At 43.5% G+C, this 114995-nt stretch overlaps 2 protein-coding genes across 3 annotated transcripts in view; one reads left to right on the forward strand and one right to left on the reverse strand.

Annotated features, from left to right (window-relative positions):
* The window catches only part of KIAA1191 (KIAA1191 ortholog), a 14275-nt gene extending 5823 nt beyond the window's left edge, over positions 1 to 8452 (forward strand). The window contains exons 6-9 of the mRNA XM_044280811.1: positions 2879 to 3003; positions 4650 to 4753; positions 7423 to 7541; positions 7629 to 8452. Of these exons, the coding sequence (XP_044136746.1) occupies positions 2879 to 3003; positions 4650 to 4753; positions 7423 to 7541; positions 7629 to 7840 (560 nt within the window). The 3' untranslated portion in view covers positions 7841 to 8452. The remainder of the gene's footprint in view (positions 1 to 2878; positions 3004 to 4649; positions 4754 to 7422; positions 7542 to 7628) is intronic.
* Positions 8453 to 10094: 1642 nt separating this feature from the next.
* On the reverse strand, positions 10095 to 73740 carry SIMC1 (SUMO interacting motifs containing 1). 2 transcript variants are annotated; one of them, XM_044280812.1, is made up of 11 exons: positions 73511 to 73740; positions 58264 to 58875; positions 39171 to 39394; positions 35987 to 36056; positions 30322 to 30455; positions 29226 to 29309; positions 29019 to 29147; positions 27530 to 27686; positions 22726 to 22804; positions 13899 to 15893; positions 11412 to 11542 (listed from the first exon to the last, which is right to left on the reverse strand). In XM_044280812.1, exons 1-10 carry the CDS (start codon positions 73628 to 73630, stop codon positions 15649 to 15651), a joined length of 1854 nt encoding a protein of 617 aa, XP_044136747.1. In that variant the 5' UTR covers positions 73631 to 73740; the 3' UTR covers positions 11412 to 11542; positions 13899 to 15648. The 2 variants fall into 2 exon arrangements, with proteins under 2 accessions (XP_044136748.1, XP_044136747.1); XM_044280813.1 differs by lacking the exon at positions 13899 to 15893 and having other exon boundaries at positions 10095 to 11542.
* Between the last annotated feature and the right edge of the window lie 41255 nt (positions 73741 to 114995).

Raw genomic sequence — 114995 nt, forward strand, 5'->3', positions numbered from 1 at the left:
TGGTAGCATTCAGTAGGTTAAAGGGATTCTGCCACCAAGTTTTGGGCTATAGAGATGCAGACATGCACGGCTAGATCGCCGCTAGCATGTCCGCAATATACTGAGCCTATAGGGCTGTGTGCTTTTTATTTTCTTTAACGTCCGCCTATGTCCTCCGAATCTCCTCCTTTCATCAACGATAGATTACCGGCACTGCGCATTGCGAGATTACGGCATAGTGTTCCTTTCCTGTGCTTGCGTAAGCCTTGGGGAAAGAACTGCGCATCGCGAGATTACGGCAATCTATCGTTGATGAAAGGCGATTCGGAGGACATAGGCGGTGCTGGGCTCCTTCACATGCGGGCATGGCTGGGCACCAGGAAGGTTTGTATCTCCCCTTGGACACCTACAAGACTAATTTACATATCTCTCAAATCCCTTTTTAAAGAAAATAAAACCACACAGCCCTATAGGACAGGTATATTGCGGACATGCTAGCGGCAATCTAGCTGTGCATGTCCGCATCTCTATAGCCCAAAACTTGGTGACAGAATTACTTTAAGGTACCCAACATTAACGTGGATCTGTCAGGTCTTCTATGCTACTTGATATGAGGGTAGTATGGGATGGGGGAGTTCTGAGTTTAGTGTAACTGTCACTGACTGTGTTATGTAAGCAGAAGACAGAGGAGTGTTGCTAAGTTTCAAAATGGGCCACTTTAGAGCAAATTTTCTAATAGAAATGTACGATTTCAGTAATTAAAGTATATTACAAAAATGATCATTATCACTGCCCCTATACATTATGAAAATTTTAAAAAAAAGGATGTATAGTTTTGATTCAGTATTGTACCAGAAGTGTCTCTTTAAATGCTGCCAAGGGTCATGCAGGACTCACAAGCTTTCTGACAGCATTTATACAGCTTTATACATAAATACTCACTTGGGTTTTCATGATATGCTTATGTCTACAGGCACATAACATAAGTGCATGTACATCTTATTTTAAGAGATGTGCGTCTCAGGCTCTCCTTACTTTTGGCCACAATTTTTAAATGTATAGCTTACAATGTAGCTTTGATGGAATATGCTCAAGGGAAAGTGCTGAGTGGCTACTTTTAGACAATACGCTGCATATGAAAATCTCCTGTGACCTACAGTATAGTAGTAAATCTGAAAGCACTGCTAAAGAGTGCACACTCTGCCCTGTGCCCAGAGTTAGCAGGTAGGCTGGCATTTTCTAGAATGAATTTCCTGCATGGTTGGAAGGCAGCAAGTTGTTCTATTGCCATCTGTTCCCTGTTTACCCTTGTAAGGCAGATTCAGCGAGCCGTGCTTTATTTTTATCGGAAGTGTACTGGGCAGGTAGTTTAGACAGAATGGTGGGTAGACTGGACCTGCAGCGATTACCTATACATGACTGTCTATTTAGTACTCATTATTTTCCACTATCGTGTGCTTTTTATTTCCACTGTCTTCCTACCATTTGCAGCAATTGGACATTTCAAGGATCAAGAACGTCTTTCCTTAGTTTGTATAATATCATCTGAATCGGCACAAAAATAATTAGTAATCAATTTACTGAATCGACAAAACTTTGCATTCTTTGTGGCAGTTCCCCATTTCCTCACAGCTCATTCGTTGTGGAACACTTTTCCTAGCAGTGCCATATCATCCTAAGGTATAATGAATACATGCTCACTGTGCCAGTGTGGAGGGCAAGCCTTATTGACAAGGGCAATGGTGGCACCCACTTGTCAATAACGGAATGCAGAGCTCTAAGAAAAGAGGTCAGAATGATTACAATACAAGTGTTTGTCAAGAGAGCTCAGTTCACACTGAATGCATACGATGGGAGAATTTCCAGCTAGAAGCCTCTAGCTATAAGGAGGAAGAGGGTGGGGGGTTCACACTTTAGTGAGTGTGCTTCAAGGCCAATTGCTGCAGTTTTTGTACATGTAAAACATTATTTTAACAGTTTTCATGGGGTTAATAAGCAATAAAAAAAGAACTCCCAAAGCTCAATGTTTAAAAGGCACCACTGCAAAAAGCAGTTTAATATTTCCCATAGACTCCAAGTTAACATGCAGCTGGTGTTTTTGACCCTTATGGCCCAGATTTACTAATGTCTGCTGTAGAGGGAGGCACGTCTAGGGTTTCTCCACTTTTTCCTGACAAAGGGAAAAGATGCGCCATTTTGAACTAAAGTTGCTCCACAATTCTGGTGTAACAACTTAACTTAAAGTAAACTTACCAATAGTTGGTATAGTCTGTGAAAAGTGCCCATCGCTGCATCAGACATGGGGCTCATGCACGCAAACATTGTCTCCTCACTACTTGCAGCTACTCAGTAAAGCCTTCAGCCCAGAGTCTGTGCTCCTGAAGGGGTTGATCTTTCCTGAAGTATCCAGTGGGAGGGAGACACAAGGCAGACGGCTGGTGTGGCCAGCACAGTGACTTCTCCTGTACAGACACATATCTGATCTCTTAGGCTTGTGCACGAAATATCAGAGCAGGGAGAAGCTTATATCACAGGTCATGTGACCCTCAGTGAAATCTGAGAAAGGAGCAACTACAGATGCAGTAAGTGCATGGTAAAGCTGTTACATTTGAATAATTAGAAACCTACAACGAACAAAAAGAACTCGGATAACCCCTTTAAGGCTATGGGATAGAGGATTAAACTGATACAAGACTATACAAGATAAAGTATTGATAAACCGCTTGTTTCATGTCAATAGAAGCTGTGACTGTCACAGGCATCGTTAGTTTGTGTGCGTGACCCCCTATAAGTATTATCTGTCCAGTATGCCTGTGCATAGTGTTGCAATGACAGAGGAGTCGGTCTCTGGCTTTGGCACCCGCTTGAAAGCTGTGTGTGCAAATGTTTCCCATTTCAGAGCATACACAGGAGAGCATTCAGCGATTCGAGCAGCAAGCCGGTCTCAGGGATGCTGGCTATACTCCACACAAGGGCCTTACTGCTGAAGAGACCAAATACCGTCGTGTGGCAGAGGCCCTACATGTAAGACTTCTGTTCTGCTCTCCTGTCTCTGTTGATAACCTGTGGCCTGTGCTTCTGCTTTGCTGTTTCCTTTCCATCTTCTTAGTTATGCGTATTGTGCTGTGCTAGCATGTGTGTGCTCATAAATATGACTTGATCATTCAGGATTTTTGTAAAACATGCTATACATATTAAACCTTTTGACTTTATGGGACTTTCCCCTCCCTCCCTCCCCCCCCCCCTTCCCCAAATAAGCCCTGTACAAACTGTGGAAGTGGTGCCATGTACACTAGTATAGTGACTAGAAAGTCCAGATGTAAGCTGAAGTTCTTTTTTTTGGACTTGTGAGATCTAGACAGAATGCATGTGTCATGCATGATGCCACGTAAGTGTCTTCTATTGTTCCCCTAGGGTGGCTGGTAATATGCTCTATATATCCGAGATTGGCATGAGTAACAGTTCTGTTATTAATATTATTCTAGTATTAGGGCCAATTCAGAATTTTTTTATTTATTTTTTAGCATGGTTTTTGTATGTTTTCCATGCACAAAAAAACTCTGAACAGCCTCCCATTTACCTCAATTAGGCAGCACTTCTATTTTTTATTTTTTTTTCCACATGGGGGAAAAAAAAAATAAGAATCGTGCTCTATCTTGGCCCTGGAATCTACACCGATTCTCCCATTGAAATGAATGGGAAGCTGAAGAAAAATGTACTCTGCCTTTTTTCTTTTCTTTACGTGGATCTGCGCCAAAATCAGTAAGCTGAAACTGCAGTTTTGTACTGAAGTAAACACCCAAAACGGATTGAAAAAAAAATAAAGCACTTAGTTTTGTAGGCAGATTTCAAAATCTCTTGTGTGAAAATAACCTAGCATATGCGTGGAAGCCAAAACGTACGGACACTTGTCAGAGGCCTAAATTGCTTAAAAGATGAAGATGCCACTTTGTATTGGGTCCTGAATATGAAGCCTGTGTATAGACAGCCCGTTTTCTTATCTGCTGGGCTTTGCTTGAATATCCTCTTATTCGGGTGCTTGCTTCATAACATTGCAGCTGGGAAGTGTAGTTATGTAAGAGCCGGGCAAGGACTGCTTGTACTCAGAGTACATTACGTAATAGTCTGCTTCTGCCAGCTTCTAGTAGTAAACTAGGTTATACATTGACAGATAGAATTTCTCTATACTCTGATTTGGACAGTGCCCAGACCTCCCTGACGGGGGCACACTACCCATTACAAATAGACCTGCAGGTTCTTAGCCAACAGACTGAGATTTCAGCAATCGTTTACTTATGGCAGGACGTATTTTGGGTGTAGATCAATGAATTTAATCCCCATGTTTGCTGTGGAAAGATTTTGGTGAGATGCACAGTATTTTGCGCCACCTTGCTTTTCAGTGACTCGATGGCTTGCTGTTTGAGTACGGGTAATGTACATCAGTATTAGGCCTGTTAGTTGCACGGTTGATAGCTAGGCTGATCATGGCCAACACATAAATGCTGCTTTCCTGCTATAAGTAGAGCCAGGTCTCAGGCTGCCTTCCTGCCAACTGTAGAGGGAAGACGTGGGCTCAGTCTTATTGTTTTCAGGCACTTTGTCCGTTTTTCACAAAATTGGTGCTTTTAGTCACGCACAATATATAACTGCTTTTTCTTTTCTCTTAACAGAAGCTAAAGATGCAAACTGGAGAATCCAGTGAAGAGAAACAAAGTTCATCTGCTCAGTCCACTCCATGCAGCACTCCAAGTTCCTCCCCTAAGCAGATGCGAAGGTAATGCGCGGGCTTTTCTACCATGGTACACAAGACTGAAGCTGGCCATAAACATTCTCCTTTTGTTGGCTGAACCTGCCAAAAAAAAGCAAGTTCAGCTGACACACTAATGTATGTGGGGATTGTCTGACTCTTCCCCGACAGATGTTAGAGGGGACAAGAATCGGGAGAAATGCATAGGGCAAAATATTCTTTTGTTGTTTGGGGAGATAAGCTGCAGCCATAGCATACGCAGACATGTCCGACCAAGCCAGGGAGGGAGAGAGAGCTCGCTTTAATCATTTTTCCATCATATTCTACTCTGCGCTTTTCCATGGTTATGACTAGGGATGAGTAAATTGACTTCGGATGAAACAGCTGACGTTGATTCGCATAAAACTTCGTTCCAATACTGTACGAAGCAGGAGCTCTCGGGGCTCCAGACAAAAAAAAATCTCAAGGAGCCATTGGCTCCTAATCTGAAAAATTTAGGAGCCAAATGTAAAATACATATAATTATAAAAAAATAAAATAAAAGACTTGTCTGGCTACAGTGCGGGGAAAGCGGACTGGGGTGACGTTACGCAGTCCGGCATGCTGCCCAGGTGTGGCATGGCACAGTAGGGCCCATCCCTTGTGGCTCTTCAGCGTACAGGGCCCCAGTGAACACTGAACAGAAGCGTCCACTCTGGGGTTCACCTGAACCCCTACTTCTTTGGTGTAAGAGCGGCTCAGTCAGCCCCAACTCCGGCCCCAGATGGCTGAGCAAGGCCTACAGCTGAGCCCATAACCGGTAGTTATCCAGGCAGTTAAAGGGAAGGGCAGACTTCATGGGCCCCCTTGTAGGGAGGCTTTCTAGTAGGGGGGGCTGTAGCCGGTAAGTGGGCCCATAGTTTGGAAAGGGGTACATGATCAGAGTCCTGCAAGGAGGAGGCTGCCCCTTTATATCAGCCTAACGTTACTTTAACGACCGCTGCAGCCTTAACACCTTCACTGCCAGCCACACCTGAGCCTCCCCAGTGTGGTAGCATCTCCGCATCGTAGGCTGTACAAATGGCGGAGTGCTCCCTCATACCGCTGCATGTGCGCCAACTGATGGAACTGGTCACAATCGCACTTATCAGGCTCACACCAGAAAAGGTTCCCCCCACTTCAGCATAAAATAGGAGATGTGCAGAGAAAGTTAGGTAGGTAGGCGGGGATACTGGGCAGCAGCAGCCATTAGCAAGTGGTGAGGTGATCATCAGTCATCTCACCACTTGCTAATGTTATGTAAAGGGTTAATAGGAGCCCCGCCGCTGGTCAAGACACTAAAAAGCCAGTGAACCAAATCTCTTTCAAAAGTCAGTGCTTAGGATGGGAGGTTATCTCCTACTAAGTACAATTATTGAAAGAGATATGGTTCACTGGCTTTTTAGTGTCTTGACTAGCGGCTCCTATTAACTCTTTTATTCCCTTATTAAGAATATTTGTGAGCCCAGGCAGGGAGCTCACACGGAGCACCAGCAGCTCTCTTCCCCCCCCCCCCCCCCCCAGTGTTATCAGGGTTGTAAAGACGATAAGGATTAGCCTTTAGCAGCGCAGGGGTGACAGTCTGTTTGTGGCTTGTTAAGCTTCTCAAGCTAACCTCTGTTCTACGGAGCAGTCGGCATGGAGCGGCTCCCTGTCTTCATGACTCTGAAGATCAAGCTGCTGCTGTGTTCAGCGCGGGAGAATTGGGGGGGGGGGCGGCGGCTGAGGAGCAGCCAATGGCAGAACAGGCCGGGGGATACTATGACCAATCAGCAGCCTCCTCTCTAATAACAGCTCTATACTGTGCGGAGCTCTGTTATTGGATTGCCGCCTGCCTGCTGGATGAAATCCCGTTCTTCTTAAAGTGGCGGAGCAGCGGAGGGTCTTGTCGCCATTTTGCAATGGCGAGCATTTTGGTCGCCATCTGGAGCCCTGGCTCTATACAGTACTGTCTCCAATGAGGTACCACTTGGAAACAAACCCAAGTTCGGGAAAAAGTTTAGTTGTTTTTTACAGTACAAATTATGACGTTATCACCTGATAACTTGGGCTCAGAGCTAATACTGTACAGAGCTCCTGCTCCGTACAGTATTGGAACAAAGTTTTATGTGAATCAACTTCAGATGTTTCATCTGAAGTCGAATCGCCCATCCCTAGTTACGACCACCATGCAATTCAGAAGCAGTGGTTGTGCTCCCACACTATAAGAAAAAGCACCAGCCTATGTGCACTCCAACAGTCCCGGCCACCAGAGAGACAGCGCTTTTTTTTTTCTGTTTTTCTTTTTTCCTTTAAACCCTTTTACTGTGAAGACTGCATGCAATTTGTGTAATGGGGTAGTCATCTGTTCTGCATTGACCCTTCCATTGCAAAGAAGCAAAGTGGTGGCTAAACGTATCAAATATGGGTGTTGCAAGTTTAGGCGGATATATCTTTAAGAATAGGAGGGGGAGGATGCAGTAAGATAAAATAAATCATCCCAGGGAAGCAGTGCTACTTAACCCATGTAAACTGTTCACATGTTTTATATGATGACCGTTCCCAATGCTTTAAAAAAAAAAAAAAATCCAAATGATAAAGTGCAGCTACAGAGAGAGGCATACAAATATAAGCTTGTTTACTGGCTATTAGTTACTGTTTATTTAGAAACTGGTTATATATTTTCCTGTTCGGCGCAGATCCTGGTTCAGTCAAGGTTCCACTACATCTCTCCCTGCTGGCGAAATCCAAGGCTCTGATGCAGATAAATGGAGCATGTTTGGTCCTCGTACTGTGCAGAAATCCATCACAGACCCAGGTAACATTTGGCCAGTAAGGCAAAATCCTTTCCCAACTGTGATATGATAGTGGCATCAGTACCCATTATTTTATGCCTTCTTTACAGGTGGTTTTACTGTCCAGTCGTACAAAGGTGCTCAAAAACCAACCCCCATGGAACTGATGCGCGCTCAGGCGAACAGAATAGCAGATGAACCCATGACAGTCAAACCACCCAAGATGGAAATTCCACCATTGTCAGCAGAAAATAAAAAGATTAACCGGGGCCACAACCTGAAGCCACGAGATATGAACATACTCACACCCACTGGCTTTTAAGATGCACACGCACTCATTTCAACCAGTATTTGGAGGAGAATTAAATTTACTTGTAGGCTTCTCATTTCATGCATGATACAGATCCCTTATGAGGAAGGAGATCAATAGTAAACCATGGACTCCATTCTCAAATTGTATGAGACAACTAATCCGTTTTAACTTCCCTCAGAGAAAGGTAGGTCTGTCCGGAAACTTACCACTATGCATTCCCTCACTAAGCTGTTGTTGGATCCCACCTTTGTCTTCTACAAAGAGGTTATATTTGTTTCCCTGTGCCCTATTTTGGAGACCTGATCGGCTGCACTAAAAGAAGCAGGCGATGGTAGCGCAGACCTGGAGCTTCTCGGCTTTATCTATAATGTATAGGCCATAATACTGAAATGAAATCCTTGCTGTTAGGCCTGTAACAAATGACATGACGTTAGCTCCACAGTTTCTTTTCTGCTTTCTATAATGTTGGCACATGCAAACTAATATATAATTATTTTTTTTTGAATTCCATTTTGAGGAGATTGCACACGCAAAGTCTGTTGGATTTAATTTATTTGTATGCGTGGCTTGTGTAATCTGTGCCCAGTTTTATGGTGTAAAATAAACTTGAACTAAGGCTTCTGTTGGACTGCTGGTTTTTCATTTTGACCTTCAGGTCTGTCCTCTAAAGTAGGTTGTCTACATTGCAGTGTAATTACGACTGCTCCTCCCGTTCACTTGAAGGAGCCTGAAGCGGCTGTAATTAAACTGCTCCACCCCTACAAAGGAGATGACATACACTCAATTTAGAAGTGGAAGCAACAGTTGTACGAATGCAGCTATCCCTTCAAGCTGCTAATAGGCAAGGGTCCCAGATACAGATGAGCTATGCTGAGGATGAGTCATCAATATTCAACTTTCAGAAAACCCCTGTAACAGGTCATACTATATAATAAGGTTAACAGTTTGTAAGGCTGAAAAAAGACATCTGTCCATCCAGTTCGGCATGAAAATGCATGACTTTTTTTTCCGTGCAAGTGCAAAACATTGTAATGAGTTTTGCACACGCGTGAGAAAAATCGGCATGGGCTTGGGATCGGTGTGCTGTAGATTGTATTATAACCATGTTATAAGGGAAAATAATAGCATTCTGAATGCATAGTACAATAGTGCATGGTGATGGATCATGTGATGACTGGAGTGACGTCAGCACAGGTCCTTTTCCTGCAATCAGCAAAGACAGAAGAGATGCCGGGCTGCGTGAGCAAGTGCATTAAGGGGAGTTCAAATTATTATTATTTTTAACCCCTCCAGTACTATGCATTCAGAATGCTATTATTTTCCCTTATAACCATGTTTTAAGGGAAAATAATAAAATTATCGGGTCCCCATCCCAACCATGCATGAAAAATCGCACCGCATCCGGACTTGATTGCAATTTTCACACAGCCCCATTCACTTCTATGGGGCATGGAAATCACACAATATAGAGCATGCTGCGATTTACACACAACGCAGAAGTGATGCGTGAAAACCAACGCTCATGTGCACGGCCCCATAGAAATAAATGGGTCCTGATTCAGTGCGTTCACCTCGCGCATTGCACCCGCGTGGAATACTCACCCGTGTGAAAGGGGCCTTAAACCTCCTCATCTGCCACTTCTCTGCTCAAGCCTCCAATCTATCCAGCAGTATAATGTCCTCTTCTGTGTCAATTACTTTACACAGTTTAGTGTCATCTGCAAAAACTTATATTTTACCATGCAAGCCTTCTACAAGATCATTAATAAATCAGTTGATTCGCTGCGGTTAAGTCTAGAACTTACCTCCTTATAGAAACGGATTAAATTCGTTTGACAAGACAGATCCCTTATGAAGCCATGCTGATATGTTATTTGCTTACTTTCATTAAGGTACTCCAAGATGGCATCTCTTAGAAAACCTTTAAATAGTTTACCCAAGACAGATGTTAAACTTGCCAGCCTATAGTTTCCAGGCTCTGTTTTTGTACTTTTAAATATTGGCACCACATTTGCCAGTATAGAGTCCTTAAATATCAGAAATAAGGGTCTGGCTATGACATTACTTAAATCTATTAGGATATGGGGGTGTATGCCATCTGGTCCTGACAATTTGTCCATCTTAATCTTTTCCGAGACACCACTGTTCTTCTTCTTCCTGGGTCAGACAGGGAATCTGACAGCTTTCCTTGGTGAATACAGTGGAGAAAAATATAGATCTGCTTTGTCCTCATCACTATGAAGGGCTGATATCTACAGATTTATACGGTATTGGTTTAATTTTATTGCAATTATATCCCAGCAGGCACAAGTGGATCACAAATGAGTATATTACCTGTAGGAGCAGGTGTATCAATGAGTCTGTTGGATACAATGGTGGTTTGATGCCTGTCCACATTTATGTAGATACACTATATGACAGTGTCACTTGCTACCGTGGCTGTATAAAAAGGTTTGTCCTGAACAGTTATTAGTAAGAGTGTGCTATATATGCACTTTGCAACAAGAATAAATACCCTCCTACATTGTCCACTGCAGCGTTCCATGGCATATCAATACTGCAGTTTCATTCAAAGATTCCACCCTCCTTACCCTGCCATTTACATTGCACAGAATGGGAGGAATATTTGGACTTAAATGCTGATAAAATACTAACATTTGAAGAGGGTCAGTTATCTTTCTAACTTACACACCCTTCTCAAAGAAGTCTCTGCTTTAGTGTTTTCTATAGCATTTTCTGCTGCTTTTATGCTTTTTTTTATTACCCCACCAGCTGCTTTAAATCTATGGGAATTTCAAAATAGAAATGCAGTGCTTATTTGTGGCTCTTAAAAAAAAAAAAGTGTCAAGTGCTTTTTATATACATATGTGCAGTAAGTATCACAAGGAGGTGTATTTTGTTGGGGGTTAAAAACCTGGCCTGCATTGGGGGGGGGGAGGAAGAAGAAAGATATCAAGCCTGGCAGATCCATTTATCTTCCTGCACTGGTATGAGATATGCCCGATTTGTGCATCTCATGCCTTGCACCAGAAACAGATTTGTTGCAGAAAAGTCTGCAGCTTGCCCATTTATCTGAAGGTGGTTTGCAGAAATCTATGTGCTTAAACCCCATTCACCTGAATGGAAGAGTTTGTCATAAATTCTGCTATGTGTGACTATAGTCCACCAGCCAGATGCAGACCGGATATTGCCCTCCTCACTGCAGTTCTACATTTAGTAAAAAAGAAAAGTACATTGGTACTCAATTCATGTGATTTTCTGTCATACAAAACTTGCTCTTGGCACACAACAATCCTTACAAATAGTTCATGTAAAAAGTTAATTATATACAAAGCAAATCCTAGTTACATGTACACATGCTGAGCTAAAGCGCTGAATCCTGCAGCCACTTTAGATTTTTAAAAAAACAACAACCTTTGTTAAAAAAAACAACATTAAAAAGAGGAACAGTACCTCTGTTTTGTAAGTGACAACTAATGTCCAGTATTTTTGACTAGTTCTACCTTCTAACAGCTGTAAGTAGCAGAGACCGCAAGAGAAACAGTCTATTCAGAAGATCTGTGACCGATCCGGCTCCTGACATCCGCTGCTGGAGAAGGGCGAGTGAAAGGTCCACCTCCGATTCAGTGATATCCTCAGACAGATGTAATACACTTGGTGTTCGCTTTAGAATTTCATCAGGACGGTCTATAACAGGGGTTCGTAAGTGACCTGCAAGAAAATGGCTTTCCTAGTTTACAGTTGCACTGAAAGGAGTGCCAAAACTGGTGCAGTTACCCATCAATTAACCTGCTTGTTTGTAATGGGCAATTGCTAGTTTGTTCCTTTTACACCAGGGTTTTATAAGGTTGCCCTCACACATGGAATTTTGCACAGCATAGACATCCCCCATGTTAGTGTCAATACCTGTATTCTGTTCTGCTGACTTAATTCTGCAGCAGAACAGAAAGCAACAAGTTTTGTTGCAGATGTCATGTTGCCGATTACATCTCTACTGAAATGAATGGAAACAATCTGGACAGAAATCCTCATCATTCACAACTTCCTCCACCATTTTACAGGTCTTGTCACTATGGTGTTCCCTTGGCAGCAAAACTGACCTGTGGCCGTTCATGCTCTTGCTCAGTAAGATTACAATAATTACCACATGTGTATAATTTTTTTTTGTCTAGGGTAAAAGTTCAAACTTGTAAAAAAATATTTTTTTTTTCAATCTCTATATTCTGTCCCCCATAACTTTTTTTTTATAGTTATATCTACTGAGCTGTGTGGAGGCCAATCTGTAGTTTTGATACCATTTTGGAGTTTGTGTGACTTTAATCACATTTTAATTTAAACCCATATTGACGTATTAAATTCAATTACCAGCATCCTCATTGGCCGCAGAGGATGGCAGTAAGAAGTATGGAGGCATGCACTTTCAAATTTTTTGAGCTTTTAGATGCAGTGATCACACGTTAACACAGTATCTAAAAGGCTTTAATGACTGATCGGCTTTATTGCCGGTCTTGGTAATTAGCCACGGATCTCTACTGTTTCAAACAGTGGAGACCCGTCAGCCATGGCACCCGCTGCACGCACGATTGGGCATTACTCGCTGGTAGCAAAAGGGTTAAGAAAATCACAATTTGTTAAGTGGTTATCAGCGCACCCAGCATAGAGTCTGTTCAGTCCCTGGTGCAGAGTAGCATAGTACCCACCTACAAAACAGCCTAGGGCAGCTCTATAAACCACTTATCTGCTGGTGATGTCACCAGGCTTAGTGCCATCTTGCATAGTGATGTGAAGCCTGGTACTTCACCAGCAGTAAAATGAGCCTTGCGCTGCGCAATGCAGCACAAGGCAAGGGGGTGCATTGGAGCAAGGAAATGCTAGACTCATGTAGTGAAAAAATTAAAAGCAGCTTATATCCAGGTTCACCCCTGAACAACCCCTTTAAGGCCACCTCTGTGTATAACAATCAGTGACTGATCGCTGTCTATCCATAGACACAGAGTGCCATCAGTGATAACACTTCCCCATCTAAAGTCAGAAAGAGCAGAGATTAAAATGTATAAAATTACAAGTTTTACTGAATTCCCCCCCCCCCCCCCCTTTCCGCCAAACATTCCATTCGCATGAACGAAACGTCTTTAGTCAGTCTCTACTAAACATTTTAATTTTAAAAATGGATACTTCTAATACATATAAAATACCAGTTACAGTGCCTTCACACTTAGCAGATGTTGAGTTCTTAAAGATGGCGCACATGGCTTCCGGGTGCTTGCTGTTTTACACAGCAAACACCCTGTTGTCAGTGATTAGAGAAAACTCAGACTTATAATTCATTAGATGCTGTGGTCAATTGCAACCACAGAATCCAAGCAGTCAATGACCACACAACATGATCATGGGAGCTGTCCGGTGCTATGGTAGCCTAGAGCTTGACGGGAATGCATTGATTCTCCCATAGACTGCAACTGTGTAGTCCATGGTAGATGAAACGTTAAAGTCACCTACGATTGTGTAAAAGTTGCGACCAGATCTGGCAGTATTGCCGTTCCCATGCCTGCTAAAGAGTTACTAATTAACTTAATGTTGTGTACCCCAAAATAGTTACATTAGTGCTATTAAGAACTCTAACTTGTTCCACAAACAAAAAAAAACCCTACAAGAAGGGCACTGTGATGGACAAAATGTTTGCCCCTAGTTATGCCAATATCTTTATGGGGTCATTCGAGGAAGCCCACGGAGTCTGTACGCCTGTGTATGGGCCTTGATTAGTACTATTCAAATGTGCATATAGAATACACTTTATTATATGGTAACGAATATGAAACCATGGACTGTCGGGTACATTAAAGGGGTATTCCTATCCTAGCGATATGCCCCCATTGTCTGATGGGAATACCCCTTTAAGCCCAACACTTAGGGCATCTTACCCTCTCAAAATGTCTAGAGGCAAAATGGATTTTCTTAACCTCCTTTCTGTTAAAGAGCTTCTGTCACCCCCCCCAAGAAAGAGTCTTTTTTTTAGGCCAATTAAAAAAATACTTAATTGCGATTTTTCAATATATAGTGCTCTTACATGAGCCCAAGCATCTTCATGAGAGTCCTGATGGAAACTCAACGAGGAACAGATAGGAGCCTTGCCAGGTCCAGAATCAGAGTTCTTCTTTCTGGAGTCAACTGGAGGGACATCCCAACGGAGTCTACTATGACGCCTAGATAGGTTACTGAAGTTGACGGGCTCACGTTCGACTTCTGCCAGTTGATGATCCACCCTAGGCGGAGCAGAAAAGAGATAGCTACATGAAGATGGTGGGTAAGAACTGGAACAGAGGAGGCTTTTAGGAGCCAATCGTCCAGGTAAGGAATTATGGTCAGACCTTGAAGCCTCAAAGCTGCTACCACCGAAACCACCACCTTGGTGAAGGTGATAGGAGCAGAGGAAATCCCGAAGGGTAAGGCAACAAATTGAAGGTGCCCGAGAACCCCCGAGACCTGGACCACGATCCCGAGATACCTCTGGGAAGCAGGATGGATGGGGATGTGAAGATACGCATCCTTGAGGTCCAGGGTAGCCATCATGTCTCCGGGGTTGAGAACGTGGATTACTGACCTGATATAGTTTCCTTTGCTTTCCTTATAAATTGATTGAAAAATCGATAATCATCTGGGAGGTCTCCGGATTTCTTGGGAACTATAAAAACCGGAGAATAGATCCCCAAGCCCCACTCTCCTGCCAGAACCTCCTTCAAAGCACCCTTAAGGATATAGGCCTACAGAATCGCCTGGCAGGCAGTAGGCGATGGTTGACGACAAATCTGTTCGGGGGAGGCAACTTGGTTTATTGAGTAACCCTCGGAAATGACCTTTAGGACCCAAGGGTCCGGAATCTCCTGAGCCCAGACATCCTTGCCCGCCGGGCATAAGGGGACAAGGAATAGGAAAATCTTCCGGAAGGATGGCAGGAGTAGTGGGGGTTAACCAAGAGCCTGTGAGAGGCCCATAGACAGGAGGGTTTAGCCTCCTTAGCTCCTCTGCGAGGGCGCTTCGAAATTTTTTGCTGCGCCCCCCAGTCTCTACACAATCTATTTTGTGCTTGTTGGCCGGATCTACCGCCACGCTCTTGTCTGCTCCGTCCCCGAAAGGGCTGTTGGGGAAGACTTTTCCCCCTTCTTATCGGAGTGAGCCTCCATGATCTTGTCCAATTGTGAGCTGAACAAGCACAAATTATACTTTAATGTGTTATCCGCAACCCATGGTTTAAGCCATAAGGGCCTGTGGGCTGCAGAGACCAGGGCCACAGACTTGGCTGCCAATTTTAGCTATAACTGTGCCGTGCCGCACAGAAAGTCCATTGCCAGGTTGACAGTCTTAAATGCAGCCAGGATTTCATCCCGGGACACCCTCTGGTCCACATCCATCTGGATCTGATTTAGGCAGGAACGGAGGAAGGATGAAACTTCCATAGCCGCGATAGCAGTCGAAGCAGAGGCTACAGCAGCAGAGTAACCTCTTCTTAACGTGCACTCTGCCCTCCAATCAAGGGGGTCTTGCAGACTAGACCCATCGTCTGCTGGCACCAGAGTGTGTCTAGACAGTTTGGCAATAGCCATGTCCACCTTGGGAATGGAACCCCATGATTCCACCAAGAAGTTCGCCATGGGAAACATGGTCCTGAATTTCTTAGTCAGGACTGGACCTTTCTCAGGCTTTCCATTCCATCCGCATAACAGAAAGAAGGGTCTCATCCACCTTGAAGACACATTGTGCCCAACCGGCAGGATCGGAGGACTCCCCGGTGTCATCATGGTCCCCTGACCTGATGGACTTTAGCAATTTCTGAGTTTTCTCTGGTGGAAAAAAGCAAATCCTTTGATTGATTCATCCACATATCCCTTGACCCACTGGTACATTTCTTGCATGGTGGGTTCCGTGGCAGACTGGGATCTACTGCAAGCCTTGCACCTCGAAAAGGGACAATTGTCATCCAGCAGTGTACTGCAGTCAAAGCAGGTCAGATGCTTCCTCTTTGAGACAGATTTATGGGTCTCTGGGTCCTTAGGTGAAGCCATCACTGCAAAGAAAAGAATTAATTATTCTGACAATTTGACAACCATCAGGAGAAGGGCGTAAGCAGAGGCCCACCGAAGTAGCACAGCAGAAAAAACGCAATGAGAATAGTAAAAGTACCAGGTACTAATGGGCTCTGGGAGCTAGCTTACAAAGCATGTGCTGCAGAGGACGATTGAGAGACAAAAAGGAGGTTTAAATAGGCGGAACTCCCGCCCCCAGGAGAATCTAATCTAGATCCTAACTCCCAGACAAAATAAGCCTATTACAATTCGAAAAGTAGGCTAAAATACTCCCCCTCCCACAGTCAAAAAATCCCCTTCCGGTGATGGCAACGCCCACTGAAATGCCCTTGCGGACCCCAGGTCTAACTTGGCCATTAGTGCTCCCACAACGCTGTCTTTGCTTGGTAACACCCAAATTACCCGAGTGTATTCCTTTATCAGCATCAGCTTTTCCGTGTCGATGTCTTACATATCATGAGGAAAAGAGGACAATCAGTGCCACACAATATCACCAGCGAAGTCCAGTTTAGCAGGGCAAAGACAAGTGAGCTTTATACAAGTCGGGTGAGTGGCGTGGATTACATCGGTTTTGTTGGACTGACTTTTACATTCCAACACCCCACAGTGGCGTTTGTTCTCAACATGCAACTAACTCTGCAGAATGTTCATTTGGCAGCCAGAGCTAACAGGGTGCTGGAGTGCCCCTGCTCTGATGCCTTTACTCAATGCTTGCAGTGGAGGGTAGATTGTTTTCCTCCTCGGCCCTGCAGAATATTATTCTGTTTACCGACGCAGACATTTTAGTCGTATGTTGTGCTATTAACAACGACATTTTTTTTTTTCAAAAAACACATACATACCCAGGAAAATGTAAAACAAAATGCAATAAAAATAAAGCCCCATGGACAACTCCCCCCTCAAAAAAAAAAAAAAAAAAAAAAGCAAATTAACCACTTAAAGGGCAGCTGTCTATGAAAAAAAAACAACACACATAACAATACTTATTATGCAATAAACTCTCCCTTTAACCCCTTCAGGACCCTGCCATTTTTCACCTTAACCCTTTGGATACTGGAGGTTTTTTAGTTCATTTTTCTTCCCCATTTTCCGTGAGCCATAACTTTAATTTTTCCGGTCACTTAGCTGTATGAGGGCTTCTTTTTTGCGGGACAAGTTGTACTTTCTAATGCTACCATTAATTATGGCATAAAATTGTGGGAAACTATAAAAAAAAAAAAAAAACACACGCAGTCCCGCCATCGTTTTATGGGTTTTGTTCCCACAGCATTTTGCTTACGGCAAAACTGACCCATGCCCTTCATTCTCTGGGTCAGTTCGATTACAACGATACCCCATATGTATAGGTTCTTTATGTGTAAAGTGTTAAAATAAAATTTAAACTTTGAGAAATTTAATTTTTAATTTTTATATCATAATATTCTGACCCCCAAAACTTTTTTATACTTATGTCTACTGAGCTGTTATGGGGCTCATTTTTTGCAGAACAATCTGTACTTTTAAATTGATACCATTTTGGAGTATGCGTGACTTTTTGATCCGTTACGCCATCTGCCATATTGGAAATTTTTTCCCCATTTTAATAGTATGAGCATTTTCGGTTGCGGTGATATCCATGATGTTTATATTTGTTGTTTTTTTTTATTATACAGAAAGGAGATTTAAACTTATTTTTTATATATTGAACTTTTTTTGTTCATTAGGTGCCTATATGAGCTTATTACACTTTTAAAAAAATTTACATTTTGGTTTATCAGGAATTAGCCTATTTTGCTCTTTTCTTATCCTGGCCTGCCATCTGGTGGCCAAAATGAGAATTGCAGCTTGAATACTGTTCACACTTGCGGCAATGTGATCCGGCCGCCGATCTGCCGCTGACTGAAAGCATTTGCGAGACTGATCCGGATCAGTCTCACAAATGCATTGCAAGGACGGATCCGTCTGCTTGTCATGCGGACCGACGGATCTGTCTTGTACATTTTTACTGATCTGCGCATGCGCGAACGACGGATCCAGTATTCTGAATGCAGGATCCGGCGTTCAGGCATGTCTTCAGTTTTTTTCGCCGAGAGAAAAACGTAGAATGCTTCGGTTTTCTCTTTTGCCTGATCAGTCAAAACGACTGAACTGAAGACATCCTGATGCTAACTGAACGGATTACTCTCCATTCAGAATGCATAGGGATAAAACTGATCAGTTCTTTTCCGGTATAGAGCCCCTGTCACGGAACTCTATGCCAGAAAAGAAAAACGCAAGTGTGAAAGTACCCTAAAGCTACCAGTATTCAGCGCAATTACCTATGCCCGGATTGGACACACGGCGCATAGGTAGGAAGCACGAGCTTCCAGGTTTTTGCGCATTTAGGTGTCATGATCTCACTTGATCACGGCATCTAAAGCATTTAATTACTGTGAACGGCATTATTGCCGGTCACTGTAATTAGCTGCAGGTCTCAGCTATATGAAACAGCAGAGATCTGCCGGCCATGACGGCTGCTGCACGTGTGAGTGGTAGTCATGTTTACACATCGCACCAGGGTTAAGGACCAGGCCATTTTTTGCAAATCTGACATGTGTCACTATGTGGTGATAACTTTAACGCTTTTACTTATCCAAGCCATTCTGAGGTTGTTTTCTCACCACATATTGTACTTAATGACAGTGGTAAATTTAAGTCAAAATATTCAATTTTTTTATTTTTTTTAATGAATAAAAATGAACCAAATATTTGGAAAAATGCACAAAATTTCAATTTCTCGACTTTTAAAACAGATTGTGATACCTCCTAAAATATAGTTATTACTTTACATTTCCCATATGTCTACTTCATGTCTGGATCACTTTTTAAATGACATTTTATTTTTTTGAGATGTTAGAAGTTGATCTTAAAAATTGGGTTTTGGAAATTCTTAAAAATTTTAAAGGACCAGTTCAGGTCTGAAGTCACTTTGTGGGGCTTACATAATAGAAGCCACACATAAATTGCCCCATTTTAGAAACTACACCCCAAGGTATTCAAAGCTGATTTGACAAACTTTTAGTCCTTTAGGTGTTCCACAAGAATTAAAGGGAAATGGAGATGAAATGTCAGAATTTTACTTTTTTGGCCGATTTTCCATTTTAATCCACTTTTTCCAGTAACCTAGCAAGGGTTAACAGCAAAACAAAACTCACCATTTTTTACCCCGATTCTGTAGTTTACAGAAACACCCCATACGTGCTCGTAAACTGCTGTACTGGTACACAGCAGGGTGCAGAAGGAAAGGAACGCCATATGGTTTTTGGAAGGCAGATTTCACAGGGACAATTTTAAGTTGCCATGTCACATTTAAAGACTTACTTACACCCCTAGGAGTAGAAACTCCCCCAAAATGACCCCATTTTGGAAACCATGGGATAAGGTGGCAGTTTTGTTGGTACTATTTTAGAGTACATATAATTTTTTGGTTGCTCTATATTACACTTTGTTTTTCACAATGTTCATCTAACAGGTTAGATCACATACTATTTTTTTTTTAGTTGTTACGGATGCAACAATACCAAATATGAAAATTTTTTTATTTTATTTTTTAGGGTGACTGTCTTATGTAGGGCTCATTTTTTTTCAATAGGAGGCGACTGGTACTATTTTGGGGGGCATACGCCTTTTTGATCGCTTGGTGCTGCACTTTGTGATGCAAGGTGACAAAGATTCTTAGCACAGTTTTTATTTTATTTTTTCTATGGCGTTCAGGTGAGGAGGTAGATCATGTGATTTTTGTAGAGCCGGCCATTATGGGAACGGCAATACCCAATATGTCTGGTTTTCTTTTTTTCAATTTTTTTTACAATTGTGTGTTTTATTTGGGGAAATTTTATTTTATTCTTTTTACTTTAAAAACTGTACTTTAAACTGTATTGTAATGCATTGGCTGTCAGCTTTTATGGCGACAGCCTGCCTGTGAGACCCAGCCTAAGGGCTGGATCTCACAGGCGTTCATAGAGGCAAGCTCCGATGCCTATGGAAGGCATCGGGCTTGCCTTCTCTGCCATCGGGTCCCTGCCATTGCAGCAAGGGGATCTGATAGGGAAGCAAAGGGCACCCGTACCCTCGGCAATCCCTCTGTATGCCGCAGCCAGCTTTGACAGTGACATACAAGGGGTTAACACTGGAATACGACCCGTGCTGTGAGGTCCACATGTGGCAAGGGTCCTTAAAGGGGTTACAGCTTTTGTATATTTAACCGGATGAATACCCTGGTACCAGGACAAAACGCTTTTGGGGTAATTTGCTGAAGAAAAGTGCTTCGCACGCTAGTCTTCGTAAAAGCCCTGCTTGGGAGGAAGATTCAACCAATTTATTAGGAGTCGCATGCCTCTTAATAAACATAGAATGTGTTGGCAGATAAGAACCATTTGGCCCATCTAGTCTGCCCAATATACTGAATACTATAAATAGCCCCTGGCCCTATCTTATATAAAGAATGGCCTTATGCCTATCCCATGCATGCTTAAACTCCTCCACTGTATTTGCAGCTACCACTTCTGCAGGAAGGCCATTCCATGCATCCACTACTCTCTCAGTAAAGTAATACTTCCTGATATTAGTTTTAAATTAGAGGGGCAAAGGTTTAAAACTATGTCCTCTTGTAGCAGTTTTTCTTTTAAATATTCTCTCCTCTTACCTTGTTGATTCCCTTTATGTATTTAAAAGTTTCTATCATATCCCCTCTGTCTCATCTTTCTTCCAAGCTATACATGTTAAAGGGGTTCTGCACTTTCATTTAACTGATGATCTATCCTCTGGATAGATCAGCTTCTGATCGGCGGAGGTTCGACACCCGGGACCCCCGCCGATCAGCTGTTTGAGAAGGCAGCAGCGCTCCAGCAGCACCGCGGCCTTCTCACTGTTTACCGCCGGGCCGCCCGTCCACTGACGTCACGACTAGTATTAACTAGCGTGGACGGGTCTAAGCTCCATTCAAGTAAAGAGTTTAGCCCCGCCCACGCTAGTTGATACTAGTCGTGACGTCAGTAGGCGGGCGGCCCGGCGGTGAACAGTGAGAAGGCCGCGGCACTGCTGGAGCGCTGCTGCCTTCTCAAACAGCTGATCGGCGGGGATCCTGGGTGTCGGACCTCCGCTGATCAGAAGCTGATGATCTATCCAGAGAATAGAGCAATTAAAAGTGCAAAACCCCTTAAGGGCCTTTAATCTTTCCTGGTAAGTTTTATCTTGCAATCCATGTACTAGTTTAGTAGCTCTTCTCTGAACTCTCTCCAAAGTATCAATATCCTTCTGGAGATATGTTCTCCAGTACTGCGCACAATACTCCAAATGAGGTCTCACTAGTGCTCTGTAGAGCGGCATGAGCACCTCCCTCTTTCTACTGCTTATACCTCTCCCTATACACCCAAGCATTCTGCTAGCATTTCCTGCTGCTCTATGACATTGTCTGCCTACCTTTAAGTCTTCTGAAATAATGATCCCTAAATCCCTTTCCTCAGATACTGAGGTTAGGACTGTATCACTGATTGTATATTATGCTCTTGGGTTTTTACGCCCCAGCTGCATTATCTTGCACTTATCAACATTACATTTTAGTTGCCAGATTTTTGACCTTTCCTCTAGTTTTCCTAAATTTTTCCTTTTCCATTTGGTGTATCCCTCCAGGAACATCAACCCTGTTACAAATATTTGTCATCGGCAAAAAGACACACCTTAGCATTGAGGCCTTCTGCAATTTCACTGATAAAGATATTAAACAATATGGGTCCCAGAACAGGTCCCTGAGGTACCCCACTGGTAATAAGACCATGGTCTGAATATACTCCATTGACTACAACCCTCTGGCTGTCCCTCAGCCACTGCCTAATCCATTCAACAATAATAAACTTGCATCTCTTCTGTCCGTGGGCAAGAAAAGAGTGTACAGCTAGGAGCTGGAGTAGATCAGTGATAATTTATCAGTTTGTAAATGTGGGGAGGCTTTGGTGGCCCTTCTGGTAAGCTTTACCCACTTTTTTTTTTTTTTTTAAGTGGCGAGCAGCTTAAGACATGAAAAGTTGCAACAGATTTGTCCAAAATACTTTTTCCATCTTATGCCAAAACTCAAAAAAAAAAATTCCCCTTTTTTGTGCTTTTCAATAAAGGCATTTTGAAAATTTCACTCCAGTACTTGTCACATTCCTGTGTGAGCATTTCTGTTTTTGTGGGGGTTTTGTATTGTGATTTTGTCAACCAGTAGTATCCTACATGCAACCATTTCAAATTAGAAAGTGCTGGTCTCCCCCAATTCAGGTAATTTATTTGCTCTGTGCAGTGGCTGCATCTTCCTATCAGGATAAGCTAAGCTGAACTGGTGTGCAGGTGAATGAACAGAATACAGCACCCATTTTAAATTCTAGATTAGACACTTGACTGCCACATGTTCCTTGGTGGATTATAAGTGATTTTTAGATGTTCTGATCAACAAAGATTTGTTGTAAGAGCGTATTTGGTTATGTAGTGGAGGCATGCTCAACCTGCGGCTCTCCAGCTGTTGTAAAACTACAATTCCCAGCATGCCTGAACAGCAGGGCATGGTGAGAGTTGTAGTTTTACAACAGCTGGAGAGCCGCAGGTCGAGCATCCCTGATGTAGTGCATTTAATACTGTGGAGAAGACTGGCACAGAATCTTTTACCAGCAGGGTATGGCTTTTTATTATAAACTGCCCAGGACAGAAGCCTGGAGGAAATACTGCTAACAAAGGGTAATTCTGTTTAATTACTCCTGGATACTTTACGACAGATACAGACAGGTTAGATTAGGAAGAGGTCACAGTAGAGGCATGTACCTGTTATAATGGTTTGGAAACTCAGGCAGAGCACAATTAATTGATGCAGCATTTCATCCCATCTTTGCCACTCTGGACCCTGTAAAATTAAGTTGATGTAAAGACATTAAAATAAATTCTGTGTGCAAGATAGAGTTTTAATTTTGGCAAATTTAATATATATATTTTGAGTTTTCTATATATATATATATATATATATATATATATATATATATATATATATATATATATATATATATATATATATATATATATAGGGTCGACATCTTATTCTCATGCTTTCTTTATAGAATTATGGGGTTCACGCAGCGGCACAAGAGAGGGGACAGCAGTGTGAAGCTCCATCTCATAGGATACAGGAGATTCTGCACAAAGATAGTATATAAACATTAGGCACGCATCTAAGGAGTTTTAACTACAGCTAATCACTGTATGAACTGCCTGTTACTGTTCTCCTGGTTTCTTCGATGGGGCACAAATGAGCTCTCAATCAGCTTTCAATGCATGGGGTCAGAGATACAGGGTGCAAACCTGTAGCTCACAGGAAGTCAGCCAACACAAGAGGGACTGACATTCTGTCTATATAGAAGAGCATGCTCTGGCCTGGTAGTCAGACTGACAGACTACTGTTCTGTATGTATGCAACTAAGTTTCGGCGAACAAATTACACTGCTAGATATATGTAGAGTTAGCACTGTGCGCAAAAAAAAAAAAAAAAAAAAAAAAAAAAAAAAAAAAAAAAAAAAGTCTTACCGGTAATTCCGTTTCCTTTAATCCACCATGAGAGCCACAATGAGAGATGAACCTTGACCTCTGTAGGGGCAGGAACACAGTTTAAATCTACCCCCACCCCTCAGTGTTTAAAAAATTACCAAGGTAGGTGAACTGTAATATGAGTTCTTAGGATATTTCTTTATACCCTTCATATAAAACTAGGGCATTAAGAAATATCCTAACAACTCCTATTACAGTTCACCTACCGTGGTAATTTGATAAACACTGAGGGGGTGAGGGGTAGATTTAAACTGTGTTTGTTCCGGCCCCTACAGAGATCAAGGGCCATCTCTCATTGTGGATTCAAGGAAATGAAATTACCGGTAAGACCAATTACGGTTTTTCCCATTTCATCCACCATGACGGCCACAATGAGAACTAACATATTAGGGTGGGATACTGCCTGCAGAACTCTGACCAAACTAATTCTGCAGAATCGGACAGACAAAGGCGGTAGTGTCCGACAAAGGAATTAAGGCTGGACCAAGTTGCGGCTTTGCAAATTTGATCTAGTGAAACGCCTCCTTTCTCAGCCTAAGAGGAAGCAGTGGCTCTACTAGAGTGTGCATTAATACTCTGGGCATGCTTTTTGAAGGGAATAGCAGAATAAGTTAGTGGATCTGATCCACCGATTTAGAAAGCTTCTTTCCTTTATTTTTTCCTGAAAACTGGCTCAATAGGTTATCATCCTTCCTAAATTCTTTGCAGGCTTCTAAGTACTGCAAGACAGTAAGTCCTGGATCTACCCTATATGTCTTGCGGAAGTGATGGCTATTAAATAGGCTGTCTTGAAAGAAAGGTGTTTAATTGAAATTTCGGATAAGGGAACAAAGGGTGGTATTGTTAGTCCCTCTAGTACTAGGTTTTGGTCCTACGAGGAACTCTAGACCTTAACGCTGGTCTTAACCTAACACGGCAGCCCTTATGAATCTCCTTATCCACCTATGTTCCCCCAAACAAGTGTGCTTAAAAGCGGTTATCTGTACCCTATAAGGGTACTAGATCTTAAACCTAGCTCTAATCCACTAAGAAATCTAAGATCTTGTTTATTGGAGAAGTAGTATCTGGATGTTACTCTCCCAGCCAACTACAAAATCTCCTCCAGACTTAAATATATGGCCAATGTTACTCATTTCCTGCTGGCTTTCAGGGTAAGAATTACTTTTTCTGATAGACACTTCTTACTGAGTGTCTCGACTTCAGGATCCAAAACAGCTAATCAGAATATTTAAGGGTCTGGATGTTGTATGGGACCCTGAGTCAGCATGTCTTTGCCCAAAGTGGGGTCACTAAGATTACAGTTGCCTCCTTTATCTTCTGTATGACCCGAGGAATTAGAGGAATCGGAGGGAACGCATAGACTAGAGAGTCCAATCCCAACTTATTGATAGGGCATCTACTGCCCATGGTCTGTCTCTTGGATTTAATGAACAAAATAGATCCACCTGAGCATTTTTTCTTGACATGAATAGATCAATTTCTGGCCGACCCCACCTGGATGTTACCTTTTGGAAGATATCCCGGTTTAGGGACCATTCTACCCAGTCTATCCTTCTCTGGCTTAGTCTGCCTCTATATTGTCAGAGAGATTCTGTATGAGCGCCCCGTTTTTTAAATCTCGCGGCGTCTTGAGTCATCCAGCAGTGCCCTTGGGATAGAGAAGCCTCGGCGCTCTCAATGCGCCACACAATCCTCTGCCAATGCTGAACACGTCATGCGCCGCATGGTCCCCGCATAACCAAGCGCTTAATGCGCCGCACCATCCCCCCAGCTGTCTTCATAGAATCCGGAAGACACCCCACTTTGCGTGCACGTCCCTGCTGCGGCTGACTGGTTCCATGCTGAGGAAGGAAGACTGCCGGCTATGGGAAGGACCACAGGCCCCAGCTTGAGCCGGGACAAGGGTCCTTGTTGCCCCCACTGTGGGAGATTCCGGTAACTTTCCTTATTCTTCACCTCCCCTCAGGGAGTACTCTCTCCATGTGTTAACCCCCGTAGGTGCAGGAAAACACTTATTTAGAGAGAATTTATATAAAGGCGCACAACTCCGGTCTGATGCCTTTAGAATTGTCTGGCTGTCTGGCTGTCTGGAATGTCTTATGCCCACTGTGAGAAGAGGTATATTTGTGCCAATAGTTAGCACCTTTAAATGATGGAATTGAGCTCTACAGAACACGAAGTGTCAGCATATTGTGCAGTACAGTGTGAAAACGTCACTTTTCTGAGTTGTGGATAATGGGATGGAAAAAAGTTTAACCCCTTAAGGACTCGGCCCTATTTCACCTTACGGACTTGGTCATTTTTTTTGCAAATCTGACCAGTGTCACTAAGTGCTGATAACTTTAAAACACTGACTTATCCAGGCCATTCTAAGATTGTTTTTTCGTCACATATTGTACTTCATGACACTGGTAAAATGAAGTAAAAATAAAATATACAAAATTTACCAAAAAAGTGTGTAAAAAAAATTGCAAATTTCCAAGTTTCAATTTCTCTACTTCCAGTAATACCTCCAAAAAAAGTTATTACTTTACATACCCCATATGTCTACTTCAAGTTTGGATCATTTTGGAAATGATTTTATTTTTTGGGGATGTTACAAGGCTTTTAGAAGCAAATCTTGAAATTTCAGTTGAAAACCCAATTTTTAGGGACCAGTTCAGGTCTGAAGTCACTTTGCGATGCTTACATAATAGAAACCACCCAAAAATTACCCCATTCTATAAAACTACCCCCCCTCAAGGTATTCAAAACTGATTTTACTAACTTTGTTAACCCTTTAGGTGTTCCACAAGAATTAATGGAAAATAGAGATACAATTTCAAAATTTCCTTTTTTGGCAGATTTTCCATTTTAATAAAAAAATAATAATTCGTTACAAAGCAAGGGTTAACAGCCAAACCAAACTCAATATTTATGGCCCTTATTTTGTAGTTTACAGAAACACCCCATATGTGGTCTTAAACAGCTGTACGGGCACACTGCAAGGCGCAGAAGGAAAGGAATGCCATACGGTTTTTGGAACGCAGATTTTGCTGGACTTTTTTTTTTACACCATGTCCCATTTGAAGCCCACCTGATGCACCCCTAGAGTAGAAACTCCCCAAAAAGTGGCCCCATTTTAGAAACTACGGGATAGGGTGGCAGTATTGTTAGTACTAGTTTAGGGTACATATGGATTTTTGGTTGCTCTATATTACACTTTTTGCGAGGCAAGATAACAAGAAATAGCTGTTTTGGCACTGTTTATTTTTTTTGTTAGCTACAACATTCATCTGACAGGTTAGATCATGATAATTTTATATACCAGGTTGTCACGGATGCGGCGATACCCAATATGTATACTTTTTTTTATTTATGCAAGTTTTACACACAGGATTTTTTTGAAGCCCAAAAAAAATAAAAAATAAATCATGTTTTAGTGTTTCTAAAATTTTTTCAGTTTTTGGGCAATTACCTTGGGTAGGGTGATTTTTGCAGGATGAGATGACTGTTTAATTAGCACTATTTTAGGGTGCGTGTGACTTTTTGATCGCTTGCCATTACACTTTTTGTGATGTAAGGCGACAAAAAATGGTTTAGTACAGTTTTTATTTAATTTTTTTACAGTGTTCATCTGAGGGGTTCGGTCATGTGATATGTTTATAGAGCCGGTCGATACGGACGCGGCGATACCTAATATGTATACCCCCCCCCCCCCCCATTTACCTTTTTTTTTTAAACTTTATTTGGGGAAAATTACGTTTGTTTATTTTTACTTGAAACTAAATTTTGGGAGGGGGGGGGGGGGGGGGACTTTTTTTTCACTTTATTTTTGTCCACTTTTGGGACTTGAACTTTTGGGGGTCTAATCCTTTACAATGCATTCCAATACTTCTGTTCCTATTAACCCCCGCCACAATCTAAACTTAAGGACTCAGCAAACATGGCGTACCGGTACGTCCTAAGTCCTTAAGGGGTTAATCTAGTTTAATTTATAGTGTAGGACTACAATACATTTAGTTACCAGAGTCAAACAGTTGCCGCTTACCTGATTCTTCAGTTGCGGTGTAGAATTGCTGATGAAGTGAATTATTTTACCAAAACAGAGCGGGAGCTCTGACAGCGATTTACAACTGTGGTTGAATATTACCTCCAGTATCTTTGCGCGAAGTAAAATATTTTCTGTACTGCTAAAGAACATCTCTCTGAAGAAAAAAAATAAAAATTCAAGAAATTTCAAGCAGCCATAATGTTACAGTTCTTGGCACAACAATGAACATGCCCCTGTTAATGGTTTTTACTAAGCTGGATAAAAAAATAAATTTATAAAATGGCGCATGTATGGAAATCTTGCACCAAGTGCCTTGGCCGCTAGCACACATTCTACCTCAATGGACATCCTGCTAGACGCAACCAAATACATCGTTTTTTTCTGTATCTTGTGATCTTTTAATGATCTTGGCAACATATGTAAAACTAGTATTCTCAGAGGAGGGGATTGAACAAATGGTCATAAGAATGACCCTTCAAACATCCCCAGATAATTGTGAAATAGTGGGGGGGGGGGGGGGGGGGGGGAAACTTAAAAGGGACTCTGTCACCAGTTTCTAACCCCCCCTTTTAAAACTATTGTTCTCTCCATGGTGCCCTTGTCATTACAAAGCTGTTATAAGATAAATCCGCCCTGTAGTTTTGATAAAAATCGCTTTTATCTAACCTGTCAATCTTCTGGATAAGGTGCCCAGGGCGTTTCTGAAGGTCTGAATCTGCCGCTCTCCGCCGCCGCCGTTGGTGCCCAGCTCCTCCCAGCGCCACCTCGATGTAATGAAATCCGCCTCCGGCTCTCCTCAGTGCCCCCTCCTCCTTTTCAAAGATCCCGCGCGTGCGCACAGGCCTGTGCCTGATGCGCCCGTGCGGACTTTTAGATTCTGCCTCGTTGAGCGAAGTGCGCATGCGCACGCGCGCGAATGCTCAATGAGGCAGAATCTAAAAGTCCGCACGGGCGCATCAGGCACAGGCCTGTGCGCACGCGCGGGATCTTTGAAAAGGAGGAGGGGGCACTGAGGAGAGCCGGAGGCGGATTTCATTACATCGAGGTGGCGCTGAAAGGATCATGGGAGGAGCTGGGCACCAACGGCGGCGGCGGAGAGCGGCAGATTCAGACCTTCAGAAACGCCCTGGGCACCTTATCCAGAAGATTGACAGGTTAGATAAAAGCGATTTTTATCAAAACTACAGGGTGGATTTATCTTATAACAGCTTTGTAATGACAAGGGCACCATGGAGAGAACAATAGTTTTAAAAGGGGGGGGTTAGAAACTGGTGACAGAGTCCCTTTAAGCTCCAAATCAACTTCCTATCATTGATCTGCTGGTCATAGCAACTCATCTTCCCATGTAGAAAGACTTGTGTACAGTACATGGCTGTTGTGTGTAAACCTATATTCTGGCATCCTCACTGTAAAACTAGAACAATCTACATGCAGTTTAGGTTTCCCATGCTTCTAGATGGTGACAAATGAATTAAAACCTAAATACCTTTGCGGTCTTGTTTTCAGGATGCTCATGTAGGAAAATATGTAATCTGCTATCCTGTTAGAGTTCATTGTAGGAGAGTGATCCACTTCAACTGCTATGGAGAGCATACGCTGTAAAAGAAAAATTACCCTGGGCCACAGGAACCATAAATCAATATTTTTTCCCCATAATCAGAAATTTGAATATGCAAAAAAATAAAATAATTACTTTTGTAGGTTACACTGAGAGATGGAATCCTGACCAGTTTCAGGCATCTGTTTCACAGCATCTATTAGCCAGTCAATGACTTGTCTGCAACATATAAGACATTGTTTAGTGAAAAAAAAAAAAAATCCTACAATGATCCCCCACTGCTGAAGCTTTGTGTGGAGACTTGCCATCTACAGGCAAGAGCAGAAGAAATCCTTTATTTTTTGCAGGACAAGTTAGTTTTTAATGCATCATTTTGGGTACATATAATCATTTGTTACCACCAGCTGTCTAGCTTAACCCCCTTCGCTACCAGCGCAAACAGCACCTGCTCGCGCATTTTTTTTTTTTATTCAGAACAAATTTTGTAGGCTCAAATAAGAACTTCAAAAGGAAAAAAAAAAAAAAAAAAAAGCCAAATTTGCATTTATCGCTTCTCTTACCACAAAAATTTTTCTAAAATGTGATCAAAAAGTCAAAATGGTATCAATAAAAAAACTACACATTGTGCAAAAAAAAATTAGCCCCCCACACAGCTCAGAAGATATAACAAAAAAAGTTGTGATGGGTGGGCGGCAGAATATGGGGATTGGAGGAGAAAGAAAAAAAAAAAAAGTTTCATTTTACACTATTTAGACATAAAAACCTATACATATGTGGTATTGTTGTAATCGTACTGACACAGAATGAAGGGCACAAGTCAGTTTTTGCAGGGCACTGCACTGATTGGGCATGCACAGCTCCTGCCCAATCATGACGTACTAGTACAGGGATGGCCAACCTGCGGCTCTCCAGCTGTTGCAAAACTACAACTACCAGCATGCCCAGACAGCCTACAGCAGGGCATGCTGGGAATTGTAGTTTTGCAACAGCTGGAGAGCCGCAGGTTGGCCAGCCCTGTACTAGTATGTCCATTTGCGTGAAGTGACTTCCCACTGACGTACTGGTCTCAGTGCTAGAGCTGCACCTCACATGATTCCACTAAAATGTAGGATCGTTTGGATTTTTGTTGATTACCCATTTTGAGCTGGGCACTAATATATTAGATATCCATCTTACATCTTTTACATGCCCAGTCACATGAGATGGTTAATGAGTCAGGAAGGACACCTACTTGACATTACAGAAACTCTTGTCACAAGACAGCATTGATTTACACAGAGATTTATGTAAAGTTCGCCGCTGTAAGCAGAGGTGGAAGTCATCATCTAAGGTCTGTACCACATATTGGAGGAATAGGAGACCTGTCTGGAATTAGGAGAAATATGTTAACCCTTTTTCCGCCAAAGCCTTCAGTCAGGATACAGGTAAACACACATTCAGCTTTACATACATCTAGCCATTAAGAAAGTGTTTTTCAGTACCGGAGGACCAGGAAGCAGTGAAGGCTCTGTACTCACTGCTTCCTGGTCTTTGGCTGTCCAGTGGCTGCGCACAGCATGAGAGTGCTCCGAGTCCTCACGCCAACAGAGTAGGAGTAAGAAAAGTGCTGGAGCAGGAGAGGTTTTTTTTATTTGATAAAACTGAAGCAATATGGGGCTGTTTTGAGAGGCAATGGGGGCTGATATGAGACTGCTTGGGGCTCTTATCTGAGGTCTTAAGATTGGGGGTCTAATTGGGGCTCTTAGCCGAGGTCTAATTAAAAAGAAAAAATTCATATTGTCCTCCTCTAATAACTAGGTGCATCTTATGGGCCGATGCATCTTATAGGGAAAAAAAAATACGGTATATCCTTCCTCACCCCACACACTGATTACACATCATTCAGTGTTAAATCAGGACTCTTCCTGCCTTTAGTTCTGAGATACATGTATAGCACCTTTCTAAACGTATCCTTAAAGGGGTTGTTAGTTATTTTTTTTCTTTGTTACCAACTAGGCAAATGTAAGGGCTTTACCATGCACTAGCTGCATCTGCTTAGTATTGCTCTGCATCTGCATATTGCTCTGGCTGAATCTAGACTGCGTTTTTTTGTGCCAGGGTAAACGGTCCCCAGAGATATAATGTTCAGAATTTCGGAGATGGGCAGACGATTCTGGTTGGAATGATGCTGCACTCCGAAGTCCATTTTGCCATGGTCTTTCGGAGGGATTGAAAGATGCATTTGCCTTTGAGAGACCTGCCTCCTTGGAGTCTGCCATATCTCAGGCTGTTTGTATTGACAGGCGTCTTAGAGAGGAGAGATCACTCCTTCCTGTTATATTCAGTCCAAGGACAGTGGGGCTGTCTCATTCAGTGCGCAGGGGTCTCAGGTCTCTCTCAATCCCCTCTGAGGAGGAGCCTATGCAGCTGGGTTTGCTTGCCTCTAATAATAGAGTATTCAGCTCTCCGAGGAGGGTTTGTTTCTGTTGTGGAGGTATAAATAATTTGGCAAATGTTTGCCCCTCTAGGAGATTCAGGGAGTTTGAGGTTAATAAAGAAACAAAAAAAAAAAAAAAAATCCTCTAAAAACATTCCATCTGTTACTATTGGCAAGGTTGATGCTGAAATTTAAAGGTTTTCCATTTGCTTGTAGTTCCAGTTTTGTCCTATCTGCCAGGGTGGCGCTAGAGAGCAAGAACATTGTGAGATTTTTTTGTAAATAGTGGAGCAGCTGTCCATCTCATTGATAGTCAATTTGCTATAACAGTTTCCAGGTATGCACTTTGGGAAAGGATATACCTGTTCTCAAAAATAGTTAAAGGGCATAGTTCACAATATCAGTTTGACTGTGGGTGATGCTGATGTTGAGGGTGTGTCATGTTTCGTCCTAAGCGGATTACCTACTCCTCTAGTGTTGGGGCTACCCTGGCTCACTAAACATAACCCCACCATTAATTGGCAAGCAAGGCTAATAAATGGTTGGAGTGACTTTTGCGCAGAGAATTGCCTCTCGGCGTCTCTTTTAGAGGTTTCCACCAAGACTGTACCATCTTTTCTCTCTGAATTTTCGGATGCGTTTTCCGAGAGTGGTGTCCAGGAGCTGCCCCCTCATCGGGAGTACGACTGCCCTATTAATCTCATCCCAGGCGCCAAGCTGCCTAAATCTCATTTATACAAATCTCTCCCAACCTGAAAGGGTCGCTATGTGTACGTATATCTGAGAGCCTGAGAAAGGGACACATCCGACCCTCGAAGTCACCCGTTGCCGCAGTTTTGTTTTTTTAAAAGAAAAAGATGGTTTTTCAAGATCATGTCTGGATTTCAGGGAGCTGAACAGTATCACAATTCGTGACCCTTATCCACTTCCTGATCCCGGACCTGTTTAACCAGATTGTTGGAGCTAAAGTTTTTTCTAAGTTGGATTTAAGAGGGGCATACAACCTGGTCAGGGTAGGGGGACGAATGGAAGACGGCCCTCAATACCAGAGGGTCATTTCGAGAATTTGGTTATGCCTTTTGGTTTGATGAATGCTCCAGCCGTATTCCAACATTTTGTGAACAGCATTTATCATCATTTAATGGGGAAATTTGTACTAGTGTATCTAGATGACATTTTGATTTTTTTTCTCCCGATTTCAAAACTCATAGGGACCACCTACGTCAGGTCTTGCTTATTCTGCAGGAGAATAAATTGTACGCTAAACTAGAAAAAAAAAGTGCGTTTGTGGTTCCAGAAATTCAATTTCTGGGTTTTCTTCTCTCAGCTTCTGGTTTTCGCATGGACCCTGAGAAGGTCCGCGCTGTGCTTGAGTGGGAGCTTCCTGAGAATCAGAAGGCGCTGATGCGCTTTTTGGGTTTTGCAAATTATTACAGAATAATAATTTTGAATTATTCCTCTGTTAAGCCACTCACTGATATGACTAAAAAGGGGTAGTTTTTCCCTCCTGGTCGGTAGATGTGCTTAAGGCCTTTTCTAGTATCAAAGAGTTTTGCTTCCGCTCCCATCTTGGTACAACCTGATGTCTCTCTACCTTTCATTGTTGAGGTGGACGCTTCTGAGGTGGGTATGGGTGCGGTCTTGTCTCAGGGTCCCTCCACTGCCAAATGGCGACCGTGCACCTTTTTCTCAAAGAAACTCTCCTCCGCAGAGAGAAATTACGATGTGGGAGATGGGGAATTGTTGGCCATCAAATTAGCTTTTGAGGAAAGGCGCCATTGGCTAGAGGAAGCCAGACACCCCATTACTGTGTTTACCGACCATAAGAATCTGGCCTACTTGGAGTCAGCCAAGCGTCTGAACCAGAGACAGGCCAGATGGTCTTTGTTCTTTTCCAGTTTTAATTCTGTTGTCACGTTCCGCCCTGGGGTTAAAAATGTGAAGGCTGATGCCCTGTCACGTTGTTTTCCGGGAGGGGGGGGGGATGACTTTGAAGACCCGGGTCCCATTTTGGCTGAAGGGGTGGTAGTCTCTGCTCTTTACCCTGATTTGGAGGCAGAGGCTCCTGATCTTTGTGCCTCTCGCTTTACGACAAGGTTTTTAAAGGAGCATCACGATACTGTCCTTGCTGGGCACCTGGGGAGCAGAGCTGGATCTCATTGCTCAGAGATTCTGGTGGCCGGATTCCTAAGACGGTTGAGGGTTTTGTGGCATCCTGCGAGACCTGCGCTCGTGCCAAGGTCCCTCATTCACAGCCATCGGGTCCTCTCCTCCCGTTACCCATTCCTTCCCGTCCTTGGACTTCATTACTGACCTGCCTCGTTCCTCGGGGAAGACTGATTTTGGTAGTAGTAGACAGTTTTAGCAAAATGGCGCATATCATTCCTTTTCCTGGGTTACCCAATGCTAAAACGCTGGCGCAGGCATTTGTTGATCACATTGTCAAACTGCATGGCATTCCTTCAGACATAGTCTGATAGGGGCATGCAGTTTGTTTCCAGATTCTGGAAGGCCTTCTGTTCTCGCTTGGGGGTTCGGGTGTCGTTCTCCTTTGCTTTTCACCCGCAGTCGAATGGTCAGACAGAGCGCGTCAATCAGAATCTGGAGACATATCTGCGCTGTTTTGTGACTGAGAATCAGGAGGATTGTTTTTTGTCCCTTGGAGTTTGCTTTAAATAACCGGTCGCCGGTCCTCTGATAAATCACCATTTTTTGGTGCATATGGGTTTCATCCGCAGTTTGGGACATTCTCTGGAGAGGGGTCTTCTGGTTTACCTGATGAGATTTTCCTCTTCTGTCATTTGGCAAAAGATTCAGGGTAATCTGAAGAGGATGAGTGAGAGATAAGCGTGTGGCGGATAAGAGACGTGTGCCTGGTCCGGACCTGAATGTGGGTGATCTGGTGTGGTTGTCTACTAATGCCAAATTGAAGGTTCCCTCCTGGAATTTGGGTCCTAAGTTGATTGGACCTTACAAGATCTTGTCCGTCATCAATCCCATTGCCTTTCATCTTGATCTTCCTCAGACTTGGAAGATCCATAATGTTTTTCACAAGTCCCTATTAAAACCTTATGTTCAACGCACTGTACCCTCCTCCTCCGATTGTGGTTGATGGTAATCTTGAATTTCAGGTCTCTAGGATTGTGGATTTTCACATTATCCACGGTTCTCTCCAGTACCTTGTTCAATGGGAGGGTTATATAGTCCTGAGGAGAGGATGTGGGTCACAGTGGCGGACAATTAGGCCACTCGTCTCATCAGGGCTTTCCATAGGTCCCATCCTGAGAAGGTGGGCTCAGAGTGTCCGGAGTCCACTCATAGAAGGAGGGGTATTGTCACCACCAGATCTCTGACAGATGTTCAGTACCTCTTGCTTGAGGTTCTTTTGTCATCTCGTTTCCCTCTCTCAGCTGTCATCTAGTTGCACTGATTACATCCCTTTATATCCCCTCCCATACTGCATCACTTTGCGGTTTATACAACTTCCTGGATTGTGCTCACTGCTAGATGCTGCAACTGCCGGTTCCTCAAGTAAGTCTGTTCCTTTGTGTTTTCCTGTTGGCTTGATTCTAGGTGACCCTGACTTCCTCCGTATTAAGTGCAGGGAGCTGGTGGTCGTGTCCCCTCACTATTGTAGGGTTTTCAGGTGTCACAGTCTAAGTACGAGAGCATGCAATTTTCTATCATTAAAGCGAACCTTTCACCAGGATTTCACATAAACTATTACCAGTATCATATAGATATCCTCATTGTGTTTCAATGCATTCTTGTGCTGCTTTCCTGGGATGGATATTCCTGAAAAAAAAAAAACGAGTTATAAAGTCCTCGTCTCCAGCTCCTGAAGTCAAGGGGGTAGCCCTTCCCTCACTCTGGGCTGTACCTCCCCTGCCCTAACCCCACCTCTAAGTAGTGTAACTGACACCCGGCTCAGTCGCCGGGACCGCGCTTGTACAGGCGGCGCATGCGCCGCTGGACTCAAACGTGATCCTGTAACTGAATCGCGCGTGAGGAAGAGAAGACAGGCAGGCATCAGGGACGGCGCATGCACGATTCAGTTACAGGATCGCGCTCGAGTCCGACGGCGCATGCGCCGCCTGTACAAGCCGGGTGTCAGTTACACTACTTAGAGGCGGGGTTAGGGCAGGGGAGGTACAGCCCGGAGTGAGGGAAGGGCTACCCCCTTGACTTCAGGAGCTGGAGTCGAGGACTTTATGACTCGTTTTTTTCATGAATGAATATCCATCCCAGGAAAGCGGCACAAGAATGCATTGAAACACAATGAGGATATCCATAAGGTACTGGTAATAGTTTATTATGTGAAATCCTGGTAAAAGGTTCGCTTTTATAGGGCTCACCCATTTGTTCCTTAGTTTGGGATCAAGTCAGTTGGATCTTTGTGACTTCTAGTTTTCTGCAACACCATCCGTGACACATCCACTTTAAAAATGCTTGTATTTTTTATTTTTTTTTTTTACCATACCTGTTCTGACATCACTTCTGACAGCAGATTCCAATCCCAAGCCACAGACTCAGAAGTAGCTGGATGTAGTCTAAAGGGACAAGGAGGTCACCTGGTTAAAATAGAGGTACCAGTTTGTTAACCCTTCTACAGCCTGCTGTGCTGACGGATTCTCTGCAACTCTTCTCGGCTCCACACGGGAGCGCGCACTGGCTCTCCCTCCTCTACCCACCCCTTTTTAGGATGGCAGAGTAGTGCAGACTGTCAGCTGTAACATGCAGCTGACAGTCTGCAGACATAACCCCTTCCATGCCATAGTCCTTAGGGACCTCAATATGGAAGGGGCTAACCATCAGGCTTCTGCTCTGCTGTGGCAGCGACCCGATGGTTAATGGGTTAATGTGGGGAACATGCCATCAACCCCCATCCCCCTGTTCAGTATGGCCGTCTGAGACTCCCCAAATCCCCCTGCAACAACTTAATCTATAAAATCATTTCACTGTCTATATGGTGAACACCATATAAAAATTAAAAAAAATAAGTAGTACCAAGCGATCAAAAGTTGTGCAGCCACGGACAATAGGCATTTCTATCATAGTGCAGTCTGCAAAATGCGGAACGTGCATGGCTGGTGTCAGTTTTTGGCGGATCCGCAATTTATGGAATGCAAAAAAGTTGGACGTGTGAATGGACCATTATGGTCCGTGGTAGCAGAATCCATAACAGAATTCTTACATAACCTGAGCCTAACTGGCTTAGCTGCCCATAGGAACCAATAAGATTCCACCATTCATTTTTCACAGCTTCATTGAGAAATGAAAGGAGGAATCTGCTATGGGCAACTAAGGCTACTTTTAAATTAGCGTATTGGACTTCGGTTTGAGAGATCCGTTCAGGGCTCTCAAAAGCGGTCCAAAATGTATCAGTTTTGCCCTAATGCATTCTGAATGGGAAAAGGATGCACTCAGAATTCATCAGTTTGCCTCCGTTCAGTCACTATTCCACACTGTAGGCAAACACCAAAACGCTGCCTGCAGCATTTTGCTGTCCACCTGACGAAGCGGAGCCAATAGACAATAGAAAACGGCATGGCTATAGAACACATAATTGTCACCACCAGTTCTGTGAGAAGGTCTGGCAGACGTCCTTCTCTACCTCTTGCATGATGTTTGTTTTGGTTTCACTTTGTCATCTCCTTTCCTTCTCCCAGGTTTCACCTATTTAGGGCAATTGTCTCCCTTTATATTCCCTCCCATACTGCCTCACTTTGCGGTTTATACTACTTCTTCGATAATGTGTTCAGTGCTGGAGGCTGCTGCTGTTTACTCAGATAAGTCTTTTCATGTAGTGTTTCCTTGCTGGCTTGATTCTAGGTGACCCTGACTCCATCCGTATTTAGTGCAGGGAGCCGGTGGTCATGTCCCCTCACCATTATAGGGTTTTCAGGTGTCACACAGTCTTCGGTACGTAGGCATGCAATAGTCTACCATTGAGACCCTTGCATGGGCATAGCAGTCAGGGAGATCTTAGGGCTCACCTATATGCTCCTTAGTTTGGGATCAAGCCAGTCGGACGTTTATTTATAAATTCCAGCTATCTGCAACATCATCCGTGACAACACAACCGGATCCGTTCATGACGGATGCATGCAGTTGTATTATTGTAACTGAAGCGTTTTTTGCAGATCCATGACGGATCCGCAAAAAACGCTAATGTGAAAGTAGCCCAAGCCAGTTCTACTTTACACCAGTTACTTATGTGTATGTAGCATTGTGTGTCGTCACACTGTACTAATCTGTGTGGGATGAGTGACAGTTCACTGTGCGGACTACAAAGAATACTGTATTCAGAAGAGAGTGCATGTAGTGAGAGCGTCAGTAATAAGATCTATATCAGGCTTATAATGCCATGGTTTTGACTGTATATCGCTGCACTAACATTATCAGCAGAAATATCTATTGTGTCTACAAATAATGGACTTTCTACAGCATGGAAAGTGAGAAATAGATCTGCTGATTACAAGTTGTAGCATACTGTAAGACTCACCATGTTATGGATTGGATTTAAATATAACAAGTTCCAGCAGCCTATATGTAAGTGGCTGCTAGATGTGCTATGTAACATGTGGGGGCGGGGCAGCAGAACTTGTGCATGCGAGATCAACAGGAGTGACCACAAAGCCTCACAGGAGATGACTGCACTCAGCAAAACTCAGAAGAGCATTTCTGAGAGCATGTGAAGCAAAGCCTATACCAGTAAACTAAACAGTAATTTTATTATGTGCTGCATTACAGTAAGATATGGGGTTATTGATTTTTAGTGCACAAAAAGGTGTCCATAGCCTTTAAGGGTCACAAAATAATATTAATACTTGACTTCTCAAACCAAATGTCTAGTTGTGGCCCATTGTAAAATCATATGAAACACAAATCTCAGGCCTTTCTACAGGGATCAATAACCAAACTGACAATTCCAGGTCATTTCTGTCCTGGTGATGTGCCCTTTTTCTATAGGGCATGTATAAAAGATAGCAGAAAACCCTTACTGTGGATGATATGCAGGGGAAATGTCTACTATCAGACCAATGTTACCAATTATTAGTAGGACTAGTACCATCCTCCCCCCCCCCCCCCCTCCTCAAACCAGAAAAGGATGTGACATTTTCCCTATTCATTTTTGTGCAACCTTCCCACTAGGGTTGTTTTTAGATAAAAGCTATGAAGTGTACTGGGAGAGCTAGAAGCTGCGGTCAGTCTAGTGGTGGCTTTTGTCTTAACATATTGTGCTCCTCAAAGTCATACAAGACCTTTGGGGGGCTTTTAACATGCTTAGGGGTCACGTGAGAGGTTTTGTCATGGATTGACAGCCGTCGGTCACTGACAGGACCACACGAAACTACTAAACATAAGAAGTTTGAATGACTACAAGTTTTAGGTTTCTCATAAAACTGTATATTGATCATCTCTGCTCTATAACATGCCGCCTGCAGATTGCACTGCATTTCCATGGTCACAGGTTCTCTTTAAATGCAATGCAGTTTCCTCCACTCATGATTATGGTATCAAACCACATCTAAAGTGTCTAAAGTCGCATCAGGAAGTGGTTTTGAAAGTGTCAAGCACAGTGACAAGTCAATGTGGGACATGGCCCAAGAACCACATCTAGCAGTATGGGGTTACCTTTACACAGATGTTTTCTCACCCACCTTTGAACTTTCATTAGGATCATGTAAGCTTCTTGTCGGATTGGTTGCTCCTCTGCTCCCAGCAGAACAGAGGTGATGATGTAGCTGATAATTTCTTTAGGTGGGTACTGACTTGCAGACACAAACTCAGACAGGAAATACAGTGTGCCCGGATGGAAGTGCTCATCTTTTGTGTTGTTTATCATATTCATACGGCTTAAAGGAATTGGTAGTGGTGGAGAATTCTGCAAGAGAGACATGACGGAGAGTAAACTTGGCACACAGCAATGGTAGTGGTGACAGTAGTGAATAGCCAACATTTTCCTGCTTTATGCGAATAAAGCCTATTTAAAGGGAACCTGTCACCAGGATTTTGTGCATAGAGCTGGGGACATGGGCTGCTAGATGGCCACTAGCACATCCGCAATACCCAGTCCCCATAGCTCTCTGTGCCTTTGTGTTAAACCGTTTTGATCGATATGCAAATGAACCTGATATGTGTCCTGTTTCCGGAGATGAGTCCAGCGGAAAGGAGCCCAGCACCTCCCCCGCGTCCTCCGAATCTCCTCCTTGCTGGCTGACGTCACAGAGCTGGAGCGCCGAAATCTCGCGATGCGCGGGCTAGCGCATGCATAGTTCATTCCCTGTGCTGATGCCAGCACAGGGAATAAACATGATGCCGACACTGAGCATGCGCTAACTCGCGCATCGAGAGACTTCGGCGCTGGACTCATCTCCTGAAACAGGACACATATCAGGTTCATTTGCATATTGTTAAAAACGTTTTTTTAAACATGATAAAAGCAGAGAGCTATGGGGACTGGGTATTGCAGATGTGCTAGTGGCCATCTAGCAACCCATGTCCCCAGCTCTATGCACAAAATCCTGGTGACAGGTTCCCTTTAAATGCTCTGAATAGTAATCATCCAAATGCAGGAAATAAACCACATTAAGAAATATTCCCATTTCAGCAATCACACCTCAGTCCCTGGTGCACACTTCTGAAAATCTCCAAATACTTGCATTTTTTTTTAAACTTAGTTCTCTGTATATTCAGCATTGCCCCACTGTGGTGGTTTCCTTTGGGTAAAGCCACCACTGGGCTCCTGCTTCTGTAGTCATCTGTGCATATTCCTATTAGGCTGGCTAGGTTCTCAGCGTGGGGAGCGGTTTGAGAATGGCCAGGTGGGTCACTGGTGCACATATACCATATCTGGTATTGTATATGTTCAGTGTACATTAATCTGTGTTTGTGGGGGGGGGGGGTTTGGAGATGGTAAATTTAAAGGGCTGTTCCCAAAACCTTTTATATACACATAGAAAGAGGACCTGGCACGAGAGGCACCAATGCAATAAATCAGAAGTGACCTACAATGCATTTGGAAAGTCTTGACTCACTTTTTCACATTTTGTTATGTTAGTGCTAAAGAACTGAACTATTCTCCCTCCCCTCCTGGAATGAGTGAAAAATGTAGCAAATTTTTATTTATTTTTTTAAATTGAAAGTTTCGCATAGACAAGTATTCAGACCCTTTGTTATGACACTTGAAATTTAGCTCTGGGGGCCTACCATTTCCTTGATCATCTTTGAGATGTTTCTACACTTTGATTGGACTCCACCTATATTAACACTTTCATGGCTGGGCTAGTTTCAGTTTTTACTCCCAGCCCTCCCTAAGCCATAACTTTATTATTCTGTTCACATAGCCTTATGAGAGCTTGCTTTTTGCCCCTTCTAATGGAACTATTGACAGGTGCATACATAGTGGTGGAAAGCAGGGGTGGGGGAAATTCCAGAACAGTTCTTTTGGGTTTTGTTATGGCATTCCCTATATCATAAAACTGACCAGTTACTTTCATTCTCCAGGTCAGTACGAATCTGGCACTACCACATATGTATATTTATTTTTTAGTATAATATATTATAAAAAATGAATCGGCCCGTTTGACTTTCCCATTTCGCCGTTTTCAGTATGGGATAAAAAAAATTATACTTTAATAGTATGAACATTTTTGCACGCTGAAATAACCATGGGTATTTTTAGTTTTATTTTTCTCATTTTGGGGAAAGGCCGATTTAAACAAAAATATAAATTACATTTTTTAAAACAACTTTTTTAATCTTATTTTTAAAGTTCCCATGGGGAACTATAACAAGTAGTGATTGGAGTCTAAGAAAATAAATCCAATGTATTAGCATTGAAGTCTATAAAAGGATTTTATTGCATTTCTATAGAGCCCTGCTACAGGCAGGGGCTCCATAGAAATTACTAAGTAGCGGCCTCCTGTCATACAGGAGCTGCTGCTAACAGCGCGCGTCCAGGTTTTCAGCATTCAGATGCCCGTGGTCAGGTTTGACCACGGCATCTAAAGTGTTAAATATCCACAACCGGCAGTATTGCCAGTCATGGACATAAGCCTTGGGTGCCTTTTTGAAACAGCAGGCACCCCACGGCTATGGCGCCCACTCAGGATCGGCGCCATCTTTAAAGTCCTGACCACCGACTTATATCAAGGAATATGGTTGTCAGGAAGGGGTTAAATTGTTGACTGGACACGATTTCGAAAGACTGGCTGGCTGAAGCTCTGGATCATGGGAATTGTAGTCCGGCCGCAATCAAGCTCCTGGTGGTGGGAGGAACTGAACAGCGTAGCCGGACTACGACTCCCACCACCCCCCGAAGAGGTCGTTCAATCAAGGCCGATTTGAGACAGATCCTGACACCAGATGATACCCCACATCCCATGGGCACTAATTGGGCTGCGTTGGTGGGCACTGATGGGCCACTTGACTGGACTTGCCTTCCCCCCAGGCCTAAGGCTCCCAGCCCTCCCCTGGCCGCACTTGACTGGCTCTCCCATTGCATTGATGGACACTGATCAGACTGCATTGATGGGCAGTGCAGTCTATGTCTGTGCAGGCAAAGTTATTGCTGGTATATTGTTTTTGTAGCGGTGTGTGTGGGTAATATAATATAATATAATATAAATAGCAAACCAAAAGATAGTAGCAGCACACCACTATATGCACTAAGACTAAGTGAACAGGTGAATGTGTGAACAGGGTCAAAAATACATGACGCCATATAGTTACTGCAAAGCAGTGGAGAAGCTCTTAGCGCATATTATTGATCAAAAATATGTCAGGCCCACCTATCAATAATATGCACTAAGAGCTTCTCCACTGCTTTGCAGTAACTATATGGCGTCATGTATTTTTGACCCTGTTCACACATTCACCTGTTCACTTAGTCTTAGTGCATATAGTGGTGTGCTGCTACTATCTTTGGTTATATATATATATATATATATATATATATATATATATATATATATATATATATATATATATATATATATATATATTTTACTAATAGCAATTTGGAATCCCTAGGAAACAATGTCAAGTGAAAAAAAAAAAAGATAGGATTGTGTGGAGGCACAGATCTGGAGAAAGGTACAAAACTAAATTTTGGCTGTACTGAAAGTTCCAAAGAGCACAGTGGCCTTCATAATTCTTATATGGAAGTAATCAGGGTAGAAAGGCTTTGGTCACCTCTTACCAAACACCTAATGGTCACTCTTCTGGCTAATCACCAGAAATCCTGTGTGCAGATGGGAAACTTCCAGAAGGCCAACCATCACTGTAGAAAGAAGTCTCTCCTCAGTAAAAAAAAAAAAAAGGGTCTCAATGAGAGGGGGGGGGGGGGGGGGGGACACCACACACAAAAACACTGAGGAACAATATTTCTCCCCACCCCCCCTCCCCCTCGGGACTAACTGGCCATAGACCCTACCGGGAAATTTCCCAGTGGGCCAATGCCCAGAGGACATCCCAAGCCCTCCTGTGAGTAATCCAATTGTCTCACCTAGGGATGAGAGAAATCGACTTTGAATGAAACATCCGAAGTCAGTTCACATAAAACTTCGTTCCAATACTGTACAGACCAGGAGCTTAGAACCAAACCATAGTTCGGGAAAGGGTTAATTACGCTTACCGATACTCAGGAGGATGTCCCCACCTCCCCAGGACAGGAAACAGAAGTTTAAAAGGCCCACTCCCTTTACCTGCCTCCACAACAGCACTCAGGAGGCGTAACAAACAAACAAAAGTCTTTTAGGGTGGAACTACCGCAGATAATTTTATGCCAAAAGATAAATCATAGTTATGGATTACATCCAACTTCTAGTGTTTGAAAAAAGTATTTGGGTTTGCCCACATGGCTGCCCTGCATATCTGTTCCACTGACTCGGATGCATTTTCTGCACATGAGGCAGACACTGCCCTGGTGGAGTGAGCTTTAATCCCCATTAGCAGAATTTGATGGCATTTCTGATCCACCGTGCAATGGTACTCTTGCTTGCTGCTGATCCTTTATGCTGACCTTGACATTGAAGGTGATTGAGCTCCTGAACTTGAGACCTCCAGGTAGGTTAATATACACAGCTTTACGTCCAGGTTATGATATTTTTCCTCCATTTTTAAAGATGGGTTTGGACAAAAGGATACTTCCTGCTGACAAATGAGATTTTTAACCTCTTCCGGGCACAGGGCGTACCTATACGTCCTGTGTATTTCAAAAACACCCCACGCAAAAAACAAAATAATAATATTTAGGTATCGTCACGTCTGTATCGCCAGCTATATAAAAATATCACAACCTAACCCCTCAGATGAACACCGTAAAAAATTAAAACTGCTAAATAAACAATTTTTGGGTCACCTTACATTCACAGTCACATGCACACCAAAATAGTGCCAAACACCCCGTCAAAAATCATACCCTACTCAAAATAATCACCCAAAAACTGAAAAAAAAACTATGGCTCTCAGAATATGGAGACACTAACATGATTTTTGTTTCAAAAATGAAATCATTGTGTAAAACTTACATAAATAGTATACATATTAGGTATTGCTGCATCTGTGACAACTGGTCTATAAAAATATCACATGATCTAACCTGTCAGATGAAAGTTGTAAACAAAATAACTGTGCCAAAACAGCCATCTCTTGTTACCTTGCCTCACAAAAAGTGTAATAGAGCAACCAAAAATTACATGTACCCTAAAATAGTACCAACAAAACTGCCCCCCTATCCCGTAGTTTCTAAAATGGGGTCACTTTTTTGGAGTTTCTACTCTAGGGGTGCATCGGGGGGCTTCAAATGGGACATTGTGTCAAAAAACCAGTCCAGCAAAACCTACCTTCAAAAAAACCATATGGCATTCCTTTCCTTCTGCGCCCTGCCATGTGCCCGTACAGCGGCTTACGACCACATATGGGGCGTTTCTGTTAACTACAGAATCAGAGCCATAAATATTGAGTTTGGTTTGGCTGTTAACCCTTGCTTTGTAACTGGAAAAAATATAAAAAAATAAAATAGTAAATTGAAAATCTGACCCCCCAAAAAAAAAAAAAAGTGACATTTTTAAAATTGTATCTCTATTTTCCATGAATTCTTGTGGAACACCTAAAGGGTTAACAAAGTTAGTAAAATCAGTTTTCAATACCTTGAGGGGTGTAGTTTCTAGAATGGGGTCATTTTTGGGTGGTTTCTATTATGCAAGCCTCACAAAAGTGACTTCAGACCTGAACTGGTCCTTGAAAATTTCTGAAAAAAATTTCAAGATTTGCATCTAAACTTCTAAGCCTTCTAAACATCCCCAAAAAATAAAATATCATTCCCAAAATGATCCAAACATGAAGTAGACATATGGGGAATGTAAAGTAATAACTTTTTTTGGAGGTATTACTAGTATAGAAGTAGATAAACAGAAATTTGGTATTTTTTTTATAAATAAAAATGAATATTTTTGACTCAATTTTACCAGTGTCATGAAGTACAATATGTGACGGGGGAAAAAAAATAAATAAAATAAAAAATAAAAAAAATATATAAAAATATTGCAGAATGGCCTGGATAAGTAAAAGCGGTTTAAAGTTATTTACACATAAAGTGACACTGGTCAGATTAGCAAAACATGGCCTGGTCCTTAAGTTGAAATATGGCCATGTCCTTAAGGAGTTAAGCCACCTTAGGTAGAAAACATAGGGTATGTCTAAGGTAAGGTGCAAGCCTTTCCCTGTAAGGCATCTCCCCCACCCTTCTGGCTGATATAATTGCCAATAAAAAAATAAATAAAAAAAAAGTGGTTTTTAATTGTTACGTTTTAGCAGGATACTCTGTAAGGGTCCAAAGGCACATCCATCAGAACTTCCAGCACTAGGTTCAAATACCAAGGTGGAATAGTGCAATGAATAAACGGGAATTTTCTTGTTGCACCTTTTAGAAATCTCTTTAGCAAAGGTAGATCTGCCAGCTTTATTCAAAAAAAATAAAATAATAATTTGCTTATAGTGCCGAGATCTGCACTTTATGGGTGCTTGGTCTGAGCCCTTTGTCTAGACTGAAGATACAATATAAGGGGAATGTCGGGATCTTGACCGAGAGTCCATCCATCCCCTGCAAATATATAATATATATTAGTGTACAGATTAAAAGTTTGGACACCTTCTCATTCAAAGAGTTTTCTTTATTTTCATGACTATGAAAATTGTAGATTCACACTGAAGGCATCAAAACTATGAATTAACACGTGAAATTATATACATAACAAAAAAGTGTGAAACTGAAAATATGTCATATTCTAGGTTCTTCAAAGTAGCCACCGTTTGCTTTGATTACTGCTTTGCACACTCTTGGCATTCTCTTGATGAGCTTCAAGAGGTAGTCACCTGAAATGGTTTTCACTTCACAGGTGTGCCCTGTCAGGTTTAATAAGTGGGATTTCTTGCCTTATAAATGGGGTTGGGACCATCAGTTGCCTTGTGGAGAAGTCAGGTGGATACACAGCTGATAGTCCTACTTAAAAGACTATACAATACAAAGAATTTGTATTATGGCAAGAAAAAAAAAGCAGGTAAGTAAAGAAAAACGAGTGGCCATCATTACTTTAAGAAATGAAGGTCAGTCCGAAAAATTAGGAAAACTTTGAAAGTGTCCCCAAGTGCAGTTACAAAAACCATCAAGCACTACAAAGAAACTGGCTCACATGCGGACCGCCCCAGGAAAGGAAGACCAAGAGTCACCTCTGCTGCGGAGGATAAGTTCATCCGAGTCACCAGCCTCAGAAATCGCAGGCTAACAGCAGCTCAGATTAGAGACCAGGTCAATGCCACACAGTTCTAGCAGCAGACACATCTCTAGAACAACTGTTAAGAGGAGACTGTGTGAATCAGGCCTTCATGGTAGAATATCTGCTAGGAAACCACTGCTAAGGACAGGCAACAAGCAGAAGAGACTTGTTTGGGCTAACACAAGGAATGGACATTAGACCAGTGGAAATCTGTGCTTTGGTCTGATGAGTCCAAAATTTGAGATCTTTGGTTCCAACCACCGTGTCTTTGTGTGATGCAGAAAAGGTGAACGGATGGACTCTACATGCCTGGTTCCCACCGTGAAGCATGGAGGAGGTGGTGTGATGGTGCTTTGCTGGTGACACTGTTGGGATTTATTCAAAATTGAAGGCATACTGAACCAGCATGGCTACCGCAGCATCTTGCAGCAGCATGCTATTCCATCTGGTTTGCGTTTAGTTGGACCATCATTTATTTTTCAACAGGACAATGACCCCAAACACACCTCCAGGCTGTGTAAGGGCTATTTGACCATGAAGGAGAGTGATGGGGTGCTGCGCCTCCACAGTCACCAGACCTGAACCCAATCAAGATGGTTTGGGGTGAGCTGGACCGCAGAGTGAAGGCAAAAGGGCCAGCAAGTGCCAAGCATCTCTGGGAACTCCTTCAAGACTGTTGGAAGACCATTTCAGGTGACTACCTCTTGAAGCTCATCAAGAGAATGCCAAGAGTGTGCAAAGCAGTAAGCAAAGCAAAAGGTGGCTACTTTGAAGAACCTAGAATATGACATTCAGTTTCACTCTTTTGTTATGTATATACAAACCGGATTCCCAAAAAGTTGGGACACTATATAAATAGTGAATAAAAACTGAATGCAATGATGTGGAGGTGCCAACTTCTAATATTTTATTCCGAATAGAACATAAATCACGGAACAAAAGTTTAAACTGAGAAAATTTACAATTTTAAAGGGAAAAATATGTTGAATCAGAATTTCATGGTGTCAACAAATCCCCAAAAAGTTGGGACAAGGCCATTTTCACCACTGTGTGGCATCTCCCCTTCTTACAACACTCAGACGTCTGGGGACCGAGGAGACCAGTTTCTCAAGTTTAGAAATAGGAATGCTCTCCCATTCTTGTCTAATACAGGCCTCTAACTGTTCAATCGTCTTGGGCCTTCTTTATGATGCGCCAAATGTTCTCTATAGGTGAAAGATCTGGACTGCAGACTGGCCATTTCAGTACCCGGATCCTTCTCCGACGCAGCCATGATGTTGTGATTGATGCAGAATGTGGTCTGGCATTATCTTGTTGAAAAATGCAGGGTCTTCCCTGAAAGAGATGACGTCTGGATGGGAGCATATGTTGTTCTAGAACCTGAATATATTTTTCTGCATTGATGTTGCCTTTCCAGACATGCAAGCTGCCCATGCCACACGCACTCATGCAACCCCATACCATCAGAGATGCAGGCTTCTGAACTGAGCGTTGATAACAACTTGGGTTGTCCTTGTCCTCTTTGGTCCGGATGAAATGGCGTCCCAGATTTCCAAAAATAACTTTGAATCGTGACTCGTCTGACCACAGAACAGTCTTCCATTTTGCCACACTCCATTTTAAATAATCCCTGACCCAGTGAAAACACCTGAGCTTGTGGATCTTGCTTAGAAATGGCTTCTTTGCACTGTAGAGTTTCAGCTGGCAATGGCGGATGGCACGGGGGATTGTGTTCACTGATAATTGTTTCTGGAAGTATTCCTGAGCCCATTCTGTGATTTCCTTTACAGTAGCATTCCCGTTTGTGGTGCAGTGTCGTTTAAGGGCCCGGAGATCACGGGCATCCAGTATGGTTTTTACGGCCTTGACCCTTACGCACAGAGATTGTTCCAGATTCTCTGAATCTTCGGATGAGGTTATGCACAGTTGATGATGATAGATGCAAAGTCTTTGCAATTTTTCGCTGGGTAACACCTTTCTGATATTGCTCCACTATCTTTCTGCGCAACATTGTGGGAATTGGTGATACTCTACCCATCTTAGCTTCCGAGAGACACTGCCACTCTGAGAAGCTCTTTTTATACCCAATCATGTTGCCAATTGACCTAATTATTGTTAATTGGTCTTCCAGCTCTTAGTTATGCTCAAATTTACTTTTTCCAGCCTCTTATTGCTACTTCTCCCAACTTCTTTGGGATTTGTTGACACCGTGAAAATTTGAATCAACGTATTTTTCCTTTAAAATGATACATTTACTCGGATTAAACGTTTGATCTGTCATCTACGTTCTATTACAAATAAAATATTGACATTTGCCATCTCCACATCATTGCATTCAGTTTTTATTCACAATTTGTTTAGTGTCCCAACTTTTTTGGAATCCGGTTTGTAATTCCACATGTGTTAATTCATAGTTTTGATGCCTTCAGTGTGAATCTACAATTTTCATAGTCATGAAAATAAAGAAAACTCTTTGAATGAGAAGGTGTGTCCAAACTTTTGGTCTGTACTAATATATTATATACACACACACACTATTTCTCATTAATGCGATTATCTAGTCAACCAATCACATGGCAGTTGCTTCAATGCATGTAGGGTTATGGTCCTGGTCAAGACAATCTTCTGAACTCCAAACTGAATGTCAGAATGGGAAAGAAAGGCGATTTAAGCAATTTTGAGCGTGGCATGGTTGTTGGTGCCAGATGGGCCGGTCTGAGTATTTCACAATCTGCTCAGTTACTGGGATTTTCACGCACAACCATTTCTAGGGTTTACAAAGAATGGTGTGAAAAGGGAAAAACATCCAGTATGCGGCAGTCCTGTGGGCGAAAATGCATTGTTGATGCTAGGAGGTCAGAGGAGAATGGGCCGACTGATTCAAGCTGATAGAAGAGCAACATTGACTGAAATAACGACTCGCTACAACCGAGGTATGCAGCAAAGCATTTGTGAAGCCACAACACGCGCAACCTTGAGGCGGATGGGCTACATCAGCAGAAGACCCCACTGGGTACCGCTCATCTCCACTACAAATAGGGAAAAAAAAAAAAAAGCTACAATTTGCACGAGCGCACCAAAATTGAACTGTTGAAGACTGGAAAAATGTTGCCTGGTCTGAAGAGTCTCGATTTCTGTTGAGACATTCAAATGGTAGAGTCCAAATTTGGCATAAACAGAATGAGAACATGTATCCATCATGCCTTGTTACCACTGTGCAGGCTGGTGGTGGTGGTACGGTGTGGGGGATGTTTTCTGAGCACACTTTAGGCCCCTTAGTGCCAATTGGCCATAGTTTAAATGCCACGAGCTACCTGAGCATTGTTTGACCATGTACCCATCCTCTGATGGCTACTTCCAGCAGGATAAAGCACCATGTCACAAAGCTTGAATCATTTCAAATTGGTTTCTTGAACATGACAATGAGTTCACTGTACTAAAATGGCCCCCACAGTCACCAGATCTCAACCCAATAGAGCATCTTTGGGATGTGGTGGAACGGGATCTTCGTGCCCTGGATGTGCATCCCTCAAATCTCCATCAACTGCAAGATGCTATCCTATCAATATGGGCCAACATTTCTAAAGAATGCCATCAGCACCTTGTTGAATGAATGCCACATAGAATTAAGGCAGTTCTGAAGGCAAAAGGGGGTCCAACACCATATTAGTATGGTGTTCCTAATAATTCTTTAGGTGAAAATATTATATATATTATATATACACACACACACACATACTTATAGTGGATTCATGGAAACAGAATTACCGGTGACAGCGTTATAACAAGAGACTGACCCCTGACCTCTGTAGGGGCAGGAAACAAAGGTTAAATTGCCCCCTCCCTCCACCATTCCAAGTTTTTTTTCTTCTTCATACTCAAAAAGCAGCTTGATCTACTTTATATCCATCTCGCTCCATCTAAAACTTTTCTTCAAAGGGAAGGTGGAATCGGAGCAGTTATGGTGGATTCATGGAAACAGAATTACCAATAAGTCCAAATCAGAGTTTCTATTTCACCACCATGACAGCGTTATAGCAGGAGACCTAACAGATCTTATGAAAGTGTGCATTTTGGAATAGATTGCGGATTTTTCATATCTGATCCAATGATGCACCTACTTTTTCTGCATAAGAGGAGGATACTGCTCTAGTGGAATGGGCTTTTATATTTACTGGACAGGCTAGATTCTGAGTAACAGTTATAGATATTCTGTCTAATCCATCTAGCAATGGATGCTTTAGATACCATTTTCCCTTTGTTTTTCCCTGCAAACTGAACTAGGAGGTTGTCTACCAGTCAAAATTCTTTGGTAATTTTCAGGTACTAAAGAATGAAATTCCCTTTCTCATTTTTAGGGTTGCTGTAAAAGGAGGGCAAGATTACCTGATTTCTATGGAAATCTGAGACTACCTTAGGAAGAAATTCCTGATCTAATTTTAGAACTACCCCATCTTCAAGGATTTTGAAATAATGTTCTCATACTAAGAGGGCCTGAATTTCATTTCACACTGAAAAGATAGCAATTAAAAAGGCACCTTTATAGGATAGAGACTCAGCTGTTCTCCAAAGGTTCAAAATGTTTTTTGTAAGCCCCGTTAGGACTATTAAGGTCCCAAAAGGGAACACGTGGCCTAATTAAAGGTCTTAGCCTATAGGCTGCCCTAACAAACCTTCCTATACATCTATGTCCTGCTAAATCAGTGTAAAAAATGCACTAAGTGCTGAGATTTGGACTTTAAGAGACCCAGATCTAAACCTTCTTGAAGAAACTCTAGAATGCATCTTTTGAATAGTTTGGAGCCGTTTCGCCCAACCAGGAACAGAATTTTTTCCAAATTTTCAGAGATTGGCGAAGTTGATATTTTCCTACAAAATCTTAACGTGGATATGACTTTGTATGAAAAGTCCCCGCTTTAGGATGTCAGACTCAGGATCCTGTAGCATAATGCCCTTCCAGTTGGGAAGTATCCATGGTTCCTGTAAGGACAGTCTTCTGAGAAGAGAAAACCATCTTTTTGGCAAAAATGGAGTTACCAATATGAGAGAGTTTTCCTGAAGCGCCTTTTGAATTACCCTCGGAATCAACTGAAATGGGGGAAAAGGCATACACCAGATCCCAATTCCATGTCTCTGAAAAATGATGATTACACTTACCGGTAATTGGATTTTCCACGATAGCACCACTGAGAGATGGCTCCGCCTCCATGGACAGGAAACCTGTAGCATAAAAAAGGTGGAGCCACTCTCCCACCTCAGTGGGTTTATAGAGTATGAGAGGGACTCCTTTTGGTTAATACATATATATTCATTTATTTATTTTTTTGCATCTCACCACGTGAAGTTTAACACCAACCACCACCTTAGTGAGGGAATTAGATGGGTGCTGTTGTGGGGTCAGGAAAATCCGATTACTGGTAAGTGTAATCATTTTTTCCCCTGGAAAAAGGAATTTCTCATTCTCCTCTTCTGAAAAGGATGAATCTTCAGACCTTTCATCCTTATCTTCCTCACCAATGTCTACAGATTCCACATCTGAATCTGTTCTTTCCACAGTTTTTTTAGGCTTTAGATGTCTTAAGGGATTCCTTAACCTCTGATTTAATCAATGCTCTAATATCGTTCATAAAATTCAGTGATTCCTCTCAATACATTCGTGGCATAACTTTTTAGAATATGATAAAGACAAGGGGCATCTACATAATGCACACTCCTTATTCTCTCTTTTTGCTGCGACTTTTTTAGGCACCATCTAAGGAATAAATAGTAGATACGAAGAACACATCAGTAGCCTCATAAACCATGTCTCTTACCCCATCAGAAGCTCCTTATACCGGCGTCTGACTCCACTTCTTCCGGCCTCTTGTCCTCTATGGATTACCTAGTGGCATAGAGGCTGAGATTTAATATTAAGCAGGGAACAGCACCTCTCCTTAGAGAGAGTTCCACATGTTCCCTGGGAGCTGCTGTGCCAGAAACCATCTGGGGTCTCACCAGACGTCAATCCGGTTGATGAACAAGCGTTTCCTTTGAAAGGGGGAATAAACTGATAGCCCAGAGTTAGAAAACTTATCCACAGCAGACCTCAATAGTGTCTGCGACTCTGAGAACGCCGTTTCAGCCTGCACGCACTTATTTCCTGCCACCTGACTAGAACTTGCCTGTGGAATGCACGTCTCACAACGTGACGTCGTTCCTGCGACTTCCGGTTTCCGCTCCAGCGCGCTCCACTGCTCCTGCGCCGACAGTCTGCAGCCCACACGTGCACGCCCGGAACAACTGCCCTCTGGCGTGTTGCCCATCAGCCGCTCTCCTGCTCTGCAGCTCCCACACGGTCACACTCCTTTGAGGGACCGGTGTCCTCAGCCTCCGGATGAAGATCGGCCCGGACCAACCCCCATCCTTAAAGAAAAACAACCCAGCACCCAGTCTCAGGCTGGTAAGACCCATGACCTAAGGCTTTCCAAGCCATGGGCCCCTAGAAGGAAAAAATCTACAAGTCTCCTGCTCCAGGGACAGGAAACCTCACTGAGGTGGGAGAGTGGCTCCACCTTTATGCTACAGGTTTCCTGTCCATGGAGGCGGAGCCATCCCTCAGTGGTGCTGTCGTGGGGGAGGGGAAAAATGCATCTACTGCCCAGGGTCAGTCCCTGGGGTTTAGCAAAATGTTGGTGTTTTTGCATTCTGTCTTGAGGCAAATAGATCTACCGACAGACCCTCATCTGTGCTTTTGAATATTTCTGTTTTTATTGGCTATTCTCCTTGATCCATTTTGTTCCTGCAGAAAAAAAAATAATTTTTTTAAAATCTGCCGCAAAATTTTGATGCCCTTTTAAAATTGACCGCTGTTATGGATTTTATTGTGTTTTCCACCCAGGAAAATATTTTCCCTTAAAGGTCTTTTAAACTTTCTGGACTTTGTTCCTCCTTGGGGTTTAAGAAACAACACTGTTACATTGTCTGAGAGGATCTTTCTAATGTGACCCTGTAGTTATTCCAATGCTGCTCTTAGTCGCCCATACTGACCAAAGCTCTCGGTAATTTAACAATTGGTTGGTTGGTTATGCCTGCTGGCCAGATACCTTGGTAGAACTTGTTTCCATTTTGAATTTTATATACTAGCTTAGATTTTTTTTAAATTATTGTTCCGTAAGAACCATCCGGTTTTGTTACGAGGAAGAGATTTGAGTAATAACCCATTTTCTGTTGGCATATCGGGACTTCAACAACTACTCCTAACTTCAAAAGACCTTAGACTCCATATCTTCATGGTCTGTTTTGATCTGAGGGACGTGGTCATAAATCTGTTTGGTGGGGAAAAATAATTTTATTCTGTACCCCTTTTCTATGATACTCAGGGCCCAGGGATTTGATGTTAACATTATCCATTTGGGTAGAAAATTTCTCAAATCTTCCCCCAATCCGGGCATTTTTTTTTTCCTGGTCCATTTTGGGGATTAAAGGAGAAAATCCTCCCCCCCGGGTAACTCCATCGTCCCGACTTCCCTTTCCCCCTGTAGGATCTTTCTTGATTTCCAAAGAGACAAAAGAGCCGTTTCCTTCTGAAGGGTTTCCACAAGAGAAACCCCCTTTCTTATCTGTTGCTTTTTCCAGAATTTGGTCCAGGATTGGACCAAAAACATTCCCCTGAAAAAGGCTATGGAGCAAAGTTTTATTTTGGAAGCTTCATCACCTGTCCAGGATTTCATCCATAGTGCTTTCCTAGCTGCATCTTTTGCTGAAAATGTAAGATTCCACAGAGGCATCTGCTAAAAAGCAGTTGCTGACTTTAGTAGGGGTACAGAATCTCATTTCCTCCCTAGGGGTTTTATTCTTTATATTGTTTTCTAGCTTGTTTAGCCAATGATACATGGATCTTGCTACAGATGTTGCTGCAATATTTGTTTTTACGCCAAACATTGCCTCTTCAAGATTTTCTTAGAAGGCTATCCATCTTCCTTTCCATGGTGTCCTTTACCGTGTCAAATCCTCGAATGGTAGGAATGGCTTATTTACTTTTACAACCTGAAAATTTTGGGGATTTCAAATATTTGATTAATTTGGATCAAATAAAACAGTTCTTAAATTCTCTAGTACATTTGGTTCTCAGTAGGGATTAGTGAACTTCTGGAGTCCTCTCCTGCACAACGGAAAAAAAAAAAAAAAAACGGACGGATCCGTTATGCAGGCTATAGACTTATGACAGAATAAATAACGGAATGCCTCTAAAAAGGTATGGTTATCACGGACCATAACGCAATTCAGCATACACCAGAACCCGAACTTCAAAATATTAAGTTTGCTCATCCTTAGTTCTCAGCCCTCCAAACAATGGAGCATCAAGCTCTCTAGGTGCCTGTATCTCAGGCTCTCCCGCTGGTGTCTATTATACAAGTCAGCCCTGCAATACTGCGGCACTTCTGGATGAGACTGCGGCCTTCCGACCCAGAAGTGACAAATGCCCATGCTCCATGCGGTCTCTGTATCCTTACAGCAGGAAGCCACGGCAGCGTGCAGAAAGGCACCCAATTAATGGGATACGAGTCAGCTTGTCATCCTGTCCAGCATTGGTAAGCTTACTGCCAGCGAACAGGGGAACACCAGGGGAAAATTAGCAGCCCAGCAAGGAAGGTCCTAGTCCGCCGATGCGGCACCCTGGGGGAAAAAAAAATAGTTACAATTTCTCTTCATCTGCCTTCTGGTAGAGAAAACCCTGTAGGAGCAGGAAACCACTGGGGAATGGTGGCGGGAGGGGGCAATTTAACGCAGTCATGGTGGTGAAATGGAAAACTCACTGTTGCCCCAATCCATTCTCATCTCAATTAGTGTAACTCATTACTAATTGGAGAGGGAAGAGTCCTATCCATCCTTAATACAGCAGACATTCTTATATGTCTAACCACTACTCCAATGCCACCACTCTTGTATGGGTAACTAGTGCAATATTCAGTTTAAGCTGCTCACTCACCCACAAAGCTCTCCACTGTGCTGCACCTCCCTATATCTCCTCACTAATCTGTCCAACACCCTACCTGTGCTCTCCACTACCAATGATTTTAAACTAACATCCACCATAATCCCAACCTCTCACTCCCAGTGACAAGACTTCTCTCAAGCTGCATCAGTTCTCTGGAAATCCCTACCCAAAGCAATTAATTCACAACATCCAGTTTTAGGCGCTCCCTACATTCTTTTTTAGAGTGGCTTGTAACATCCCCTAGTCTCTCTCTTCCTTACTCGCTTACCTCCCTTCCTCATCATTCTTCTCAACCTGATCCATCAGTATCCACCACACCCTATACACTCCAGACGACTGATGACTGACTCATGCAGTTTTATATCCATCTAACCTCCTATTTGGTATAATGGTCCAGCCATCTTAACACATTAAGCATGTTACACTGTCACCCCTATCTCCTAAGATTGTAAGCTCTTGCAAGTAACGCCCCCATTCCTCTTAATTGTTGATTTGTTTGTTGCTATGTAATGTATGATTGTTTGTACATGAACCCTCTGATTATAAAAGGCTGCCAAGTAGGCACTACATAAAGATTATTAGTAAATTAATAGATCTTCAGCCAATACCACTGCACATGAGAACTATGTCTATGTAGGAGAGGTCTCCAGATGTAGTTTCAGAACTCGACAGTGGGAACACAATCTACCTCTTTTCTACTGGTTATAGGTCTAGCTCTGCAGCCCAGCATCCTAATTTCTGTCTCCACTGCTGACCTGCATTGTTCCTAATGAGAACATCCATGTGGGCATGTTCTAACTGTCCATATATATAAAAAAAAAAAAAAAATTATATATATACAGTCATGTGAAAAAATTAGGACACCCTTTGAAAGCATGTGGTTTTTTGTAACATTTTTAATAAAAGGTTATTTCATCTCCGTTTCAACAATACAGAGAGATTAAAGTAATCCGACTAAACAAAGAAAACTGAAGAAAAGTCTTTTCAAGATCTTCTGTAAATATCATTCTACAAAAATGCCTATTCTAACTGAGGAAAAAGATAGGACACCCTTGCCCCTAATAGCGAGTGTTACCTCCTTTGGCTGAAATAACTGCAGTGAGACGGTTCTTGTAGCCATCTACCAGTCTTCGACATCGGTCTGAGGAAATTTTACCCCACTCCTCAATGCAGAACTTTTTCAGCTGTGAGATGTTTGAGGGGTTTCTTGCACGTACAGCCCTTTTCAAGTCACCCCACAGCATCTCAATGGGATTCAAATCTGGACTTTGACTTGGCCATTCCAGGACTCTCCATTTCTTCTTTTTCAGCCAATCTTTGGTTGATTTACTAGTATGTTTTGGGTCATTGTCATGTTGCATGGTCCAGTTCCGCTTCAGCTTTAATTTTCTAACTGATGGTCTCACATGTTCTTCAAGCACCTTCTGATACACAGTAGAATTCATCGTGGATTCTATGATGGTGAGCTGACCAGGTCCTGCTGCAGCAAAGCAGCCCCAAACCATGACACTTCCACCTCCATGCTTCACAGTTGGTATGAGGTTCTTTTCTTGGAATGCTGTGTTTGGTTTACGCCAAACATGTCCTCTGCTGTTGTGTCCAAATAATTCAATTTTGGACTCATCTGTCCAAAGAACATTATTCCAGAAGTCCTGGTCTTTGTCAACTTTATCTCTGGCAAATGTCAGTCTGGCCTCGATGTTTCTCTTGGAAAGCAAAGGTTTCCTCCTTGCACACCTCCCATGCAAGTTAAACTTGTACAGTCTCTTTCTGATTGTAGAGGCATGTACTTCTACATCAACAGTAGCCAGAGCCTGCTGTAGTTCTCGAGATGACACTTTAGGGTTTTTGGAGACCTCTTTTAGCATCTTGCGGTCTGCTCTTGGGGTGAACTTGCTGGGGCAACCAGTCCTGGGCATGTTGGCAGTTGTTTTGAAAGCCCTCCACTTGTAGACTATCTTCCGGACAGTGGAATGGCTGATTTCAAAATCTTTTGAGATCTTTTTAAATCCCTTCCCAGACTCATAGGCTGCTACAATCTTTTTTCTGAAGTCCTCTGACAGCTCTTTTGCTCTCACCATGGTGCTCACTCTCACTTCAACAGTCAGGAGCACACCAAACTAAATGTCTGAGGTTTAAATAGGGCAAGCCTCATTCAACATGCAGAGTAACGATCTACTAATTATGTGCACCTGGTGTGATATACCTGTGTGAGATCTGAGCCAATTTAAGAGGGAATACATGTGAGGGTGTCCTATCTTTTTCCTCAGTTAGAATAGGCATTTTTGTAGAATGACATTTACAGAAGACCTTGAAAAGACTTTTCTTCAGTTTTCTTTGTTTAGTTGGATTACTTTAATCTCTCTGTATTGTTGAAACGGAGATGAAATAACCTTTTATTAAAAATGTTACAAAAAACCACATGCTTTCAAAGGGTGTCCTAATTTTTTCACATGACTATGTATATACACACACACACACACACACACACACACACACACACACAAAATCGTTCCAGCTCACCGATAATCACACATGCAGCAGAGAAGCCAGGCCGACTTCGTAGTACAAAACTTCAGATGAAACATTTCCAGCACATAGTTGAATAGAAATCTGCCACACAGTCTTTATTTCATATCCATAAGGTACATACAATGTGGTGGACACAGACTCCCGACACCTCCCGTCAGACCGACATGTTTCGAGCCAGCAGACTTGATCATGACTAAGAGCCTGCTGGCTCGAAACATGTCGGTCTGACGGGAGGTGTCGGGAGTCTGTGTCCACCACATTGTATGTACCTTATGGATATGAAATAAAGACTGTGTGGCAGATTTCTATTTACCTATGTGCCGTTTTTTTTTCCATCTGAAGTATGTTATAACTGATTTTCTGGTCAACTAGCGCCTTCTCCAATTCTGCAGGGTCAAAACGGCGCTCAGATTTTTTCACTGACTGCAGACAGACATTGTATACACATGTAATAGCAGTTATTACCTTGTCATGTCTTAACGTATGAGGAAACATATGACCGACCAGAGGCTTCTTGAAGTATCTAAGTTTGTACAAGAGTGACCTGTTGACTAGGGTGGACTGACTGCATGGAGATTCTTCCTTCATTGCTGTAATTGAAGTTGGCATTGAGCTGCTTATATGTTGGACCTGAGTGACAATATCTGAATGCACACCATCTTGATTGTGAGTGGCTTGATGGGACCAGTCCTGCAAGTGTGAAGAATTTACATAAGCACATTTCCCATTGTTTCTAGAGGGAAAATCTGCATCAGTCCTTTCAGGAAGATAATCGGGCTGACAGAGGTCTGTTATACTCTCCATGGAGCAGATGCTGCTGCATACACTGTCACTTGACTTGTCCATCTCTTTGCTGCTAGATGTCTCAACTTTCATGGGGGAACTGAACATCACTTCATTTTCAGGCTCTGAACTTCCACCTTCAGACAGAGACAGGTTGTCGTATTTTATTGGAGATGTCATCTGCTGCTCTGGTGTGCCATGTGAGGCATCTTCGTCATTACCAGTCAAGTCTATTATGATCTCAGAGCTTGTCACATATGGAAACACATCATTACCAGTCAGATCGATAATATCCTAAAGAAGAAATAAACATTAAAAACCTGTACGTGTTAATAACTTACTAGCCTAGCTGCTCATGTCAATGATCCTCCATTATCCTTCTGCTGCCCATGCACTACATTTCCGTTATGATCTTACAGTTGCTGTCAGTGAACCCACGAGATTTGCGGCAGGAGAAGGGCAATAATACACAGATTCTGGTAGTGAATCCTTACAATAATGCTTGTACATAAGAGGGATCCTCCCTGTAAATCACCAGGGATGGGGTCACCATGGAGACAGCCACAAAGCTCCCCAGGACTGTCTTGGGTGTATGCCTGTTAGGATATACTAGTAGTAAGGGAGGCATGCAGAAAATACAACTATATAATTTTACCATGCTGTGATATACATCTATATTTGACAAAGGGTAAAATGTTAAAAACGTATGTTCTATCCTAAAGATAGGCAGTCAATAAGTCAGTGGTAGATTGACTCCAGCCACAATAGCTGATCAGCTTACCTGTGGCACTCCAGACACCGCTCTGTACTTTTGGTAAGGGCTGGACTTAACCTGGTATTACAGCTCAGATCTATTCACTTAACCCCTTCAAGACAGCCAGCTTTCACCTTCCTGACAGAGCCCAATTTTGCAGATCAACATTGGAATGCTTTTACTTATCAATTCTGACACATCATACTTCATGTTAGTGGCAAGTTTGAGCTAGTAAAGTAAAGCAAGTTTTAAATTTATAAAATAAAGCCAACATTTGAAAAATTAGCAATTTTCTAAATGTGATGAAGTTTTCACTGCCTGGCCCTGTCAATGTGCCAAGAGTCAAGCATCCAGGTGTAACGGCAACACCCCTGTTGCTCCTAGAGGCTTATTTGCACATGATTAAGGGAGCGTGACCCCTGAGACATTGCGCAGTATGGGGTAGCAATCAGTTCAGCGGTCTCAGGATTACTATGCATTATAGCGATTTATTTATATAAAAAATAAAGGACTGAAAAATACAAGCAAAGCTTCAAAAGAGTGAGTATTATTTATACCTCACGAATAACCTTTAAAATAATACGACTAATACAACTGAGTGGATTATGTGGATTTAAGAGCAAAACAAACCTCAATATTTATTATCCCGATTCTGCAGTTTACAGAAAGCTCCCACGTGGTAGTAAATTTCTGTATGGGTACACCGCAGGACTCAGAAGGGAAGGACCTCCATGTTTTTTTGGAGGGCAAATTTTGCCAAAATGGTTTTGGGTATCATGTCACATTTGAAAAAACCCTGAGGTACTCCTACAGTGGAAACCCTGCAAAAGTGACCCCATTTTGGAAACTACAACCCTCAAGGAATTTATTGAGGAATGTAAAGCGCACTTTGACCTAATAGGCACTTAATAGAATTTACAACTTGAATGTGAAAATTAAAAACACTTCAAGGAATTCGAGGGGTATGATGATTGGCTGGACCACACAGGTGTTTCACACTTTTTTTTAATTGGGACACGAAATTAAAAGTTACTTTGTATTTCAATTCTGTGTAGTTTCATCTTAACAAGTGGTAATAGGAAAAAAAAAACACCCCAAATTGTGTTACACAAATCCCCACTCCAAGTAAAGCAATACCCCCTATGTAGTCGTACACTGGAGTGTTCAGATGGTTTTTAGAAGGAGAGGTTTTAGCTGTGGCTGCTAGAATGGACTGGAAGGAGAGGCCTGCACTGACCAGACCCAGCTTATAGTCCCTAATTCACTCAGAGCAGGGATTCCTCTCTGGTAGGGGTGGGCGAGATGGCCTAAAATCTATATTGCAATATAAGCATGTGTGATATGAGATATATATATCGCAATATATTGTTTTCTATATCTGGGAGGGGGGGGGGGGGTTTAAACTTTTTTTTTTAAATAACCATTAGCCCCCTTAAGGGCTAGAACCCTTGTCATATTCACCCCAATAGAGCGCTATTAGGGTTAATATGACTTTACACTCTCCCTGCTGCCCCGTGCACACAACAGCAGGGAGCCAACCATGGCAGCCAGCCTCTTAAGTGCCCCCCAGGGTTAATATGACTTTACACTCTCCCTGCTGCCCCGTGCACACAACAGCAGGGAGCCAACCATGGCAGCCAGCCTCTTAAGTGCCCCCCAGGGTTAATATGACTTTACACTCTCCCTGCTGCCCCGTGCACACAACAGCAGGGAGCCAACCATGGCAGCCAGCCTCTTAAGTGCCCCCCAGCCTCTGATCAGCCCCCCCCCCCTCCCTAGTATTAATCATTGGTGGCAGTGGCTACAGGGTCCCCCTCCTCCCCCACCCCTATCATTGGTGGCACTGGGCAGTGCGCCCTCCCCAGTATTGATAATTGGTGGCAGTGGCCACAGGGTCACCCTCCCCATCATTGGTGGCAGTGGGCAGTGCGCCCCCTCCCTCCCCAGTATTGATCGTTGGTGGCAGCAGCAGTTCCAATTGGAGTCCCAGCAGTGTAATGCTGGGGCTCCGATCGGTTACCATGGCAGCCAGGAGTCATGCTACTGAAGTCCTGGCTGCCATGGTATGTCAGTGAGCAGCATTATACTCACGTGCGCCGTGGCCACCGGGCACTCCTGTCTGTGCGGCGCATTGCTAATGCTTAATGCACAGACCTATGAAAAGGAGCACCCAGCGGCCATGGCGCATGCGAGTAATGCTGCTCACTGACATACCATAGCAGCCAGGACTTCAGTAGCGCGACTCCTGGCTGCCACGGTAACCGATCGGAGCCCCAGCATTACACTGTTGGGACTCCGATCAGAACTGCTGCTCCGTGGTCATATCGCAGTCCGGCGATATAGGAGATATGCACAAAATCCATATCGCATATCGCCTATACCACCCACCCCTACTCTCTGGGCCTTCTAACCTCTGTGTTCCTGTCCCTACTGTAAACCGGAGACATCTTCTATTTGGTGCTGTCAGAGGACATCCTGAAAATTAGGCAATTTTTTAGATCTAAAGAGGCAACCTAGACCCCATCTTGTAACAGAGTTACCAGGGATTAACAATTTTTATTTCTTTAAAATGCTCAATTTCTTTAAATTTATCATCAAAACAAAAAAACACTTTCCATTTTGCTTCGGAACCAAGAACACTGTGGAATAGTACCATGTGTCTGATGTTGTGGTGCCAGAATGAACATCTCCAGGCTTATTAAATCAATTTTCTACAATGCTCCAGAACTTTAAACTGGGTAATAAAGTTTGTAGAAGGGCTCACCACAAACAGAATTTTGAAAAGGCAGATGCACCTATGTTTGAGGAAAATAAGAAAGAAAGATCGGTAATTAGTTTTACTGTTAACATTATTTAAATTCACAATGTTAACAGCACATTATACTAGTATATATAAATGTATATACATTTTTTTGGATAGGGGCTAGATATAGATTCTGTCATGTTGGACTCCAGGAAAAACAATTACCGGTAAGACTGTGCCGCTGTGGGGGCTAGAGGAAAAACCAATTACCGGTAAGTAATTGAAATCTTTCCAAACGCCCCCCCCCCACCCAGCGGCACGACAGGAGGAATAAGAGAAATTCCATATCAAGGGGGACAACAGCAGATAATACTCTGCGAGCAAATGATAACTCCCTGCTCTTTAACACGTCCAACTGATAATGTCTAAAGAAAGTAGAAGGTGACGACCAGGTGGCTGCCTGGCAAATTTGCTCTAACGGAACCTCCGCTGATTCAGCCCAAGAGGCTGCTAAAGATCGGGTTGAATGGGCTTTCAAGCCTGCTGGGGGAGGAACCTCCCTTAAGTCATAACAGGTCAAGATTGTCGATCTGATCCATCGACTAACAGATGCCTTGCTTGCTGCGTTCCCTTTATTTGGGCCTGCAAATTGAATAAACAGTCTGTCCGTTTTCCTGAGATCTTCCGTAGCCTTCAGGTAGGCAAGGACTGTTCTTCTTACATCCAGGTTGTGGAATAGTCTTTGCTCCTGACAGGGATCCAAAGGAAGGGAGGGACACCTCCTGAAGACAGTGGAACTTAGAGACCACCTTAGGTAAAAAAAGAGGGAGAATGTCTCAGTACTATCCCATCATCCTTGATGGACAGGTACAGGGGCCTGCACGAGAAGGCCTGGATCTCCCCCACCCTCCTAGCCGAGGTGATGGCTGCAAAAAAAAAAAAAAGTTTTAAAAAGGTAACTTTAGAGATATTTCAGATAAGGGTTCAAAAGGACCGTCTGATAAGGCTGCTAAGACTAGATTCAAGTCCCAAGGGGGGGGGGGGGGGGGGGAGACTTTTATAGTGCTTACCCTTAGCCCCCTCTGCAGACCTGACTGGAGGAACTCTAGGACCTTAGTGATTACAAGGGGACCTCTGGTATTCCCCCTCCCTGTGAATCTTCTGAAAGACTGCCAGATTCTGTCAAATCTTAGAAGTCACCTTACGACTATAGAGAATTGTGGAAATTACCGCGTCCGAGAGGCCCTTTCCCTTTAATATCTCCCGCTCAGTCTCCATGCTGCCAACTGCAGTTGTGTTGTCTTGGGATGCCATACTGGGCCCTGGTGAAGGAGATCCGGGATGTTTGGTAGTCGCCACACGTCTCCTGCTGACATCCTCACTAGGAGAGGGAACCACGATCTCTTGGGCCAGTAAGGATCGATCAGGATCAGCTTGTGGTTCTCCTGTAGTACCTTTTGCAGTACTTTGGGGATTAACGCAAAGGGAGGGAAGGCATACAGGTTTACCTTTGGCCACGGGTGGGAGAGAGAGTCCACTATGAGTGGGTGATCTGTATAGGCTAGAAAGCCGAACTTCTCCACTTGTCTGTTTTGACGCGTGGCGAACAGATCTATTTCTGGAAGGAACCATCTTTGCGCCATCTGATGGAATATGCTTGGGTTTAAGGACCATTCCCCTTCCTTTAAGATATCTCTGCTGAGAAAATCCGCAACTGTGTTGTCTTCTCCCCTTATGTGAACTGCCGATATTGACAGTATGCTCCTTTCTGCCCACTGGAAAATTTCTCTTGAGACCCTCGCTAAGGATGGGCTTCTTGTGCCTCCCTGCCTGTTTAGATAGGCCACAGCTGTGGTGTTGTCTGAGAGTATTCTCCCTTCTTTCCCATGGATCTCTGAGTGAAGGGCCTTCAAGGCCTCCCAAACTGCACTTCTCTCTCTCAGGTTGGAAGAGGCTAGGATTTGATCTCCTTGCCAGCCCCCCTGTACTATGGACCTGTCTGAAAAGGCCCCCCAACCGTTCTTGCTGGCATCTGTAGTTATAGTGACTACATCTGTTTGTTGCCACGGAACGCCTGCGTTTAGGTTCTGGCTCAACCACCACCAATTCACGGAATCTTACATATTGAGGGACTCTTACCCTCCGCTCTAGTGAAGCTCTGCTCTTGTCCCATTCTCTGAGCATAAAAGACTGAAGGGTTCGTGAGTAAAACTGAGCCCACTTTACTGCTGGGATAGTTGAGGACATCAGACCCAAGATCTTCATTATTGATCTGATTGTCACTCTTGATTTGCTGCGGAATAGAGTAAATTCCTGCTTGATAGTCTGAATCTTTTCCCGTGGGAGGAAGGTCCTCATGAGACCCGAGTCCAGCAGCATTCCTAGGAAGATCTTTCTTCTTTCGGGCCGGAGGTCTGACTTTTCTATATTTATCAGCCACCCCAGATCCGTTAGGCTTTGCTTCAGTAAATCTATTTGTTCTAATAGAAGACTCTCTGATGCAGCCGCTATAAGGAAGTCATCCAAGTAAGGCACAACTAATATGCCCTTTAGATGAAGATCTGCTATCACCGTAATGCTGAAAGGAAGGACCTGGAATTGATAATGAGTACCACCGAATCTTGTTGTACTGCAAATCTGAGGAATTTCTGATGCGCTCTGCAGATTGGAATATGGTAATACAAGTCGGTGAGGTCTAGGGTTGCCATAAAGGTGTTTCTCTGTAACAGACTTATAGTGGATTTTATGCTCTCCATCTTGAATCGTTTGTAAAGTAGATGTTGGTTCAGTCCCTTTAAGTTTATAATGGCTCTGTATGACCAGTTTGGTTTTTTTGACTAAAAATATAGGGGAATAATAACCTGTTCCCTGTTCTGCTGGGGGAACTGACACTATAGCTTCTTTTTGCAAGAGGATTTTTATCTGATCTAGTATTAATGCTTGGACTGGATCGGCTTTTTTGGTGATGTGGAACACCTCCTGGGGAAGAGTGGAAAACTCCAACTTTAGGCCTGATGAGACTACATCCAACACCCAGGGGGAATTGGAGATATTCTCCCAGGCTGGGAGGAAGTACTTCAGCCTTCCTCCTACCCTGCATCTGGTGTCATTGTTTTGATTACTTTTGGGAGGAGTTAGAGGGGTTGAATAAAAAACCTTGACCTCTTCCTCTTCCCGAACGCCACCGGGGAGAAAAAATCTTTCCTTTTCTGGTCTTGTCTGCCCCTGGATGTAGGAAAAAAATACGTCTGACGAAAATTCCTTTGTTCCGAGGGAAACCCCTTTTTGTCTGTGGCCTTTTCTAGGATGTCGTCCAGAACTGACCCGAACACCCTATCACCTTCGCAGGGGATGCCGCAGAGCTTGTTCTTGGATGTCGCATCACCTGACCAGGACCTAAGCCACACTGTCCTTCTGGTGGAGTTTAATAGAATCGACCAAAGCGCCGGCCAGAAAATTTGCCGCCTGTTTAACTGGCACAGATGCTAAAATATCCTCTCTAGGGGTTCCTGATACTAGGTGTTCCTCTAGTTGGTTTAACCAGATAACCTATACAGCCAGGTCCATGACTGAGGCTACACTAAGTCTAAGGATGGACATGGAAGCCCCCCATGACTTTTTAGTAGGGCCTCGCTTCTCTTATCCATTGGGTCCTTTAGGACAGTGTTTCCCAACCAGTGTGCCTCTAGCTGTTGCAAAACTACAACTCCCAGCATGCCTGGACAGCCTTTGGCTGTGCAGACATGCTGGGAGTTGTAGTTTTGCAACAGCTGGAGGCACACTGGTTGGGAAACACTGCTTTAGGAGACCCAAATCCTCAAAGGGTAAAGCTGACTTTTTTGTAATCTTTGCTATGGGGGCATCCACTTTAGGACATTTGTCCCAAGAGGATGTATCTTCCTCTGCAAAGGGATATTTTCTTTTTAGAACCCTAGATACACTCTTTTCCAAATCGGTCCATTCTTTATTAATTATTTTAATATTAGACTGGAGGGGAAACACCCCCTTTCTTTTTTCTCCCAAGCCCTTAAACATTAAATCCTGTATTGTTTTGGACCATTTAGACTCCTCCAGGTTTAGGGTTGCTCTAATGGTCTTCAATAATTATTCTGTGTCCTCAATGGAACAAAGGCTTCCCGGACTCGTCTTCAGAGGAAAGAGGTTCAGACTCTGGGGGGAGCTCCCCTTCATCAAAATCCTCTTCCTGATATTCCGACTCTACAGTAGCAGGCATCTCGGTCATAGAAGTAGAAGGCTTCTGGGACGTGGCAGCTAGTCTTTGATCCACAGCGCTGCTTACTTCCTCCTTAATAATATTTCTAATATTGTCCAACAAGGAGGGGGACTCTTCCGACAATTTTCTCCAAACATTTTGAACAAAGGGATTTCTTATAACCTGACGGTAAGGCTTTTTTACAAATGGAACATTTTTTTGACTCGCTGAGACTCTGGACTTCTGAGCTTCCCTGACCTATAGATATAAGTCAGAATTTTTGTTTAAATAAACAAAGGGGCTGTCTGTTAAGAAAAGGGAGAGGTACAGTCCCTTATCCAGTGTGGAAGAAAGTAAGAATTTTAACCCCTCAGTGACACAGGCATTTATAATTTCCCCCAGAGGAGAGTAGCTTACCGGGCTGCCGGTCTTGGAAGGATCCGAGGGTCTGCGCATTGCGTCCTCTCCTGATGCCGACATGATGCAGGCTGCTCAGGATGCTGCCGATTCCCACCGCTTTTTTAGAATTTTCAGGGGAAGTGACGTCTTACTTCAGCGCCTGTGAGCTTGCGCTCACGTGACCCGCGATCCTGCTGCTTCCTCTCGCGATTTCAGCAAGGAAGCGCTGCCTGGGGCTGCCTCCACCGGAGGACTTGTGTCTGGGAGACAGGGAGAACCGCACCGCAGTCCCGCGATCCTGCCCCCCTATTCAACCTGCCGGCGATTTACTGATGGGAAACCCGAAAGAAACTCCCACCAGTGGAACTCCACGCTTGTCCCAGAGGGACAGGAAACAACTGGAGCAGGTAAGGGGAGGGGAGTATTTAAAGATCTCCATGTTGTTTCCTGTCTCTGGGTCTCTGGGGAGGCGGGGTATCCTCCTGCCGTGCCGCTCGGGGGGGGGGGGCTAAAGATAGATAGATAGATATACACACACACACACATATACACGTAAAATAATAAGAACTGCAGTTTGCAGAGAGGAATAAAATGCAAATGTCAGTTTCAACTGTAGTTGGTTAAAAGCAAAGAAAGTCAATAGGTGTTCAATGATACGCGTAGAAGGCCACTTTTGGACCCAGTAGTGTCTAATAAATTCTGCATAAAATTGTGTGCTCCAGTGTGTCTTAGATGGACTGCGGTTATGTCCTACACACTTCCCCACAATTACACTTCGACAAATATACATGTCACCATTTCCACTGCACTAGGGACACCAGTTTTTTCCCTACATGCCGTATACATTCACTCATTTCATAACCGCTGCAGTAAACGATTATAATAGAAATAGAATACTCTATTTTTTACGATGAATCGTGTCATCTAAGAAAAAAAATGAATAGATTTTTTTTATACTGTGCGATCAGCCCAAGTGCATCAGTTCCCCCAGTGCCATCAGCCCACCTCCGTGTCTTCAGAACCCCCCCCTCCCCCCCCGGAGTGCACAGTATCATTGATTGCTATGACGCTGTGCACTCCAGGTGCCCGGCCTTAGTCGCACCAACTAACCTTTCCAGCAGGGGCGCAGCTAACACTCCATCGTTCTGCGCCTGACATCACAGTGTGCGCACATCAGGAGGTCAGTGCAGTGCAGGACCATGGATGTGCTGTGAAGTGTCCGGAGGCCCCCTGCTGGAAAGGCAAGTATTCTGAGCGGGAGTAATAGCAAGCACAACACTCCTGCTCCGTGGTCACGTGACAAACTAATCTTCGGTGCAAAAAATTTGCATCGATGTATGTCGAATTACTCTATTTGAGTACTCGTTGCAGCCCTAGAGAGGCCTTTTAAAAACTCTTGCTTCCTGACCCTACAGAGACCTACAAGGACAACCTCCCATGTTGTGTCATGGGGGACGTCCTGGAAAATATATTTTGTATAGTAAGCAGGGGGTGTTACAGAAGTGCTTCAAGGATTCAGCCCCACCCTTTAGTGCTCCAACTTGCTCATTTGCACATGAATACAAACAGCAGCTGTTTGACATACAGACAAAAGAATAGTATCCTTTAAAATCAGCACAATGAGCCCTACCAGGCAGAAGCCTGGTTTAATAGGGTTGATCATGCTGAATAAGCCTCTAAAGAGTTGTTGTGGTTTTCCCATGTTTTTTTAAAGACCGGAATAAACCTATTTATCCATAGAGTGCTGTAAGGATCATGTCTTTAAAAGGCAAGGAATTCTTTCTCCAGTTTGCATAAATGATGTCAACTTTAGGACAATCTGTTATGTTTTTCTCACCCTCAAAGGGTAATCTACGCCGCATGGATGAAGAAATCCAGATAGAAAAGTTTCTCTACATTCACGTTTTATTAAGCAATGTAACTTATGTACTGGAAAACCGCACCAGTCCACTGTATTTGTTCATGGACTGTCCCTTTAATTTTAACATTTTCTAATTGCCACTGTTGCTCAGACAGCCTTCAATAATTATCCAGACAAAAATAAAGAATCCTCAGAAAATATCCGAAATTATTCCCAATATTTTCAATTTCAGAATCCCATTGAGGAAGAAAAGGAAGGCGTAGGAGTACCTCTTCTAGACGTAGAAGGCTGACATGCACAGGAAGAGGTTTCTGCCAAAGCTGTACATTATTTACATATCTTTGTAATGGAATTTTTGGATGATATAATTCCACATCTAGTAGATTAAGATGTTTGTGCTGCCTTAGGTCTTACTGACATCCTTATGGAGGGAGAAGGGAATACACATTAGCCACAGTCCTGAATGCCCATTACACTCACTGCTACACCCATGCCCAGTTTCGACATCGTGACCACAGGATGCATGCTGCCGAAATATAGAGCACCTGTTCCTGGGTCAGAGGAAGACTTCCGCCTTAACCTACATGCCAGAATTCTGGCCAATTAGCGATGAGAACCCGCAATAAAAACCTCCAAACCAGCAGGCAGTCTCTGGGACTACCGCTCAGGTAACATAACCCACTCAGACAGCTAGACTTGAGGGACTCCATTAGACTCCAGTTGCTCCTGTTCCTCCCCCTCCAATTGCGCTCAGAAATTAAGTGACCTAGAACATAACATGCATATAAAAGAGACCCACTTAAGGAAAGTCCCCAGTGACTGCACTGCAGACGCCCCTCTCCTCACCTGGAAGAGACAGGAAGACACCGAAGAGGAAGATGGAGGAGGGCACTTTTAAGCAGGGGGCGCCTCCCTTCCATGAAGCCTGCCAGCAGTGTACTGTTGTGGCATTCCTTCCCACTATGTTTGCTTTCAGCTCCGGAGATCACAGAACAGATGAGGTTGATGCCGACATTTTATTTTTTTGTTTCAAATTTTTTTTTATGTAGCGATTTAGAAATTTTCTAGTTACACCATTCTCTATTAAATTGTGTGAAAGTCAGTACCTTCTGTACGGGAGACATAGAAACATAGAATGTGTTGGCAGATAAGAATCATTTGGCCCATCTAGTCTGCCCAATATAATGAATACCATGAATAGCCCCTGGCCCCATCTTATATGAAGGATGGCCTTATACCTATCCCATGCATGCTTAAACTCCTCCACTGTATTTGCAGCTACCACTTCTGCAGGAAGGCTATTCCGTGCATCCACTACTCTCTCAGTAAAGTAATACTTCCCGATATTACTTTTAAACCCTTTAGGGACTCAGGACATACAGTTACATCCCAACTTGAAATCACGATTGCGGCATGGGTTAATCGCAACAGGATGTCCACTGAAATCATTCTGCAGGCATCCTGTCACAACTCCGGGGAAGGGGGGGGGGGCGATCGCAACAAACCACAGGTCAATTCAGACCTGCGGTTTGCTGCGTTTCCGGTCCATTCGATGACCCGATGAACCGGAAAAAGACTGATCGGTGGTGTGATTACACACCAACAATCAAAGTCTGAGCATTTGGGAGAGGCGGCGCTGGCCGTGGTGCTGATTGGTGCAGGGAGAGAGGCAGGAGATTCAAACACTATCTAAATTTACTGTTTTTTCCAGTAATAAAGGGTTAAAAACAGAAAATTTTCCAAGAAATAGAAATTCCTAAATTGTTTCCATCTGCCATTAACTCTTGTGGAACACCTAAAGGTTTAACAAAGTTTGTAAACCCAGTTTTGAATACCTTGAGGGGTGTACTTTCTTAGATGGAGTCACTTTTTTGGAATTTCTATTCTAGGGGTGCAACGGGGGGCTTGAAATGGGACATGGTGTAAACAAAACCAGTCCAGCAAAATCTGCCTTGCAAAAACCATATGGCGTTCCCCTCCTATGTCCTCCCGTTTGGCCAAACAGTAGTTTAGGACCACATATGGGGCGTTTCTGCAAACTACAGAATCAGGGCAACCCATATTGAGTTTTGTTTGGCAGTTAACCCTTGCTTTGTTCCTGGAAAAAATGGACTATATTGGGAAATTTTCCAAAAATGCCATGAAGTCTTGTGGAAGACCTAAAGGGTTAAAAGTTTGTCAAAACAGTTTGAAATACCTTGAGGGGGTGTAGTTTCTAAAATTGGGTCATTTTTGGGTGGTTTCTATTACGCAAGCCTCACAAAGTGACTTCAGACCTGGACTGGTCCATAAAAAGTGGGATTTGGAAAATTTCTGAAAAAAAATTCTAAAAATTTGCTTCTAAACTTCTAAGCTATGCAACATCCCAAAAAAAAATAAAATGACATTCCAAAATAATACAAACATGAAGTAGACATATGGGGAATGTAAAGTCATCACAATTTTGGGGGTTTTACTATGTATTACAGAAGTAGAGAAACTGAAACTTTGAAATTTGCAAATTTTTCGAAATTTTTGGTAAATTTTGTATTTTTTTGTGCAAATTTTTTTTTACTTTTTTGACCCAATTTTAGCAGTGTCATGAAGTACAATATGTGACGAAAAAACAAATCTCAGAACAGCCTGGGTAAGTAAAAGCGTTTTAAAGTTGTCAGCACTTAAAGTGACACTGGTCAGATTTGCAAAAAATGGCCAAATTCAGAAGGTGAAATAGGGCCCTTAAGGGGGTTAAACCTCTGCCCCTCTAATTTAAAACCATGTCCTCTTGTAGCAGTTTTTCTTTTAAATATTCTCTCCTCTCACCTTGTTGATTCCCTTTATGTATTTAAAGGTTTCTATCATATCTCCTCTGTCTCGTCTTTCTTCCAGGCTATACATGTTAAGGTCCTTTAATCTTTCCTGGTAGGTTTTATCTTGCAATCCATGTACTAGTTTAGTAGCTCTTCTCTGAACTCTCTCTAGAGTATCTATATCCTTCTGGAGATATGGCCTCCAGTACTGCGCACAATACTCCAAGTGAGGTCTCACTAGTGATCTGTACAGCGGCATAAGCACTTCACTCTTTCTACTGCTTATACCTCTCCCTATACATCCAAGCATTCTGCTAGCATTTCCTGCTGCTCTATGACATTGTCTGCCTACCTTTAAGTCTTCTGAAATAATGACTCCTAAATCCCTTTCCTCAGATACTAAGGTTAGGACTGTATCACTGATTTTATTTTCTGCTCTTGGGTTTTTACGTCCCAGGTGCATTATCTTGCACTTATCAACATTACATTTTAGTTGCAGATTTTTGACCATTCCTCTAGTTTTCCTAAATCCTTTTCCATTTGGTGTATCCCTCCAGGAACATAACCCTGTTACAAATCTTTTTGCCGATGACAAAGATATGTAACAGGGTTGATGTTCCTGGAGGGATACACCAAATGGAAGAGGATTTAGGAAAACTAGAGGAAAGGTCAAAAATCTGGCAACTAAAATGTAATGTTGATAAGTGCAAGATAATGCACCTGGGGCGTAAAAACCCAAGAGCAGAATATAAAATCAGAGACTAACCAGCATCGCACTCGGAAGGGCTCTCTATCACTGGTGACGTACTGGGCTTCTCATGGGTGTGCTAGGCAGAGGCTTCTGCCTAGCGGTGATCCTGGTGACGTCACCGACACAAGTGGGCGGTCTTTAGCACTGCCCTAGGCTGTTTTACAGGCTATGGCAGCGCTAAAGACCACCCATTAGTGCCAGTGACATCACTAGGATCACCTCTAGGCAAAAGCCTCCACCTAGCACACCGAGAAAAAGCTGGGTACATCACTGACTGTAAACAAAGCGTTCTTGTCCTGCACTATGCAGAGGGGCGCTTGGGAGCTAGAAAGGCTTCACTCAGACATGGTAATGGGGAGCTTATGTCAGTGTTCAGCTCTCAACCCAGACAACCCCTTAAATAGGGGAATTTTCCCTAAGAAAATATAAGAATAAAGGCCGAAATAATGTTAATTACAAAAGAGTAATTAACATCACAAAACTATGCACTATAGAAGGAGAACAATTAAAATAATGGAAGTGGTATCTCCATCAAATGACAGAAATGGACGCCACATGCTGGATTGTGGCAAACAAGAAGATGCTGCATGCTTCACTGTTCTGTCCCTTTCCGATGGCATCGGCACAGAAGCTCCAGGCTTATCCTCTAACATGGACTTCTGTGCATGTAATCAGGTCCCCCGCTGGCCTCTATAGTCTCCACGTCACACCCCCTCCTGCCGATCCTGGATCTTTGAGCATAAAACCTGCGCAGCGCTTGTCTAGTGATATCCGTTACACACTGCTGTAATAATCACTAGAAACGCTAGTAGCCACCTGACAGGTGAGGATTTCCATCACTGACTAGAGACATAAGTCATCTGAACTTTATATAACAATCCAGGGCAAACTGGGCTTCTGCATAGGGCCGCACGGATTGGGGCCAGCAGTTAAATGGTTGAAGGGGATGGGATTTTCCTGGTTTTATGGTTACTTGATTCTCCACAACAGTTCGTTCATTACATCTGTTCACAAAAGGACACAGCAAGATTGTCTAATATATATTTAAAAAAATTATATAAAAAAAAAAAAAAATATATAAGAAAACATTACAAAAAATAAGTCGCATTCTGATCCAAGCATGTGTCAAACACCCCCGGTTAAGCCACGCCCCCTCTCAGCATGTAGCCCCTGCGGCACATACAGCTCACGCACCAGATACAGTCTGCGCCACTTCATGTTTAGTTATAAAAGTGTCACGTGCTCCATTTTGGCCAGCTCCTGAAGTTTCACTTTCACTTCTCAGAAAACAGCGCCCTATTACCATCAGCCGAGCACACCAAACACCTCTGTCACCTACCTCTCTCCGACACCCGTATATTGTAGCCTGCCTCCTGTCACGTGACTGGGGGAATTCCATCCCGTCCATGTGATACCTACCTGTGAAGGTGAGGCGTTTCGAGGGCGCTTCCCCCTCTGTCTGCGACTTTTTTTTCTCTTCCATGGTTGCTCGTCCTCTTCTGACTCATCCGAAAGGCTTATTACTATGACGTCGTCCATGCCGGACTTCAATGTGACAGGGTGTCATGAGGACCCGAATAATAAGTACACAGCCCCCAATAAACACTGCTCGGCATAACGGGCGCCGCCGCCAACTTTCTGGAGGAGCGCCCCGGGCGTTCCTGATATGGCAGCAGGGGGCGGAGTGGCGCGCAGTGATTGGCTGGCCTATTAGGTAACCACGCCTCCCTCCGTGTAATGAGCGGCGCTGTGTGCTGGAAGAAAGGCACACAGCACCCTCTACTAGCCAGTGGCATCCTGGTGCCATACACTAGTGCGTGCCACCTACCAATGTCCTCCCTTGTCATATGCACTATAGTCAGGGCAGGTTTAACACATTGGTTGGTCTAATACAGACATTTCATGAGTGCCCCCAAAAATTTGTATTGCCCCTGAAGTACCACTGAACAGTAGTTATTCCCCCTTAGTGGTTCTTTCACAATAAAATGCTCCCCACACAGTAGTAATTCCCTATTAGTACCTCTTCACAGTAGAATTCCACCTAAGTGCCCCACACAATAAAGTGCTCCCCATACAGTAGTAATGCCCCATTAGTACTTCTTCACAGTAGAATTCCACCTAAGTGCCCCACACAATAGAGTGCTTCCCATACAGTAGTAATGCCCCATTAGTACCTATTCACGCTACAATTCCCCCTAAGTGCCCCACACAATAGAGTGCTCCCCATACAGTAGTAATGCCCCATTAGTACTTCTTCACAGTAGAATTCCACCTAAGTGCCCCACACAATAGAGTGCTCCCCATACAGTAGTAATGCCCCATTAGTACTTCTTCACACTAGAATTCCCCCTAAGTGCCCCACACAATAGAGTGCTCCCCATACAGTAGTAATGCCCATTAGTACTTCTTCACACTAGAATTCCCCCTAAGTGCCCCACACAATAGAGTGCTCCCCATACAGTAGTAATGCCCCATTAGTACTTCACAGTAGAATTCCACCTAAGTGCCCCACACAATAGAGTGCTCCCCATACAGTAGTAATGCCCATTAGTACTTCTTCACACTAGAATTCCCCCTAAGTGCCCCACACAATAGAGTGCTCCCCATACAGTAGTAATGCCCCATTAGTACTTCTTCACACTAGAATTCCCCCTAAGTGCCCCACACAATAGAGTGCTCCCCATACAGTAGTAATGCCCCATTAGTACCTCTTCACACTAGAATTCCCCCTAAGTGCCCCACACAATAGAGTGCTCCCCATACAGTAGTAATGCCCCATTAGTACTTCTTCACACTAGAATTCCCCCTAAGTGCCCCACACAATAGAGTGCTCCCCATACAGTAGTAATGCCCCATTAGTACCTCTTCACACTAGAATTCCCCCTAAGTGCCCCACACAATAGAGTGCTCCCCATACAGTAGTAATGCCCCATTAGTACCTCTTCACACTAGAATTCCCCCTAAGTGCCCCACACAATAGAGTGCTCCCCATACAGTAGTAATGCCCCATTAGTACTTCTTCACAGTAGAATTTCCCCTAAGTGCCCCACACAATAGAGTGCTCCCCATACAGTAGTAATGCCCCATTAGTACCTCTTCACACTAGAATTCCCCCTAAGTGCCCCACACAGTACAGTGCCCCTTTAGTGCCCCTTTCATAGTTAAATGCTCTCATAGCGCCCCCACCCAGTAGTTATGCCTCCCTCACTGTAGGAATGACTCCTTAGTGTTGCCCTGTTAGTCCCTCCTTACTATAGTTTTGCCCCCTCACAATAGAGCAGTGTGTGTGTGGGGGGTCATTATAGAGGTTGGATAACTCCTTTAAGTTTTACCACCTGTTTTAGTGCTCTTGTCGCCATCTACCTACAATAATATTACAGGGTGAGTGAGGTGGTGCCTGTGCCCTCCCGATGTAGCGGTGCAGTGGTGGGCGCGGGCTGCTGAAGTAACACTGAGGATAGGATATCAATATTATTAGCCGGGCAAAACACTTTTAATGTGGTCAAAACTGTTAGCAGATTCCCTTTGTATAGAACAGTGTATGTCTGGCATGTATGAGGCACGGTGGCTGCCCCTGTTGGGCCCCAAAAGTCTATCCTGAGAGGTTGAGTCTATTTTTTATTTTTTTTGTAGGATACAAAAATAGAAAAGGTGGCTCCACTGTGAGGTGCAGAACTGCTAAATGGATCACCCTATCCAATGGTGTGAATTGAAATGAGCAAAAGGTCTAGCAGGCACTCTCTATGTGGAATAATACTGAGGAACTGAGGTATATGTTAGAATATACTAATTTATTGTAGATAAAGCATAAATTGATGATAGACAATATTAAAAATGCATAAAACTGGTTTAGCATATAGATAAAAGCCATGCTAAATCGTGCCGATTAGGCCCCCAATGTATGGAAAAATGCAAAATAAAAAATAGAAAAATATATGAATATATAGGAGAGGTCTCCCAAAGTATGGTGTTAGGCAGTCCTATGGTTAGTAGGTATTGCAGTAAAAGACAGTTCCAATATGCAATATACCTCAAGTAGGCAGATAAACATATATAACTGTGCTGTAAGTGGTAGGCTTTAATCAATTATCATAGTCCATGTTGTAGGATGAGAACCGTGGTAAAAAATGAGAACACTGATAAAGAGAAATAACGTAATGATTCTTTTACAGTGTCTCAAGAACTTCAATATTGTAGCATTCCAAGCCGTAAGACGTATGTATCAGACTTGTGTTTTATTTGTGGTATAGCTTGTCATCAATATATACGGGTTTGTTTGTGGAGGGAAAACGGAGCTCCAAGGCCTCGGTGCCGCGTCCCGCACTGTCACTAGCCTGGAGTACACTTACCCTACCGGTATGGACTGAAGCAAGCAGACCGATGTAGTGGAGCAGTGGCGGGCGCGGGCTGCTGAAGTAACACTGAGGATAGGATATCAATATTATTAGCCGGGCAAAACCCTTTTAATGTGGTCAAAACTGCTAGCAGATTCCCTTTAAATAGAACAGTGTATGTCTGGCATGTATGAGGCACTGTGGCTGCCCCTGTTGGGCCCCAAAAACCTATCCTGAGAGGTTGAGTCTATTTTTGACATCTTTTTTGCAGGATAGTCACAATGGCTGATGTAAAAAGAACAAAATATCGCTGCACTTGCTGGTATAGTACTTTAAATACATGGACACACACATGCATGTAGATGGATGTACACTGAGGCCTAGTAACATGTATCAGAAGCTCCACCTGGGATGCTTATGTACGTACCCTGGCCCACAGGGAGAGGAGGAGAATAATGGGAATGTAGAGATACCAAATCAGAAAGTGCTGGCAGCAGGCTCGGACTGGCCCACAGGGGTACAGGGGAATCCCCCGGTGGGCCCCTGAGCAAGGTGGGCCCCTAGTCTCCCACCCCCTGCACAAGTGGCACATAACACGGTAGACTGACTGCACTACATACAGTGGGATGCGAAAGTTTAATCGTCATGATTTTCCTGTATAAATCGTTGTTTGTTACGATAAAAAATGTCAGTTAAATATATCATATATGAGACACACACAGTGATATTTGAGAAGTGAAATGAAGTTTATTGGATTTACACAAAGTGTGCTATAATTGTTTAAACAAAATTAAGCAGGTGCATACATTTGGGCACTGTTGTCATTTTATTGATTCCAAAACCTTTAGAACTAATTATTGGAACTCAAATTGGCTTGGTAAGCTCAGTGACCCCTGACCTACATACACAGGTGAATCCAATTATGAGAAAGAGTATTTAGGGGGGTCAATTGTAAGTTTCCCTCCTCTTTTAATTTTCTCTGAAGAGTAGCAACATGGGGGTCTCAAAACAACTCTCAAATGACCTGAAGACAAAGATTGTTCACCATCATGGTTTAGGGGAAGGATACAGAAAGCGGTCTCAGAGATTTCCGCTGTCTGTTTCCACAGTTAGGAACATATGAGGAAATGGAAGATCACAGGCTCAGTTCCAGTTAAGGCTCGAAGTGGCAGACCAAGAAAAATCTCGGATAGACAGAAGCGACGAATGGTGAGAACAGTCAGAGTCAACCCACAGACCAGCACCAAAGACCTACAACATCATCTTGCTGCAGATGGAGTCACTGTGCATCGGTCAACCATTCGGCGCACTTTACACATGGAGATTCTGTATGCAAGAGTGATGCAGAGGAAGCCTTTTCTCCGCCCACAGCACAAAAAGTGCCGCTTGAGGTGGGCTAAAGCACATTTGGACAAGCCAGCTTCATTTTGGAATAAGGTGCTGTGGACTGATGAAACTAAAATTTAGTTATTTGGCCATAACAAGCGGCGTTATGCATGGAGGAAAAATAATACAGCATTCCAAGAAAAACACCTGCTACCTACAGTAAAATATGGTGGTTGTTCCATCATGCTGTGGGGCTGTGTGGCCAGTGCAGGGACTGGGAATCTTGTCAAAGTTGAGGGACGCATGGCTTCCACTCAGTATCAGTAGATTCTGGAGACCAATGTCCAGGAATCAGTGACAAAGCTGAAGCTGCGCCGGGGCTGGATCTTTCAACAAGACAACGACCCTAAACACTGCTCAAAATCCACTAAGGCATTTATGCAGAGGAACAAGTACAACGTTCTGGAATGGCCATCTCAGTCCCCAGACCTGAATATAATTGAAAATCTGTGGTGTGACTTAAAGAGAGCTGTCCATGCTCGGAAGCCATCAAACCTGAATGAACTAAAGATGCTTTGTAAAGAGGAATGGTCCAAAATACCTTCAACCAGAATCCAGACTCTCATTGGAACCTACAGGAAGCGTAATTTCTGCAAAAGAAGGGTCTACTAAATATTGATTTCATTACTTTACCTGACTTCCAGGTGATCACTATATAGATCTATGTGTTTTTGACTCATTATAAAAGTATATTATAAGTATATGGCACCCCTCTGTGTATCACACCTATCGATAGTACACCTATACCAGTCCTTAAAAGGACTTTTGTGAACCTATTAGCTAGTGATTTGTGTCCCTAACAGCCTGTCCCTGCTCCACACAGCAACCTCTCCCTACACTGACAAAACACTGAATGTAAAATGGCGGCCAGATCAGGTTTATTTATAGGGTAGGGGGTGTGTCCATGCGCTGAAACGTCTCAATTAGCTGTCCTGTGCCACCTGATGGATGTGTCATGGGTCAAAGTTCGTCATAATGTAAAAGAATATGGTGGGCGCGAATATCTCCGTATGTTCGCATGTTTGACGAATCGCGAACGCACAAAGTTCGACACAAAACGACCGCTGGGCGAACCGCAAGGCCATCTATAATGGTGACAGCTTCTTCATATAAGTTGTGTTTCAGTGGAGTTTATTATGTCGTGCCACAGCCATAATAGCGCTGAAGGCTCTAGCTAACCGCATGCTATATGTGGCGGTTAGTACATATTGTACATAGCACACATTGTGCTCCTGATGAGGTGTCAAACACATAGCACACCGAAACGCGTTAAGTTCAGACTGCTAGTACCAATACAATATAGATTGCTACGGACACAGACTGAGTCCAGATTGCGACTGCCATACAATACAGACAATGGTTAAGGCTAGTGTAGGGTGGTATCTTAGTCCTCCTTAGTGTATACCTCTGTCCCAGGTCTGATTGAGATTTAGCTTCATCAGGGGCATGTCACACCTCACAAAGCAAAGACAGACTCAGAGCAAAACCACTGCAAATGATAAATGAGTGCCTAAACAGTAACAATGTAATAAATTATGGCTGTATGCCTAAAGTGACACTGGCCGACAATTGAACAGATTATCACAAGCGAGTATTGCTAGTAACGCTTGCTAGCGATGATCTTGCGATGTAAATGCACCGCTGATTAACCGATGAACAAGCGAAACGCTCATTCATCGGGTAGTTGTATCTTTTGTGCAGCACTAAAGATCATGGTTTGCCAGAAGCAGATGGTGCTGTGTAATCACACTGTATATGAGGACAAGCGATGGCATTAGCGATAGTTTCTACCCACACTGTAGAGGAGATCACTGCATGTAAATGTACTTGTCTCCCCCAATGATGAGCAGGAGATTGTTGGGAAAGAACACTTCCTGACAATCGCCTACTCAATTGAACGGTATAAAGGGGCCTTTAGGCTGCTTTCACATGTTTCGTTTTTGATCAGTGATATGCCCCCATTGTCTGAGATGAGAAAACCCCTTTAATCCTGACTGCAAACTGTTACATGTGATATTGTAACCAATGTTTTATGCCTGATATGGTAATGTGGTCATAACTGTCACTGCCAGCTAGAAGGTATTCTATCTTCATGCCAGACTCCACTTTGATGACACCTTCATCTGTGTTAGTCTCCTTGCTGGCAAGAAAATAAACAAGTTTGTTTCTCTCCAAATTTAGATGACTCAGATCCTAAATTCATAAAATAAAATTTCTGCAACATATGTTAAGAAACCCCTGGCATCAAAAGGGTTAAATGGTAAATGTAGCTCCAAACAGTGTGGTAACCTGTCATTACAGAGGATGACATACCATATTTGCAACTTGAGCATCTGCACAGGGCTTTGTCATATTCATGTGTGGCGCAGCGCTGAGCGATTTTCTGGAGAGCCATGAATGAGGCTGTCTGTAGCTACTAAACTATTGTCATCAAATTAGTTGCTAAAAGTCAAGGAGCCAATATAATATTCTTGCACACGGGTTCTCTGTTCATGGTGTCTGGCTACTCTTATATCACAGTCGGGTAAGCCACTGTGACATCACAGCTTTATTTCTGTCAGGTATGATGCTGTGACATCTCAAGTGGGTTTCAGTCAGGTATTCATTCTCCTGTGACATCACAAGTGGGTTTCAGTCAGGTATTCATTCTCCTGTGACATCACAAGTGGGTTTCAGTCAGGTATTCATTTTCCTGTGACATCATAAGTGGGTTGCAGTCAGGTATTCTCTTTTCACATCACAAGTGAGTTGCAGTCAGGTGTGTTGCTGTGACAGCACATATGGGTATCAGTCAGATATGAGGCTGTGACATTACAAGTGGGTTTTAGTCAAGGCAGCTGCTTTGACATCTTACATGGGTTTCAGTTAAAGGGCTTCTGTCACCCCCCAAAATTTTATTTTTTTATTTTTTAGGCTAATTAAAATCCTTATACTGCAATTTTTCAATATACAGTGCTCTTACCCATTTTTGTTGGCTAGTTTTTTTTTTAAAACGGCACTTTTATAATATGTAAATTACTTCTCTACCAGCAAGTAGGGCGGTTACTTGCTGGTAGCCGCCGCATCCTCCTTTCAAAAAAACGCCCCTCCTCCTGCTGATTGACAGGGCCAGCGAGTGCTCTCCTCCTCCGGCAGGCCCTGTCTGCAATTCAAATCCTGCGCCTGCACTTCATTCGGCGCAGGCGCTCTGAGAGAAGGACACTCGCTTCCTCAGCACTTCCGCAGTGCGTCTGCGCCGATGACGGCGTCTTCTCTTTCGGGTTTAGAGGTGACGTCATCGGCGCAGGCGCACTGAGGGAGTGCTGAGGAAGCGAGCATCCTTCTCTCAGAGCGTCTGCGCCGAATGAGGTGCAGGCGCGGGATTTCAATTGCAGACAGGGCCAGCCGGAGGAGGAGAGTACTTGCTGGCCCTGTCAATCAGCAGGAGGAGGTGGCGTTTTTTTTAAAGGAGGTTGCGGTAATTGGTAATTGGGTTTTAGTCAGATACTCTGCTGTGACCTCACAACTGTGTATATGTTAGGTCAGCTGTGACATCACAAGTTAGTTTATGTCAAGTAAGCTCCTGGAACATCACAAGTGGGTTTCTGTCTTGTATGCTTCTGTGACATCACACATAGGTTTCAGTCAGGGTAGTGTAGCGGTCAGAGGAGGGAGAGACCGCAAAGCAGGATTCAAGTACAGTACAGCAGACAAGGAGACTGAAGATAAACCGGCTTTATTAAAGGGATTCTGTCACCTCCCCTCAGCCAAAAAACGATTTAAAAGCAGCCATGCAGCACAGCTTACCTGGATTAGGCTGTGCTGTTTTATCTTGAAATCCGTCCAGCAGTTACTTCAAAAAACGACTTTGATCAATAAGGAAATGCGTCCTGAAGGTGCCCAGAGGGGCGTTTTTTTCTTCCTAGTGAGCCCAGTACCGCCCCTCTTTCAGTGCCCAGCCCGCCTTCCTTGTATTTTCTAACTGCCGCCCCCAGCCTGCCACAGCCTCCCCTCCCTCTCCTCCCCCTCCCTCACGCCGAACGAAGTCTCGCACAGGCGCAGTACCCACTGAGGGCTGCGCCTGTGCGATCATCAGGAGACTGAGGGCGGCAGCTTCATCTTCGTCACTGGGCATGCGCCGAGCCCAGTGACGTCCGATGCTCGCTCTTCCCTGCTGACTGAGGGAAGAGCGAGCATCGGACGTCACTGGGCTCGGCGCATGCCCAGTGACGAAGATGAAGCTGCCGCCCTCAGTCTCCTGATGATCGCACAGGCGCAGCCCTCAGTGGGTACTGCGCCTGTGCGAGACTTCGTTCGGCGTGAGGGAGGGGGAGGAGAGGGAGGGGAGGCTGTGGCAGGCTGGGGGCGGCAGTTAGAAAATACAAGGAAGGCGGGCTGGGCACTGAAAGAGGGGCGGTACTGGGCTCACTAGGAAGAAAAAAACGCCCCTCTGGGCACCTTCAGGACGCATTTCCTTATTGATCAAAGTCGTTTTTTGAAGTAACTGCTGGACGGATTTCAAGATAAAACAGCACAGCCTAATCCAGGTAAGCTGTGCTGCATGGCTGCTTTTAAATCGTTTTTTGGCTGAGGGGAGGTGACAGAATCCCTTTAAAGAAGAAAATGTAACTGCCGGAAAATCGGATTAACAGTATAAACAGGTTTACACAGAATACTTGAACAAGAGAATAAATGCGTTCCGCAGCAAACACATCAGAGTCCAGGCTACACTCAACTAATATACTCCTATCTAGCCCTGCTACTCAGGGGACGCTTCTACAGCGCATTGACTAAGTACCTGACTCTATAACCTATCACAGCTTGGCACCGGTGCCACTCACAGTTCTGCAGATTCTCCTTGATCCAATAAGAAGCAGTCTGGCTCCAGGTCCGGTCGCTTGCTTGTCTGTCTTTCTCTCTCTGGTTACAGCAGATGCAGATCTTCTTCAGCTCTGGCAGGAAGGATCCTACTTGCACAGGTCTCTGACACACGGTCCCACTCCTCTGTAACACACTGTGCAGTCTCTTTCTCTGGGTCACAGCTGCAGCACTTTAGTTCAGAGTCTTGGCCTGTCTCCAACACAGCCAGCTTCTCAGGACTCCATCAGTCAGCCTTTACTTGGCTCCTAACATGGCAGCCATCCTCTCACAGCTCTCCGGGCACTCCCACCTCCAGCCAGGACTCCAACCCCGGGAACTTCTGGCTCCTCCTACCTCTTGTGCATCTCAGAAACAGTTCAGCTTCCTCTTACTCAGAGCCACAGCGGCCTCTAGTAGCTGAAATAATTCATAACCGTCTATGTAGCACAATATCGCAAATCTGTGAAAAACAGTATTCTAGGGGCTGACCCTTACATGCCCCCCTCCACCCACTTTAAAGGTGTTCGGCCTCGCAATATAGTCCATGCAAAAGAAATGATTAGTACAACTTCTAAACGCAGCCCCACCTTGCCCATAACGCATACAGGTAGACCCAAAGAACTGATCGGCAGCGTACCTGTGTGGTGGAACCCCTGCAGTAGACCTACCCGATCTACGGAGGTCTTGACTATTTGTTACGACATGAATTTCTCCACTGGGAGCTGTTAACCTGGGTTCTTCCTCATTGCGAGTCGGTAGTGGTTCTGTAGTAGGAGCCTCATCACCTGCGGCCTGGGGACCTTCCGCAGTGTCAGGAATGGTCCACCAGCCTTCACATTCGTTTGCATTTGCGATAAGAAGAGGAGGTGTTCTCTGAATAGGTGTTGAATCTTCGGACCGGCATGGCCGTAGCATATTCCTATGTAGAGACCGTGAGGCAGACTCCTCATTTTCAACCTGCACTTCGTGAGCCGAACCATTGGGATACACTAACTTGCTCACTTTGTATGGCCATACCTCCCAACACTCGCTCAACTTGCCTCTGGGACGTTCCTCTCGTGGAGTTACCACAGATTGGTGTGCTGGGACTCTCTTCCGGGTCCCACAAAATCGGATCCGCCGTTAAAATGCTCTCTGGGTAGATTTGTACGGAGTGGCTCGCTCCCAATAATCCAGTGGTTCTGGGTGTCCAGGCGGCTCACTCCAACACTCTCTGGCGAAATGTCCTATATTTCCACACCGCCAACACTGTGCCCTTTGACGGCCCTCTCTCCGCCTGCGTGCGGGAGGTGCCCCTAGAACTTGGTGGGGAGGCAACTTAAGGTGAGGATGTTCTGGTGTAGGAACCTGCAGGGTCGCCTGATAGGCCCGTTGTTGGGCCGGACAGGCAGCCTCAGGGAGATAGCTCGACTCCATCCGTTTTTCCAGGTGCGTCAACTTTTCATGCATAGCACTCAGGGAGCTATGTAAGTCTTGTATCACTCTGACTAGGACCTCTACGCTCTTTGTAACCCAGTGGGGTGTGACGGTCTAGGTCCGTATCGCTCCAGACGCATAACTTTACTCTTTACTCCGCGCCACAGCCTCTGCCAATATTTGTCAGAAGGTTAGGGCAGGGTTCACCGTGACTCGTTCCCGCAGGGCATGTCTCAGGGGAGTGCTGTAGAGTCCCAGAATTAATTGTTCCCGCAGTATCCGGTCTACGGGCCCCAGGCCGGTTACTCCGTCTGCCTCTTTTTTCTGTATCTTGGCCAATATTCCCTGTAATGCCATCGCATCTTGTGAGACCCCTTCCTCTTCCCACTGAATCCGGTAAAAGAACGTTGCCCGGAGGTGCCCCGCACTAGTCAGCTCACAGTATATTTCTTCTAGAAATTGCAGAGCCACAGCGGCCTCTAGTGGCTGAAATAAGTCATAACACTCTATGTAGCACAATATCGCAGATATCTGTGAAAAACAGTATTCTAGGGGCTGACCCTTACAGTAGCTGCTGTGACATCATAGCTGCATTTCAGTTATGTTAGCTGCTTTGATATAGCAAGTGGGTTTTAGTCATGTGAGTGTTATCGCAATTCATGCGATTCTCATCTTTGTGTGATGCCAAATCAATTAGAAGTATACTGTAAGTATGTGCGCGCCATACTACTTTCATAATGAGACCAAACACACAAACTTGGTTTCATAAAAGTTTCTTCTCATCCCCCTGAGCCAGAACAAGAGAGACCCTTTATTCAAGTTACACTCACTTAAATAGCAGACATGACATCACAAAAGAAGAGACTATTGGCTCCTTAACCTGATAGGAGTGGTTTCAGCAACTTCAACTCTGAGTTCATAGGTAGATTTGAAAACTGCAACCTAATCCTCCTTAACTTCCCCCCAGTGTCCTTAAGACAAAGGAATGCACACATGGCTCATACATCTGGTTTGTGGCCATCTAGTGGACAAAATGTGTACTACAGAATGTTCACATTATATATACACGGCGAGGTGTTGGATGCTGCGTCTGATGGGATGGCACGGTAGATGCACGGCATGGCACGTGAACTGCTAAGAAGCTCCAGCTGGTGAGTCACATGTTCCTGGCGCACTGTGGGCAGTGGGTGAGATCCCCAGGCGGCCCGTGCGGCGTATGAACTTCCAGACTCCAGACCGGCTTGCTGCATGGATGAGACGCTCCACGAGATGAGAGATAAGTAGGTTGCTGACCTGTGAGGTCTGTGAAGCTCTTTTGAATTACTGAGCGATCCCATGTGTATCTCTGGGCTAACTTTCTGTAAAGTATAAGGGGACTGCATATGTTGTCTGTGACCAGCGCCATCCTGTCACTGATTTGAACCTGTGACTGAATGCAAGTGTGATTGCTAAATGATTAACCCCCCGACTGTGTTAGTAACATCTAACTAACTGAATCTCATGCTAAGAGGCTATTAATTGAGGGGCTATACTGAACAGTCTATTAACAACATTAACAAGTTGAATACTGCTGAATTATCCGACGTTCCTTTTTCTCTTTTGGAGTTGATTTTCTGTGCTTAGATTATTGTGGCAGCTCTAAAGTGTTAATATGGGCCCCAAAACACAGACACAAAATAGGAAATCTTTGGGTACTACGTCCCCTAAAGGACCAGAAAACAAGAGCCCTAAATATAGAGAAGTATTTAAGATCCTCCCCTACAAAAACAAGAGGTACATTGAAATCCACTGCCCGATCAGAGGAGAAGGAAGAACCTAGGAAAATTGTAACACCTCCTGATAACAGCGATAAGGAAGCTTCGGACAACCGGGTATATATGTGCATGGAAAAAATCTAGCAAAAACTTGGGGGACATTTTGGACACTTTAAGAATCACTAATCAAGCATTAGGAACATTGACAACTACCGTGGGCTCAATGCAAACTGATATTTCCCTTATCAGGGATGACTTCGATAAAATCCATCATAGGGAAAATTAAACGGAACAATCCTTAATTGCTACTAAAAACGAAGTTTCCCTAACGGGAAAAAAATTGGAGATGATTGATTCAGAACATAAGGCCCTTAAGGAAAAACTAACGGATCTGGAGGATAGGTCACGCAGGGGGAATGTCAGACTGATTGGATTCTCTGAAGGATCAGAGGGGGACGACCCAGGGGGGTTCATTCAGGAATGGCTGTTGGACTCCCTCGGTCGAGAATCCTTTTCATCATTTTTTATGGTTGAGCGGGCGCATAGAACCCCCAATAAGTGACCGCCCCCTGGTGCCCCACCACGCAGCCTCCTTGTTAAGATAAATACTGTGCGCTAATGACCGAGTTAAAATATTAAGGCGAAAGAGAAAATTAGGTGACTTGACACACAATGGAAATAAAATCAAGATCTAACCAGATTATTCCTTTTCTACTCAACTCAAAAGAAGACAATTTGGGGAGGTCAAGAAACACCTTATTAAAGCCAAAGTTAATTATTCGATGTTATTCCCGGCTAAATAAGGAATAGCATATAAGGACTCTGTTTCCTTCTTTACTAGCTCTGAGGAGGCTTCTGCTTGGTTGGATGCCAGGGGGATATGAGAACATTTGATGAAGTGTTTTTTTTTCTGTGTTTAATTAGGAGATGCCTAATTACTTAGCTTGATTTTCACTCTTTGGGCCTTTGTTGGTTTTTTCATTTTTTTTCTTTTCTCTCACTGAAAATACAGTATCAGGGAAACTGTGAGGAGTGGTAGGGGGGGATCCAGGGGGTGTGGGGGGGGGCGGAGACTTAGGCGATGTGTAAGAGGAGCATGGGCCTTAATTGTCCTGTGCACCATGGGGGGGGAGGGGGGGGGAGTTTTCAGTGCTGCGGGACCCGATGTGGAACCAGAAAGGGAATGGATAATATTGACCACCCACTATGGTTGAGTAAATGTCACGGATTTTCACATGGAATGTCCGCGGATTGGCGGATAAGTTTAAACGAAGGGTGGTCTATGATACCATCTCTAGACTTTACCTGCTATCGTGGCGCTACTTGAGACCCATCTAACTGCGGAAAGAATATATTATATGCGAAAACCCTGGACGCGGTACGAGTACAACTCCCATTATTCGGCCTATTCACGAGGAGTAAGTGTATTTATCCATAGAAGTGTAGACTATGAACCATATGATCAATGGGTTGATAAAGAGGGTAGATTCGTATTTTTATATGGCCGGTGGATGGGACTGGTATGCGTGCTCGCGTTTGTATATATCCCTCCCCCATTTTCCTCTGAGGTATTGAGAAAACTTGCAGAATATGTATGTAAGAGGGACTCATGCCCCATATTAGTGATGGGAGATTTTAACTCCGTTATGGATAACAAGGATAGAGTATCTATGATTAGTGGAGGGGGGAATGTCAACGGGCAGTTTACGACCCTCAGCAGGATTTGTCAGGAGTTGGGTCTTACGCATGTGTGGCGGACTCTATATGGAGAGAAAATCGCTTTCTCATGTTTTAGTAGATCTTGTAGGGTCATGTCAAGGATAGATTTATCCTTGGCAAGCCCCAAATTTTTGGTACGGATACAAAAAATGAAGTACAAGCCACATGGCATATCCGACCACACTCCAATGTCGCTGTCGATGGTTGATACTGCGTCCTTAAAGTGAAGAAAACCCTTTAGGTTAAATCCACACTGGATCCAAGTGGTAAGTGACCAAGAAAGAATTAGGGAAGATATTTTAGAGTTTTGGGCACTAAACTATGGTTCCACTCATATACATTTTGTGTGGGACTCCCTGAAGGCCATGATAAGAGGGATATATTGGAAGAGAATCAGGAAAAAAAGGGCGGAATATGCTAAGACGGAAAAGGAATTGGCAGAGAGGGTAGGGGCCCTGGAGGTAGACCTGGCCAGACAGAACGGGGAAAATGATAGATTATTATTAATGAAGGCTAAGAAAGAGTATCAGACTTTCTTATATGAAAAAGCGCAACATAAATCTTTCTTTGCGGGACAACAGGCCTTCTTTGAAAAAGGAAAAACGGGTAGAATGTTGGCATCCGTAGTGGCTAACCAAAAGACCCAAACCCCAATAAAGCAAATTAAGTTACCTACCGGTGCGCTAACTAATGATTATCTAACCATTAAAACCACCTTTATAGAATATTTCACTAAATTATATCAGTCCGACCTTGGGATGGAGGAGGGAGTCTCGGTCTCTTCTTTTTTGGACAGCGTGGCACTTCCTTGCCTCTCCAATCAAGATTATTTGAAACTGAACTCGCCAATCACTCTTGAAGAACTAGAATCCGCCGTTAATAGCATAAAGGGCAATATGGCCCCAGGGCGAGATGGATTACCCTTTGAACTTTATAGAGTACATCGTAAAACGGTATTGCCCCTCCTCCTTCAAATGTTTAATGAATCTTGGAGGAGTGGTTTGCTCCCTCCATCCTTGAGGGAAGCCTCTATTTCTTTAATCTTGAAAAAGGAAAGAGATGGGACGGAGGTTGGACCGTATCGTCCAATTTCATTACTTAATACCGACTACAAGATATTGTCCAAAGTGCTTGCTAATAGGCTGAAGGGGATTATACACTGTCTGATCCATCCGGATCAGACGGGTTTTATCTCCAAGCGAAACATACAGTCTAATATCCGCCGAGCCTTTCTTAATATATATGTTGGAGAGGGGGAGGACCGCTCCATCCTGTCTCTGGATGCCGAGAAGGCCTTTGACAGGGTGGAGTGGCCCTTCCTATGGGGAACTTTGAATAGAATGAATCTGGGTGAACATTTCATTAAATGGATTCAGCTACTCTATTGCGGTTCTACCGCCAGCGTAAAGATAAATGGCATTGATTCTGAACAGTACCCCTTACAGTGAGGTACCAGACAGGGATGCCCCCTCTCTCCCTTGATATTTGCCCTGGCATTGGAACCCCTTGCATGTAGAATCCGACAGTCTGGGGAGATGGTTGGCTTTGGAGGAAGAGGAGGATAAAATCAGTCTGCACGCGGATGATATCCTTGTGTTTCTGAGGCAGGGATGGAAAGCCGTTCCATCTGTAAAGAATATCTTGGAAGAATACGGTTTACTATCAGGCTATAAAGTAAATTGGGACAAGTCCGAACTTCTACTCCTAGCTCGACCACCTCCTGATGGCGTTTTGGGTATCAGGTCACTTGGTCTTACCTATTCTATATGATACTTGGGTATTAGAATCAGTGCAGATCTGACCAGATACAATCTTTTAAACATAACTCCTCAGATTAATAAACTGAGGGAGAAAATCCGCACCTGGCAGAAGCTGCCTCTGTCACAGGTAGAAAGGATAGCACTGGTTAGGATGGTCATTCTCCCTATCGCTCTATACCCCTTGACAGCTTGCCCGATATGGATTGACGATTCATTTTTTGGGCTGCCGGATGGATTACTGAATGAGTTAATCTGGGGGAGGGGAAGGGTTAGGATTAAGCAAAAGCATCTTTGGCTCTCGGAGAGAGATGGCGGTCTATCCCTTCCATTCCTTCAGGGATACTATCTTGCAGCTCAGATAATGTGGTGGGTTGGATCGGGGGGAGACCACCAGTCAGTGACGTTGATGAGCATTATATCAAGGAATTTTCATGGCGCCATATGGAGATATCTTCTCTATTTTGGAGAGTGGATACCCGGGGAAAAAGAAAAAACTGTGTTTAATTAGTGATACGTTAGATAGGGTATGGAAGAAGATTAAAAAAATATTGGGTGTAAGAAGTCCCACCTATTTCACCCCACTTTGGCACAATTGTAATTTGAAAGAGTTTATGTTAATTGAAGACTACAAATATTGTAATTCACGCGGTATTAACCGCTTAACTCATATAATCTCACATGGTAGTATTACTTCGATAGACGAAATGATGAAGGATACAAACGTTACCTTCTTAGACTTAGATATTCACAAATTAGTCATGCATTTATGAGCACTCAGGATAAAAGCCTTCTGATTATAAGGGCAAACCCGTTTTTGGATTATTGTTTTAAATTTAAGGATACACAACTCACTCTCTCTCAGATATATCACAGGCTTCAGGATTGTTTAGGGGAAATAGCCACATTTAAAAGCGAGGGAGGCTGGGAAGCTGAACTGGGCGATAGGAGTAATGTGGATTGGGATGTAGTCTATCAAAACATAAAAAAAGTATCGATCTCTCAAAATTATAGATTGATGCAGTTTAAAATTTTACATCGCCTATACTACTCCCCTGCCTTCCTCGCAAAAATATATAAGGAAAAGAAGGATACATGCTGGAAGTGTTCGGCAGAAAATGCGGGTCTAAGTCACCTGTTATGGAACTGTCCAGAAATAGGTGGATTTTGGACCAGTATTTACGAAGAATTACATAGTAGATATAAGATTAAACTGAATTGTTGCTTTATGCAGGCAATACTAGGCCTCTTCCCCCCCACTAATTTAACGCCTTATCAGAAAGGAGTGTGTTTGGAGGGTTTCATGGCCGCAAAGGCCTTGATTATTAAATACTGGGGTACAAAAAACAGCCCCTGTTTTCCCGAGTGGAGGGCTCGGATTGATACCATAGACGCCTATAGAAGAATAGCAAGAAAATCAGAGTAGTACCCGAGAGAGTGTTTTTTTTTCGCTCCTAAGATTTTGACCATATACAGTATGGGAAATAGAGATCAAGTAGTAACAATGGTGCAGTTGGGTTGCGCAGCAGTGAACTAAGGGAGGGGGGGGGCGGGGTTAATTATATTGACTTTTGTACAATTATATGTTATTTTTACATTGTATGTAATGAAAATTTATATTTTTTTGCTTAGAAAATAATAAAGAAAGAAAAAAAAGAAAAAATGTTGGAAACTACAGGATAAGGAGAATGTTTCATTAGTACTATTTCGACATACAAATGATTTTTGATTGCTCAATAGTATGCTTTTTGTGAGGCAAGGTAACCAATAAGGGCTGTTCGGGCACAGTTTTTATTTTTAGTTTTTTATGGTATTCACCTGACAGGATAGATAATGTGTTATTTTTATAGAGCAGGTCGTTATGCATACCAAATATGTGTATTTTCTTTCAGTTTTACATAGTAAAGCATTTAAAAAAAAAAAAAAACTCTCTTTCAGGTTTGCCTACACCTTGTCCTATTTACCCCGCAACCATCAACAAGGTTTTATTTACTTCAGGATGGAATAATCTTTGTCTTTGATCGGGGAACAGCACATATACTGTACATAGTATGTAGAAAAAAGGCAACAGGAGCCGCACTGCGAAAAACGATGTCAGCGGAGTGCAAGCGGCTGTGAAGGCGGTCCCCCTCCAAAGCATATAACAAAAAGAAATTCCGCAGCACTTCCAAGGCGTAAAATGAAAAAATAGTTCTTTATTTACCAGACAGCAACGTTTCGATCCTTCTCTCTGGGATCTTTCTCAAGCAGTGAACATATACTAGCATAGCATGCTTTTTATACAGCTTAGTGTCATTAATCAATAAACATTTCTCAATTAATATATATTAATAAAATGATAAAAAAGCATAATACAAACACGTGAATTCATAAATTGTGTCAATCATGGGTTCCATATATATAAGATATAGAATTAATATCAAAAATAACATATTATAGTGCAATACAAATATAAATCGACATGATTCATGATTATATCCATCTGATCATGATTAGCAATAGTGAATAGTGCAGGTGTACCTGTTAAAAAACATTCACAATCCAAGAAGGTCCTTCGGTGGAGATGGGACACAGACCACATGGAGTTCGGCGTATCAATAATGTAACTGCGCATGTCAAAGGACCTTAAAGATCCAGCTCATCATGTGATCTATGTTTTGGTCACATGATCGCTGAAGTCATGATGTTAAAGTTCACGCCCTCTCTTAGGACAGCGTCATGCGTTCCAGGGTGGAGCGCAAAATATCCACTTGTATAGAGGAATACAAGCGCCGCACTTAACAAGTGACGCGCACGCATCCCCATGGAGACCAGCGATTGCTACTAGGTATCGAACCCTCACGGCACACACTCAGCGGCACGGACACGGTCACAGCATATCACAGAAAAAGCATATGGGAGTACATCAGGATGTGAAAACAGCTCAGGGAGAATTCAAATTTAACCTAGTATCTTTAAAAATATCTGCACATCAATGATAATGCGAGCGTATGGTAATACCTTAAGAAATCAATGTATCGTATATGACCCACTGGCCGAGTATATAGTAGATGCCCCTAGTCTTACGAGGAGTCGTAACTGTGAATCCTGTGTGTGTGACACAAGTCCACAGTATCGAATTGCCGCAATTGTCAGTGAACACCCATCCCTGGGGGTCAACATGGCAAATTGATAGCTACATCCTCTAGATTACGGGGAATAAAATTCAATCCTAACGAGCCAAAGCCAAAACTCCCAGTTTTCAGCACATCCAAATATGTAACACCCAACCTGCTGAGTCCGTTTGTCCATGACAGTCACCAAGCCGAAAGCATAGACCGTAAATGGCGCGACACCCACAGCGAGCAACTGATCACCCAACAAGTAATCTTATATATGAATTTATTATGATTTTTTTTATATAAAAAAAAAAATTCAAAGTATAAAGTTGTAGTCATAAACAATTATTATTATAGTATTCCATGTTCAATCAATGGTCTGCTTGTCCAATTTGATTATATTTTCATATCCACCTTTCATATTGCGGACCAAACTTGGATTGTAAACTGCAGAGACAAAAATATATACGATATGATTACATGATATATCACCCACAGTATTTAAACAGGGGGTACTGGTATATATAACCCCCCAGGAACAAAGGGTCAACAACATCCACAATGCCATTAGGATAAGATCCACGGTCTGAAGTCTACATTCAGTCCTGCCGGTTTTAACGTATTCAGTCTAGAGATCCAAAGAATCTCGCGTTGTTTCAAAAGGAGTTGTCGATTACCACCTCCTCTAGGGGTAGGTATATGATCTATCAACATACACTTCAAATCGCGTTCATGGTGATCCAAATCAACAAAGTGTTTGGGGACAGGAAGATCCATTCGTTTTTTACGGATCGTGTATCTATGTTGGTTGATTCTGGATTTAAAATCCAATGATGTTTCACCAATATATAGCAGTTGGCATGGACACCATAATGCATATATCACATATACCGAGTCACACGTTAAAAAATGTCTAATTGTGTACTTTTTTCGTGTCATAGGATGTATAAACACACTGCCCTTATGCATATATCGACAGTTCACACAGTTCAAGCAAGGAAAGCTGCCCAATTTGGGACAGCGTAAATATGTTTGTCCAATTGATCGTTGTGGACCAATGTCTGTGTGCACTAATTTATCCTTCAAATTTTTTAGTCGCTTATATGACATAAGGGGAGGGTGTTTAAATTCCTCAATGTCGCTAAATCCACTTCTCAAGAAAGGCCAATGCCGTACAACTATCTGTTGGACCTGTTTACTGTTTTCAGTATATGTACTGACTAGTGGAATTCTATTCATCTTCTTTATGGTTGCTTTCCTTTTTTCCAATAGCTGATTGCGAGGTCTATGTTGTATGATCTCAAGATGTTCACTCAACAATGATGATGGAAATCCTCTATCTCTAAAATTCTGTGTCATGCACTCAAGTGTACCCCCAAGTTCATTCTCATCACTTACTATGCGTTTTGCACGTAAATATTGACTTAGCGGTAGTGACTTAACCATCGCCCTGGGATGTGCACTATTGAAACACAATAAAGTATTTCGATCCGTTGGTTTACGGTACAATGTTGTGGAAAGTGACTGTCCTGTCAATGTAATAGATGTATCAAGAAAATGTATTTGTGTTTTTGAATATTCAAGAGTAAATTTAATGTCAGCATCTATTGTATTCAAAAATTGAAAAAATTCAAGAAGTGAAGATTCAGGACCTGTCCAGATCAAAAAAATATCATCTATGTATCGCCACCACCTCAGAACATGACGGAAGTGGGGCGATACATAGATGTGTGTGTCCTTGACGATAGTGAGATATATCAAAGACTTAATACTGATCCCAGATGGGATATAGAGAGAAAAATCCAAGGGGTTCTACAGGAGGCGTTACAGGCAGGTCTCATTGACGATAAACTCAAGGATTTTCTCTCTGTTACGCATCCTATGACTCCTTTTCTGTATTTACTTCCCAAGATACATAAAAATGTTAAGACCCCCCCCAGGTAGGCCCATAGTCTCAGGGAGGGGCTCTCTTCTATGTAATATATCTATTTTTCTAGACAAGGTATTGAGACAGTATGCCTTAACTGCCCGTTCGTACATTCAAGATACTTCAGATTTTCTTAACAAATTAACTGATGTTTCTGTACCGTGTGGGGCCATCTTAGCCTCCCTTGACATTACTAGTCTGTACACCTCCATCAGACATGATTTTGGCTTAGCGGTTGTAACAAGAGCTTTGGTTGATTCTGGATACTCAGCGGAGTGTCAGGACTTCATTTTACAGCTATTACATCTGGTCTTGACATGTAATTATTTTTTGTTTGGTGATTATTTTTACCTTCAGAGGAAGGGGACCGCCATGGGGTCTAATGTGGCGCCGACCTACGCAAACATGGCGGTCTCCTTCCTTGAGGACACACACATCTATGTATCGCCCCACTTCCGTCATGTTCTGAGGTGGTGGCGATACATAGATGATATTTTTTTGATCTGGACAGGTCCTGAATCTTCACTTCTTGAATTTTTTCAATTTTTGAATACAATAGATGCTGACATTAAATTTACTCTTGAATATTCAAAAACACAAATACATTTTCTTGATACATCTTTTACATTGACAGGACAGTCACTTTCCACAACATTGTACCGTAAACCAACGGATCGAAATACTTTATTGTGTTTCAATAGTGCACATCCCAGGGCGATGGTTAAGTCACTACCGCTAAGTCAATATTTACGTGCAAAACGCATAGTAAGTGATGAGAATGAACTTGGGGGTACACTTGAGTGCATGACACAGAATTTTAGAGATAGAGGATTTCCATCATCATTGTTGAGTGAACATCTTGAGATCATACAACATAGACCTCGCAATCAGCTATTGGAAAAAAGGAAAGCAACCATAAAGAAGATGAATAGAATTCCACTAGTCAGTACATATACTGAAAACAGTAAACAGGTCCAACAGATAGTTGTACGGCATTGGCCTATCTTGAGAAGTGGATTTAGCGACATTGAGGAATTTAAACACCCTCCCCTTATGTCATATAAGCGACCAAAAAATTTGAAGGATAAATTAGTGCACACAGACATTGGTCCACAACGATCAATTGGACAAACATATTTACGCTGTCCCAAATTGGGCAGCTTTCCTTGCTTGAACTGTGTGAACTGTCGATATATGCATAAGGGCAGTGTGTTTATACATCCTATGACACAAAAAAAAGTACACAATTAGACATTTTTTAACGTGTGACTCGGTATATGTGATATATGCATTATGGTGTCCATGCCAACTGCTATATATTGGTGAAACATCATTGGATTTTAAATCCAGAATCAACCAACATAGATACACGATCCGTAAAAAACGAATGGATCTTCCTGTCCCCAAACACTTTGTTGATTTGGATCACCATGAACGCGATTTGAAGTGTATGTTGATAGATCATATACCTACCCCTAGAGGAGGTGGTAATCGACAACTCCTTTTGAAACAACGCGAGATTCTTTGGATCTCTAGACTGAATACGTTAAAACCGGCAGGACTGAATGTAGACTTCAGACCGTGGATCTTATTCTAATGGCATTGTGGATGTTGTTGACCCTTTGTTCCTGGGGGGTTATACAGGTCCTTCTCAAAAAATTAGCATATTGTGATAAAGTTCATTATTTTCTGTAATGTACTGATAAACATTAGACTTTCATATATTTTAGATTCATTACACACCAACTGAAGTAGTTCAAGCCTTTTATTGTTTTAATATTGATGATTTTGGCATACAGCTCATGAAAACCCAAAATTCCTATCTCAAAAAATTAGCATATCATGAAAAGGTTCTCTAAACGAGCTATAAACCTAATTATCTGAATCAACTAATTAACTCTAAACACCTGCAAAAGATTCCTGAGGCTTTTTACTTTTTCATTACTCAAAACCGCAATCATGGGTAAGACTGCCGACCTGACTGCTGTCCAGAAGGCCATCATTGACACCCTCAAGCAAGAGGGTAAGACACAGAAAGAAATTTCTGAACGAATAGGCTGTTCCCAGAGTGCTGTATCAAGGCACCTCCGTGGGAAGTCTGTGGGAAGGAAAAAGTGTGGCAGAAAACGCTGCACAACGAGAAGAGGTGACCGGACCCTGAGGAAGATTGTGGAGAAGGACCGATTCCAGACCTTGGGGGACCTGCGGAAGCAGTGGACTGAGTCTGGAGTAGAAACATCCACAGGCGTGTGCAGGAAATGGGCTACAGGTGCCGCATTCCCCAGGTCAAGCCACTTTTGAACCAGAAACAGCGGCAGAAGCGCCTGACCTGCTACAGAGAAGCAGCACTGGACTGTTTGTTGCTCAGTGGTCCAAAGTACTTTTTTCGGATGAAAGCAAATTTTGCATGTCATTCGGAAATCAAGGTGCCAGGAGGAAGACTGGGGAGAGGGAAATGCCAAAATGCCTGAAGTCCAGTGTCAAGTACCCACAGACAGTGATGGTCTGGGGTGCCATGTCAGCTGCTGGTGTTGGTCCACTGTGTTTTATCAAGGGCAGGGTCAATGCAGCTAGCTATCAGGAGATTTTGGAGCACTTCATGCTTCCATCTGCTGAAAAGCTTTATGGAGATGAAGATCATTTTTCAGCACGACCTGGCACCTGCTCACAGTGCCAAAACCACTGGTAAATGGTTTACTGACCATGGTATCACTGTGCTCTATTGGCCTGCCAACTCTCCTGACCTGAACCCCATAGAGAATCTGTGGGATATTGGGAAGAGAAAGTTGAGAGACGCAAGACCCAACACTCTGGATGAGCTTAAGGCCGCTATCGAAGCATCCTGGGCCTCCATAACACCTCAGCAGTGCCACAGGCTGATTGCCTCCATGCCACGCCGCATTGAAGCAGTCATTTCTGCAAAAGGATTCCCGACCAAGTATTAAGTGCATAACTGAACATAATTATTTGAAGGTTGACTTTTTTTGTATTAAAAACACTTTTCTTTTATTGGTCAGATTAAATATGCTAATTTTTTGAGATAGGAAATTTGGGTTTTCATGAGCTGTATGCCAAAATCATCAATATTAAAACAATAAAAGGCTTGAACTACTTCAGTTTGTGTGTAATGAATCTAAAATATATGAAAGTCTAATGTTTATCAGTACATTACAGAAAATAATGAACTTTATCACAATATGCTAATTATTTGAGAAGGACCTGTATATACTAGTACCCCCTGTTTAAATACTGTGGGTGATATATCATGTAATCATATCGTATATATTTTTGTCTCTGCAGTTTACAATCCAAGTTTGGTCCGCAATATGAAAGGTGGATATGAAAATATAATCAAATTGGACAAGCAGACCATTGATTGAACATGGAATACTATAATAATAATTGTTTATGACTACAACTTTATACTTTGAATATTTTTTTTTATATAAAAAAATCATAATAAATTCATATATAAGATTACTTGTTGGGTGATCAGTTGCTCGCTGTGGGTGTCGCGCCATTTACGGTCTATGCTTTCGGCTTGGTGACTGTCATGGACAAACGGACTCAGCAGGTTGGGTGTTACATATTTGGATGTGCTGAAAACTGGGAGTTTTGGCTTTGGCTCGTTAGGATTGAATTTTATTCCCCGTAATCTAGAGGATGTAGCTATCAATTTGCCATGTTGACCCCCAGGGATGGGTGTTCACTGACAATTGCGGCAATTCGATACTGTGGACTTGTGTCACACACACAGGATTCACAGTTACGACTCCTCGTAAGACTAGGGGCATCTACTATATACTCGGCCAGTGGGTCATATACGATACATTGATTTCTTAAGGTATTACCATACGCTCGCATTATCATTGATGTGCAGATATTTTTAAAGATACTAGGTTAAATTTGAATTCTCCCTGAGCTGTTTTCACATCCTGATGTACTCCCATATGCTTTTTCTGTGATATGCTGTGACCGTGTCCGTGCCGCTGAGTGTGTGCCGTGAGGGTTCGATACCTAGTAGCAATCGCTGGTCTCCATGGGGATGCGTGCGCGTCACTTGTTAAGTGCGGCGCTTGTATTCCTCTATACAAGTGGATATTTTGCGCTCCACCCTGGAACGCATGACGCTGTCCTAAGAGAGGGCGTGAACTTTAACATCATGACTTCAGCGATCATGTGACCAAAACATAGATCACATGATGAGCTGGATCTTTAAGGTCCTTTGACATGCGCAGTTACATTATTGATACGCCGAACTCCATGTGGTCTGTGTCCCATCTCCACCGAAGGACCTTCTTGGATTGTGAATGTTTTTTAACAGGTACACCTGCACTATTCACTATTGCTAATCATGATCAGATGGATATAATCATGAATCATGTCGATTTATATTTGTATTGCACTATAATATGTTATTTTTGATATTAATTCTATATCTTATATATATGGAACCCATGATTGACACAATTTATGAATTCACGTGTTTGTATTATGCTTTTTTATCATTTTATTAATAATTCTATATCTTATATATATGGAACCCATGATTGACACAATTTATGAATTCACGTGTTTGTATTATGCTTTTTTATCATTTTATTAATATATATTAATTGAGAAATGTTTATTGATTAATGACACTAAGCTGTATAAAAAGCATGCTATGCTAGTATATGTTCACTGCTTGAGAAAGATCCCAGAGAGAAGGATCGAAACGTTGCTGTCTGGTAAATAAAGAACTATTTTTTCATTTTACGCCTCGGAAGTGCTGCGGAATTTCTTTTTGCTGTACATAGTATGGGCATGGATGTATTAAACATTCTTGAAAACAATTTTACTAAAATGGAGAGCTATATAACAGCCTGTTAAAACCAAATGCTAAAAACACTGTAGTCACTGAACCAGTTCCCAAAACATTATTCTGACTATGATGTGATTAATTTCAGAAGTTTTTTTTCCTGTCAGTTGAATTGATAAAGTCCATCAGTTTCTTCAGATCTTTGGCCATCCTTCCATCAGGGGCAGTGTTGTCCGGAATGTCGATGCAGCAGTTCCTGTAGACCCCTCCTTTTTCTGCTGTCAAGGACCAGTCGGTTCTGTAGTCATTACCGGAAAAGAGCTCAGTTGCTCCGCCATTCCCTTCGCAGCATCAGAGGTGTGATTCACAAATCTCTGTTGATGACAATAGAGATGTTAATCCGATACATTTTATTTATTTTTTATTACTATTAATCATGGGAATTAATGACTCAAATCATGCAGCTATCTGTCTTTTAGCTTTAAATTCATCAGAAACTCTTCTACAGACTCCTATGGCATTTATGTATACCTGTGAGTCAAAGGATGTAGGGAGTGACCTCCTTAGTTGTGACCGGACATTGTTTTTGCCTACAGATTTGATCTAACTCAGGAGGTGAGAATAGAACAAATGGCATTAGTACTTGATCAGGGTACATTGGCCACTTTATTCTACCTGCATCCTGGGTCGGAGTTTCAAATCTCCATACAATCACCAGATATCAGCATTTTGATAATTTGGCTTGATAAACCAACTGTCAGAGTAAACGTTAGAGTCACTACTTGTCTCATTCAGCTGAATTATGTAAGAACAATATCCTGGAGGGAAAACACCGAAGGGCTTTCCTGTATAAAATCCTGTCTCTATGGCCAGTTTGTCTTCATATTTTTATATTGGCCAAATATTTAATGCCAATTATAGGTAAGGATGTAGGAGCCACAGATGCAACTGAACTTTCAGTTTTTTCCCTTACCAACATTATAAATTCACCTAGATGATCTTTGTCACTTACACATGCTCCTAACACATATAACCCCGAATTCTGTTGGATAGGATTTCTAATGGACAGGAACAGAGGATTACACTCATTATGTTTACAACTGTTTGGTGGTGTTCCCTTCAGGCCAGTCATCCTTTATTGACTCTAGAGGTTTCCACGGGTTTATATTCCCACCACTCCAGACTAGTTCTCCATTCTGTTAATCTCCAATATCCACAGTTGGTATGGTCATATCTAAACACAATTACCATAGACTGGGTCAGTTCTAATCACACATATGTACTTATCAGACCAAAACCAAGTGTCCTATCTGCCTTACAGCCCACTATACTGCAAAAGTAAACTTAAGGCTACTTTCACATTAGCATTCGGGGCTCCGCTTGTGAGTTCCGTTTGAAGGCTCTCACAAGCGGCCCCGAACGCATCCATACTGCCCTAATGCATTCTCAGTGGATGCGGATCTGCTCAGAATGCATCAGCCTGGCACTGTTTGTCCTCCGCTCTGCTCAGCAGGAGGACACAGCAGCATTCAGGTGTCCGCCTGGCCGTGGGGAGGCAAACGGATCCGTCCAGACTTACAATGTAAGTCAATGGGGACGGATCAGTTTGAAGTTGACACAATATGGCTCAATTTTCAAACGGATCCGTCCCCCATTGACTTTTAATGTAAAGTCTGGACGGATCCGTCTGAGCAACTTTTCACACTTAGAATTTTTTCTAAACTATAATGCAGACGGATCCGTTCTGAACAGATCCCATCGTCTGCATTATAGGAGCGGTCCCGTCTGTGCAGACACCAGACAGATCCGCTCTGAACGCAAGTGTGAAAGAAGTTCCTGACTCATCTTGATAATATAACACCGTTGGAATTGGATTTGACTGTGATTTCCTTCTGTGCAATATAGAATGAACAATAAGGCATACAAAAACATTATGGCTCTTATAGTCCTGGCACTTGGTTGCAATATGCCACGAAGATCCAATCAGTATCGCCTTCCAATTCGACAGCAGTGGCGGTGGTTATCAGGACTTGATGTAGATCTTAAAAGTTTCACCACTACCCAATCTCCTGATTGTAAAGAATGAATCGCTTCTATACAGTCTAGATTCTAGGAAACAACTAAACTTGGAAATACACATTAGACAATCAATTTGTGCAACAGACAACATAATTTGGAAAACTACTATGCTGCATCTGGAGCTGTTGGGGAAATAGAGACCCAATCTAGGGGCATTCCCAAAAAGTACTTCATAAGGACTTAGGCCTATCTTCTGGTTAGATGTATATCGGATGGAGAAAAACCCTAGGGGTAGGTACTCTAACCTCAGTCAGTATCTTTTATCTGTCGCCTTTGCTATTAGGCCAAATCTCCGAATATCCTGGAAAGAGATCAATACAGACACAGACATATTCACACTGTTCCACCTTTGTTCTGAATGTAGTCAATCCACAGTCTCTGAAATGGGTAAGATGACCTTGGCATATGCCTTCCTGGAACTCCCATAGTTCTCCCATCATTATTACAGCATTCACCTTCAGCTAACCTAGTGGCAGCATTGTTGAACCCAGGAGCCATCCACCACAGAACCCAATCACACCTTCTCTATCTTGATTTGCCCACGTTCTAAATCAATCCCCTTTAGGTAGAGTACCCTTTGAAGGAAGAGTTCCTTACCAACCCTCCAGAGTCCATTCTCACTCATAACTTCTACCTTTATCCTTTGATGTTTCCTTTCAGCCTCTGTAGCCTGTATCTGAAAAAGACAAACTTTTGGAAGTCTACTGGCCCTAAGCCATCCTGTATCACACAGATTTCCACTTAGTGTAGACTTCAGGTAATAGCTTGGCCTTTACCTTCTCGGGCAGCATCAGGGCATCAAACATCTTTCATACACTCAGCATTCATTATTGATGGGTAACATGGATCAAACAAAATCTCTGCTCCTCCAGATTAGACCATAATAATGAGTGATACCAAAGGCATACCTGGATTAATTTTGATGTTAGCAGTCTTACCCTGAGCCATCTTACAAACCTCAGCGAGTGTCTTCAGCTCTATCTCCTGCACTAACATTGCTGGAGGGAGAGGTTCTTTCTTGACAACATCAGATTAAGGCTACTTTCACACTAGCGTTTTGGATTTCCATTTGTGAGATCCGTTCAAGGCTCTCACAAGCGGTCCAAAGCAGATCAGTTTGGCCCTAATGCATTCTGAATGGAAAAGGATCTGCTCAGAATGCATCAGTTTGCCTCAGTTCAGTCTCCATTCCGCTCTGGAGGCGGACACCAAAACGCTGCTTGTAGCGTTTTGGTGTCCACCTGACGATGCGAAGCCAAACTGATCCGTCCTGACACATGATTGAAGTCAACTGGGACGGATACTTCTGTAATGGCTCCGTCTGAGGCGGATCCATTTCAATTCATTTTAATCATCTGAACATGCTCTATAAATGTTCCCTCCCCCAGCAAACATATCGGCCATCTTGGACGAACAACACACCAAACAGGTATGTATAGATAGTTCTATCTATCTATCTATCTATCTATCTATCTATCTATCTTTATCTCTTTCTATCATCTATCTAATGGCTGGCTTGGGGGCATATTATGGCACTGGGATGGGGGTGCTTGGGCAGATGGCACAGAGGTGTGGAGGTGATGGCAAGGTGGGGGAGAAGAGCCACTGGTGCAGGGTCATGAAATAATGGAATAGGGGGCAGATTATTGCACTGTGTGGGAGGGGGGGGGGGAGGGGGGTGGCACAGAATGGGCGCAGATAGGTGTGGCTGATGGAAGGAGGGGAAAGAAACACTGTTGGGGGTGAAGATGGCACTGAATGGGGGCAGATGGCAGCGAGGTGTGGCTGATGGCAGGGGAGTGGAAGAGGCAATGTTAGGGGCTCATGTCATGTGGGCAGATTATGGCACGGGGGTTGAGTTGGCAATGGGGGGACTCTAGGCATGTGGGCAGATTATGTGGGAGTTGACGGTTCTGGGAGGGGGCCGATGGTACCGGTGGGTGCAGATGGCAATGTGGGGCGGCAGAGGGCACTGAGCGGGGGCATCAGTTCATGTGAATAATGTTTTTTATATATTTTTTTTATCTCCAATCAAAAATATAAAGCAATCTGAGGTGTCCAAGCACCAAAAATTTGTATTCAAAAGTAAGTTTTTCAAATAAATATTTTATATATGTGATATCTCTGTTGTATTCATATAGCGTGTTTATTTGATTTTGTATTATGTCTCTTACAGATGTCTAAAGCCTCAAAAACAACTGCAAGAAGGCCACCCAGAAGGCACCATCGCATACAAGCGTTAAGTACAAACGACAATAGGAATTTCTAATACAATAAGATTAATAGCATTAATCAGCATGTATATTTGTTCTAGTCTTCATTATCAACCAGCTCACGCGCTGCAGCACGATCACCATTGGAGGGCTCTTCTAGGCACTCCGCGTCACTAAGGGGAGGTGGACATAGCACAGACCAGGATCGACAGGAAAAAAGTATATTTGTATTTAATCTGTATAAAAAAATATAATTCTGTTTTTATAGTTTGAGGAACCTTCAACTAGAGCTGTCAGGCAGGATCCCCCAGTCTCCTCCAGAGTTCGCCGAATAGTCAGTTGCGGTCGGGGGCATGTAAGTATCGAATGCGTAGTTTTAATTTGCATTTGTTTTTTGCACTTTCTATAATTTTTCTTTTCCTTTTTCTTCCAGAGTTCCACAGTCTCCACCGGGGCAGATATGGAGTTTGTTGTCCCTCACATAGACAACAAACTCATTATCCAACTGGTGGTGGCGCGTACCACTTTATGGGACCACACCGACCGCCAACATGCCGAGCATTATCATACCCGATGGCTCTGGATGCAGATATGTGAGTCCTTATTCATTGGCTGGGGGGATCTCGCTGCGGCGGCTCAGAAATAATGTGGTAAGTACAGCAATATGTATTTTTACCTCATGTATAATGTTAACCTAACACCATGCTAATATTTTAATATAAATGTAATGTTTTTTTTAATCACAGTTGACAAGGTTATGACTTGGTGGCGGTCAATCCGGGACCGCTTCAAGAGAGATTATAACAAGGAGGTTCAGGCCCCGAGTGGATCCGGAGCAACCTCAAGGACGCCGTATATGTATAGTGACGTTGGCGCTTAGAAGGTATTTTTTTTATTTATTCTCTAAATAAATATAAAATTATTTTGCTTTCCTCTCCCTCTGAGTACAAGTGGCTGTCTGAGACAGAGGACCGTTTGGCCCCTCTGTTTCATGCAGCCCCCTACGGTCAGAGGAACAGTTGTTCTCTACCTCTGACAGCAAGGGGCTGTCTGAGACAGAGGAGCGTTTGGCCCTCTCTTTCATGCAGCACCCTACAGTAAGAGGTAAGCATAGCATATAACATGGACGCAGTAATTCAAGGCAATTTTTTATTTTTTTTCACAGAACTGCCAGCAGCACTTGGGTGCCTGAACCTGCTCTTAAAACGGACCCGGAACCGGACGCCATCCCAGCCCTCCTGTCCATTATGCACCGGTTCAGGACAATCCTGGTCCCCTACCGGGTCCTTCTTTTCCTCATATGCTCTCTCATTGGAGACAAAATGTGAGAGCTATGTTGAATAGCAGGAGATCTGGTAGAAGCCATCGGGAGGATTATGGGAACCCTATAGAGATCATTTCCTATGCTCTAGAAGGTTTTGCCGATGAAATGAGGTTAGGGTTAGATGACTTGGCACATCTCCTGGAGAGGCACGTTAACTCACCCCTCACCAACATTACGTGCAAACCTTAGTCCCTCAGATGGACCAAATGACACCCGAGCAGGTGCATGAGATAAAAAATTTGATGGAGAACGGTTCGTGGGAAATTTTGCACCGCCCCCCGTCCCACACCTATTCCCCTTCCCACACCTACCCCCCCTCCCACTCTTTTCACCCATCCCCTTTCATCCAACCATCCCATTCCTGACATCCGTCCCTTTCCTACTTCCCCGAGCATGTGTTAAATCTTCCTTCTTTTTCTTCAACGCCTTCTCTTCCTCACTATACCGCTCCAACTTCTTTCCAAACTCCCTCTTCAACACATGCTTGGGAACATTCCAGTTCCAACCCATCCACTCTCCACACTCCTCAAATCCCACCTGCATCTTTTCGTGCTGGCCGTCGTTTTTATCTCTCCACAGAAGACAGGGGGGCTACCGCTACCGGTCCAAGAGTGTCCACCCCGCAACGCTCCACCTCCCTATGACGTTATGAGAAGTTATATTTAGCACAGATGAAGCTGTCACAAAGTAGCGTCATTACTACAAGGGACAGGAAAGGGATATGAGGCTTTTAAAGGTGTTGTCTTTGACAGACCTGCACCCAGCTAAAGAACTCAGCAGTTCAAGCCTCAATGCTTTCCCTTGCCCTGCGCAGGATCACGCAGAACAAAGGCTGACAATAATATACTGCCAAGCGGAGGATTCCGCAAAACAGTGTATTTGTTTATGTCACATTTTGTAATGGCCAGGCTTTAGCAATGTCATAGCAGTTTGACAGGCTATGGCAGGGCTACAGCTGGCCCAATAGTGCTGGTGATGCCACGGGACTCACTGATGGACGCAGGCCTACGCCTGGCAGCACTATGGAGAACCCAGTATGTAAAATCTCCATAAAATTTCAATGCCCTGCAAGATTCAGTGTTATAATTGGGTTCAAAATATGGATATGTCCGTGTTCAGCTCTAAACCCGGATAACCCATTTAACAATAATTATTTTTCATAACAAGGTAGATTTTGAGATGTCGTAAAATAAAATATATCACTAGTGTAGCATAACCATTCTTGTTGGCTAATTATAAAAAGTAGAAGAAACCTTTTTTATAAATAAAATTTCTATTTAGCAAACATTAAAAACAATAACAAAACATTATCCTGCCAACTCACTCTGCCCGCTTCAGAAACAAAGTAATCGGCGAAACTGTCCCTCATTTTGGCGACGGCAAGGGTTGACCTATATGACAAATTTTGCAGCCTGCTGAGTGTGCAATCCACCTCTTGCGGGTCCAGGTGCAGTGGTTCCTCTGATAAATGATAGTTATGTAGAACTACACAAGCCTTGAATATATCGTCTATGGTTTCCACTTTGGGATTAATGGCTTTGGTGAGAATACGCCATTGGGCAACTAAAATGCCAATGGCGCACTCCACCAGTCGTCTAGCTCGTCTCAATGTGTAGTTAAACGAGTGATTTGTAGTGTTCAAGTGACGGCTAGAATACGGCTTTATAAGGTTCTCACACATTTGGATCGCCTTGTCCCCTACTACGACAAATGGCATTTGAGGTCCATCAGTACCTGGCAAAGGTCTCGGAGGTGGTGATCCAAATTCTTTTGAATACAGGAGGTGTCCTATAGAGGAGTTTTTGAAAGCCATCGAGTCATTTGTCTGTCCATACGCTCCAATGTCAACTGCGACAAATCGATAATCTGTGTGACACACTGTGTGTCTCATAAAGCGATGGTTGACATTTTAAGTGGCTGACACTGATGTATCGCCGGCCACTATGCTGCACAGCGGGGACAGCGATACATCAGTTACAGTGCGGGGAGGGGCTGGAGGCATGTCGCGGCGGGCCCCGTGCACATGACTGTCTTTGTATGTAAAGTCTTTCTTTACTGCTGAAACAATCGCTCTCCTATTGATAAACTCCTATTGATAAAATCACCAGCCTCTGTACTCACTATGAATGCACTGCAGCGAGCGGGCCGGCCAGCGCATGAATTCAGTCAGTCGCGCTCCTGCTTCATTAATGAAGTGGGAGGAGCATGACTGACTGAGTGACGTCAGTCATGCGCCGGCCCGCTCACTGCAGTGCATGTGCGCGGTTTAGGACACATGAGGGGACATTAATAAAGTAATGCTGTGACACATAGGACCATGAGGGGGACCAGCATAATATGCTATATGTGTGTCATTCACACATATAGCATCTTATGCTGGCCTCCCTCATGGCCCTATGTGTCATAGCACACATCCCCCATAACAGTGCATCATCCACAGATCCCCCCCATAACAGTGCCATCCAAAGAATCCCTAAAAACAGTGCCATCCACAGATCCCCATAACAGTGCCATCCACAGATCCCTATAACAGTGCCATCCAAAGAATCCCTCATAACAGTGCCATCCACAGATCCTCATAACAGTGCCATCCACAGATCCCCATAACAGTGCCATCCACAGATCCCCATAACGGTGCCATCCACAGATTCCCATAACAGTGCAATCCACAGATCCCCCATAACAGTGCCATCCAAAGAATCTCTCATAACAGTGCCAACCACAGATCCCCATAACAGTGCCATCCTCAGATCCCCATAACAGTGCCATCCCCAGATCCCCATAACAGTGCCAACCACAGATCCCCATAACAGTGCCAACCACAGATCCCCATAACAGTGTCATCCACAGATCCCCCATAACAGTGTCATCCACAGATCCCCCATAACAGTGTCATCCACAGATCCCCCATAACAGTGTCATCAATAGGTCCCCCATAACAGTGCCATCCAAAGAATCCCTCATAACAGTGCCATCCAAAGAATCCCTCATAACCATGTCACATCCACAGATCCCCATAACAGTGCCATCCACAGATCCCCATAACAGTGCCATCCACAGATCCCCCATAACAGTGCCATCCACAGATCCCCATAACAGTGCCAACCACAGATCCTTCATAACAGCGCCATCCACAGATCCTTCATAACAATCGCCATCCACAGATCCCCATAACAGCGCCAACCACAGATCCCCATAACAGTGTCATCCACAGATCCCCCATAACAGTGTCATACACAGATCCCCCCATAACAGTGTCATCCACAGATCCCCCATAACAGTGTCATCCACAGATCCCCCATAACAGTGCGTCATCCATAGGTCCCCCATAACAGTGCCATCCAAAGAATCCCCCATAACAGTGCCATCCACAGATCCCCATAACAGTGCCATCCACAGATCCCCCATAACAGTGCCATCCAAAGAACCCCGCATAACAGTGCCAACCACAGATCCCTATAACAGTGCCATCCACAGATCCCCATAACAGTGTCAACCACAGATCCCCATAACAGTGCCATCCACAGATCCCTCATAACAGTGCCATCCACAGATCCCCATAACAGTGCCATCCACAGATCCCCATAACAGTGCCAACCACATATCCCCCATAACAGTGCCATCCACAGATCCTTCATAACAGCACCATCCACAGATCCCCATAACAGTGCCAACCACAGATCCCCATAACAGTGGCATCCACATATCACCCATAACAGTGTCATCCACAGATCCCCCATAACAGTGCGTCATTCATAGGTCCCCCATAACAGTTCCATCCAAATAATCCCCCATAACAGTGCCATCCACAGATCCGCATAACAGTGCCATCCACAGGTCCCCATAACAGTGCCATCCACAGATCCCCATAACAGTGCCATCCACAGATCCCCATAACAGTGCCAACCACAGATCCCCATAACAGTGCCAACCACAGATCCCCATAACAGTGCCAACCACAGATCCTCATAACAGTGTCATTCACAGATCCCCCATACCAGTGTCATCTACAGATCCACCATAACAGTGTCATCCACAGATCCCCCATAACAGTGTCATCCAAAGAATCTCTCATAACAGTGCCAACCACAGATCCCCATAACAGTGCCATCCTCAGATCCCTATAACAGTGCCATCCACAGATCCCCATAACAGTGCCAACCACAGATCCCCATAACAGTGCCAACCACAGATCCCCATAACAGTGTCATCCACAGATCCCCCATAACAGTGTCATCAATAGGTCCCCCATAACAGTGCCATCCAAAGAATCCCTCATAACAGTGCCATCCAAAGAATCCCTCATAACAGTGCCACATCCACAGATCCCCATAACAGTGCCATCCACAGATCCCCATAACAGTGCCATCCACAGATCCCCCATAACAGTGCCATCCACAGATCCCCATAACAGTGCCATTCACAGATCCTTCATAACAGCGCCATCCACAGATCCTTCATAACAATCGCCATCCACAGATCCCCATAACAGCGCCAACCACAGATCCCCATAACAGTGTCATCCACAGATCCCCCATAACAGTGTCATCCACAGATCCCCCATAACAGTGCGTCATCCATAGGTCCCCCATAACAGTGCCATCCAAAGAATCCCCCATAAGAGTGCCATCCACAGATCCCCATAACAGTGCCATCCACAGATCCCCCATAATAGTGCCATACAAAGAACCCCGCATAACAGTGCCAATCACAGATCCCTATAACAGTGCCATCTACAGATCCCCATAACAGTGTCAACCACAGATCCCCATAACAGTGCCATCCACAGATCCCTCATAACAGTGCCATCCACAGATCCCCATAACAGTGCCATAGACAGATCCCCATAACAGTGCCAACCACATATCCCCCATAACAGTGCCATCCACAGATCCTTCATAACAGCACCGTCCACAGATCCCCATAACAGTGCCAACCACAGATCCCCATAACAGTGGCATCCACAGATCACCCATAACAGTGGCATCCACAGATCACCCATAACAGTGCGTCATTCATAGGTCCCCCATAACAGTTCCATCCAAATAATCCCCATAACAGTGCCATCCACAGATCCGCATAACAGTGCCATCCACAGGTCCCCATAACAGTGCCATCCACAGATCCCCATAACAGTGCCATCCACAGATCCCCATAACAGTGCCAACCACAGATCCCCATAACAGTGCCAACCACAGATCCCCATAACAGTGCCAACCACAGATCCCCATAACAGTGCCAACCACAGATCCTCATAACAGTGTCATCCACAGATCCCCCATAACAGTGTTATCCACAGATCCCCCATAACAGTGTCATCCACAGATCCCCCATAACAGTGTCATCCACAGATCCCCCATAACAGTGTCATCCACAGATCCCCCATAACAGTGCGGCATCCATAGGTCCCCCATAACAGTGCCATCCAAAGAATCCCTCATAACAGTGCCATCTACAGATCCCAATAACAGTGCCATCCACAGATCCTCCATAACAATGTCATACCCAGACCACCATTAGTTCAAAATCCACCAAAAGCACACTTTCTGGTTCAAAATCTTTTTTTTTCTTATTTTCCTCCTCAAAAACCTATGTGCGTCTTATAATCAGGTGCGTCTTATAAAGCAAAAAAATATGGTACCTGGGTGACGGGTCATGGCAGAGGCTCCTGTGGTGGCGTCAGCGGCTCATATGGGAAAATCCAAGCGAATAGACTTCTAGCACAATTACCTTAAAATATTGCATCGCATATCGTTATCGCAATTTATAGGGCCCTAATCGCAATCGCACAAAATTCCCATATCGTGCAGCCCTAATTGGCTCCTTAACCTTATAGGAGTGGTTTCAGCAACTTCAACTCTGAGTTCATAGGTAGATTTGAAAACTGCAACCTAATCCCCCTCCCCTTCCCCCCAGTGTCCTTAAAGGGCTTCTGTCACCCCACTAAACTCCCTTGTCAAGTCAAAGAAACTGATCTGACTAAAATCACTGGTGATATCACAGAAGTATATATAACTGAAATCCACTTGTGTTCTCACAATAGCTTACCAGGCTGGAATAGTCGTGATGTCATAGGCACTCACTCGTTATATAATGTGAATATTCTGTAGTACACATTTTTGTCCACTAGATGGCCGCAAACCAGATGTATGAGCAATGTGTGCATTTGTTTGTCTTAAAGGGCTTCTGTCACCCCACTAAACGCATATTTTTTTTTGTCTACTTATAATCCCTATCCTGCCATATTGCCATACATTATGTTATTAATAAATTTCGTTCAGTAGATTTTGCCAAAAACTTACTTTTATGATATGCTAATTACCTGTCTACCAGCAAGTAGGGCGTCTACTTGCTGGTAGCAGCCGCAGAAAACCGCCCCCTCCTTGTGTTGATTGACAGGGCCAGCCGCAATCTCCTCCTCCGGCCGGCCCTGTCAGCATTTCAAAAATCGCGCGCCTGTCTTGATTCGGCGCAGGCGCTCTGAGAGAAGGAGGCTCGCCTCCTCAGCACTCCCTCAGTGAGCCTGCGCCGATGACGTCTTCTCTTTCGTTGAGGGAGTGCACTGAGGGAGTGCTGAGGAGAGGAGACGAGCCTCCTTATCTTAGAGCGCCTGCGCCAAATCAACACAGGCGCGCGATTTTTGACAGGTAATTCACATTATATAACAGAATATTCACATTATATAACGAGTGAGTGCCTATGACATCACGACTATTCCAGCCTGGTAAGCTATTGTGAGAACACAAGTGGATTTCAGTTATATATGCTTCTGTGATATCACCAGTGATTTTAGTCAGATCAGTTTCTTTGACGTGACAAGGGAGTTTCAATCTGTGACATTCAGTGACATCATAAATGGTATTTAGTCAGATAATCTGCTGTGACCTCACAACTGCGTATGTGAAGTCAGTGGCTGTGACATCACAAGTCAGTTTTTCTGTCAGGTAAGCTGCTGTGACATCGAAAGTGGGTTTCTGTGAGGTAAGCTGTTGCTTCATGAAGATAATCTGCAGTGAATGCACAAGTTGTTTCCATCAATTTATTGTAAAAGAAAACCCCCCAACACTGAGTGGTGGACCTGTAGTGTCCCACTAGGTAGGGGTGGGCACTACACAAGGGTCAATTGGTGTGCGCGTTACTCCTACTCACAAGGAACAGAAATGTCATATTTAATTCTGCATTCAATGTATGTTTTAATGTGTTGTTATATGCAATGTACCCCTGTCTAATGCAGCAGCAGGCCTAGTTGGGTGTAGTTAGACATCCCAGACACTAGAGGGAGATAGGGAGCCCCTAGTATAAATGTCCAGGCCCAGACAGGGAGAGGGAGTGCAGAGTCAGGAGTCTGAGAGGACAGAGGTTAAGAAGCCTGCTCCTGACATGCAGCTGGATAGCCCTGGCTGCTAGTGATGTCCAGGAGGCTGTTGAGAAGCTCCAGCCTGCCTGAAGAACAAGAGAGCCTAAGTTAGCTCTGAAGAGATACCCCAGTTGCAGGATTCAACCTCCTGGGAGAAACCAACAGTTACCCACCTGATAGGAGGAGGCATCCCAGGGTAAGCGAATTGACCCTGATAGGCAGAAGATCTTAGGAATCATAGCAAGCAGTATAATACCTGAGGAAGGAGGTAACCAAGGATATAAGCCACCCTTTTAGGCATCCGGGCCTTGGGAGTTATCAAGCCAGAGTAGGAGTCCTAGAAAGGACAGAGTACATGATTCTGGGAAAAGTACAACCTGCTGCTGAGTGCTTGTGGGATTTCCCCTCAGTGTAACTTGCATGACTATTGCCTGCCATATTTGTGAATAAGCCCCTTTTGTGGAACTGTAATACAGAGACTATACTACTCCCTGCTGTACAAAGTTGGATTGTCCAGTAAAGTTTACGTTTGGTTCACTGCATACTTGCGTACCTTCATCTTTCCAACCATCAACCGGCGTGCCACCGGCCAAAGGCACTGGCGTCACGAATACCACAGGGACCTTGCCCCAGGCACACAAAATACCTGTAACATCCAGGGCACCTCAGCTACCATCAGGCCTGGTCCCTAACTACAGAGCGTGCCCCAGAGGAACTGTGTCTACCTCTCCTTCACTGCCACGCGCCTGCCCAGGGTTCTTCAAATATAGTGAGTACCCTCGATTGCCCATAACTGTGACCTCACTTCGGCATACCCTGCAGGTCTGGCGTGTTGCAGACCCTGCTAAAGTAAAATCCTTACTGGAGAATGTTGTGCAATGCCAGGCACAACACCACTGGAAGGTTCCTTTCGAGGAAGAGGAGAACAGGCTGCTGCGCCTACCCGCAGGACACATCCACTGGAGCCGGAGACAAGATAAAGGCGGCGATCACCATAGAAAAAAACGGGAAGAACAGTGCGCCGCAGCGGAGACTTCTAGTTAAAATATTTTTATGAAAATAAAACTAATAAATGGACAAGTTATGCATTTCAGAGGTGGTCTGCCAACTTTCCTCCTGAGTGGCAGCCACAGTGGTGTGTGTTGAGATTCCGCCCCTTCTGTCTCTGCAAAGCCAGGCATGATGGGAAATGTAGGATTCATTAGGAAAATCATATCTGCTGGTAGAAGAAATCAAAATGGCTGACAACCCACAAATGGCACATCAAATAAAACAGGTGTACACAAGAACCTTTATCGCAGGGCTGACCTGTCACCCGTGCAGCATGTGACCCTTTGATGTACTGTATGGGTCACAGGTCACCACTGCGGCCAGTGATTGTCAAAATTTAATGTTGATTCTGAGACAGCCGGGACCTGTGAAGGCGGTCGTAGAGCGGTGCAGCCAGAATCCAGCAGCGGGGACCAGGTAAGTATGAATCCCACCATGGGTCCAGCCACTCTGTGAGATCTGTTAAAAAAAAGTATAGCCTTGGATAACCTCCCTAATAATAGTCAGGCACTATATAGGCAAAGAAAAAGAAATTCTATGGGACTGCCGGAGATAGCAGAATACAGTGCTTGGCTATTTCTCGTGGTCCCATAGAAAATGAATAGAGCAGCAGGGCGCATGCTCGACTTACTGCTTCATCAGGATGGGGGAACGTCCTGCTGTGTATTATATACACTATCACAATTTTTTTTTTAAATGGTCAAAAATATTTAAAAATGTATCTAAATGAATGCCAGAATGTTTTTTTTGTTACATGACATATGTACCCCAAAATGGTACCAATAAAAACTGAAGTTTAGTCCACAAAAAAAAACACACAGCTCTGTTCATGGAAAAATAATATAAAACGTTATGGCTCTGGGAATATACTAATACAAAAATAATTTTATTTGTGCAAATGTAGTAAAACCTAAATCTATAAATATTTTGTATGATGCTGTAATTGTATCTCGACCCACAGTGTGAATGTTGTAAAAAAATAAAATAAAAAGGAATCGCTATTTTCCTTTCCCTCTCAGAAGTGTTAAAAGGAGTCTGTCACCACAAAGCTCGCTATGATACCAACACTGAAGAGGACAGTATACTACTACAGAGCGATCTGGATAGATTGGAGGCTTGGGCAGATAAGTGGCAGATGAGGTTTAACACTGACAAATGTAAAGTTATGCACATGGGAAGGAATAATGCAAGTCACCCGTACATACTAAATGGTAAAACACTGGGTAACACTGACATGGAAAAGGATCTAGGGATTTTAATAAACGGCAAACTAAGCTGCAAAAACCAGTGTCAGGCAGCTTCTGCCAAGGCCAATAAGATAATCGGTTGCATCAAAAGGGGCATAGATGCCCGTGATGGGAACATAGTCCTACCACTTTACAAATCATTAGTCAGACCACACATGGAGTACTGTGTACAGTTCTGGGCTCCTGTAAACAAGGCAGACATAGCAGAGCTGGAGAGGGTCCAGAGGAGGGCAACTAAAGTAATAACTGGAATGGGGCAACTACAGTACCCTGAAAGATTATCAAAATTAGGGTTATTCACTGGACGTATTTCTGGACGTATTTCTGGAGTGTAATAATATTACAGGATATAGCTACTAGAGAGGGGTCGTTGATCCAGGGAGTTATTCTGATTGCCTGATTGGAGTCGGGAAGGAATTTTTATTCCCCTAAAGTGAGGAAAATTGGCTTCTACCTCACAGGTTTTTTTTTGCCTTCCTCTGGATCAACTTGCAGGATAACAGGCTGAACTGGATGGACAATGTCTTTTTTCGGCCTTATGTACTATGTTACCATCTTACATTCCAGATGCGCACTTGTCAATACATTCTAATGGTGTTGGTT

The sequence above is a fragment of the Bufo gargarizans genome, chromosome 2, assembly GCF_014858855.1.
Source record: "Bufo gargarizans isolate SCDJY-AF-19 chromosome 2, ASM1485885v1, whole genome shotgun sequence".
Lineage (NCBI taxonomy): Eukaryota > Metazoa > Chordata > Amphibia > Anura > Bufonidae > Bufo > Bufo gargarizans.

Coding starts and splice junctions, on each gene's coding strand:
- SIMC1 (XM_044280812.1), bottom strand. CDS start 73,630: ATGGACGACGTCATAGTAATAAGCCTTTCGGATGAGTCAGAAGAGGAC. Junction 39,395..58,263: donor ATACGTTAAGACATGACAAG/GTAATAACTGCT, acceptor TCTCTCTTGCAG/AATTCTCCACCACTACCAAT. Junction 30,456..35,986: donor CAGAAGTGATGTCAGAACAG/GTATGGTAAAAA, acceptor TCCTAATTCCAG/ACAGGTCTCCTATTCCTCCA.